The 135,224-nt window shown below is 47.1% G+C and overlaps 1 protein-coding gene across 4 annotated transcripts; it reads left to right on the forward strand.

The window, feature by feature from the left end:
• The first annotated feature begins 10,051 nt into the window (after positions 1 to 10,051).
• Positions 10,052 to 120,418, forward strand: LOC130884798 (disks large homolog 5). 4 transcript variants are annotated; one of them, XM_057785978.1, is made up of 33 exons: positions 10,052 to 10,844; positions 49,209 to 49,277; positions 56,161 to 56,323; positions 57,775 to 57,918; positions 58,592 to 58,775; positions 71,701 to 71,960; positions 73,023 to 73,335; positions 77,531 to 77,715; positions 79,173 to 79,298; positions 83,219 to 83,351; positions 84,009 to 84,136; positions 84,788 to 84,963; positions 85,208 to 85,311; positions 89,464 to 89,556; positions 90,816 to 91,841; positions 92,895 to 93,018; positions 93,354 to 93,498; positions 94,610 to 94,722; positions 95,304 to 95,393; positions 95,581 to 95,731; positions 98,716 to 98,775; positions 99,339 to 99,501; positions 99,686 to 99,819; positions 100,328 to 100,477; positions 102,434 to 102,617; positions 103,597 to 103,745; positions 104,464 to 104,634; positions 106,316 to 106,509; positions 114,268 to 114,411; positions 114,655 to 114,782; positions 116,192 to 116,301; positions 116,796 to 116,905; positions 118,018 to 120,418. In XM_057785978.1, the coding sequence occupies exons 1-33, from the start codon at positions 10,541 to 10,543 to the stop codon at positions 118,119 to 118,121; spliced, it is 5,832 nt and encodes a 1,943-aa protein (XP_057641961.1). In that variant the 5' UTR covers positions 10,052 to 10,540; the 3' UTR covers positions 118,122 to 120,418. The 4 variants fall into 4 exon arrangements, with proteins under 4 accessions (XP_057641961.1, XP_057641962.1, XP_057641963.1 ...); XM_057785979.1 differs by having other exon boundaries at positions 90,816 to 91,835; XM_057785980.1 differs by lacking the exon at positions 98,716 to 98,775.
• The last annotated feature ends 14,806 nt before the right edge of the window (positions 120,419 to 135,224 follow it).

A 135,224-nucleotide genomic window follows, 5' to 3' on the forward strand; every position in this document is an offset into this window, starting at 1 on the left:
ATAAGAGGAGAAAGCCTGTACTTCTACCAGAAGGCAGTTGGGAGCTAGTGAAGATAGAGCAATCTAGAGGTTCTGGTCTACCTAGACTACTCAAAAGAAAAAACTGCTAAGTCCTTAGTTCCACTCTTAAACCACCAGCACTTTGGGAGAAATAGCCAGAAGACACTGTCCCAAGGAGATTCCCTTTCCAAATGTGACTTCAAATGGGATTCTGTAGAATACACTCCTCCTGCTTGCTTAACCTAGAGGAGGGATAACTAAGGGTGGGAGCTGGGACTGGATTTTTGGCCGAAGTTTCTGTGTGTGCCTGAGGGTGATACCTGGCTGATGACTCCCGAGGAAAGAACAGTGAGTTCAGGAAGGAGCAATAACTGACTGGGGGTTTGCAAGCTGCTTCTTAGCTCTACCTTTCTGAAGTGCAGTGAGTAGCCTCAGGGCTAGCCTAGTACCTGGCACAGGCCAGGCACTCAATCAATAATTACTTATAGAGTCATTAACCATTAGGTAATCCTTCCTCCAGTTTAATCCGAAGTTGTCAAAGACTTCCAATCTCTGATCCCAGGATTCTGTCTTGGATCATGTCCTCTGGGCAGGATTCTTTACTTGAAATGGGCTTCTCCCACATTTATCTTTTAACCAAGGGCACTTGGCTTTGGGCCATTCCTGAACTAGGAACAAAGCAAAAGGTAAGAAAATGTCTTCAGGGTTCACAAAGCTAGAGAGAGCCAAGTTGAAAGTAGTTTTCCCCCAAACAGGCCTTGATCATTTCATAGATAAAACATCCCTAATGTTTTGTAATGGAGTTCACTTTCATAAATAGAGTTCCACTTCCAGGACCCTGGGTGTATGTGTGTGTGGCGGGGGGGGGGGGGGGGGGGGAAGAGTCCTTCCTTTAAGCAGCACTGGAGTTTGCTAACTGCAATCCCCAGGTGGGATGAGGAATGGGGCCTAAGAATGATGTTTTTCCACTGACAGCTACCCACATGTCCACACTCACACTCCGAGGTTTGCACTCACACCGACATGCTCACAGAGACAGCCTCTGTCTGCCCAGAGTGCCCTTGCCTGTCCTCTTGCACCCACCCACACTCTTACAGACAGCCTGTTTACCTCTACAACAGTCACTCATGTGCGCTGTCTTCTAAGAACAGCTGTCTGTATCCATCAGGGCATAAAACCCAGGTCAGAGGCCCCTGCGTCTCATCTCACTCGGCCAACAGCAAGACCCAGTGTCTAGTTCTTTATTTGGAAGTTTCCCCATTGATCCACTGAGGTCGCTGGATTCTGCCATGGATGGTAAGTCCGAAGCAAAGCCTACTGAGCTGATGTCATCCGTTTGTAGCCTGGGTTGCTTGGAGGGACTGCCAAGAGTACAGCAGTTATGGGAACATTTTCTGGAGAGAACAAATGATTGCTTGCCCCACAAAGACTGAAATAAACCACTCCATCCAAGCACAACTTGGTGAACCAATAGGTTTTATTGGGGCTACTTACAGGGGCATGGGCAACTTCTGGGTGATTATACTGTTGAGAGAAAGAAATTTCTCCTACTAACTGTTAAGTGCCTATAAATCCTCAGGGAAGGATGGATCTTTTGAGTTCCTCATCTCCAACAACCTCAAACTGTGTATACATTCTCAAGGGGCGTGGCCTGAGAAGCCCCTCCTCCTAGGAATTGCTAACTTGGTCTTTATCCTCAAGGAGGTGTGGGGCCACCTGAGCGCCTCCCTATTCCATGGCAGAATCTTTTTTTTAAAAAAAAAAAAGTTTGTTTTTTAATATTTATTTATTTATTTATTTATTTATTTATTTATTTATTATGTATACAATGTTCTGTCTGTGTGTATGCCTACAGGCCAGAAGAAGGCACAAGACCTCATTACAGATGGTTGTGAGCCACCATGTGGTTGCTGGGAATTGAACTCAGGACCTTTGGAAGAGCAGGCAATGCTCTTAACTGCTGAGCCATCTCTCCAGCCCCCATGGCAGAATCTTAAAGGAACCAATTAATATTGTACAGGTTTCATATAGTAATCACCGGTGCTGAGACTCTGTGAGGGACTTCCATGCCTTGGACAGAGGTATCATTTCACAACGGCAGAGATAGCTTATAGTTATTGGCGATGTTAAATATTCTTTGCTGGCATAGCAGGATTTCCACATGTACAACCCTATTCAGTGAGTACTCACTCAGTATTTCACAGCGCTTGGTGCCTCCGGCCCTGATTGGCTTGGTCAGTTTCCCCACTCAGTGTCGATCTCAAGGCAGAAAGCAAGAGGGTCAGTACCCAGCTGACCTTGCAAGATCACTCAGGTTGTTGACAGGTCCCTGCAGAGTTAGGACTGAGGTTCCTCTCCTTACTGGCTGTCTGATGGGGACCATCTCAGAACTCATCTCTGGTGTCCAGACCCCTTTATCTAGCCAGTAATGTCGAGACTAATGCTTCCCATGCTAGGAATCTCTCTGCCACCCAAGGCTGTCTACAGCTTTCTGCTTGAGAAAATGCTTGGCTTGGCAATTAGATTGGTCCCTCCTACATAGTCTAGGGCAGTCTCTCATCTTTTTTTAAATTTATTTAGTATGTATACAGTATTCTGATTGTTGTGTCCCTGCAGGCCAGAAGAGGGCACTATATCTCATTACAGGTGGTTGTGAGCCACCATGTGGATGCTAGGAATTGAACTCTGGAAGAAACAGTCAGTGTTCTTTTTTCTTTTCTTTTCTTTTTATTGTTTTTATTGTGCTATATATTTTCTCTTCTCTCCTCCCTTCCTCCCCTCTCCATTTCTACTTTCCAGTGACTCTCACACTCCCAGTTTATTCAGGAGATCTTGTCTTTTTTTCCTTCCTATGTAGATCCATGTATGTCTCTCTTAGGGTCCTCTTTGTTGTCTAGGTTCTCTAGGATTGTGAATTGTAGGCTGGTTTTTCTTTGCTTCATGTCTAAAAGCTACTTATGAGTGAGCATATATTATATTTGTCTTTCTGGGTCTTCCTTACCTCATTCAATATGTTTTATTCTAGTCTATTTTTCTGCAAATTTCAAGATGTCATTATTTGTTTTTCTGCCGAGTAGTACTCCATTGTTTAAATGAACCTCATTTTCTTTTTTCTTTTTTTTTTTAAATATTTTTATAATTTATTTAACTTTATTTTATGTGCATTGGTGTGAAGGTGTCAGATACCCTGCAACTGGATCTTCAGACAGTTGTGAGCTGCCATGTGGGTGCTAGGAATTGAACCCTGATCCTCTGGAAGAGCAGTCAGTGCTCTTAACCACTGAGCCATCTCTCCAGCCCCTGAACCTCATTTTCTTTATCCATTCTTCGGTTGAGGGGCATCTAGGTTGTTTCCAGATTTCAGCTATTACAAATAATGCTGTTATGAACAGAGTTGAACACATGCCCTTGTAGTATGATCCTTTGGGTATATACCCAAAAGGGGTCAGTGTTATTAACCTCTGAGTCATCTCTCCAGTCCCCAGTCTCTCAGTTTTAATTAACCCCATAACCTTATCTGTGCCAGCAAAACCCTTTAGCTATGTTCTAAAAGACAAAAACAAAGAAATAAAAACTATTTGTATGTCTCAGGACCTTAGGACAGGGGTGTCTTTGGTATGTGTGTCTATTACAAGGACAAAGAGAAGTAAGTCGGCAGTGGTAACATCTCACATGTCAGCAAACAGGGAGATTAAAATTTGAAACGAGAAGTGCTGTGGAACAATCGTTTTACCCTGCAAAGATTTGTGGTTTTTTTGTGCTTGTTTAATAAACGCTGATTGGCCAGTAGCCAGGCAAGAAGTATAGGCAGGGCAACCAGGCAGGAAGTAGAGGCAAGGCAATGAGAATTATGGGGAGAGGAAAGTTTCAGTCTGCAATTGTGACCCAGACACAGAGGGCACAAGATGTGACTGCCTAGCTGAAAAAGGGTACTAAGCCACATGGCTAACATAGACAAGAATAATGGGCTAATATAAGTTATAAGAGTTAATAAGAAGCCTGAGCTAATGGGCCAATCAGTTTTATAATTAATGTAGACCTCTGTGGAATTTTTTGGGGACTGAATGACTGCAGGACCTGGTGGGATAGAAAACCTTCATCAACAACGAGCCTTACAGAATATTCCATTCAGGACTTGACCATAATTCTAAATTTTCTTTAGAATTTGTAAGATTATCAGCACCTCCAATCAGCAGGAAGTAGCCTAGAAAACTACACCCACATTCTCAAAATATAGATTATGGATATTTATCTTTGTTTAGAGTGTTGGTTACAAGTTGTATGGATAATGGTCAGGAAGAAAGCTAAACAAGAGAAATTCGATTCAGAGTTCTCGTTTTGAAAAAAATAAGGGGACGAAGTATTGTGGGACAATGGTTTTACCCTGCAAAGATTTGTTTCTTGTGCTTGTTTAATAAAATGCTGATTGGCCAGTAGCCAGGCAGGAAGTAGAGGCAGGGCCGTGAGAACAGGAGAATGGGAAGAGGCAGTCTGCAGTTGTCACCCAGACACAGAGCAAGCAAGATGTGACTGCCTTGCCAAAAAAGGTACCAAGCCACATGTCCAACATAGATAAGAATTAAGTGGTAATATAAGTTATAAGAATTAGTTACTAAGAAGAGCCTGAGATACTGGGCCAATCAGTTTATAATTGATGTAGACCTCTGTGTGATTCTTTGGGACTTAATAGCTGTAGGACAGGGCAGGACAGAAAACCTTGAACAACAGAAAAGGGCTGGTGTGGTGGCTCAAGTGATGCTGCTCTTCCAGAGAACTTGGTTTGATTCCCAATACCCATATGGTGGCTCACAATAGTCTAACCTAGTAACAGGAGATTCTCATACCCTCTTCTGGCCTTTGAGGGCACCACAATGCAAGTGCTGAGACATATATGCAGGAAAAACATGCATATGCATAAGATAATAATAAAATGAAATTTTTTTTTCTAATTTGAAATGAAAGTAAGTAGCTAAGAGTCCAAAGCCTTTGCAAACAGGCTGGTAATGGCTTCCTCAAGCAGAGTACAACCCAAGTCAAACACACAGAATGTCTGTGAGGCAAAGGGTTAACACTCCCCAGCAGGCCTGTGCCTGCCGAGAGCCTGAGGAGACTCTCCCCAAAGCTCTACTTGCCTGATCCTTAGAGCAGGCCTGCATTTCTGAACAGGGGTACCCTTAGAAGACTCCTCTAGCCCAACTGTCTCTGTGAGGCTAGGCAGAGGAGAGGCATGCTGCCTGTGCCTCACAACCATGAGCTGGCTGCTCTGAAGAATTCTTGGTGCTGTGGCAAGCTTTCCACCTTCCATCACTTTATGGGGCATCACAAAGAGCTTGTGAACCTCCCTTGGGTTGTTCCCTTTTGTGGTGGTTTTTTTCCCCTGAATTCCTTGTATGTTGTAGGAGGCTGTTTGTTTGTTCCCGGATGCTCAGCGCCAAAATAACCACACAGAAATTGAATTAATTAAATCACTGCTTGGCCTATTAGTTCTAACTTCCTATTGGCTAGCTCTTATAGCTTAATTTAACCCATTTCCGTTATTTTATATTTTACCATGAGGCTCGTGGCCTACTGGCAGGGTTCCAGCTGGCAGGTTTTGTCTTTCCCATCTGACAGCTACTCCACCTTCTTTTCCCCAGCATTCAGTTTAGTTTTCCCCACCTACCTCTATTCTGCCCTGCACAGGCCCAAGACAGTCCTTTATTAACCAAAGGTATTCACAGCATAGAGAGGGGAATCACACATCACTTTTAGGATTTTTAATTATTAGTTTGTTATTTTTATTGTTATTGTTGTTCCTGCACAGTGCTAGGGATCAAACTAAGTACATATATAAGTACATATATACAGAGTACATACTTCATCACGGTGCTAAATAACTCGTTCACCAAAAGTGGTCCTTCAATGTTAAACACTTTAGTTCTTTCATTCATTTATATGTTCACTGAGTAATCTTTTTTAAATCCAGTGATATATATAACATGTATCGTACACTAAAGACACTCAGTTCCTGTGACTTGTATATAAGTTTTGTTACACAGCTAAAGAGACAGTAGTAGGGAGATAGAGCAGGGAACAAGGTACAACCCCCCAACCTCTCACACTTACTACCTGAATACACTCTAAAGGGAAATCTTTCTTTCAGTCCTGAGTCTATAACTCTTTACTCACGAAAGTGAAATCATCTGTGAAAAACCTGTTACTACATGCCACCTGACACCAGGCAGTCTTCCTCAGAGGGAGGCCAGGAGAGCGCCACTCCTATCCTATCATGCTCACCTCTATTTTGCACACAAGAAAACTGAAGCACAGAGGGTGACACAGCATTACTCAGCTGGTTCATTACAAGCTAGCCTTTCAGCCAAGCACTCTGACCAGCAGAGGTTGCCTGTGCCTGCCAGATGCTAGACCGAGTCAAGCGTTTTACAGCTGTCCCTATTACTTAACTTTCCTAAGGACTCTACTAAAAAGAGGTGTGTGCCACCAAGGTGGAAGAACAGGAAGCTCAGGAATGGTAAGCAGCTTGGGGACACAAGCATCAAGTGTCTGGTCAAACTCCTAAATGCTTTCTCTGGAGGGAGGTTTATGGGGAGATAGGACTGGACCCATTAAGAGACAGGAGTGCCCCTGCAGGGTGTGGTGGTGAGAGGAAGGCCAGGAAGGTGGTAGGAGGAGGACAGGAGGTGCTAGAGGAGGTAGCGAGGAAGGACCTGTGAAGTGGCTTCAAGTTAGTGGGAAAGAGTCAGGTTTATTGCATCTGTTTTCTTGTTGTTGTTTTGGGTTTTGGTTCTTGTTTTTGTTTTTATAGTACAGGTGCCCATGAAGATCAGAAAGGATGTTGAATACCCCTGGTGCTGGAGTTACAGGCATCTGTGAGCTGATGTGGGTGCTGGGAACCAAACTCAGTCTTCTGTAAGAGAAGCTATGGCTGAGTCACCCTGTCATCCCAGAGAATCATTTTCTGTGGTGAGTTATTGTCAGAAGCCAGGTTGCAAAGCACCAGACATGAATTTACTGTTGCCCAGGATATAAGATCGGGTAACGATTCCTTTCGAGGAGAAAATAAGAAAGGTCAAAGGAGGACCTCTGAGAATGGAGAGCTCCAATCCTACGTGGACAAAGGGAGGAGGTCTGGCAAAGCAAAAGTGGAGAGGATGTGTGTGCTACTGTGTGGGTGAGTGGGGGTTCAGAGTATGGAGGGGCTTTGCTCAAGAACTGAAGGGAAAAGAAAGGTGGGTAAATCAAGAGAGAAATTCTTAGGCAGTTGGGTGAGGTGACTGTGGTTTGGAAAATGAAGACACCATCTTTTCCTTCATACTTCTCATTGATTGGTGTGTCTGTGCTTCCTAGAGCTTCCGTAAGAACTGCACACAAACGGGTTTAAAACAATGAAGGCTTACTGGTTCACAGTTCTTAAGGGGAAAACCTCAAAACAAGGGCTTTCCAAGTTGGCTCCTTCTGGAAGCCATGAGGGGGAGACTCTGTCCCAGGCCTTGTGCCTCCTCCTGCTGGTTCCCATAGTCTATTTTTTCTGGACTGAACACACAGTACTCCAGCCTCTGCCTTTCCCTCATAGGCTATCTACCCCCACAGGTATCTGAGTCCAAATTTTCCCTTTTAGAACATTTATTTTGGCCAGGCGGTAGTACACATGCTTTTAATCCCAGTATTCAGGAGCAGAGGCAGGTGGATCTCTGTGATTTTGAGGTCAGCCTCTTCTACAGAGTGAGTTCTAGGACTGGATAGGGCTACACAGAGAAACTTGGTCTTGAAAAACTAAATGTAGTTGTGTGTGTGTCCAAAAGTGTATGTGGAGGTTAGAAGACAACTTATCAGATTTGGTTCTCTCTTTCTACCACGTGGGTCCCAAGAATCCAACTCAGGTCATCGGGTTGGCAGCACTGAGCCACTGAGTCAGCTCACCAGCCTTTTCTCTTCGTATAAGCACACCAGCCTAATCCAATACAACCTCATTTTAAGTTGATTATTAAAGACTCCATTTCTAGGGAGAAGGAAAGCTACAGAAATGAGTTCATGCCAAGGTGATAGGTTAAATCAACCCTAAAACATTAAACATATCCACAGGCTTTCTCATCTAGATTTATATTTCACATAGCCCTCAAGAGCATCTTATAAAGAACAAAGGTCACGTGCACCTCTGCCCAGACCCTACTAGGAAGAGCTCTCACCAACTCTGCTTCCTCGCTGATTCTTAAGAAGGCTTCCTGGAACAAACACTGATTCTCTTCACTATCCTTTGGGAGTTACTGGGAGACTACATCTCTTCTGTCTCAAGCACCCTTTAGATGTAAAACTTACAGTTTGTTCTAATCATTATTAGCGTTCGTTTTTAACCTTTCCTCCCTCTCCCCACTTGCATCTTCCCCTCTTCATTTAGTCAGCTATTAATCCAAATAAGAACTGAGGTAACCTCAGAAATGAGTTAAGTAGTGACCAGCCAGAGAGAAGGTTCCTGAGGGGCAGGGGAGGGAGAAAAGATCCGGGAAGTCTGTGCAAAACTATGGCACCATGATACTAGCCAACCTTCATTCCCCTAAAACCTCGTGTCCCAGTTAGTATTAACTGTCAACTTGACACAGCCTGGAATCACCTGAAAAAAAAAAAGAGTCTCAGCGGAGCGATTGTCTTTTTAAAAGGTTGGTCTGTGAGCATATCTGTGATATGGGCTTGTCTTGATTGATAACTCAGTAGGGGAGCCCAGCCCATTGTGGGTGGTACTACTCTGGGCAAGTGATCATGGGCTGTATGAGGAGCTAGCTGAGCTTCATCCTGACAGGCATTGGCTCTGAGTGAGACTTCCTACCTCGATTCTCTCAAAGAAGGGACTGTGACCTGGAGGTGTAAGTGGAAATATAAACTTCCTTTCCCTAAATTGGTTTTGGTCATGGCATGTGCCACAGCAACAGAATAAAAAGGACAGCTTGTTGAGTCAGGAAAGTCCAGACTATCTGAACAGAGAGGGAGCTGCAGAGAGTTTTGCCCTATCACACTGGAATCCACGACGGGTTATAGAAGCCTTAAGAAATTGACTAATGCTATCCAGCCCAGCCCAGAAAACACATGATCACAATAATGCTGAGATGAGTTCAGCACTGCAGTGAACCCTGTTGAACTTACTCATGAAGCCACAGCCGAGAACCCTGGTCTGATGCTCCTCTCATCCTCTTTCTCCTGAGTAAGAATCAGATGAGCAAAGGTAGTTGGTTCTCTTCCACCTTGAGCATCATCCCGAGCCACTGGGCATCTCATGAACAAAGCCTGGTACTTTGGTTCTAGTCACTACACGCTTTGTTTTCCAGAAATAACTTTGTCTTTGGTCAAAGAATTAGGAAATTTAAAACACATTTGCTTTGGGCGACAGTTCCCTAGAAAGAGCTCCCGGCTAGTCTGAGCAAGTGAATCAGTGGTTGCAAAGCAGAAGTTTGCAGACTTCCCTGGGATGTAGACACACCAGCATGGTGGCTGCTGCTGGGGGCAATTGCTTCGGATCCAGTAGTCAACGGTAAGTAGTAGTGTACAGAGGGCTGTCTGTGGCTGAAATCATTAGGGGAAGTAAGGTAACCCTGTAGTTTGCTTCAATCTTGGGGTGACATCAAGATTTCATGTGCCAGAAATCTCCAGAAGCTCACAGTAAAAAGCTATTTACGCACACCCCACTCCCATAACATTCAATTGCCTTTGACTGTGACGCTCAGATACAGGTGAGAAGGATGCTAGTAACTGTGCTGCAGGTTGGGGGATTTTATTGGGAGATTTTTCTAAGAAAATCTTGGAATGGGGCCCGATACTGGAGAGGTCTTAAATGGGAGACATCTAAGTTTAGTGGGGGGAGGGGCTTCATTGTGTCTTCGGTTTGTTTTGAAATTCTCAGGAAACCCTGGATTAGGGGCAGTATGTGAACGGGGTGGGAGTTGTTTTTCCCAACAGTTTAGGGGCTACGGGCGGGTGGGGAAGGGGCGGGACCCTTCCTCTCCTTCCACCGCTTTAGTTGCCTGCCACCTCCTCCAGGCCAAAGGCGGGCCAGGGAGGAGAGAAGCCAGAGGGGCGGGCCACGGTTGTGCTGCCCCGGCGTGAGAGCCTGGGTGAGCCGGGCAGGAGCCGTCGGGCGCCTGGCGATTTCCACCCCCGCCCCCACCCCCGCTCCGCGGCGAACGCAGTGTGCGGTGAGGCGGTGGGCACGGAGCTGGAGCGGGAGGGGGCATGCTTGGCTGCTGCAAGGCCTCGGGACGCGCCTCGGCCGTTCCCACCTCCGCCTCCTCCTTCTCCTCCTCCGTCTCCTCCTCCTCTTCCAGTCCCGCCGCCGTCGCCGCCGCCGCCAACATGGCTGCGCCCCGGAGCCCGGGAGGCGGCCTCTGAGAGCGGCCCGATCTTCTGGGCCCAAGGCTCGCAGGCCCCAGCCCATGGGCTCGCGGCTCCCGGTACGCTAGGCTGCCGCCCAGTTCGGCGTGCAGCCCGCCGGCCTCAGGGAGTCCCGGCGCCGTCCGGCGGGGCGGGGCGGGGCGGCGCGGCGCGGGCCGCCACCATGGAGCCGCAGCGCAGGGAGCTGCTCGCTCAGTGTCAGCAGAGCCTGGCCCAGGCCATGACCGAGGTGGAGACCGTGCTCGGGCTGCTGGAGGCCGCCGGGGCGCTGAGCCCGGGCGAGCGGCGGCAGCTGGACGAGGAGGCTGGAGGCGCCAAGGCGGAGCTCTTGCTCCAGCTGCTCCTGGCCAAGGAGCAGGATCACTTCCAGGACCTGCGTGCCGCGTTGGAGAAGACGCAGCCTCACCTGCTGCCCATTCTCTACCTGAACGGCGTCGTCGGGCCGCCGCAGTCCGCAGAGGGCGCGGGTGAGTGGCAGTCCCGCGGCCCCTCCTGCTCGCCGGCCACCCCTTCTCTCTGCAGCTCACAAGGGGCTGGGGGTTGGGGGGAGATGAAGGCTCCGGTCTCGGCTATTGCTCTACCTGTATGGCGCGGGTGACACCCTCTTTCTTAGAGTACCTGGGGAAGGGGGTCGATGCCTGGACCCGAATTCACACATCATGCCCCTGTCCTGCGGGTCTCCAGGAACAATAACCCCTCACCGAAAGCCTTGTTTTCCCTCTCCTGGTTGCTACTGCTGCAGAGTCCCCCGGAGGCCACCAGGTCCGGTGGCAGGGCGGAGGACACCACCGAAGGATGCCTGTCGGTCAGCCCCTTTTCTAAGCTCCTCACCAGTGGCTAGTCCTTTGGGAGCCAGAGGTTGCAATCAGCAATAGGTTACATAGGCCAGGGGCAGAAAGCCTAAGTTTTGATCCCTACCACCTCGTCTTAGTATCACTCGTGCCTTTTTACTTTGTGACCGTATCGGTTTCCTTCTCGCTGCTGGATCTCAGTCTCTTAACTTGCCCAGATTTACTGTGAATTATGTACAACGCCTTCCCTCGGTTTCTCTGGAAATTGTGGGCCCGGAAAAGTTGAGGAAGTTGCATTGCACCATGGGAAAATCTTAGTAGTGGTTGCTGTGGCTCGGTTCCCTCCCTGAGAGTTCTGAGTTCCCGGTGGAGGAGCACTGGTGACTGATTCCTTTGAGTGTTGCCCTTTGGAACCCCTGTGTTCCTGCTCTTGAAAGTGACTGATTTGAAAGTGTGGTTGGGGGAGGGGTACTGCTGGGAGTTTGTTCCTAGTGGTAGACTTGTCCTGACTGAGCTGGGGAGAATGGAAGCCAGCCTCTTAGACAAGGAAGAACACATAGTGCAGAGGAAAGATGAGGGCTGGCGTGCATGGTGTGTGTTGTGGCAGGAACTTCGCCTTATCACATTTAATCACTGTTAACAGCATGTGAACTATCTATTATCCCTACTTTGCCGGAGAGAAAAATGGCTTGCAGTGGTTAAAATGCTCAGGAAAGATTGAATGCCAAGAGTTTTGAATTGTCTTACTGCTTTTAAAAACATACTCAGAGCCTGGAAACAGCAAGTGTACCTTGTGTAGGTCTTGCCCTTGTTTTAAGTGAACCAATACAATAATAATCAGTAAAGACACATATGTAAAGAATAGTGAATGAAGTGCTGAAAAATAAAACCTGCCCTTAGCAATTTGAGGACCAGATGTTGAGGATACCCGTTTATGGGTCTGTTTTAGAAAGGGAGTGATTTTATTAGGTAGCAGTGATCTTCTCCATGGGCCATCTTGACCCAGCTCTCTCCGGCTGGAGGAAATTGACATACAGAAAGGCTGAAATGCCAACCACATAATTGCATTTCACTGGTGGCCTTGCCATTTCCCCCTTAGGCTTTGGGACTCTATGGTTTGTTGGAGTTCCTGGACAAAGTGAGTAGTCTCTTTGAATAGCCCTTTGAAGTTTCAGAAGGGCCTGTCACATGCAACTGAGAGGATAAATGACCTGATCAGAATGACTTTTCTTTTCTAATTGCTTCTATTTAATTTTTAAGAAGGAAGTTTGTCGCTGGGCGGTGGTGGCATACGCCTTTAATCCCAGCACTCGGGAGGCAGAGGCAGGCGGATCTCTGTGAGTTTGAGACCAGCCTGGTCTACAAGAGCTAGTTCCAGGACAGACTCCAAAGCTTCAGAGAAACACTGTCTCAAAAAAGAAAAAGAAAGAAAGAAAAAAAGAAGTTTTTCAAAGATCTGTTTCCGGAAGTCTTTCTGAAGAAACATAGAAATTAGAGGGCATCCAAGAAGTCCTCACAGGGGTGAGTGTGCATCAGGTCTAGCAGTAATCTCTGGACTAGAGGAACTAGTGAACAGATGGCCACTCTTGACTTACACCCCCTCCCGATACCTGGCAGTTAAGTGCTTCTCTGGTCTTCCCTCTAAGGAGCTCTTGACTTAAGGAATGGGATACCTTAAGACTGAGATTTATCCTTAGGGCTGTATTTTTTTTTTTTTTTTGATTTGTTTCCCCCCACTTTAGAATTCTCTTGCTTCAAAGAGGGTCTTGAAATCCTTAGAAAAACAATTGTCACGGAGGTTATTTAATAGTCTAGAAGAAATTAGTATAGCACTCGATACGGCAAGAGCTTTTGGAGCCTTCTGTGAACAAGGTGACATGGTGTGTAGTCAATGGGCATCAGTGTGTCTTTGTAATACTGTGATCAGAGAAACTCAGGGTTAGGTTGGTGAAGCAGGGGCTTCTGTTTTGGGGCTGATGTTCAGCATGTTGTGTCGTCATTTCCATCTCAGTGACTTGTGACAAACCCAGTGTCATGGAGTAGAGTCTTAATCTTCCTTACCTTGAGTTGCCAGGGCCAGGGGTCAGAGGGCAGGAAGGTGACAGACACCAGGAGCCTCCCTCTTATTTCTCAGCCGACCATGCCTTCCCGCTACCTTTTCAGGAGACTATTGGTCGTGAAGAATTCTGATATCTTGTGTACACAAGGATTTGTAGGGAAGGAAGCAAATTTCTTTGCCCCAGCTGGTGACTGTGAGAGGTGAGAACTGCCCCTCACTGGGTGACTAGAGTCTCCTTGTCTTTTATTGTATTAGAGTTGAATTTGGTCACCCGTTTTGTGTTTCTCTCATGAATTTGATGGTAGCATATGATTTCTCTCACAAAGATACTCGAGTTCTACGTCTGTGCTCAGCCACAGGGTCTTCATCTACATGATGGGGTCCAGGGTGCCCTGCTGCCTGCCTCAGTCCTCAGGGGGCACAATGTCTTCAGCTCTGGGGCTTGGATTGGTGGGCGGACTGCAGGCAGGCAGGGGTGTGTCCATGTTTCTTGGTGCCTTTTTTGGGCAATAGGACATTGATGGGAGATGGATCTACTGAGTAGGCTTTCTGCGTGTTTATAGGCTGTGTACTGACTATATACTTTCCTCCAACACTCTCTTCTGAGCCAGGCTTCTCTTAGAAGACAGAAATTGACTGCCTGCGGTTCTCTACCCATGTGCTTAGAGTTGTCTTTGTCCTCTGCCTGCTTCTGTATTTCCTAGAGAGTCGTTGACTTGCTCTCACCAGCATGAAGAAAATGGCATAGGATTATCTGCTGAAGAAGTGGAGGGAAATCTTCTGGAAGGATTCTAATTGTCTTGACTATATGCCATATACCCATTTGAGGCAGAGTGACTGTGGCCAAAGTTAGAAGGCTAAGGTTGGCTTTGCTTTGTCCCTGTGAGAGTGGTCTGTTCCAGACAAGGCAGTTTTTAAAGAAGCAATTTCTCCAAGGGAAGATGAACAGGAGGGATGTTGTAAAGATATAGACATTATGCCTTACACCATCCTTAGTAAAACGAAAAGATTAAGTCATTGCTAGCGTGGGCTGCTGGTGGTCAGGCCCTGCCTGAGCAGGGCAGTTAGCTTTTCTAAACACATTTCTTCCTGTGTTAAGTCTTCTCAGGCAATTAATGGAGCTGGAAAAGCTGGTGGTCCATTGAACTTGTAGAATTCCAAATATATGTACCCCTAGTGTTAGGTGGCCTGGAGTTTCTTGTTTGGTCCATCCATCCTTCCCCCAGAGAGCTCTATATTCTGGGCCATAGCCAGGGTCTCTAGGATGCTAACACTCAGGTTAGCTTCCTCCATCTCTGTCACTTGACCTGCTGTGCCCTCTTTAATCCCCTGGTTCCTGACCCAGGAAGGATGATGAACAAGAGCATGAAGAAACCTCAAAAAAAGTTACCCAGATACCCTAGCCTGGTCAACATCTCTCCTCTTTCTCTTCTGTCTTTCCCAGCAGTCACTGTCTTTGAACAAGGCCTGGACTGTCCCTGTGAGGCTCCAGTTCTGCTCTCTGTCACTGTTGTTCTGGGAAATTGAGCCCTGTGTCACCCATCCCTTTTCTTGCCACGGTTGGCAAGGGCTTCTACTCCGTTTGGATAGATCTTAGCAGGCAGGGGTGGGTGTTTGGAACTGGGGAGACTTCTGAGCTTAAAGATAACTTTAAAATTCACAAAAGTGATTTTTTTTTTAAAGTTTTCTTTTGTAATACTTGCAGTTGGGAGTTTTTATGGAAATTTTATGATGATGTAGAGCCTATTCCTTATTTATTTATTTATTTATTTATTTATTTATTGAATGATGGCGCACTTGGACAATTTTAGCAGCGCATGCCTTTCCCGGCAGGCCTCTTATCAACCACACTGTCAGCAAGCCTGTTGGGAAGCTGAGTCAAATGGGCCAGTGAGCCCTGCCTGCTTCTCAGTATGTGTCTCAATATGCTATTTCAGGTCCTAGTCTCCTTCCCCAGAGTTCTGCCCAAATACAGCCATTATAAAGCACACACTGCTTCAGGGTGCTGTTTGACAATGGTAAGGACAAAGGAAGGGCATTTTGTTAGTGTGGTGAACCATGTCACATAATAGTGGCAGTAGGGACCTGAATGGATGGAGTGTGGAGGGCCTGTAGCAGTTCCTTGTAATCACTCGAGACAGGTGCCGGTGTTGCTGGCTCTGTGGCTGTGGGTCCCTAGCTCAATGTAATCTCCAGGAGGTGACATACCCTTTGAACATGTCTCACATGCACACATTAATATTGCCACTCTCACTATGTCTGTGGTGGAAGCTGGTGGTATGACATTGGTTTCTGAAGTCATCAAGGTCACCCTCCAGGTACCAGCAGTGTGGGGCTGCTCCAGGGTTGTATGGAGCAATCTTTCCTTTTCCAGACTCCAATATCAGCCAGGTGTCCTTGAAAGAGCCCCCACTACGGGACCTGCCTTTAAGTGCCCTTGGTCTTGACCTTGGCTGAGCTTCTTGGCTTCCTGGCCCTTGTTCAACAGCAAAAGACCCAATTGGTGTGGCCCTGCCTGGGGAGTTCCTCACTCCACCCCCACCCCCCTCCACCCCCGTGGCTTTTAGTTCCAGGAGGTATGGCAATTGTGTTCTAGCTCTACACCTCGGTTGCTGTTAATCTGCTTTAATGTTAGTCTTGAGTGGTGTTTGATGTGCTGGCTGAAAAAGTAAGTATAAGGAGGAGATATATTTTGTCTCAATTTTTCCCCTACTTCATAGGAAGTACCTGTGTCTTCTGCAGCCCCAGTGGGAGGAACACTGTGCAGTGGTCTCCTGGGAAGCTGTGGGCTGCAGAGACAACAGGCAGAGAGCAGGAGCATGGACCTGTGTCACTGGCTGGAGGAGGACCGCTTGGTGTGTTTAGCAGGGAACTTTAAATGGGATAGGATTAAAGTAGAGACAATGGGATTGTTTTTTCCTTTTTCTTCTTCATCATTTGCCTAGAACAGATTGTAAATCTTTGTGTTGTGTCCCAGTTGATGTTTTTGAAGTGGAATTCTACAAAAGTACTGTAGAAGCAATTTTACCTGAACAGGTATTTAGAGTGTCCTGTGTTGACTGTCAGCTCTCTAACCCTGGGCAGGATGGTGACTGCCGTTCCTTTCAGTCTAAGGATCATAACTCATTTGCTGAGGGTGTGTGTGTGTGTGTGTTTAATTATAGTAAGACTCAATCAACATATTATAAGACTTGCCCTGAGCCATTTCATTTCACTTTAGAGACATATATATAAAATGTGGAAATAGCATCTTAAGCGTGCATTTCAGTGGCAGGTAGTATTTTTAGACTGTTGTGAGGCCCATGTCATCATCTGTTTCCAGAACATTTCCATCTTATAGAAGAGTGTCTATTAAACAACTCTCTACTGCTCCCTCCCCCTGCCCATGATAACTACTCTACTTTCTGTTTACATGGACATTAATTAATTTAGATATCTGTTATAGGTGAACTCAGTATATCTGTCTTCCTCGTGTGTGTGTGATGTATGTATATATATACACACACACATGTGCAGAGGACAGAGGAGGCTATTGAGTGTCTCCCTCCCTCCCTCCCTTCCCTCCCTCCCTCCCTCCCTCCCTCCCTCCCTCCCTCCCTCCCTCCCTCTTTCTTTCTGTTATTCTCTGGAGATAAGGCCTTTTGTCAACCTAGAGTTGTTGTTGTTGGTTTTCAGCTATGTTGGTGGCCAGGAATCCCCACAGCCCTCCTGTTTCTCCCAGATCCCTCCCTGTCCCTCAGCATTGGTGTTAAAGTTGTGTGTGGTCACCCCTGGCTTTTTATGCGGGTGCTCACTATCTGCACTCAGGTCCTGAAGCCCATTTCTGCAGCTCTTCAATATTTGTCTTATAGAGCCGACTGTAATGGCCCATGACTTTAAACCCAGTACTAGGGAGACAGGCTGGCGGAGCTCTGGGAGCTCCAGGCCAGCCTGGACTACATACGAAGTTTTAGGACAGCCAGGAATACAAAGTGAGACCCTGTCTTGAAAAACAACAACAACAGCCGGGCGGTGGTGGCGCACGCCTTTAATCCCAGCACTTGGGAGGCAGAGGCAGGCGGATCTCTGTGAGTTCGAGACCAGCCTGGTCTACAAGAGCTAGTTCCAGGACAGGCTCCAAAACCACAGAGAAACCCTGTCTCGAAAAACCAAAAAAAAATAAAAAATAAAAAAAAATAAAAAAAACAACAAAAAGCAACACATTTGTCTTCATAGCAAATTTCCTTCATGCCAGAATTTCCTTGTAGAGGTTGAATGATACTCGTTCTTGTTACATGCTGTACTTTCCTTGTCTGTTTGTCACTCAGTGGTTTCCCCCTGTTGGCTGTTGGGATTCATGTTGCTATGAATTGCGCAATGCACATATCTACTTAGTGCCCTTACTTTTCCTTCTTAGGACCGTGCAGCTCCATATGTGAGCTTTTAAAGAGCTGTCATATTGGCTGTTTTCTGTCCCCAACACCTCAACTTGGGACTGGGTGGAGGCCTAGTTCTAACATTTTCTTTGGTCTAAATTGTAAATGTAATAAACAATCTCATATGCACATTCATACACGTGTGCGCAGGCACACACACACGTGCGTGTGCTTTCTTACACACACAGACCTCCAAATACATGTTGGTGAGTTGCAGGCAGCTCCTTTTGATGGCAAGGAATTAATTTCAGAAGTTGCTTGTGAATCCTTTGAGGCCAGAATTTAACCATGTTGTCCCAGCAGAATTCAGAGCCGGCAGCCAAGTGTAAAGCACTTATTTCCTCTTCCTTTGCAGTGCTAATAACTTCATCCCAAAGGCCTTGAAGTATGCTGGGCATTTCTGCTCCCAAGAACACTCAGCTTGGCTTGCTTTCTCATCTGGAGTCCAGGGTACCAGCTCTATCAAGATGTTCTTAGAAAAGGCCTAGTCAGCATTTCCCCCAGGAAACATGCCCTGAGCACTGATTTGATGGGATGTGGATGCGTTTTTGGCCTTGTCCTGACTCTGTGGTCCAGTGCACTTTGGGGCTTTGCTAGAATGGCTCCAGAGTAATTAGATCATGGTGTTTTCTGTGGAACTTGTTGTAGCATCTATATTCAGAGCAATATATACGAGAAACCTCAGCATTACACATGGTATTGGAGCACAGCATGTATTACTTATTTTCATTTCCTATGTCCTCTCATTTGAAAACCCAAGCTATAAACATTCTCCTTTTAGCTTCCAATGTCCCCTGAGCTAGACACGTGCAGGAACTGTCAGAATTTAGGTACGTGTTCTTACTGGGCCTGGTGTGGCTTAACTGAATGAAGTCAGATTTCATGAACATTATTCTTTGAGATGCTTTTCCCCGGGACCAAAGCAGCGGGACTGGGCCGTGGGCCATAAGTCAGCCTTGGAAGGATGTATGTGGGAACTGCTTTGGTGTCTCAGCTGCGACAAGTCTGGGAAGACCTTGTTACTGTCCATCAAGAATAAATCTTTACTGATAGGAGCTGGCCTGGAGAACAGAGAAGATGGTCTCTGTTCTGAGAATATCATGGAGGGTGGGTGACTTTGATGATTGGCCCAGGTGGTTTGAATGGTGTAGGTGGGATTGGAACTGGAGAGCAAGGCTCTAGGACTAGAGGCAGTTGAATGTTGCAAATGTACTCTTGAGGGCCCAGCAATTTAGGTTTACATCCTAATATTTCCAACCTGAACTCTGTGATTCCAGCAGCCACCTAACCTTTGGGACTACCTTTTCCCCATCTGTGGAAGGGATTAGTAGTGTTCTCTGAGGGCCTTGGTGAGGGCCACTGTCTCTCTGAGAACTGCTGAGAGTAGCAACAGCCTCAGCTTATGTATGGACTCAAAAAGTGTCACAAGACACATGCCAGGCACGGGGTTAGAATGAGAGATGATCAGGAGAGACTCTGGGGGGTCCATCAGCGAGGAGGATGTCAATCTTTGGTGAATTGGTCCTTGTGGAGGCATCACCTGCCCTATGAAAAGGACAAAAGCTCAAAGAAGTGAGCACAGGGAACTCAGGGAGACAGGGAGGGAAGCTCAAATGAAGCCTTTTAAACGTTTGTCTTCTCAAGCATTTGGAAATGGATTGGGTGATAGAAGAAGCAACCCTGTAGCTGAATTGGCCTCTTCCAGCAACCTTAGATTCTTATATTTTAAAACAAATCCCAGCTAGCATATCACTTCACTTAAAAATATCTCAGGTCTGTCTCAAAACAGCCAACACTCACCCTAGTTTTGCCCCAGCCTCCCTCATAGTAAGGCTTCTCAAGAAAGCTCAGTGGACCTGATTCCAGTATTGCTTGTTGTGTGAGGTCCCACAGCCTTTGAATGGGGGTAATCATGACAGATACAGTCACAGCTTCATCTTTCTGTGTGTCTGTCCCTTCCATCACTTGTCAGTATGTGCGTGGTCCTTACTGCACTTTTTGCGGTCTACTATCGTGACTCTGCTAAGTGCTGATCCCACAAAGGTCACACCCATATTAGCGTGATCCACGAAGGGACCCTGGGCCCATTCTGAGCACCCTGCTCTGCATTTGTTAAGCCATCTCTATGCCAAGCTGGCATTAAGTTTTCCTTGTCTTATCAGGTAATTTGTTTAAATATGTATCTTAACAAGGTCTGCCTGTTACATTTAGTTGATGCCGTCTAGGACTCTTGGGAGGAATTAGGGAGCCGGGTCATATCATGTAGGCTGGTACTTCTAAGAAACTGTGATGTCCCTTCCCGAACTCCATGCCTGGAGAGAGAAGAGCTACCTCACAGTTTCACTTTCCTTCATTAGGGGTGAGTCCTGACTGGTTCTGGAGACTGTTGTTTATGGAGCCTTCCTTCCATCTGCTTCCTCGTGTACTTTTGTAAAACGTACATGACAAATTTAAAAACGACAAATGGCCCAATGTGGCTAATGAGAAACCAGTCCCGACTACCCAGGACGGTGATGTGGGGAGAATGAACCGAAGCCCTATTGGCCCTCTGGTCCGTTTTTGTGAGAAGCAGTTACCCTTTATTTATATATTTTTGAAAAATTCTTCTTGGGCTTAAAACAAAACAAAACAAAAACTGTCACTAGCTAGCTCAACCCTACATTGCATAAGAGAACTATTATCCTGTTGACACATTAACCAGCCCCTGTGAGCTGCCTGTGTAGGAAGCAGCACCATTGGGGACAATTGCCTGTGAATGGGTCTAACTTTGGCAGGAGGGACCTCTCTGTGGCTTTCTGTGACAAAGCAAAAACCTCCCAGCTGCTATTCTGCTTGCCACTAAACAAAGGTGAGTTATGTCTGCTTTTTTAAAGATTTATTTTATGTGTATGAATGTTTTTGCCTGCATGTGTTTTAACCACAAGTGTGCCTGTGGCCGATGGAGGTCAGAAAAGGGATCCCCTAGAACTGGAGTCGTGGATGGTGGTAAGCTGCAAGTGGGCACTGGGGATTGACAACCAGTGCTGTTAACCAGTGAGCTGTCTCTCCAGCCCCTGTGTCTGTGTTTTTATAGGTGTATTGTTCTCTCTCAGTTGAATTGTCAGTGTGATACACGTCTGACTCTTTAAGATGGCCCTGGATGTGCATATGAATCTGCCTTCTTTTGACTTTTGAGAAAATACTTTCCACATGTGGTGGAAATTTGTCTAGTTGTTTTTTTTTTTTAAACTAAGGTAGCAGAAAAATGGAAAGAAGCAGTTTTATTTGTATTTCTGTGTAAGTGTGAGTGTCTGCGTGTGAGTGTGTGTAGAGATCAGAGAACAAACCACAGGAGCCAGTTTTTTCCTTCTGTCATGTGGGCTGTCAGCTCTGGAAGCAAGTGCCCATACCTGCTGAGTCATCTTGACAACCCCTTTATATACTCATTTATTTATTTTTGTTTTTTCTAGAGAAGCTTTCATTATATAGCCCTGGCTGTTCTGGAACTCATTCTGTAGACCAGGCTAGCCTCAAACTCCCAGAGATCCACCTACCTCTACCTCTGGAGTGCTGGGATTAAAGGCGTGCGCCACCACACCCGGATTCCAACCTCTGTATCTTCAAATGTTAAGTGTAATTTGTTAAAATGCTGTACTGTTTTGAAAGCAACATGATGACCTTTTCTTTTTTTATATTTATTTATTATGTATACAATATTCTGTCTGTGTGTATGCCTGCAGGCCAGAAGAGGGCACCAGACCCCATTACAGATGGTTGTGAGCCATCATGTGGTTGCTGGGAATTGAACTCAGGACCTCTGGAAGAGCAGGCAATGCTCTTAACCTCTGAGCCATCTCTCCAGCCCCGATGACCTTTTCTTTTCTTTTTTCTTTTTCCTTTTATTTTTCCCTTTTTTGTTTTTTTGAGACAGAATTTCTCAGTGCAGCTCTGACTGTCATGGGATTCACTCTGTAGAGCAGGCTGGCCTCAGACTCACAGAGACCCGCCTGCCTCTGCCTTCCCAGTGCTGAGATTAAAGGTGTGAGCCACCACCACCTTGCAATTACCTTTTCAATAGTTGCAACCATCTCTATTCTTTCCAAGCCACCTTCCTTTCTTTTATGACTTTCATTTTAAGTATTTATTCATTTATTTACTTATTTAATATGTTTGGGTCTTTTCTTTACATGCATATCTGTGCACTGCATAAGTACCTGGTGTCCTCAAACACCCAATATCCTAGGAATTGAGCCCCAGTCCACTGGAACAGCATCCAGTTCTCTTGACTGCTGAGCCATCTCTCCAGCCCTTAACACTTCCTTCTTTTAAGCAGCCTCAACTAGTTGTTATATATATATATATATATATATATATATATATATATATATATATATATGATTTATTATTTTATGTTTATGGGTGCTTTGTCTGCTTGTACATCTGTCTGCACATTGGAAGAGGTCGTCTTCTGATCCTATGAGACTACAGTTATAGATGGGTGTGAGACACCTGTGGATGCTGGGAACTGAACTCAGGACCTCTGAAAGTGCAGCCAGTGCTCTTAACTGCTGAGCGTTCTCTCCAGCCCCAAGCAGCCTCAAGTTTTGAGCGTCATGGCTGGAAAGGCTCTTAGAGACTACTCTGCCCAGGTTCCTATTTTACACAGAAAAGCTAGCAGTCCAAGAATACAAAGTGACAGATCTGAGCCCAGGATCTCCTTTCAGTCTTGGAACAGCCTGGCTGGGAATCTGGAAGCTTGGCCTGCTTCTTTCCTCATGTAGGCCTGGCTTAGCAGCGAGCATGGGCAAGAAATAGGATACCCCAGTGTACCAAACCATGCTCCAGCTTTATTCCCAGGCATCGAACCCAATCCTTTCCCAGCCCATGCGGTTGATATTTGTGTTCTACAGTTGGACAAACTAGGCCAGTATTGAGAGGTCACCGCTCGCTCAGGCCACCAGCTGCTCCGGGGCTGGCAAACGCTGGAGTCCTTGTCAGTTTCTTTATAAAGGCTGCATTTGTTCTCTCCTGCAGGCCTTCCTGTGAAAGTCCCCATTGAAATTTCTGGGTCCCCAGCCTGGGATAACCCTCCCCATTGCATCCCATCACCGATGCATCCAACAACTAGGCTCTGAGCACCTGTCTCCAGATCGGGCTTTTTGAACAGTCCCTCAGTTAGTGCTGAGTCAGACAATGGGCCTGACTTTGGCAGGAGGAGCCTCTAAGTGGCTTTCTACCTGTGACACAGCAAACCCCCCCCCCCCCACTCCTTGGTGCTTAGTCACAGGTCAAAGTTCAAGCCAGAAAAGCTTCCCTGAGTCTCTGGCCTCAGGGGAAAATCCTTTTCCAAAGATAAGATGTTGGAGGCCCACATACCCTGAGCCAAGGCTCACTCAGATGGCTGGCTTCAATGGGGACTGGAAGGGAGAAATTAAAACCCTAACTTGGGGGCTCTGCACTCCTTCCCTGAAAACAAGTTAGATCTGGTGGAGCCCAGTGTTCGGGGCTTTGTGAGAATTCTTCCATATCTACATGTTTTTCTTCTTATTTCTGATAGAAAATGGCAGATGACCTGTATCTGTTGTCGCAGGCCTGCTCTATTTTACAGACCTGGAGAGAGGGAACAGAACACTGTCAGCTTCCCTGGTTCTGTGGGGAGTGGTCAAGTCTTACCTAACTGTCCTGCCTCCAGCTTTTCACGAGACTAAGTTGAACTGGTCACTTGTTTAGGCCTCTCAGATTTTGTCTGTCTGTCTGTCCTTGTCTCCCTCGTCAGCCTGCCTCTGATCACTGCTTTGTAGTAGACTCTATTAAGTGCCCAGGCTGTGAGGACGAGGAGTCAATCTCATCCATGAGTAATGCCTCACACCCATACTGAACCCTGAGAGTAGACAGCCTGCTGTTCCCCAAACGTTTTCCTTGTTGTTCCTTGTTGTTCAGTCTTGGTGCTTTTAGAAACACGGATAGCTGCCAGTCTTCCTTATTGTCTTCTTGCTTCTCACCTGGTTTGTATGTAGTTTCTAGTCTATTGTGTGTAAAACCCTGCAAGATTATCAGAAGTCAACAAAAAGGCTCAGCCTCCTTCCCCTGTGGAGTTTGTCACCTCAGTGGGTAGCCCCAAGTGAACGAGCAGGTGTCTAGCAATACTGATGAGTGGCTTGGACTCATGGGTGGGACCTAAGGAAGGGGAGAATGTACAGCAAGCTGAACTGGGTGCAGGGCCTGAAGACTAGAGGGTGCTGGAGAGGAGGAAGGAAGGAGACAGGCCTCGTAAGGGTGGTACTCAAGGCAAAGGAAAGCTGTTTTTGGAGACGTGACAGAGAATCCTTTCTGTGAATAGAGGTCTGTATGGGAATTCAGGGCTTCTGAACAGGGCATTTACTCTGGACAGAAGGGGGTGGATGCAGACATAGACCAACTGGCCTTCCGTATCTTCCAAAGGGTCTTAATGGCTGTGCATTGGTGAGTGGATTGGAACACCATCTTTTCCTAAATTTCAAGCCTTGAGAATGCTGTTTGCAGGGTTGGGAGGTGAGCATCTGGGAGTCTCTGTAGAGGCTGTGATGTGGTCCCTTGTGGGGATCTTCATTCTGGGGAAAAGAGAGTAGTTAAGCAGGGTGGCTGAAGGAAATAAATGACCAGATCTCTGGTTTTGTCCCATGTCCCCTGTAATCTAGGACTTGATGTTATGATGTCTGAATCCATCCTGCTGCCTCTGTTCAGCTACGAAAGGTAATGGTGGGGCATAGGAAGTGACCCTCTGCCTCTCAGTGGCTAGATGCTGAGCAGGTGGGCATCTGTGCTGCAGGGATGCTTCCTCAGGCATATTTGCATTCTTCTTATCCTTCAGTCCCTCCAGCAGCCCAGCAGGGGCCTATTTGAGGTCTTGGTACAAGTGTAAACATCTGGCTGGCCTTCCCTCTCTGTTTCAGTTTCCTTATCTGCCAAGTGGGAAGAGTTGATCTTGAGAATTAAGGGGGTTACTGTCTGTGAGTAACTAAGAGAGTTGCTGTCTGCAAGTAGTGCCTGGAAAAGGTAAATACTGGGTCAGCCCTGCTTTTATCTTTGTATTGCCACAAGCAAGTGGCTCAGGGCCACCCTGGTGCTGGAGCCTGGCAATGACTTTTGGTGGACACATGTCTCTATAATATCACAGGTTAAAAACACTTCTGTTCCCTGCCCCCACTCCCCCACATTGTCGAAGTTCTGATCTATAATGAAGTGAGCATAGAGGTTCTGTATGTTTTGTGACCTTTAGTGCGGTTTGACCTTGTGGGGACTCACTGAACAGGTGTACACCACCATAGGTGTTGGCAGGTCATGTGGTGAGTGTCATGTGATATGGTTCCACGTCATAAGGCGTTGGTGGTAGGACCAGATGATTGTAAATAAGAGTTGAGCCATTGCTGCCCGCTTCAACCGTTGGCCTCCTTGGGAGCGGCCTGGTTCTTTGGAGCAGAAAGAACCAGTCAGTGGCTGCTTGTTGGTCACTGTGTGCTATGCTCCTGTGCAGTTCTCACAGAGGAGACTTCTTCAGATTTAGTTTTATTTTCTGTGATGATTGTTTTGCCTGTATTTTGTCTGGGCACCACATGCTTGCAGTGCCTGTGGAGGTCACAAGAGAGTGTCAGCTCCTGGAGCTGGAGTTGTATGTGTTTGTGAGCTGCTGAGAGCTGAGTCTGGGCCCTTTGTAAGAGCAGCAAACGCTTTAACCACTGGGCCACCTTTCTAGTCTTTTGTTGTTTGCATTTCCCATGACAGATGCCTTTCTGGCTATTGTGACAGGGGTGGGCTCTAGCACTTTCCACCTGAGACAGGCAGGGACTAGAAAGCTGGAAATTGTTAATGGCCAAGGCTAGGAGCTGTGGAAACTCCCACCTCAGCTGCTGTGGCTGCCCCAGAATTATTGGTATGCCTTCACCAAAGCCTTGCCCGAGGTTCTGTCCTGAGTGTCACCCTCATCAACCCCAAGTTCTTTTGGAAGCCTGGAGGGGAAGGTCCAGGATACTTACTGCCTTGTTCTATATTGGAGCGGAGTCCATCCCTGGAGAGCAGAATCTTCTAGAGATGGATGAGTTTGAGCCTGCAGTCACCAAAGCAGTAGTTGCCATGGGACAAAGGACATGCATACATGATAGGCACAATGGTATACCTTAAAATTAATGCTTAGCTAAGCATGGTGGTGTACAGATTTAATCCCAGCACTTGGGAGACAGAGGCAGGCAGATCTTTTGAGTTTGATGCCAGCTGGTTTATAGAGTTCAGGTAAACTAAGGCTGTACAGTGAGCCCTGTCTCGAAACAGCAATAACAATGGACAAACAAAACATCTAATGCTTGGCAGAAATGTGAGCAACAGAGTGAGGTGGGTTGATAACACAAAACACCTTCTATCTTGCAAGATCATGGAAACTGCCCTCACATCTGTGGTGTAGGAAGGGATCTGGGCTTAAGAGGAAATAAGTAAGACAAGGGGAAAGAAAACACCGTTGCTTTGTTGCTGCTGTCTTCAAGAGAGGACCTCAGCTTTGCCCTGTTTCTAACCTCTGATTCTGGTGTCTGTGGGACTAGACCGGGTTGGCAACCTCAGGCAGATTGCTCACACCAAAGGGGCCTTACTGTAGTGCTATCCATGCTGATTAAGGCACCCAGAAGATGAGTGGACTGGCCGTGGTTCATAGGACAGTAATGCAGTTGTGATAAAGTCAAATGGATGTATCTAGAAAACATCATATTGAGTGAGGTAATCCAGACCCAGAAAGACAAATATTATATGTATTCACTTATAAGTGGCTTTTAGACATAAAGGAAAAAAAAAAGCCTACAATTGACAATCCCAGAGAACCTAAACAACAAAGAAAACCCTAAGAGAGACTACATGGTTCTAATCTACATGGGAAGTAGATAAAGGCAAGATCTCCTGAGTAAATTTGGAGCATGGGGACCATGGGAGGGGGTAGAAGGGGAAGGGAGAGGAAGGGAGAGGAGTGGAGAAAAAATATATAACTCAATAAAAACAATTTTAAAAAATGTTCTGGTATTTGAAACTTTGGAATCGGGATGCTGAAATAGTACATAATTAACAATGATATTCATAGGAAATTTGGTAGACTTGAGGAACCAAAAGGGAAATAAGGGAGACAGTCTTACACACACACACACACACACACACACACACACACACACAAAAAAAAAAACCACCAAAATCTATCAGAAAGCCTTCTTTTCTTTTTTAAAAAAGAAACAGGTCCATATCTGCAGCCCCAGCACTCAGCTGGTAATGGAAGGAAATTTAGTAGTTCAAAGGTAGCTTTGGCTACATAATGGGTTAGAGGCCAGCCTAGGCTACATGAGACCCTGTCTCAACAAATGAAAACAAAGGAAAGTTATAAAAAATTCTTAAAAGAATGAAAAATGGACCCCATTGAATGATGATCTTGACTGGAAGTTCCTCCTTCTCCATATAAGGGAGAACCTGCTTCTCGCACACAGGTTCTTACCCACTTCTGTGCTCCGCTGATAAGGCCCTGGAAGTGGTACTGTTAGATCAAATGAGGTGCATGCTTTCAACGATGTAGGAACAGAGCTGAGAACACATTGTCGTCTCAACTTCTCCATGTTCAGTCTTTGCACTGACTCCTTCAGATCACTTGAAAACTTCTAAAAGACATCCTGTCAAGCTTTCCTGAATCAGAACCCAGGGATGAGCTGGGCTCCAGGAGGCCATTTTGTTCATTTGGTTGTTTGTTTATTTTGCAGTGGTGTTGGGGATAGAACCTGGGTCTCAGGTACGTTAGACAAGTGCTTTACTTCTGAGCTCCATCCCCAAGACCCCAGCCCTGGTTGGGATTTGGGAAAACATGTGTTGTATCTGCTCCGTGTGTGTGCCCTTCTAAGAAGGGATGCAGAGGTTACATGTGTTTAGTCATTGTCAGGAGAGCCTTGGTGTGAGTGCAGGTCTGGGGCTAAGCCCAATTCAGGGACACCGCTCTCTCATCTGTACACTGGAAATTTTAGTGTGTCTTTAATTAGTTCGAGTGCTTGCTCTAATGTAAACACAAATTTCCCTCATTGACGTCACCAGGTGGGAAGGATGTCACAGTTGGCTTTGGGACTGTGCTGCCAGCTCTGGGAACTGAGCTCAGAGAGAAGTGGGTCAGGACAGAGGGCTCGTCTTTCTACCTCTTTCCCCAAAGGGATCTCTGTCTTACACACTGTTGGAGCCGGCACTGTGCCCCAGGCCAGCCCTTCTTGGCCTCTTTCACTCCAGCATAGAGTAACCGCACCTGCGCCTTGTTGCTGTGCCCTGACTTAGGAAGGAGGGTGGCAGGGAGCAAGCAAGTGTAGGAGGATGCGGAGGAGGCCTCGAGGCCCCCCTTTCAGGTATAGCTCCCAGAGTTCACTGGGATCCTTTCTCCTGCTGTATGAATTTTCTTGCTGGCCATAGCTTCATCATGTGGACCCTGCTGTTGTTGTCCCAGTTGTTTAGAATTAATCACCCAGGGTTGAACTCTTGGCCAGCATAACTTCTGGGAGGCCAGCCACTCTGTTAGCACTTGTCCCAGTGAACTGCTGTGCCTGCTCTGTGTGTTGAGTTCTGTAAGTCTAGAGGTGAAGCGCGTGCCCATTTCCTTATTCACAAAACATGCTACATGGTGGTGGCGTCAGGAAGGCCCATCCACGGCAAGAAGCTGGTAAAAACCAGGCAACTAGGGACTGAGAAGTCGTGCTTCTCAGGAAAGTAAAGACAGGACACCTGGGGGGTAGCTGTGAAGAAGAGTTTGATTTTAAGGCCCAGCTGGGCTGAAGCACAATCTCCTGAAAGAGGTAACTTGAGAGCTGGGCACGGAGGGTTGAGCTGAAGGTCATCACATGATAAATAGGTGTCTCCCAGGCAGGGTGGGGGTTTCAGATTGTGCGATAGGTAATTATGGGCACTGAGATGGCACAATAATGGGCTGGTGAGGGACAGGATGAGTTAGAGTGGGAGGTAGGGGCCTTGCCTTGGACCTGGCCTCCATATCTCCTTCTGTTTCTGGACTGCGGCTTGGGCACAATGCTCTCACCTGTAGGATGCAGTTGGTAAGACGGACTTCAGAGGGTGTTGTTGAATGATGTAGCGGGTAGTACACAGTAGACCCATGCCCACCATGTATGCCCACCGTGTATGCCCACCGTGTATGCCCGCCATGTGCTTCTTTTCTTCTGTTAAGTGCTTAGTGAGACTTGATGACTTTGCCCTACCTGGCGTGCCTGAGGGAGCCTGGAAGGGTGTGGAAGAGGACGTCTGATAGTTTGCCACCCCTTTCATATTGTGCTCAGGTGTGTGTATTTTAAGGACTACCATGTGATCTGAGGGAAAGAAGCTTTGGGACATAGGATGTAGGGACTTGTACTGGATGCCAGCTTGACACGAGCTTAAGTCATCTGAGAAGAGGAGCTTCAGTTAAGTAAATGCCTCCATAAGATTGGGCTGCAGGCAAGCCTGTAGGGCCCAGCTCATGGTGGATGGGGCCATCCTTAGGCTGGTGATCCTGGGTTCTATAGAAGCTAGACTGAGCAAGCCATTAGGAACAATCAGTAAAAAGTGTGATTTTATGACCCCTGCATCAACTCTTGCCTCCAGGTTCCTGCCCTGCTTGAGTTCATAAGCAGAATAAACCCTTTCCTCTCCTACTTGCTTTGGGCTTGATGTTTTATCATAGTAACAATAGTAATTCTAAGAAGACAGGGCTGGGTACCAACATCGTTTGGCATCATTATCTTACCTCTGACTTTGCTGGCCACTGGTGGAAGCCTGGAGACCTGGCAGAGATTTAGGTGAGAAAGACTGGGTTATATATGTATCCCTGGTAAGCCAGTTACCCCTGAGGTAGCTCACAGAGCTGAGGTAGCTCACAGAGCTGGAAACTTGCTGAGTGGGATTCCAGCTGTGATGAAGGAAGGTGAGTGTCATCATTGGGCAGAAAACTGGACCAGAGCCTGTGTACACAGGCTAAGCTGGTGTGACTGGACTGTGACCAAACTCACTGTGGTGCCTGGGAACTCGTATGGACCCTTTATCAAATCTTCTAGCATAGTTAAAGAAAAATCTGTACTGTTTCTGCTTTTCAGATGGGGACTGAGACGCCGAGAGGTCAAGCCACTTGCCTATCTCAAGCTAGTCAGTCAGGGTTTGTCTCTTGGCTCCTGGGGATCAAGAGCACCCCATTGAACTGGGCTGGGAATTGAGCTATGTGGGAGTGGTATGAGGTTTCAAGTTGGTTTCTAGTTTTTTCCTTCCTTTTGTTTGAGACAGAGTCTCATTTTGTAGCTTTGACTGGCCTGGAACTTACTATGTAGCTTAGTCAGGCTGGCCTCAAACTCTTGTCTGTTCTCCTGTGTCAGCCTCCCAAGTGTTCTCATTATAGGAGCGAGCCACATGCCCAGCTATGGTTTGGAGATGTTTGCCACCAGTTTCTGCTGGCAGGTTTTTGTCACCTGAGAGGCAGAGCTCCATAATGGAACTGGTCGTTGGTGGGACTTTTGCCTCCAGCAGTTGTGAGCTCCTCAGCATGGGAGGCCTGGGTGGCTTCCTGTCCTATTTTGACTGTTGCAGAAGGAGCCAGCACTTATGTTGCTAAGGTGACAGTTACATCTGACCTCATCCTCGCCAATCTCAAGACTTCCCCATTCCTCCACGTGTGTTCATGTGTGTGTTTACACACACTTTGTCAAAGTCCTTAAGACAGTGGTCTCTCTCCTTGATGTGGACAGGGGTATCTCAGAGAGCCTAAGAGATGGTGGCTTCTGTGTCCCTAATAACTGCAGGGACCTCAGTGGGCAGTCCTCTAGTCTGGAAGAACCTAGGGACAGTGTCTTCCAGGCTGGCCTCTGATCAGCAGGCAGTGTGGAGTGGACCAAGGCAATTCTGCTTCCTTCTCCGTAGGGAATCACCACACTGCTGAGCTTTTCTGCTGGCTGCTCAATACTATGTCTAGTTGAGAGGAAGGTTCTAGGATTGCTGCTTAGACCCTGCATGGGTCTCCCTCCTGATACCTTGGTGTCTAGCCTTCAGTGACCCTGCACAGCCCAGGAGCCACTCTGACAGGACCAGGGACCACTTCTTCAGATATATACAAGGTCCCCAATCCTAAGGAACAGACCTGGAATCCAGCCTGGTGACTCATGTGCCCTGGGGAGTTGCTTCTGCACTGATGCCAGCTGGTATCTTCCTAGGGTTGGATTAAAAGATAACCATTGAAGGGCTGAAGCAAGCTTTAGTAAGCACGCCGGGGGCAGCTCTCTAGATCCCAGCACTGTTCTGGTCCCTCTGGCTCCTTCCTTTCTCTCCTTCCATGCCACACCTAGACGGCAGTCAGCCAGCCCATCTCCAGATGCTGTTGCAGGCTGTCTCCATCAGCTGGTCACCAATGTCCTTTGCAGAGGGCTTCTTAAATCCTAGTGAGTACTTTCAACAGGACTGGCTTCCTTCTCCCTCTTCCAGGTAAAGCAAAGGACCCAGGACACTGCCTTCCAAATGCAGTGAGGAACAGCAGTGTGGAAAGGAACCTGGTAGGAGGGCAGGTTGCAGGGAAGTGCCAGGCCACCTCAACTAGGCCCGGCCAGGTCTGATGGACATAGGTCTGTCACACTGTCGCTGCCCTCACTGACGGAGGAGGCTGTTTTGTCATAGGCAGAAAGGTGCTTGTCTCAGCAGCAGCTGTGCAGCCTGCTTGCAGCTGTGTCTGTGTGGCCCTGCACTCCTAGATCTTCAGTGAGCAGTCAGGACTTCGGAGGGCAGTGGAAGTGGAACAGGATGCTCTGGCTGGAGTATGACCATCATCGGGTACCTGGAGGCAAGGGGGCAGAGTATTCTGGGAACCATGCCCTTTTTGGCTTATTGTCTATTTTGCAATTAAGATGTAGCACTATAAGCTGTTTCTTACTCAGTAGCTTTCCATTTGGGTACACAAAGCACAGTGACCTTCATGCAGTGTTACTGGCCTGATTTTAAACCAACAGTTAAGTGACCTATCTGAGCTCTAGAGTGTTTTCTTCAGATTTTTCCTCTCCACTTCCCTCTCCTCTCTCCTTTCTTTTTTTTGTCAATCTGGAACTTACTATGTTCCTGTCCAGACCACCACATGTAATTGGGACTTTCTGTTTATTATTATTATTATTATTATTATTGTTATTATTATTATAGACAGAGTCTAACATGTAACTTGCAATGTAGACCAGGCTGGCCTTGAATTCACAGAAATTCACATGCCTGTACCTCTTGAGTGGTGGCGTGGATTAAAAGGCATATGAAGAACAATGGCAATGGGTTCTTGATCCTATTGCACGTAATGGCTTTGTGGGAGCCCAGGTAGTTTGGATGCTCACCTTAATAGACCTGGATGGAGGTGGGTGGTCCTTGGACCTCCCACAGGGCAGAGAAACCTGCTTACTCTTTGGGCTGAGGAGGAAGGAAGACTTGATTGGGGGAGGGGGAGGGAATGGGAGGTGGTGGCGGGGAAGAGGCAGAAATCTTTAATAATTAAATTAATTAATTAATAAAAAAAAGGCATATACCACCATGCCAATTGTTAAAGATTTTTAAATTTTCATTTTATTTTTGAGATGATTGTATAATTACATCATTACATATCACACCGTCCTTTTCCTCCTCCAAACTCTCCCATGTGCTGCTCCTTGCTCTCATCCAAATTCATGGCCTCTTTGTTTCATTGATTATTGTGTATATATGTGTATACTTGTATATATTCCTAAATCTAACCTGATTAGCCTGTATAATGTTACTTGTATGTATGTTTTCAGGGCTGACACATTTTTAATGGCACTGATTTCTTCTACATGTTTATTTTCTCTCTCTCCCTCTCCTCCAGGGAGAATGACACCCCCAGGCAGTCTTAGAAACCTCAGAACTTGAAAGGTCCCAGAGATCACCTCTCCTCCCTTCTAGACAGTTTGCTGTCAGATTCTGGAGACTTTCCCAGTATGTCCATGTAAGGTTGGCTTGTGTGTTCTAAATCGCTTCCTTTTATGAAATGTGTTTCTGGACAGTTTAAACTATCATGCTCAATTTTCAAGTACCCAGGACCAAAATGTGCCATTGCCTTGAGGATTACAGTCATGCGACCTAAATTGGAAAACCCAGAAGCATCTTTTAGGAATCTCAGAACTTTCCTTTGCCTTTGGGGTTGGGTAACTGGTCTTAGTCTCTGCTTATCTTGCTTGATCCTTGGTAGAGCCTTTGCAAAACAGCACACAGCCTGGGAAGGAGGAAGGGCCGGATGAATAGAGAGGGGGAGGGGAAGAAAAGAAGAGGGCAAAAGTCTGCCGCCTTGAATAAGGTCTGTTGGCCAGAGCCTGCCTTGCGCCTCTGCTGGAGAAACCAGGTTGACTGAGCCATCATAGAACTGGGTCAGGCTGGGTGCTGGCTCGTGGCATCCATTCCCTGAACCCTGGTCACTTCTCCAGAGGCCACCTTGAGAAGAGATAGGATGGTGGCCTGTCCTCTGGTGGGAAAGAGCAGAGGTGGCATGACCTCTGGGTCGGTGGACAAACACTGCAGGAGGAGAGGCAAGTTGAAAGTGTGTTCACGAAGAGAAAGAAGACTGCCAGAATAGCAAGGAGGGCTCCTTAAAGAGGTGAGTGAGGAGCCTGTGTGGATGTGTGGCTGAGGTTTAAAGAGGGACTCACTGTGAGGGAGAGAGCAAGGAGGCTAGGCTTGCCTGTCTGTAGAGCTTAAAGCCTAAAGGAGATCTGCAGGAGAAATGAGCAGCGACTGACTGACAGGGCTGCTTCAGCCCTGTGATCTAGAAGAAAAGATCACTTTGAATTCTAACTTGTGCTTCACAACAATAAAGCATTTGTGTAGGACATGACGAAAAACGTACGAGAAACCCCAGAGGGAACTTCCACGCTAAGTGCTGTCTTAGTTACCCAACAGTTCTGGGCTGTGGACACTGCGGCATCTCTGTGTTATAGCTAAAGAGACTAAAGCACGGCTTGGCTAAAAAAAAAAAAAAACCAGGCCTGAATCACAAGCTAATTGGCTCATGAGCTGGGATTCCTGACCAAGTAGAGTCAGGCTCCAGAGCTCACACCAGTAGCACTCCAAAATCCTGGCATCCCTTGCACCCTTACTGTATGTACCCATATCAAGGGTCCTGATTCCAAGTAGGTGGTTGAGGCCATGGACCACCAGGCACTGGATATGCTGGAACTGGTAGCTCTGCACCTCCCCACACTTCCTGGAAAGACCTGGAGCTAGTGACTTGGCCCTTATGAAGGGGGCTTTGGCCACTTCTCTAATTCCCAAGGGACAGAAAGGTGACTCTCATGTGTGAGGAGGGATTGAGATGGCTGCTGGTGGTGAGACAGGAGTGGACTCAGCTCAGGTGAAGTTCTGGGTACCCCTCATGGCATCCTCTGTTACTCATATTCCCTCTAGGTAGGATTAGGAAACAGCGTGAGTTCCAGCCCACGCTGTAGTGGCCCAGGGTGTAGTTATCAGTGCTCCTTTATACTGAACTTCTGGTCATTTTGTTCCCAAACTTAGGACAGTCACTGTCATGCTTGTCTGTTGCATTCAAGAAACTGGCTGCCCAATCAGACATGGATTGTGGGCATTGCAGGTTGCATATAGGGACTCTCAGGAGCTGCCTCTTAAGACCCAGATTTTGAGTTTGGAGTAAGAGGTAGTAGGTGCTTCCTGAGGCACTGAAGACAGATACCTCTAAAGGCTTACTGTCTTCCCATCATCAGTAAAGCCTGATGGTGTCTGGTCCATTCTCATTGCTTAACAGGATCAGGGAGGGAGAGAGCTGACAGATGAGGAAGACATGGTTGCATTACTGGAGCTTCCAGAAAGGACTGAAGCAGGTGTGCATGTGTGTGTGTGTGTGTGTTCCTCACTGCACATTTGTGTTTTGTTATTTAGTTTATCTATTATTTATTTAAATGTCACCTAGCAGGTAAGCAGGGTGACATTTATCTTCTGATGAAAAGTAAAAGAAACTGAGGTTGAGTTCAGGTGTCTGGATGGCCAGCATCCTTGTGTCAGAGGCAGGATGGGAGCCAGAACTGGTTCGCTAACCAATGCCTGTCCCTGGGACACACAGCATACTGGTCTTGCCATTCTCGGGGTGTTTTCTTCACTCACTTTTTCAGTACCCAGTGTGTCTAGGCTGAGAAGGAGAAAGCCATGACGTGGCTTCCCTGTGTCTCTGGCCAGCTCTCTGGATCACCCATTCACACAGCACGCTCTACTTTTATTTATTTATTTATTTATTTATTTATTTATTTATTTATTTATTTTTTAAAGATTTATTTATTTATTAAGCATACAATGTACTGCTGGCAAGGAAGGCACCAGGTCTCATTACAGATGGTTGTGAGCCACCATGTGGTTGCTGGGAATTGAACTCGGGACCTCTGGAAGAGCAGCCAGTGCTCTTGCCCTCTGAGCCATCTCTCCAGCCCCTTATTTATATTTTTTGGTGCTAGAGAGAGGACTTAGAATCTTAATCTTACTAAGCGCATGCCCTATCACTGAGCTATACTCCCAGCTCTTTTTTTTTTTTTTATTAACTTGTAAAACACTGGCAGATAAAAACCGGGGCTATTATTGTAGACAACAGGCTGTTTTCGAAGCGCAGTAGCCTTGTATAGGGCACCTGCTGGTTCAGGGCCCTGCAAGAGCTGCTAGAGCTAAATAAAGAACTGCTTTGGTGCTTAGGGACTCACTGGCGTGACAGTGACTTGTTAAATGGTCAGTGGCAATATGATGCACAGGAGTGGCATCCAAGGGGACCCCAAATGTAGGCAGCATGTGGCCCTGCTGGCATCTGTTTCCTTATCTGTCAGAGGCATACTCTATACTATTTGGTCTTTGGAGACCCTCTGTCTTAATATTCTGAGACTCTTACTGGTGACCATGTTCTCTTGGAGGTTAGGTAGAGCACATGTGTTCTTTGCCAGCTTTGTGCTGAAGGCACTTCCCAGATAGGAAGGAAGAGCTAGGAGTGTTCTAAACATGTATCTGCTCCCAAGCAGGCCCTCACTCGCTGATGGGTTGACTACATTGCTTTGCTTTTCCAGGTAGTGGCTTTTTCACAGGCAGCTTGCCTTCTGCCTGTATCCCATGCCAGCTAGCTGTTTGTGGGTCACGGTGTAGGGAGGGATTGAGGGTGTGTATGAGATGTAAGCAAAGCAGGGATAGATACTATTTTATTAGCTGGGACATCACCTACAAGCTGCTGCCACCCCTCATCCCTGAGATCTGGCCTGTGAGTATGTCTGAGACTTGGGGCACCATAAATAAAGACCAGGAAGGCAGGGTGAGATAGACACTCTTGGGGTTCATATTGTGGGGCTGACCTACAGGGAAGTGTACGTGGTACAGAGGATCCTGTTCCCCAGGGCTCACCTTTCTGGCTGTGTTGTGGGCTTGATCCAGGTCTGAAATTGGTAGAGCTGCCATGCTGTCATTTGCCTGTGCGGTGCTGCGTGGTGTGAGCTGTCTGCATCCATCTGTCTGCAGCACTGTTTATCTGAGATGGAGTGCTGGGCAGCTGTGTTTCAAAATATCCAAGTGTCTGTCTCAAGTGTCTCCCTTTTGCTCCCTTCTTTTTCCTCCTCTCCCTTCCCCTCCTCTCCTTTCCCCTTCCTAATCTTCTTTTCCAATCCGTCTCCTTCCCTTCCTCTTTCCCTTCCTTACTTCTTCCTTTCTTTTCCCCATGAGCTTTTTGTTGGAGACATGGTCTCATATAGCCTAGCTTGTACTTGCTGTGTAGGTTAGGATGTCCATGAGCCTCCAGTTCTCCTGCTTTCACCTCTGAGAGCTGGCTTTATTGGTGAATGCCACTACACCCTGGTTTATGTAGTTCTGGGAACTGAATTCAGGGTTTTATGCATGTTAGGCAAGCACTCTACCAGCTGAATACATCCCCAGCCATGACCACATTTTCTTCTCCTGCATCCCTAGTATCTCAAGGTACCATGTTTAGTGTACAGAAGCAGAGGTGCAATAGTCTGTAATTAACCCCGCTTGACCCCTTCTGGTATCTGGAAGCAGAATACTGGCCATATTCGCTCCTGGCAGGTAAATTGCTGACTGTGTAACTCAATATCACTTTACTAATTATCTGGTGTGGTCACAGGGCACCCTTGTTACCACCCATCCACCAGGGTCACAGTTCCTGACTGGGCCAACTGGTTCCACTAATGCTCTGGGCACTCATGGGAAACAAATAGTCTTTGTGGTAGACAGAGGGTGTTCCAGCTTGACCATGTGACTGCACTCAGGGCAACTGGCTTGGAACAGGTATCCAGAATAGATCCCATTTTTCTCCATGTTGTTGGTACAGAGTCTCAAGAATTGTTGATTCCCTTCTGCTGTTATCAAAGACTTGTTTCCCATTTGTGTCTAGAGGCTTCGTTGGTTTCCATCTGGAGGGGGTGCGTCTGAGGGTTGTGGATCTTCCTGATTAGATGTTTACTCTGTCCCCTTAAATGTAAGGTCCTGTAAGGACTTTTGGGAGCTCCATTGTGTCTATTTTGGGAACTCTTCCTCCCTTTTAGAAGGGGTCTCTTCATCACCCCCACCCCCAAAGCAGTATCATCACTCACTATGAAAGCCCACGCTTTTAAGATGAACTTGGTTTGGGACAAAACTTGAAACTTGAGAGGAAAGTGTCCTTAGTAACAAGTTGGGATGGTTCTTATAGACGTCCTCACTTTAGAATGCATTTTCTCCAAGTTGTGGTAGCAGGAAATAGATTTGAACATGTGAATCTGTATTTTGAGATTCTTTTAGGAGGAACCAGGAAAGGGACTTAGGATAAAAAAGTATTTGGGCCTTTTGAATGGTTCCAAAAGAATTATGTCATCTACAAACCTTGTCTATAAGCTCTGGCAATGACTTAGTAATTCTCTGACTCTGTCTGTCCGTCCATCCTTCCATCTGTCCCTCCCTCCCTCCCTCCTCCGGTCCTCCCTCCCTCCTCCCTCTCGTGTGTGTGTGTGTGTGTGTGTGTGTGTGTGCATGTAGAAGCTAGAGGTCAACATTAGGTATCTGCCTTAATTGCTATCTACCTTGTTTTTGAGAAAGGTTCTCTCACTGAACCCAGAACTCAGGATTTGGCTACTGGTTTATGAGCAAGCCCCAGGGATCTTCTTGTTTAGAGAGCTTCCCAATCACTGGGATTACAGGGACCTGCTGTTGGGCTTTTATGTGGGTGCAGGGGATCAAATGAGCGTTCTCATCAATGTGCAGCAAGCACTTTGCTGGGTTTCTTTAGCTCTATTGGTAATACTCTTTCTTCAGCGCTGTTCATCCCAGACTTTTGCTGTCCCCGGTCCCTGCAGTTTTTCACATTCTCTTTTCCCAGCTCCTTCTGCAACACATTGCAGGTACTCAGGAGGGGAGGGTGCCAACGTGCGTGCTGGTGGGATGAGGAGAGCAGCTGGGTGACCCCTCTTTTTGCCCCTTCCCATCCCTTATAATTTATTCAACAATTCCTCTATGCACTCCTTGCCTGCTCTGTGCTAGCATCCTGGAAGCTCCCTCTCCCCTCTGGCCTGTCTCATCTGTGATGTAGCCACCATGTACAAAAAAGCTGTCAGAAAATGAAGAGCAAGTTGTATTCTCTGAGTGTTTGCCCCCAAGGAAACTGCATGTTTGCACAAAACCTATCTGACAGTTTCCATTTAAGCCAAGAAGCCTGGAGCCCCGTAGGCCCTAGGAAATATGAAAACTGGCACTTTGTGGTGCTGCTGATGGTTCCTCGCTGTTGGAGCCCTGCCTGCCATGAGAAATCTGAATTTTCCAGATGAAGATTGCTGGCTGGCTCTGGGTGGCTGCTGTTGCCGCAAGCACACCCACTCTTGTCACTGTGGGACCTGTTTTTCTGCCCCCAAGGTCTCCTCTTTGTTTTTCTGAAATGTGATGAAATGAAACATGCTTTTAAAAATAGATAATTTCTGGTGGTGGCCTAGGCAGGCGTACCGGCCTCAGCACCCACACTTCTGCCTTTTTTTTTTTTTTTATCTTATTTTGGCTGATGTGATATTGGCAATGAAAACTTGGATTTCTTTCACTTGTTCTTGGTAGTCTTTCCAGATACATTCCTTTTGATCAACTAATTTCTTTGCACAGAAGCTGAAGATTTAAAAGCATGTCTTAGCTATGTTGGTTTACTTTTCCTAAAGAGTGACTTTTCCCCCCTCTTGATTTCAAAGCAATATAACACTAATTAAAAGAAGAAAAGAAAAGGAAAGAGAGAGAGAGTTTAGAATTGTACACAGTAAATAGCTTGTCACCCTATACATGTATGCTGGGGGCTGCACTGGGGGGTAGGGGTTGGGTTGGGGCAAATGGCTTCAGCCTTTGAGTATCCAGCAGGGACAGTCTGATGCCTCATGGGTGACTAACAGGTGGGCTTACAAAACAGACAGAGGCAGCTCAGTGGTTATTATAGGCTTAGAGCTCAGAGATAGTGCATCTGGTGGGTGTTGGGTTATCTGTTAACCTCTGAGAGCCTCAGGGTTCTTAGCCATAGAATGGGGCTAGAGGCAAAACCCCTCTCCCCAGCATGCTGCAAGCTAGGTATTGTTTCTATTTGACTGTGTTTCATGGTGGGCACAGAGAATGGTGTTTATATTGGAGTGGGCAACACACAGCCTGGTATGCCTGGGCACTGGGTGGGTGGGAATCCTAGACACCGTGAGGAGAGAAGGAAACCTAGCCTGCCCTTAGATGATCAACAGACTCAAACTATAGAATTGCTTTGTGTCTTTGGGGACTGGCATACTGTTGTTTTATTTCTGTCCTTTGTGGTTGTAGATGTGGGATTTTGGTTTTAGGTTTTTTTTTTTTAATGCAATATAGAGAAATACTTTCTCTTATTGCGCAAGGTCAACCCTTTCTCCCTAGGGCTTGTGTAAATGATAACCCACATCCTCTTAGCATTTTAAATACTTTTCCTCTCCTTCCCCTTTTCCTGTGGTTGTCCCTGGGCAATCTGAAGACATTGTGGAGCCAGATCTTGCCTGAGATGGGTCAGGCAGCTCTGCTTTCTGCAAATAGCAGCTGCTCTCTGGAGGATGAGATTGGTCATGTTCTTGGGCTAACGTTAATGTGAGCACTTGGGTCACTGAGATCACTGAAGAGAAGGGGGAATTTGCTGGCAAGCATTTTGGGGGTTTTTTAGGGAGGGGGCTGCTCAAGGTTTGTCCTCCTGCTTTGGTAGGACCGGAGGATAACTTCTACAGCTGTTGTCCCTGCGTGAATATGTGGGTGTGGTAGCCCATTGCTCAGCTCTCAGCAGGAAGCTCCTTGCCCCTGTTTTGAATGTGGCAGAGGAAAGATAAGTGGATTCTGTAGGACTGGACATGTCAGTGTGCCCTGCAATTTTGGGAACCAACTCTTTCCTCTGAAGGCTACTGTTTGAGAATTCATGCCAGGTGCTAGGTAATTGGCAGTGGCGATGATTTCACATGGTGTCACTTTATCTGAGAGGATGTCTGGGATCAGAAGACTATGTTTTCCGGCAGGACTTTACAAAATGAATCAGTGCAAAGAGACAGGTACCATTTTATTTTTCCTGAAGGACTCTTTTCTAACCCTAGTCTTTTAAAAGGCTTGCAGAGAGTTGGAGCGATGGCTCAGAGGTTAAGAGCACTTGATGCTCAATCATGAGGACTAGAGGTGAGCTCCTAGCACCCACCCTGGTGTCTCACAAACACCTCTAACTCCAGTTTTACAGAGATCTAGTTCCCTCTTCTGTCCCTGGTGGGCACCTGCACACACATGTGCACACACACTCACACAGACTCAGACACGCACACACCCATAAATAAAACAGAGTTCACCAAAAAGGTTTGGAGAACAGATTGGATTTTGGAATTTAATTCCAATTAGCAATCAATTATAGTAAGCCTGCCAAGTACTACACACCATAAAACAGTTCATGGAGGTGGGCCAGCCCGTAGAAACCCAGGGGCCATACTCAGTTCTCCATCTTGCCCATGGCAGAAATCGCTAATGAGCCCTGGGCTCTTTTCCAGATGTAGGCTCAGGCTTTTTGAGCAAAGTCCTTCAGACAAGGCATGACAGACCTTTTTAGTTGTCCCTTTTCGGTTTCTAAATATAAATTCATCCTTTCTCTGGTGGAAAAAATGCAGGCAAATCAATCACCTATATAACTGCCTCTCTGGGAAAGCATCTCTGAGACTCACATGACCCACTCAAAGTGGTGTGTGTGTGTGTGTGTGTAGGCCAGAAGACAACCTCCCCTTGAGAGAAGATCTCTCACTGGCCTGAAGTTCAGTGAGTAGGGTGACCTGCCTGGCTCTTGAGCCCCAGGGATACACCTGTCTCTGTCTCCCTAGCACTGGGATGTGATTGTGTAACATCAGACCCAACTTTTTTCTTGAACCTTGGATTCTGGGGATGAACCTCGGGTCCTGATGCAAGCATAGAAGCACTTCATTGACTGGATTATTTCCTCTGTTCCCAGAGCAAACTTTTTTGCCTTCTGACTCTTTTTAGTATGTGTTGAGGTATATCAAGCATCTTCCTTCTCCTCCTCCTCTTTTCACTATTAAATATGTATCTTGATCATCTGCATCCCCAACTTTCTCCTTTTTATACAGTTCGTGATCCCAGCATAGGGAATGGCACTACCCAGAATGGGTGAATGGTCTCACCTCAATTAGTGCCATGTAAATAACCCCCACAGGCATGCGCAGAGTTACAATTGAGAGGAACTGTCATGCCACCCTAGCCTACAAGAACAGGCTTTCATTTAGACATGGAGAGGGGGATGGAGTAGGTGTCACACAGGTTCTTCATAAAAAGGACTTTCTACCAGTGACCCTTCCAGGAACTGAACAAAGGCTGGGGACAGTCTGCCATAGCTAGTTCACGGGCCCTGAAGTATGCCCACTGCTCCCTTGCAAGCAGTACCTCAGAGGCCACCGAGACAGGGTTTTAGAGCACTTATTGGGTGCCCAGCTCTTCACAGGATGTTGTTTCTCTGTACTCTTATTTCTCCTCTCATCACCCAGTACTCAGTAGCCAGGGAAGAAGCACAGACTGTGCAAACAGCTGACTTAGGGTCACACAGTGGGACACACTGTGAGCTGATCCCCAGCCACCTGACATCCTGAGATGATGGGAAGCAGTGGAGTCTGTAGGACAGGAAGGCTAGAGATCCAGGGAGGGGAACCAAGCCCACCCTGGGTACAGGAGCTGGCCAAGGCAGAGGCCTCTCAAAGATCTTCATCCTTCCTGTGTGGCTCCTAGGGTTCTAAGAGAGTGTATTTCAAGACAGGTTGACCATTGGTAGTGCTGTCTGGAGCCCAGAGGAACTTGGCTGTCACTCCCTGCCCCATCCACATTGATGGTACAGGGCAGGGCAGCACTGTGATCAGGCTCTTCCAGTGGCTGGCCCAAGTCAGGTTGGCTGCAGGCCACTCCTATACCTGGCCTACCCTGCCCCTACCCTCCCCTGAGGCATAACCGTGGTCCAGCCTCCTCTTGCCAAGCCCCCAAACCCTGCCTTGTACCTCTGTTACCTTTTGGATGCCAATATACCACCCATGCCAGTCAATGGTGACAGCAGGAAGTCAGGCTTGTTTTCATGATGGAAGACAGTTTTAAAGGTTGTCTCTACTTGGTTCTGGTTGACAGTACTGGGCCCTTTCCACCACATAAAGCTCAGCCTCTCTGAAAGGAGTTAGTGTTCCCAGACACAAGCTCAGCCTCTCTGAAAGGAGTTAGTGTTCCCAGGCACTTGCTTGTGCTGTCTACACACCTTCTGCTAGTGGAGAAGGGGCTATCTGACCTGACCTTTCTTCCCAGTAAAACAGGCATCAAATGTCCCATGCCCACCAGCTTAGCAAACATGAAGGGCATGTCTTCCCATTAAGTCTGGCTTTGCACGCTTTGTTTTCTCTCCTGTGTCATGGTATGGGTTCCAGATGGGAGAGCACATGTAGAGAGACAGAACTGGCCTCTGAGTTTCCTGAGGTCCCATCTTCCAGACTCAATATCTCCAGCATAGAGCTTCAAGCAAACTATGCTCACGTTACTCTGTGCCATTGTCCACCTCTTGGGTGCCTGCTTCCATTGTCTGGGTTGTCTCGGCAGTGGACACCTTGCCACTTTTGCAAATTAGATTAATAGCCCTTATGATGAGCCCAGAGGGGAAAAGAGGAAGCACCATTACTGTGCTGTTTTGTCAAGCTGAAGACACCTGTCCTCAAACTTTGCAAGGAGCCCTATAGTGTCACCTCTGTGTGACAAACCCACAGCCAACTGTAGAAATCCAGTTGTTTGGGGTGGGTTGTGTACACTGAGGACAAGTCAGACATGGTCTGGATCTCCAGCTTTCTGTGCACAGAGATGGTTAGCATCTTTCGCCCTCAGGTTCATTGGCAGGACTTCTTTTTTTAAAAAAAAAAATTTAATTTATTTTATGTGCATTGGTGTGAAGGTGTCAGATCCCCTGGAACTGGAGTTACAGACAGTTGGGAGTGGCCAAGTGGGTGCCGGGAATTGAATCTAGGTCCCCTGAAAGAATAGCCAGTGCTCCTAATCACTGAGTCATCTCTCCAGTCCCAAGGACTTCTAGACTGATATGCCTTTGTCTATGTGTGGTACATTCATGGTCACCCCTCTAGTTCTGTGAAATACCTGAGTTTTGTGAACCTCTGTTTTTGGGTCTCAGGGTGTACAGTTAGAACAGGGGTTGCCCTCCATGCAGCTCTTCAAGAGGTTTTCCTAGTTCAGCACCTCAGGAGTTAATCAGTAAACAGTGGCTCTCACTACCCACCCTTCCCTCATCCAATGAGCGCTGGTGATGTTACCTTTTCTCTAGGATGTCCTTCTACCTCAGAGCCCCAAGTGCTCTGATTCAAAGGGTAGCACATGCGTCCTGTTTGCCCCAATAGCTCTCCCTTAAACTCCTTGAGTAACTGAGACAGCCTTGATTTCCTCCTCTGTAAAATGAACCTAATGACCACCTCAGGGTCATGATGGGTGTTAGCTGAAGCCAGGTCTGCAGTGTGAGCCCACATAGTGCACAGTCTTAGCACTTAGTAGGCTAAGGACCCATTAGCTGCTATCCTTGACTATCAGAGAGTGCCACACAGTCTGCAGTCTCTTTATGGCTTGTGATTTCAATCACCAGCAGCCTTCCATTTAGGTAATGTGGGAGATGAGAAGGGTAGGGCAGGAAGGTCTTGCTGCAGGCTGGTTTACCAGAATCTAATCTCAGCAGCTTGTGCTTGGGGCCAGGTCAGGTGTTGTTTCAGACACTCTGTAATTCGATTGGTCTTCACAGGACCTTCACCAGGGACCCACAGAGAGCCTGAGGGTGAGATAAGGGTGGATTGGGGAGATAAACCCAGGGGTGCTGGGACTGGTCACTGTACTAGTCACTACTATCTCTTTTGGCCTACAGGCTCAGATGGGAAAGATTTTATTAGCCCTCCTAGCAAGTGAGCAACCTCTGGAGCTTCTGAGCCTATTTCCTCTCACCTGACCCAGTGCTCTGCAGGGACCTGTGTGGGTCTGGGAATGATTGGGCACGTGGGTTAGTGGGTTATAGTTCTTCAGGTGTGAGCTGTAGGAGGACAGCAGGGTGGGGCAGGCACCGCTGTTGATACTTGCTGTCTTGGGGCTTTAGAGCTGCCTGAGAGTACCAAGCCCATTCGCTTGTGATGGAGTGGTAGGGGCTAACCTGTCTGGGACCATGCTGTCTCAGGATACCTGGTGATCAGGGACCTCTGTATGCTAGATCAGCAGTTTTGAGTTTCCACAGTGAAAGCCTTTTCACTCAGCCCTTTACAGTTCCAGGTGAATGAGGGGGAGGGTGTGAAGGGACTCCCTGGCCCTTGTAGGCTGCTGGAAGGGGCCTGGGAGGGTGGGGCGTTCCCTTATCACCACAGTTTCAGAAGTTCTTTTGAAGTTGGTCTTGGTGACCTGGTAGGACTGAGTCACACTGTAAACAGAATCAGCAGACCTTACCTCTTCTGAAGGACACAGATAATGCTTGTGGAGGATCAGTCCCAAAGTGTCACTAGGTCTTCTGTCTCCCAGAGGTACCTACTTCCCCCAGGGCATTTGTGGAAGCTCCCATCTGCAGCCTACTCCTGTCTCTCTTTTAGCCTTGCTTCTTGTCCTTGGTCCCTGCCCCACTACTCTGTGGCCACATGTCCTGGTGCTTCCTAGCAATGCAGTCTCAGGTCCTACCTTCATCTGCCCTTTAACCAGGTCCCCAAGCAATTCCTCATATGGTAGAGAACCAACATAGATGACTCTCAATCTCACACATCCATCTGAAGCTTGTCTTCTGTGGGAATGTTTCCATGTATGCCATTTAGGTTTCTCTAAGTTGCTTAGGATCTCACAGGCTGGTCCTTGGGGTCGCAAATGTTGAGGAAAGCTATGGTGTTCAATGGCCTGGGCTTCTGGGTAATGAGTGTTCCCCTTCCACAGAAGCTTTTTAGGGTGCGTTACAGTTCAGGCAGCTTTAGCAGTCCCTTCTGGGCCTCAAAGAATTGTCACATTCTTATGGCTACTACAGATGGAGGAGCTAGACAGGGACAACTAAGTATGCTGGACTGAGGTGGGACTCCTGGTCATCTTCAGGTTTGATTATGAAACCCCAGAGGGAAATGACACCTGAAAATTACTCCTCAGGAAGTTATCAGCTTTGAAAGGACACTGTGTAGCTTGTGTTTGTGTGACTAGTTCGGGGGAGGGGACTAACTTCCCTGCCTTCTGTTGACAGTCCTGACCGTAGGGCCTTGAAGACAATGTTATAAAGACAAAACACTATTCAGACAGTGTCATCTTTGGGTCCTTTCTCCTAATGATGTCCAAGGCTCTGAGGACGTTGTTAAAACAGTGCCTGTTTAGTCTTTATCAGTTACTCCTCACACCCACCAGCCTTGCCAGGGCAAGAAGCCCTGCCAGCTGTCTGTGATGAGGGGCCAGGATGATGCCCAGAGATGCTAATAAAGATGTCACTCTGTCCCCAGGCAGGCCACACAGCCTAGTCAGGACTTTGGGGGCAGGGAAGAGGAACAGAATGTATTGGTTGCAGAAATGTGAAATGTACTCCCCCAGCTAGGGAGGATGAAGGGCATCTGCCAACCGTAATTAGCAGTGGAAATTTGCTGTGGGGAGGAGGCGATGTGTGTGTGTGTGTTTGGGGGATGGGAACTGCTTTACTGGAAGATGGGACACTGTGGGTGCACGTAACAGAAGGAAGCAAGTGTTCTATTCTGACAGTGGTGACTACAGAGCACAAGCTGAAACGTCAAGCTGGATTGAGTCGAACATAGATTTATGAGGGTGTGACTGGGTGCATTTATTTGTGCTGGCTTTCCCAAGGAGGTATCATTTCAAAACAATCTACCATATAGCGGCTGGCTAGCCTTCCTGGTCCCCATAGAAGAAAAAAGACAGAATCTAAAAAGATGGCTCCTTAGTTTTGAATCAGAGTATGGTTATTAAGTCTTGTTCTTTGCAGCTATCTATGGATGGCCTGGTTGTGTCTGACATCAAGGATACCATACAGTAAAGGAGAGGACTTAAAATTTGCATATCAGTAACATACAGACGGAGCAAGTTATATTTGTGCGGTATACACACACAAATGTAACAAGAAAAAGAAGCCTTGAATTGAGAGCAAGATATAGGAGGGAACATTGGAGGGTTTGATGGGAGGAAAGGAGAGGGGAATGATGTGATTTTATCATAATCTCAAAATAGAAAAATTATATAAAAAAGAAATGGGAACTATGAGACGTGATGGACATCACCTGCAATGTTGATGATCAATATGTAACATGTCTGTGTGTGTGTTGAAATATCACATTGCACACTATAAATATGTGTAATCAATATTCCAACTAAAAATAAAAAGAAAGTAAGAAAAATTTGCAATGTACCTTTTTCTAATGCAGGAGTGCACAGATTTGAAATGCACAGCAAAACCCCATTGTAGAGCTGGGAGTACAGCTCAGTTGCCCCAGTATGCACAAGAACTCTGGCTTCAGTCCCCAGCACTGCATAGACAGGGTGTGGTGGTGCACTTGGGAGCAGTCGCAGACTGGGAGTTCAAGGTCAGCTTTAGTCACTTAGTTCTAGGCTAGGGTTACTAGGGTAGATGGGCTTGAAATATGGGAACCTGAACATGGCTTCTTCATTTTTAGCTGGATCGTGGAACTTCCGAGATAGGTGGAATATTTTTGGTTCTAGTGTCCCACAAATGATGTACAGATGGCCCTGTGACAGTCATGCCAGGAGAGAACTCGGTCACCCTGCTGCCTTCTCTCTGCAGACAACGTCATCAGCTGCTGTGGCGAGGCCAGAGGACACAATTCAACCTCATAGGTCCTTTTAGAAGACCAGACACCTACACCTACCCACTCCTTCCTGCTCAACACCCAGACTCCTCCAGGTCCTAGAAAATGCAGTGATGAGGCCACTGGTCATTGCTGGCCATTGGCTTGTTCTTTCCACCCTCAGCATATATATGTTGTCCTGTTGTCCTGTTTTCCCTCCCTCTTCATCTCCTTGTCTGATGTCTGACAAGCAGGCAAGCTAGCTCCCTTCCAGGCCTTTGTATTGGATGCCTCTCATCTTCATAGGTGGGCCTCATCCCCTACTCAGTCTCCTCTGTCCTCTGAGATGCTCTTTGGTCCTCTGGAGGTTTCCTCACTATGCCTGCTGCCCCGATTGTCCCTCTCCATTTCCCTTCCCTGTTTATGCCCCATCCACTACTGCATCTCTTTCTCTCTCTCTACTTTTTTCCTTCTCTGATAACATTGGTCTTGGGGACCTAGGAAAAGAGGTGGAAGAAGGGAAGAGAAATTTCTGAATCTGTCCCCTTCTGCCTCTGGGTAATTCTTAGCAACTTTCTCACATCAGAGCCCTAAGGCTTGTTCAGAGCCCTTACAGCAAAATCCTACCTGTGCTCACCCACCTGGTTCTGGGAACAAAACATTCCTCTTCATACCTGTTTTTGCCACCTCTGCCTGGCATGCTTCTGCAACCCTCCTAACCCTCCCACAGTGTATTCTCCCAGTGGCATTGGTTTGCCTTTAATTTTGTATCAGTTTTGACTTTAGAGAGCCAAATATACACTTATTTTTCACTTCTTAGTTTAAAATGTCACTGATGCAAGGGGCCTTATGTGGGACCGAACCTCTTCCTCACACAGGCTGGAATCAGGATCCAGCAGGCCAGGTGCTTTTCTTAGCATACTGAGTGCTGCCCACCCGATATCTCAGTCCGTAGGTTGGTTCCTGAGGTTGGCAGGTTGCACCTGGCATTATTTGAAACTAAGTATTTTTTGGTTTTGATGGTGGTGTGCACACAGTAAATTAATGACATTTTCCTACTCACTCCCAGTGCTCCTGTCCTCCCTCATGGGGTGTGTGGGCCCAAACAAAATGTGCTACTCACTGTTTGGTGACATTATAATTGTTCATAAGTTTTTGAGTAACTTGATTCTTTATTATTAAAAAATCATATTACATTTATTCTGTGTGTAGGGAGAGGGCATTTTTTTCTTTCACCATGTGGGACCTTGTAGCACGTCTAATAACCTAGAGACAGGTGCTGGAGAGATGATGGCTCAGAGGTCAAGAGCACTGACTGCTCTTTCAGAGGTCCTGAGTTCAATTCCCAGCAACTATCAACAATGAGATCTGGTGCCTTCTGGCCTGCAGCATACATGCAGGCAGAACATTGTATACATAAACAAATAAACAAACAGATAAATAAATCTTTAAAGAAAAAAAACTAAGAGACAGATATTGGGGATCAGTCTGAAGGTCAGAAAAACAAAACAACCAGCACTGGCTCTTACCTCTACCTCAGTCCAAAATGGTGATCCTGCCTCCAGGAATCCCAGAATGAGATTGAATGAGAGCTGTCTCCTCCTGTCTTATATTCCTCTCTAGTGCTGGGATTAAAGGTGTGCACCCCTACTGCCCGGCAAACTAGTGTGGCTACTGAGATTAGAGGTGTGTGTTACCACTGCCTGGTCCATAAGTGGGGCCGTTATACTCTCTGATCTTCAAGCAAGCTTTGTTTAATAAAATACAAATGAAATACCACTATAGGACCTGGGGATTGACTCAGGTCATCAGGGTTGGTGGCAAACACCCTTACCTTTTGAGCCATCTTTATGGCCATGTTTTTACTATTAATTATTATTGTTATGTGTGTGTGTGTGTGCATGTGTGTGTAGGTCAGAGGACAGCTTGGTGGAGATGCTTCTTTCTTCCACCATGCATTCTGGGGATTGAAACTCAGGTGGTCATGTGGGACAGGAAGCAGCTGGCAGACTGGACTTCCTCTACCCATTGATCAGATCTAGAGCAGCGGGGTGTGAGCGTGAAAAAGAAAGGTGAACAAAATGAGCCAAGTCCAGATACTGCCTGCCACACCTCTCTGTGGACTGGAATCCAGGTTCCCAGCCCTGGCACAGCGAAATGATGTGATAGAGCTTGGGCTGTGGACTAGTGGCCTTCTGGGTAGTAACATATTGGTCTCCCTTTGTGTCCCCAGGCTCCACCTACAGTGTCCTGTCCATCATGCCCTCAGACTCGGAGAGCAGCAGCTCCCTCAGCAGTGTGGGTAAGTTCTCCCCTGTTGGGGACAGAGGGTGGGGTTTCCATGGCACGGGACATCAGTTCTGCCATCTGATTATATGTGAGGTCCTGCTCTGTTGATGACATTCTCATTTTCTCTTATCAACAAAAGTCCGGCTTTGCTGTTAGAGGTGGGTGTGGGAGGCGTGTTTCTTTACATGGAGTACCTACTCTGGGAATCTGGTCAGTCCCCCGAAAGCTTCCTTTTGAGATTGACCCCTCGTGCTTGTCCTCTGCAACAGGGGTAGTGTGTTGTCCTGGCAAAGTAGCCACTCCATGCTGAAATGGATGTTTCCCTGAGCCTAGGAGAATGAAACCAGCCCTGTCTCCGCTCTCTGGACTTGTGCTGGCAGGAAGGCCAGGTGACTTTCTAGCCTTCCCACGCTTCTGTGTGTGACCTTTGCCCTGTGAAAGCTCACAGAGGTCATTTGGTCCGGTCATTGTGCATTCCTGCTACAGAGAGGTGGGAAAGTTGACACCCACCGAGGGGGAGTCGCATGACTTAGTTTCCCATCCAGCTAGGGTTGACATCCCACTGGTCTGCTCACTTTCTGAACGCTTCATACCAGGTGTGAAGTAGTGTGTAGGGCAGGTAGTGGTACCTTGGCAGCTGGATCTCAGGGTAGGAGACTAACCTTCTTAGAGCATGGGGGGGGGGGCAGTGTGATCAGAGGCAAGCAGGTGCCAAAAATGAGCTGCGTGTGTGTTCCTGGGTTACCTTAGTGATGTCTCACAGGCTGGGACGTCGGCCACGGAAACGTGTCTCACAGTTCTGGGGTCAGAAGTCCAAGATCAGAGATTTGGCAAGGCCGTGTGCTCTCAAAGGTTCTGGACAGCAGTTCTCATGTTCGAGTTCTTCATGGATAGCCCCATCACCCCCCACCGCTCCTCTCTCTGCCTCTTTCTGTGTGTATATGATTGCTGAGGACACTGACCACAGCGGGCTCACGGCCTGTCTTGTTCCACTGTGACCTCAAGTTGCTCATCTGTAAAACACTGTATTTATAAATAAGGTTCACATTCTCCTTTTCCTGAATCAGGACTTCACATCTGAAAAGAGTACATTTTTAGCTCTCATGGCATCTAGAGCTCAAGAAGGACACACCATAGAGTCTGGCATTACAGTCTGACTACGGTGTGGCTCTTCGGGAACAGGACTGTCAGGGTAAATAGGCCGGCGAGGTGAAGCTTCTGTGTCCTGTGTCCTGCTGCCCTTATCATCTGGTGGATATAATAGACACCTTCACATTGTCACTCTGAACTGGTGGTGTCATCTTTCCTAGGAGCATGTATGATCTCACAGGGGCTCCAGAGAGAGGCTCTGCCTCTTGAAGCATTTGCTGCTTATGTCGGCATTTGCGCATGAGCAGGAAGATGGGATTTGTGTTTTTCTGGCGAGGTCTCTCTGTAGCATGGGCTAGTTACAAATTCTTTCTGAGTACGGGGATTAAAGGCATCGTGCCTAGCTCAATGGGCTGAACTTGAAGGCAAGTTAGCCCTTGTGCTGAGGATCAGCAGTGTCCTCAGATGCTTCTTGAGAATCATGAACAGTCTGAGAGTAAATCTCTGATGTATGTCCCACTGCAAGCTCAGCCTGCACTGGCTGTGCCCAGTTCTTTCACGCAAGAGCTGGTTGTGTTTCTGTGGTCAGTCCTCTCAAACTCACAGGAACCAAGGTTTGCTTTTCTTCCTCTTCTTCTCCACACCCACTCCCTTAAGCAGTAAGGAAATGTGTTACCTCATATAACAGGCACGGCTATGATCAGACTGGGTACACGAGGCTGGGGCTCTACCCCTCCGGCACATGGCAAGCTGCCTACAACAGCAGTTTAGCCTTCATAGCCAGACCCAACAGGACCCAGGGCTGTGAAGGCCAATATGGAGTTACTACCAGGTGGCTATTCACATTTAAATGCCGTAAAATGAAGTGCAATTTCTAGTTCCTCAATTACGCGAGACTTATGTAATTGATTCTGTGGCTACCTGTGATCAGGAGTTTCCATCTGAGATGTTACAGGGAACAATTCAGATGAAGTAGATAACCAGTCCCTTAATGTGATCAAAGGCACCTTCCCCAGAGGCCTTGGGCAAGGAATATGCCCTCTCATTGAGGGCAACAGAGTCACTGGTTTGTCCCTACACCTGTGGCCTGGACCCTGTGTTAACATGCTTGGTTACTCAGCAGGGGTGCAGATTCCTGAGCATATGGCCATTGGAAACTAGGTTAGGGCTCACCACCTGTAGTTAGCCCACCGTGCTTGTCTAACCCGTAGTTAGACAGTTCCTGTTGCCCCAGTGCTGTCCAGTAAGAGGCAGAGCACGTCATAGGTACAGCAGGGTGGGGGTGCCTGTAAGGATAGGTGGATACCCACTTCTATTTGTCTTTGTTTGTAGACCTTAGGAAAGGTAAAAACAAGATCCTTAGAGTAGAGAGATCCTGTCCACATTTCTGCTTCATCTCAAGATGAAACAGTGGAAAAGAGCAAGTTGTGTTCAACAGAGAAGGCCTTGCGAGGTTAGGATTGGAGGCAGAGGCTTTCGATTTTGTTTCTGAGACAGCGTTGTCCTAGGTTGTTCTCTGCTGCTGTGATAAACACCAGGACCAAAAGGAACCTGGGGAGGAAAGGGTGTACTGGACTCGCACTTCTGGGAAACCTTCAGTCACTGAGGGAGGTCAGACAGGAACTCAAGCAGGAGCAGAGGCAAGGGCCTGGAGGAATGTTACTTAGTGGTTGTCCCCTTTGCTGCTAGCCAGCTTTTTCATACCTGCCTGAGGAATAGTCTGTCAATCAATAATTGATTTCCCCACAGACATGACAGAGGCCAATCTGATCAAGACAGGTCTTCAGTTTTGGTTCCCTCTTCCCAGGTGATTCCAGTTTGTGTCAAGCTGACAGTAAACACTAACCCCTACAAGTGTCTCATGTGTCCCAGGCTGGTTGTGAACTCACCTTGGAGACAAAAAATATCCTTGAACATCTTACCCTCTTGTCTCCACTTCATTACAGCAGCACATCCAGTGTGTGCTAGGGTGGGGACTAAATACTGGACTCCCTCTGTGCTAGGCTAGTACTCTCCCAACTGAACTACATATAAGCCAAGTTTTGTCTGGTTTTTGTGTGTCTGTTTGTTTTTTAGGGACAGAATCTCACAATGTAATCCAGACTAGCCCCTCACTTGCCAGTCTTCCTTCCTCAACTTCATAAATCCAGGATAGGACTACCACACTCTGCCTGGAAGTGTTGTATTTTTTCTAAGTGTCTGAGGGCTTACTCACTACATCGGCTTCTGTTGTCAACAGCTTGGTAGCTACAGTGTCCCCTCTGCTGAGGTGTCTTGGGGGGTAATTCTGAAGATTCCCTATCCTCACTGTGACAGCAGTGAGGGTCTTCCCGGTGCACCCCATGCTTCTGTTTCTCCTCCCCGTCCACCCTGATCCAATCCCACAGTAGTCTCTCATTTCTCATCTTGAGTCAGGAAGGAGGCCTTCAGGAGCAGGGAGACACGCCCTGGCCGTGTTTGGGAAACCTTCAGCTCCAACAGATGGAGGTAGTAGGAGGTTTCTCATGAACCAGAGAGATGGATCTCGGGCTTGTGGGAAGGCGAGGTGCTGAAGGAGTTCCTTGTATTCCAGGAAAGGTTTCTGAAAAGAGTAACTTGGTGGGAGGAACCAAATCGTCAGGGAAGCAAGGAGTATTCCCTGTGATCTCAGCATTTTCTTCCCTGGGCAGCCATTATTATTATTATTATTATTATTATTATTATTATTATTATTTTAACTTCTTTTCTTTAGAGACAGGTATTCACACAGCTCAGGGTATTGTTATAGGATGACCTAGCAATTGTGATCCTTTTCACTCCTCCTGCTAGGATCACAGGTATGCACTATGACCCTGGTTTCTGCAGCACTGGGATCAAACCCAGGGCCTTGTGTATGCCAGGCAAGTTATCAACCAGTTGAATTACATTACCCCCAGCCCTTGGACAGTCTTTTGTATCCTGGGGAAGCCCTTGACATTCTGGCATTCATGATGTTATCTAGTCCTGTGAGAGCACCTTCTCCTCTTGGAGGAAGTGACTATAGAGGTCACTTGGGAACATGCTCACAAGTTCACACATGCCACTACACAGAGAGAATGGAGAGGCATGAGAGAGGCAGAAGGAAGCTGGCCTTCAGTCCCTGTGGAATACAGCAGGAAAAGCATGGTTCTGGGGAAGGTGCAGTCTTTAGCAGTGAATGGGGAGATTTTTGGAGGAGATGGGGCTTGAGCCTGGGCTTCCCTTGGTTCCTAAAAAGAAGACCCCTTAGTGGAGGATTCCAGAATATTAGTTTGTCTGGCCAGGAAGCCAGAAAGTGGCAAGGCTGTTATGGGGGTCCCTGCTTTGACTTACTTCAGGAAAGAGGCCAGCAGGAGGCACCTGCATTTCCCCTAGAGGGGATTTCTTTAGGTTTAGTAAGTGTATGATGCCCAAGCTTAGCAGCAGAATCACTAGGAGGTGTGTGTGGGGAGGCATGTGTATAGAAGCCAGAGGATAGCCTTTGGTGTGAATCCTTATTTATACCCATTTGAGGCAGGGTCTCATTGCCCTGGAGCTTGTCAGTCTAGACCATCTGGCCAGCTAGCCTCAGGAATCCTCCTGCCTCAGCCTCCTCAGTACGGGTATTACCAAAGTATGCTACTGTGTTTGGCAATTTCATAAGGCTTATGGAGAGTCAAACTCAGGTCCTCGTATTCGTTAAGAAGGTAGTGTATGACTGAGTTGTCTTCCCAGTCCCCGAAACTGTTTTCACTTGAGTGGCAATTGAGAGGATTTCCCACATAGTTTGTTTTAGATCATCCTGGTTTATCACAACTTAGGATTTGTCTTGAGGGCTCTGTTAGGAATTGCCATAGTTATCAGAGCTAAGTCAGAGAGGCTGCTGCTCACTGGGTTCCCAGATCTGGTTGACCTCGCCTTGTTATGTTCTCTGTGTGTTTGTGTGTTGTTATAGAGAAGATGGTAGAGGTGAGAGTGGAGTGGAGAGATGAGAGGAGTCCAGTCCCATTGGAAAGTGTAGTAGTGGAGACCTGGATCTCAGCTCAGAGCTGAATCTGTGGGGGCTCATACTGTCTGGTTTGTGCGTGTCAGTTGAGCAGTTTGGGGGACTAATGAGATGAGGATGGGGGCATGGTACAGAATTGAACACCTTGGCTGCATACCCTAGATGTCAGCCCCCACTGTTGTGTCTGGGTGGCCAGCTGGCTTGGGTCCTCCCACCGAGTCCCTGAGACCAGATGCTGCTCCATTCACAAAGATGGATGGATGCCTTAGTAGCCCTGAACTGGCTGAAGGCCTGGGGGAGTCCTGGATAGCTACTGGCCTTTAGTTCATGTTGGAAGGCCAAAGAAGCTGAGTTCTGATGTCAGCTAAGGGCGATATAGTACCAGTAAGAATCAAAGGCAGGCAGGCCACAGCAGCTCTGCTCCCCACCTCCACATCTCTTTATCTCTGAGCTACAGTCCACTGGGGTAGGGCAGGTATTCTCTGCTCAGCTAATCCTTCCTGGAAATGCTCTTCCAGACCTATCTAGAGGCGTGTCTCTTAGTTTATTTCAGATCCACTCAAGTTCATGGTCAATCAGGATGAATATGTTTTAGGAGTATTAGGTTCAGGGGTTGGGTTACTTCCACGTGGGATGCTGACAAATGCTGGGGTAATAGCTTGAGGCTCCTACCCCATCCCATGGCAAATTCAGTTCTTCAACTATGTGGAACTCCCTGTCTTCCCTGAAGCCGCTGGAAGGTACAAGGCTCACTTTTCATTTAATTGACATTGGTTTATATGAACCATCAGACAGCAAGGATCTGAAGAGGTTGGGCAGGGCCTCATAAATTGAAGGTAAATGTCATGCGCTTTGCATGTCTGGGTCCACTGGGGAGACAAGTGCCATGCCCCCGGGATGTCTGATGACATCTACAAAATGAGATGGTGCTATGAGCTCCTCTGACCCCACCCCCGATCTCTAAGTGTTAGGTGAGGTGTCAGATGGACATACTGGTGGAGCTAATTATAAAAGGACCAAGGTTTAATTCTTAAGAAGTATTTTGTCTTTGGATTCTTAGAGATCTATTTGGATCTGGTCAGAGGCAACAGTGTCTGTTACCTTTCATAAAAATGTAAAACATGTGATTGCTTGTGGTCCTGGGGACATGTGATGAGAGCATGGTCTGGGTTAAACATGGGTGCTTCAGGGTTTACCTGCATCACATCGGCTGTGAACCCTCAGCATCCTCTGCTTGCCTGGCCTGGCGTGGGCAGGTCCAGGGGCAGTGGATCTACAGTAGGGCCTGAGTTGCTTGTCTAGCCATGGAAAAGAAGATGGGGACATGACTTGTGGGTCCCAGTCTTGGGACAGCTAACCTGCTTCTTGGATGGAGTATTCACTTTGCTTCAAGTGCACGCCCTTTCTCAGGCCTCTGCTTGAGGTCCAGGTAGTCTGCCCTGCCTCTTTTGTCACGTGCTGTGTCCGGGACTGGGTGAGAGTGAGCATGCCCAGATGTCCAGGGCAGGCAAGGATTAGTGCCCCAAACAATTCCATTCTAGAGATGTGAACTCCAGACTGGGGAGAGAGTGGGTATGCTCAGAGTCCTTGGATAAGACCTCATAGTCTAGTCCCTGGTGTCAACTTGTGGACAGAGACTGAGATAGATCTACTTTGTAGGACTGGGTGTTCCTGCAGCAGCTGGCAGAGCCTGGTCCCACTTGCAGTGGGTGATGGGAAGGCCCAGGGCTCATCACTGCCTCATGAATAGCTGAACAAGCCATGATTTCAGAACAGTGCTGGGAGTGGGCCCGAGTGTATGTTCTCTGTGCTTACCTACCCACAGGGACTACTGGGAAGGCACCGTCCCCACCACCCCTCCTTACTGAGCAGCAGATCAGTGACAAGGTGGAGAACCTCTCCATTCAGCTACGGCTGATGACCCGTGAGAGGAATGAGCTACGCAAGCGCCTGGCCTTCGCCACCCATGGAGCCACCTTTGACAAGAGGTAGTCATTGTCCCAACTCCCCAGTGAACAGCTGACCTGCCACACTGTGTCACCTTGAGCCACTCCTTAGCCCCATGGTTTCTGGAGGCTTCACCTCCAAGGTGCCCTCTTATCCAAGCCTGGTGTCTTCCGGATGCTAGCCAGTTGCAGAAACTTAAGCCCAGGTGGGGGCAGGGTTCTGTCTCATTGTCTCTATCTCTGTTTCTGTCTCTCTTTCTCTGTGTGTCTTATACTTTCTCCAAGTGAAAATAGGAGCCTGTGACCTAAGTCACACCAATGAGGGATTTAGGTGCGTATCTGTATGTTCCCATCATACATTTGAGGAAACCCTGAGAATCGGTAGCTGCTGTGGTTTGAGTCTGAGGTAGAGGAGCTAGGCCAGCCCCCTTGACATTGGTGCTTGCCTCACAGGTGATTGTGTGGGAGGTGCTTCTGGTAACAGTTGGAGGGGCCTGGTCACTGGGTGCTAGTTAGTGGGTTATGGAAGACCTGGGGCTCTTAACTGCTGCTGCCTGGTCCTGTGCTGTCAGTGCTGAGACAACAAGCTTTCCCCTGTATCCTCATTCTGCTGTATCCCATTGTACTTGTGTGTGTGCCGTGTGTTCACGGGCATGCACACACATATACTCTCTCCCCGAAGACCCCACCCTGCTACATTGTTGGCTGGAACTTGCTGTGGTTTGTAAATCCATTCCATGTTCTCAACATATAGGCATCTTATAAAGGTACATTTTACCTGGTGATTTTTGTTTTGAAGAAATTTTGGGAGTTTTAGTCCCCTTTGCAGAAGTGTTTGCTTAGCCCTCTGTATGGAACCATGTACCAGCATTCCCTAGAGAGCCTAGTGAATTGCAGGATGCAGGGTTCCCTTCTTGCTCTCCAGATCTTGGGAGTCAGGTTTCTGGGGTGGGGCCTGACGATTTGCCTGTCTCTCAGTTTTCATGTGAGACCACTGCTGAGGCCTTGCAGCATCACTTTAAGCAGCACCGCTCTTGGCCCATATGCTCACCTTGGCATCACAGTGGGTCCCCTGGGGAGTCTTTAAAGCCATCTTGATGCAGGGTCTCCTTCTGAAAATGCTGATTGAGTGCTCTGGGAATCCATGTAGTAATAGGCACCCAGGATTGAGAAGCCCTGTTCTGAAGACAGGAGAAATATTATTCTAGTTTCTGATGGGTCCAGACCTCTGGCATAGACTCTGGGAAATTCGTAGAGAGCAAGTCTTATTCCCCAGGCCTTCCAAGGGAGCTCATGAAGCCAGGGCTTCCTCCATGTGGAAATTGTGACTCTGTTGCCTGAAACCAGGATTGCAAGTTTAGTAAACACCAAGAGGCCACAGTGCATAGGAGCCAGAACCTGGCACCCACTGGGCTGGGATAGTCTAGGACATAGCCTAAATTCATGGACTCCTTGAGGCTTGTGTTCATGGGGTTCTTTGCTCCTGGGGCCAGGCCCTACCACAGGCTGAATCCTGATTATGAGAGGCTTAAGATCCAGTGTGTGCGGGCCATGTCGGACCTGCAGAGTTTACAGAACCAGCACACCAACGCCTTGAAGAGGTGCGAGGAGGTGGCCAAGGAGACAGACTTCTATCAGTGAGTGTTGTGCTGGGAAGGGCCCCAGTACCTGTGGAGTAGCCACCTTCTGCCCTTCTCAGTGTCTAGACAGGGTCCGGGGCTCTGGTGCTCACAAGCAGCCTGCCTTCTGTGAGAGGGCATGTGTCTCTTGAACTCAGTTTTGCTAAGTGTGAAAGAGACTGTTAGCCCCTCCCAGCATTCTTGTCAGCCTTAGAAGCTGATAGATTTGAAAAAAATGATTTAAAACACAAGGCGGGGTCAGGCACCTGAAGCCTTCCGGATCTCTGATTGGTGGCCTTACCACAGCCTATTCTCATGGGACAGACAGCTTGGGCGTTCTCTCCTCAGGACTCCTGACCTCCTTCAGAGGGTATTTGCCGTCTACCTGCCGTGTTGCCCTAGGTCCCAGGACATATAGGCACAGGTTGGGGCTGTCTCATTTCCTTGGAGATATTTGTATCCCTTTCGGTGTTGGGCTTTTCAGAATTGGGATTGAGATTTTTTGTTTGTTTGTTTTTTTGTTTTTTTGAGTTACTTGTTATCTAGGTTTGGCCTCCCTCTGAGTGCTGACCTGACACCTATGGCCATTGTCTTGGTCTTGATCTCTTTGGGGACCTGGGGCTAGTGGTTCCTGGAGATGGGGTGTGGGGGGAGAAATTGGTCAGGACTAAATGTGTCTGTGGGGTTTCAGCACCCTCCACAGCCGGCTCCTGAGTGACCAGACTCAGCTGAAGGATGACGTGGACATGCTGAGACGGGAAAACGGGAAGCTGCTGCGCGAGCGGAACCTCCTGCAGCAGTCCTGGGAGGACATGAAGCGACTCAGGGAGGAGGACCAGAAGGAGATAGGCGACCTCCGGGCCCAACAGCAGCAGGTAAGCCTACAGAGTCAGGGGCCAGCCAAAGACCTCCCTGCCCATCTGTGTACCTACCTGTTCCTCCATTCATTCACTCATCCACCCACCTATCCTACCATCCAAATACTTTCCACCCAATTGTTCATTTCTGTGACCATTAACAAGCATTTCTGGGAAGTCTGTCTCTTTTGAGAACTCGGAATATTGACAGATGAACTGTCTTGTTCTGCTAGAAGCTGTCTCCTGTGAGGAAGACAAACTACTCACATTATCACACGATTCCCTGTCATAAGCATCTCAGGTGCTGTCAAGCAGGGTGATCTCTGAGGCATGCAACTTGGGGTACAGCGGGCCATTGGGGGAGTGTGTGAGTCATTTGGTTTGCAGGGGTTATGTGATATCACAGGCGGAAGCAGGTTGCAAGAAGAGCCTCCATGAAAATACCAAAGGAGTGCTTTTCTTTGTCATTCTTTTGGGTGGCATGGCACCTTCTCCTTTTTTCCTGTATCCAATGTGTTCTCTTCCTTTCCCCAAGCTCTTACTTCACACCACAGAAGCCTGAGTAGCAGCTTGTCAGCTCTGTTTCTGTGAGAGATGCTGGACAGTTCTCCTGTCGTGAAGCTGACTGGATGACCAGGGATGTGGGAAGGGCTTTGACAGACTGAATGCACTGGGTGGGAGAACTGAGCCTTCAAGGGAGGAATTTCCCCACATAACAGTTTTAGTTCCTAAGGATAAGGGATAGAGAGCAGAGTCTTGGGGTTCTCCTGAAAGAGCTGGTGTGCTTAGTCTAAACTTACCTGTTCATCTAGCATGATGTCCTCATAAGTGGGCTTTCTGCTCATTTACAATTCTTAAAAATAATTAAGAAGCTATTCTAAATCCAAAATGTTTGTAAGTGTGCTAGAGTGAACCCCTGACCCACACCCAGTTTTGTATTTACCGGTGTGAACGCTGCCTCTCACCTCAAACACACCAATGTGTGTTTCTTATAAACAAGGATATTCTCTTCTATGTCAGCATCGACTCCAAGCATCACCATCTGTGCATCAGACCCCACCAGCTCTGCCAGCAACAGGAGTTCTTTTAAAGCACGCATTTATTGTACAGCATGTTGGTTTTTCTTTTTGTCCATGCCAATAACACACTCTGGTCATCTCCTCTACCCTTCCCTCACCATTTCTTATCTCCCATTCCTTCTGCCTCAGCACTCTGGTCCTTTTAACAATGTGTTTTCTTAGTAAGGGACCCAGTTCAGTAGGAAATACTATACAGTAGCCTTCTTTTTCTGTCTGATCTCCCTTCATTCTTAAGGCCTTCCTTGACTTCCATGACCTTGATCCTGTTGAAGGTTACAGTTCAGCTGTTTTCTGGGATGCCCCTAGGCTTGGGTCTATCTGATTCTTATGCTCTGCCCATTTTTGATGAACTATGAGAGAATCCTTGCTATGTTCTTAAATCCTCTTGATTGAATTTTGACTAAGTTCTGGCTTATTCCTGGTGCCGTTCTGTTCTTGGTCACTCCTAAGCTGGTGTTTTCAGGACTTGCCACTGTCATTACCTGGCTTCTGTTCACCGTTTCTTTTTTCTTCCCTCTTCCTTTCCTCTGCTCTCTGTGTTGTAGCCCATGCTGGCAATTGTTGGTTCCTCAAGCTTAGTTCTTCCTTCTTTTTCTCCTCTATTTCTTTTTTCGCCTTGGTTTCTGCCTTACCATTCACCCCAGGGTCATTTTACACTGTTTCTCTAGCCTCCGGTACCAGTCATTTATTTTTCCTTCCTTCTTTTGATGGGGGAAAATATTATTTAAAAGTATAACAAGGGAAAATCTGCCAGCTATGGTGTCTCATATCTTTCTAATCCCAGCCTAAGTAGAAGGTTGGCTATCCAGGACTGTACAGTGAGGTCCAGGTTCACCTGTGCTGCAGCCCAACCTCCCACCTCCCAAACAAAGCAATTTGAGTGCTAAATGTGTGTGTGGATATGGAGATATCATCCTTCCCAGGCTCTCACAGTGGAGAGTACTGTCACATACACTGGGCCATGCAAACACACACACAGACACACTGACACAGAGGACAGACAGAAAGAGAAAAACAGACAGACACAGACAGTGACAGACACACAGAGACAGAAAGAGATAGTAAGACAGAGACAGGTAGGAAGGAGAGAGTGACAGAGAGATAGACAGAGACAGAGAGTGGGGAGAAGAGAGAGAGACAGACAGAGACAGAGAGTGGGGAGAAGAGAGACAGACAGATAAGGATTGAGATTGTTTGAAGCCTGTGACCCTCAAAGCTGAGCAGGAAATCACCAGGCTGGGCAATGCAGCACAGCACAGCCACACAAGTGGATCACAGACATACATACATACATGCAGGTGAAATACCCATGGATATAAAATGAATACATAAATCTTTATTTTTTTTTTTTTTCTCAGGGTTTCTCTGTGGTTTTGGAGCCTGTCTTGGAACTAGCTCTTGTAGACCAGGCTGGTCTCGAACTCACAGAGATCCGCCTGCCTTTGCCTCCCAAGTGCTGGGATTAAAGGCGTGCGCCACCACCACCCGGCCTACATAAATCTTTATATAAAAAAGGTAGTGTTTTTATATACTACTCCATGAAGCTTCCCATGGACTCATGCTTAACTTAGACCCCCTCAGCACCTCCTCATCCACAGCTGCTTCTGTGTCTTGGGATACTTAGTGAAAGCCGTGACTCCCAAAGGCACTTCCACTCCCAGCCTGAATTCCTTCTGCTTCCCTCCTGTTCATCTCCGTAACTCCCGTTAAAGCAGCAGTGAGAAGTAATTGACTGGAGCCCAGTTCTAGTTAGCTTGGTGTTTTGTTTTTATTTTAAACACAACCCAGTCTTCCCAAGAGCATGCTTTTCTCTTATTTTAGTCTCCAGGGTGCTGGGATGATAGGCTAGAGCCACCGTGTACTGTCCCTCCTGGTCATTTACTCTGTCATTTCCCCTGTGTGCCCCAACTCCCAATCCCTCTGTAGCCACCCTCCCCACACCATGCTCTTCTTGCTCTTTCTGGGTCCTTGTGCCCCTGCCCAACAGTTCTCAGCCCCAGCAGGTTTGAGTCCTTCGCTGTGCCCCCATGTGCGGCCTTGTGACTTCTGCCTCACCGAATGGCTGCAGGGTTCAGGTGATCAGAAGTAAAAGGGACATGGCTTTGTCTCTGATTCTGTAATTTTTTATTTTTGTGGAATTAATTAATGTGTTTTGTAAGAAATAACAAAGGAGTGAAACTATAGAGACGCTTTATAAATAAAAGTTTGTTTTTTGCTGCACAGAGGTAACGCCCACCCAGTGTGTTTCAGGTCTGTGTGTCTGGAGAGCTGTTCACACGTAGGTCATCTCACACTGCGTCTCCTTGCTGAGTGGATTGTGTGCTTCGCTCTGTCTTAGGACAAATTCCCCTTCATAGGAAAGGTTGATTAGGCTGGCCTCCCATTGACTGATCCGGAGGCTGTTTTCAGAATTTCCACTACCCGCTGTGTCCTATTGAAAATGTGCCCCCCTGGTTTATTGTTTTCATCCAGCTCTTCTGTGGAGAAGTGGCTCAGTTCAAGGAGCTATGAGGTGGATCCGAAGCTGTCAGAGGCTTTGCTGTGAGCCTCCTCCTTGAGGACTTGGTCTTGTGTGACCCAGCTTAGCTGTGGAGGTTATAACCTGTGGGGTCAGTGAGTCCTGGAATGGATAAAGTTCCTGGGAGGGGAAGTAAGTGCAGGTCAGAGCAGCAGGGCCCACTACCGCCCCCTGCAGGAGAAAAACTGCTGCAACAGGACAGTCCTCTCCCTGCCCCTTCTGGGTTCAGGAGGGGTATGTGTGTATGTGAGCCTGTGTCTGTCTGTCTGTCTCTGTGTGTGCTTGAGATGGGATCTCATGTATCCCAATGGTGTTGAACTTCTGATCCTTCTGCATCTACTTCCCGAGTGCTAAGGTTACAGGCATTCGCTACCACTACATATTCAGTGTCAGGAATCAAACCCAGGGCCTCATGAATGCTAGGTAAACACTCTGCCATCTGAGCTTATGGCTGCACCTCAGTCCAGCAAACTCCCATAGCGATGCTGAGGTTGAAAATGGGGCTATTTCAGTATGGCCCACTTGTTCTCATGATTGTGCTGAGGTGGAAAGGCACCAGGCTTAAAGCTTTCACTCTGATGTGCGTGGCACAAAACAAACAATTGCTTTTATTCCAAATTTGTTAACTCTGAGTTAAAATGGCTTCATAGAGGGTGGGGAGAAAAGAGGACCCGCGGATGTTGCTGGTGGTATAAAATGGTGTAACCCTGTGAGAAGTTTGAACATTAATAACCAGGTGAGCCAGTCATTCCAGAACTGAAAGTAGGTATTCACCCAAAGCTAGGGGACAAAGGATTGTAGTAGCATTGCTCAGAGCAGTCCAGAAGTAGAAACAACCCAGCGGTCCATCAATCAATAAATAAAAAGTACAATGTGGTCCAGCCCTTTCTCATTATTCTGCATGAAAATAATACATGTGGACAAACCTTAAAACCATTGGGGAAATTTTATTTAAAGAAGTCTTTACTGGGCATGATGGCCCATGACTATAATCTCAGCACTTGGGAGGCTGAGGCAGGAGGATTGTGAACTCTAAGCCAGCCTGAGCAATGTAATGAGACCCTCTGTCAAAACTGATGGTGATGATGATGACGATGGTCCCTGGGGGTCATAAAGTTTCCTGTCTTTCAGTGTGTTGAAGACCTACAATCTTCACACACATTTACACATTACCCCCGCCCATTCTCTCTCCTCTCTTCCTTGCTTACACCACATATGCTGTGGGAAGGCCTTCTTCCTCCACTGTGGCATTACTTGCTTCCTTTTATTTCGGGATAGCTGTGGCCTTTGTGGGTGTGTTGCATTTGCTTTCAGATCAGATTAGTCTGACTGTGATTTCAACAAAGTACCCCACCAAGAGAGAAGGTTAGTCTGCCAGAGGGAGAGGCAGTGGAGTCTATGAGCTGATGTGTTCCTTGTTCTACTCAGCTGGCTTTCTCACCTTCCCAGACGCTGCCCAGGTAGAGGGAAAGCTACCAACAGGGGGAGCAGGTGACATGGGATAGCCACAGGCTTGCTCCGCTGTGGGCCTAAAGGCAAAGGTCAGCCTCACTGGACAAGGCTGGTTTTGTTGCCTGGTTCCTCCCACGCCTTGTAAACCTGAAGAGGCCCTTACAGGGTAAATGGTGCTGTTTAACTTGCATGTTTGCTGGAGGGATTTGTGGGGCCTTCCAGTCCTCTTCATGATTTATCTCAGAGGAAATGAGGCTGCCCTCAGTGAGAGGGGTGATCCTGGGCCTGGGCCTCTGTCCTCAGGAGCTGCAGACAGGTGCTTTATGCTTCTTCTGAGCTGTGGGGGAGGAGGCTGAGGGCTGAAGCCTGGCCCCTGTTCCGTTTTCTTGGTGGGAAATGGGTCATCTTGGATTCTTCTGGGGGTGTATCAGGCATGCCGAGAAGCTCCTAGGTTGGGAAAGCCAAGTAGAGGGTATTTTTGTACCAGTCTTCCTGTCCTAAACTAATGTTCAGTTTTTGGTTTACAAAAAAAAAATAAAATTATAAAAACAGCAATGAAGTCACCCCAAACTCAGTGCTGTCTTACTTTGTAGACATGACCAACTTCTATCACCTTTAGCACATATGCTTGTGACATTTTTTCCTATGTCATGTTTTAAAGAAAAGCCTTATTTTCTCCCCCAAGTTTGCCTTTGATTTTTTTAACCCTAAAGTGAGTGTATCATGGGTCTTCTTATTTTGTCTGTTTCTTTAAACATCCACAAACCTTACTATTTTATTGTCAGTGGCGTCTGACTTCTATTCTGTACGTTGACTATTTTAATTCTCAAGACTCCTGCCTTATTACATTCAGTTGACAGAAATGTGTAAGAGGAGGTTTCTCTGTCCCGCCCCATCCCACAACCACTTTTAAATAATCACCCAGAGTTTTAATATTAATTGCTAAATATTTGGCCTGTAGCTCAGACTTATTGCTAATTAGCTCTTACATTTAAATAACCTATTTCTGTTAGTCTTCATTTGCCACAAGGCTCATGGCTTTTTTACCTGTTCTCTAGCATGTCTTGTGTCTTCAGCAACTGGCTCGCATCTCTCTCAACTCCACTCCTCTCCCTGTATCTCCACTTGGCTTTTCTGTCTAGATTTATTCTACCTGGCTATAGATCAAATCAGCTTTATTATTTAATCAATAGGAGCAATACATTTTCACAGCATACAGAAGGATTATCTCACAGCACAAATGTATCTATCATTGTTTTGTGACTACATTAAGTTTTTTATTGTTACTCTTATTTATTTAATAGCTGGGGGTGGTAGATGTGCTCACGTGTCACAGAGCATGTGTGAAAGGACAAATTTTGGGAGTTGGTTTTCTCTCTCCTTTACCATGTGGGTTTCTGAGATTGAACTCAGGTCAGGTCATCAGACTTCACAGCACATGCCTTTTCATACTGAGCCATTAGCTAGCCCTTGTGTGTATCTTTAACATTTTGATTGTTCTAAATAAAATTTCTGTGTCCAAGGAAAGATACCTTTCTTTCATCAATTCAACCAGATCATTTGAGTTTCCTCTCTCCTTGCTCAATGTCTAGTTCTAAAATGTTCTTTTTGGATCTGTGAAAGTTGACTTTTCTCCTGAGGTATCCCAAATATTTTCTTCTTCCATTAGTCTACCTGGGAAGCTGAACATGTGACCAACTCTCTCTCTCTCTCTCTCTCTCTCTCTCTCTCTCTCTCTCTCTCTCTCTCTCTCTGTGTGTGTGTGTGTGTGTGTGTGTGTGTGTGTGAGTGTGTGTGTGTGTGTGTGTGTGTGTGTGAGAGAGAGAGAGAGAGAGAGAGTGTCTATGAGTGTGTATGTGTATGTTGCTTAGTTTTAATTATCAACTTGACACGACATAGAATTACCTGGGAAGGTAGTCTAATGAGGGATTGTCTGGATTAGTTGGCCTGTGGGTATGTCTAATGGAGGATTGTCTTGATGGTTCATTGACCCAGCATCTTAGTCTATGTCCTATGGCTTTAAAGAGACATCATGATCATGGCAACTCTTATAAAGGAAAGCATTTAGTTGGGGCTAGCTTACAGTTCAGAAGTTTAGTTCATTGTTGTCATGGTGGGAAACATGGCAGTTCACAGGCAGACATGGTGCTGGAGAAGTTGAGAGTTCTACAGTCAGATCTGCAGGCAGCAGAAGAGAAAGACTCTGGAACTGGCTTTGGCTTTTGAAACCCCAAAGTCCACCCCCAATGACATACTTCCTCTAACAAAGCCATACCTATTTCACCAAGGCCACATCTCCTAATTCCTCTCAAGTACTGCCGCTCCCTAGTGACCAAGCATTCAAACATATGAGCCTATGTGGGCCATTCTTATTCAGACCACCACACATCATTCCCTAGATTGGGCCCTGAGATGAGTCAGAGTGAAGAAAGCAGAGAACAAGTAATCCAAATCCATGTGTTTACTCTCCCTCTGCTTTTGACTTTGGATATGGTGCTTCAAGTTTCTGCCTCGACTTCCCCTCTATAGTGGACTGCAACCTGGAATTGTGAGTCAGATAAACCCGTTTCTTTCCTAAGTTTCTTTTGGCTGGGCTGTTTTTTTAATCACAGCAACAGAAAAGTAAGCCCTTCCCGTCTGTGTGTGTGTGTCTCTGTCTCTCTCTCTCTCTCTCTGTCTCTCTCTCTCTGTATGTGTTGTTTGTAATTCTCCACTAAGAACATAATCTTCTCATGATGAACAGGAAACATTCTAGACTGGCAGATAGCATCTTTTCCAGTTCTTGGGAATTCACATGACTGTAATTCTCCTTAATTTCTTTGAAGCTGTTGATGATAAAATGCAGGCTTGAGTCTGAGCCCTTATGAGAGAAGTTGAGAAATGCTTGGGGCCTGGGAGTCTCTTTGAAGGTCTGGATGCTGTCCTTTGCAAGCCTATGCCTCTCTAAGGCTTCAGTGAGCCAGAGGCCAGGAGATACAGAGGGATGGAGTCGGGCTTACAGACAGTGAGGCCTCTTCAGTCAGGGTTTTACCCAGGGAACTGCACTGTGCCCTGGGGGCTCTGTCTCACCAGTCTCCTTTGGCTCTACAATCCACCACATCGTCAGAGCTGTGCTGAGCCTCATAAGGACACATTTCCATAGGCCTGACCTCTCTGAACCAGGAATGAAAGCATAACCTGGCAGCCTGATTCCTGCATCCTGGCTTGTCTAGCACACCTGGCTCTAAATCTGGGAAACTGGTTCTCAGTAAAGAACGAGTGTGGTGGTACAAACTCAGAGTCTAGTGTGAATGGTGAAGTAATGCTGTCACCAAACTAGCTACATTGAAAATGGGTGTTTCTTAAGGAAAGCTGGAGAGCCTCTGCGTACCCACAGCTGCCCTCTTGTGGGGAATTCAGAATATGGCAACAGTGCCTTTGGAGGTTTTCCCTGACTGGGAAGGAGGAGGATTAGAGAGTGAAGCATATGAAGTCAGTCTTAAATGAAGTACCTGAGGTATTTGTCCAACACGGAAGATCATCCAGTACAGATGCCACACCCTCTCCAGACACAGGCGCAAGGCAATGGTGTTCCGTCGTCCATGGTGAGTCCTGTGCTGGTGGGATAGTCTTCTCATGTCTTGGTGGCACTGTCTGAGGATGTCCCCATGTCCTCTGGAGCTCATTGCTGGCTCCTGAAGAGTTCAGGTGTCCTCAGTTGGTGCTGTACCTTTGCGCCCAGTTCTCATTGGTCAGTGATTTGTGTCCATTTCAAGCCATGTACAGAAATGTATTTCAAAGAGTTAAAGGGTTTATGGGAAAAGTGAATCTTGATTACATTTTTGAAGTCATAGCAAGAAGATAACCTTATAATCTCAAGGTAAGAAGGAGAGGCTTTCTTAAAGCGTCTGAAGTACAAACTATAAAGGGTATCCTTGGGGGTTTTGCCATAGAGAAGAGTGAAACCCTGGATTCAAAGATGCCATCAGCCACGTAGTGGCAAGAGATCCTTTTGACGAATATACCCAGTAAAGGTAGCTGGAGTTTAAAACTAGCTCCTAGAGGCTGTTGCAGCTCAGGTAGAGAATTCTTACCCAGCATACAAGCGGTCGTGGGATAGAAATGAGAGACCAAAGGGAAACTGAAGTTTAGAAATGGGGATTTCTAGAAGACAAAGGTAGATAATCCACAAACAGAACAGATGCCCATGGTGGCTCCTGTCTGTAATTCCCGTTCCAGGGCACCTGGCGCCCTCTTCTGACCTCCAGGTAAAGTACTCCTGTGGTGCATATGACATTCATACACACAGAATACTCATACATCTAAAGTAAAAATAAATCATTAAAAAAATTAAACAAAGGTCCACTTATTAGCTAGTGGAACTGGCAATGCCTTAAAAGTCTGACTATTGCACAATAGCTCAGAGGTAGGTGGAGACTTAGGTGACCACTGACAGTGAAACAAAATAATGGACTATCCAAAGAACTGTTCTTGAGCTTGAGAAAGGGGGGAAGTTCATGCATCCCTCAATATGGGTGAGCTTCCAGCTTAATGGTATAATTTGATCTCCTCTTTAAAAAAAACTTTTAAAAAAAAGTATGCATTTTAGTCTTTTTTAAATGTACACATTATTTTTTTTATACACATTATTTTTTAAAATGTAATCATATATGTGTGTGCCTGCGTGAATTTGTATATTTGTCACGTGTGCAGGCACCAAGAGAGGGCATCAGATACTCTGGAACTGTAGTTAAGGGGGTGGTGAGCCACATGACCGGGGTGCCAGGAACTGAACTCAGGTCCTCTGCAAGTGCACTAACTTTCGACCCAGCTCTCAGGCTGGTTTTAGTTTGTTTTTTTTTTTTTTTTTTTTTTTTTGTGACAAGGTCTCACATGGCCCAGGCTGGCCTCCAACATGCCAGTCTCTGAGGATGGCTGTGAACTCCTGGTTATCATGCTGCTGTTTCTCAAGTACTAGAATTGTAGGCCTTGTGCCATCAGGACCAGAAGGTCCTGCTTTTTTTTTTTTTGTCTTTGCCACAGCTGCTGTTTCTCCTCCCTTTCCCCAACCCCTCCTTCCTGCTCCTTCTCCCTCCTCCTCTTGTATAGGAGATTTAGTGACAGAATGGCGCTTGGCCCACAGTTTTGTCTGTGTCTCAATGTATATTTCCTGAAAGTAAAAGTGTTTCCACAATACAGTAAGGTTTTTACCTTCTATGTTGTTGATAAGTTTTTGTATTTCATTATCCTAAAATTTCCCTTTGAAAGGAGCAGTTTCTGAAAAGAGTAAGCTAGGTGTCATAGCACACGCTATAATCCAAGAATTCAGTAAGTTGAAATAGAAAAAAGGGAATATGTTTAACATCTAGGCTACCTACATTTTTACAAATAGAGGAAAAATGAAAGACGGAAGGAGATCGGCGGAGCTTGTTTCTGACAGTCTTTTTTGGTCACTTGCAGCCCTGGCATCTGAGCCTGGGGTGTCAGAGAGAGTCTCTGGGATTCTGTTTTTTAAAAAATATATTTAGTTTTTATTTCTCTGTGTGTGTTTGCACACGCACGTGCGCGTGTGCAACTGTGCATGTGAGTGCTCACAGACGCCAGATGAAGGTGCGAGATCCCCCATCACTGGAGCCACAAACATCAGGGATGCTGGGAAACCAACCGCGGCTCTTCAAGAGCCACAAGTGCTCTTAACCACTGAGCCATCTCTCTAGCCCTCCTGATTTTTCCCCAAAGATTTGTTTATTATTGTTTTATATGTGAGTGTTTTGCCTGCACATGTGTCCACCACAGATGTGCAGTTCCTGTGGAGGCCAGAAGAGGGTGTTGGAACCCTGGGATCTGGACCTGGATCATCAGGAGGAGTAGCTGGAGCTCTTAACCACAGAGCCATCTCTCCATCTTGATTCTGGTTGTTTTAGTCAGTTGTTCCTTCTGTGTAGATGTTCTGTCTGTCTCTGGAGGAAATGTTCCACAGTTCAGGCTTGTGACTGTCTGGGCCTCTGGGCTGCAAAGATGGTGTTGATAACTCAGGACCCACAGGGTGAAAAAGGTTGTTCCTGGGCTGTGGGAGCTGCAGAGGGTTAAGCCAGCCTTTCCAGTTTTGTCCTGTCATTTGAGAAATAAGGAAGCAAACCCACAGAGGTGGTGAGTCATCAAGGGCTAAGGATCTTTGAGAGGTTCTCAGCAGAAGCTGGCAACCCCCCCACCTTCCACCCCCCCACCCCCCACCCCCGCCTGTTAACTCATTTTCTCATGTTGGTTAGTTCTTGTATTTTGTTTCTTTTTTCTTTTTTTTGGTTTTTCGAGACAGGGTTTCTCTGTGGTTTTGGAACCTGTCCTGGAACTAGCTCTTGTAGACCAGGCTGGTCTCGAACTCACAGAGATCCGCCTGCCTCTGCCTCCCGAGTGCTGGGATTAAAGGCGTGCGCCACCACCGCCCGGCTTTTTGTTTCTCTTCTTGAACAGCACCCCAGGTGAAGCTGAGTAATTCTCAGCAGGCTGCATTCTTGTGCTCATATTCTTTCTGTTTCTCTTGTGGTTGTTCGGCTGGTTTTGGGGATTTTGTTGTTGCATTTTACTTACTGTTTTTGAGACAAGCGTTTTGCTACATAGCCATGGCTGACATATTTGCTACGTAGCTCAGTCTGACCTCAAACTTAAGAGGCTGCTCCAGTCTCAGCCTGCCTGAGTAGTGGGATGCACCAACCACCATGCTCGTTTCTAGAATTCTCTTTTGCTTGATAGACTGCCACAATCTGCTCAATTCTCGAGATTTAGCCTTCTCTATGAGCCTTGAACTTGTGAATGCTTTTTTTTTTCTGTGTTTTTGAGACAGGGTTTCTCTGTAGCTTTGGAGCCTGTCCTGGGAATCACTCTGTAGATTAGGCTGGCCGAAAACTCACAGAGATTCGCCTGTCTCTGCCTCCTGAGTGCTGGGATTAAAGGCTTGTACCACTACCACCTGGCGTAAATGCTTCTTTAAGCTTCCATTTGTACTTGGTTGTACCTATTTTGCATTCTCTTCTTGCTGTCTTTTTAGAACATTGTGGTTCTGCCCCCATTGCATTTGTGTCCATGCCTTTGGCTGTATTCCTGATCTTTGGTTATTTTTCTTTGTTAGCTACACTTAGGAATCACTTTCTTAGAAAGACATCCCCAGGCGGGAGCCTCCCTTACAACCTAGCTCTCTCACTCTGTGCTACTGAGAATATTCTCCTGCATATTGTACTATTTTCCTATTCATTTCTCGGAATCCTACATCAATTTAGGAAGATATTGTTCCGTTGGTGATCCATTTCCTCCCACCCTGGCATTGGGATGAAAAGAGCACAAGGCACAGTCTCTTTTTGTCCTGCCCGACACTGCTAGTGCCTAGAACAACAGTGAACATTTTATGCCCTTATTTTAGAACCATCCTTCGGTTCTGTGATTTGCCTAAGCCTCATAAGATTCAATATATAATCATCACCATTGGCTAAAATTCTAGCAATAGGATACAAGGCAAAGTCAGCATGAGGAAGGAGAAAGGACATGGGGTAACCCAGGGTAACCCAGGCGCATGTTTCTCAGCTCCTCTACTGGATGCAGTTGATCTCTAGGCTGTAGGTACAGCAGCACATATGCCCCTCCTACTCTGGAAGCACAGTGGACAGAAAGTGTTTGATCACAGTTCCTCTCTGCTTAGTAGGGACCAAAGTCTCAGTCTCAGTTGGGCTGGTCTTACTTTGACAACTGCTCCCTATCAGGTTCTCGGATGCCGGTCAGTCAGGAGGCAGCCTCGAACACAGAACTTTCCAGACACAGTAGTCTCAGGCTGGCCATTCTAGCCTTCCTGTGCTAGGATGGGGGTTCTCTGTAACACTTGAGAAGGGAGACATCTGCTCTGCCCATCTTGTTCCTTGGTCCCCAGGTGCTGAAGCACAACGGCTCCTCAGAGATCCTCAACAAGCTGTATGACACAGCCATGGACAAGCTGGAGGTGGTCAAGAAGGACTATGATGCCCTGAGGAAGAGGTACAGCGAGAAGGTCGCCTTGCACAACTCAGACCTGAGCCGCCTGGAGCAGCTGGGGGAGGAGAACCAGCGCCTACAAAAGCAGACGGAGATGTTGACCCAACAGAGGGACACAGCCATCCAGTTGCAGCATCAGTGTGCCCTCTCTCTGAGGAGGTAGGGGCCCAAGCTGGGTGCCGGGCAGTGTATGTTGGGGGTAGCAAAATGGGTGTCTTTTGTCTGGGGCTCCTGTCCTCTGTGGGCTTCTGCTCCTCTGTACGATTTCCAGGAGAAAACCACCTGAGAACATTGTGTTGTTCCAGTCAATGAGAACATTGTGCTTGATGCTGCACTAGCCTTGAAATGATTTCCTTTCCTTTCGTCTGAGTGCGCTGCTGTGTCCTGAGTACCCTGACTCCTAGATTTCCTTATAAACCTAGCTCTCCATAGTGGCTGCCCGCCTTGCCCATGGGAAAGGTATATCCGGGGCAGCATGTCCCTTGGAATTTCATTTTATTAAGGACTATTGCTTTAGATATAATTACCACCCTGGGCAGTATTGCATGCAGTGCATTCCTGCAGTGTGTGAGTTATCTGCAGTGGTCATTGGGTTCCTGTGAGAATTCTCTGTATATAAGTAGATTTAGGAACTGCCAGTTTGGACCCAGGCAGGTGTCTCTGCTGCAGCATTCAGGAACATGACTGTTACTGTTTGGTGCTGGAGCCCCTAAGGTATTCTCAGGCACACATCTCAGAAAATGCTGCTTGGGTGCAAGATGCCTCCTGGGCAGGAAGAATGAGCTAGCCTCATGACCTTGTTCAAGTGCCCGGGTTGCAGGGCTATACTAGGTCTACCTATAAAATGAAGTGGTTGCATAGTGAATCATCATGAGGCTATGTTCGCCTTTCCTATGCCATGATTCTGGCATTATTTTGTTTTTTATGTTGTTTCCCCTCCTCTCCAATAGCATAGCTTGATTGTAGGAGAAATGTGCTGTTCTTTTTAGTAGAGTAGAGAGCATGCAGTCCTCACTTCAATTTCTGTCATGTGTTAAAGCCTGAGAAACATTCCAGGCCCAGGGCACTAGTACTCTGTGATCATTCTCTCTGGGGTTGCAGAGAATGACCTCAGTCAAAACTTCATGCTTGACTGTGTACAGTGGGGCTGGTGCAGGGGGTAACAGCCTCACAGCTGACATGCAGGTCCCTGCCCCTCCCACCTCGCATTTTCCTCCCCAGGTTTGAGACAATCCACCACGAGCTGAGCAAAGCCACAGCTCAGAACAAGGACCTTCAATGGGAGATGGAGTTGCTGCAGTCTGAGCTGACAGAGCTGAGGAGCAAGCAGGTGAAAACCGCCAAGGAATCTGAGAAATACAAGGAGGAACGTGACGCGGTGTACAGCGAGTACAAGCTCATCATGAGCGAGCGCGACCAGGTCATCTCCGAGCTGGACAAGCTACAGACAGAGGTGGAGCTGGCGGAATCCAAACTCAAGAGCAGCACATCTGAGAAAAAGGCAGCCAGCGAAGAAATGGAGGCCCTGCGGCAGGTAGGCAGTGGTTCAGCATGGAGGGCAGCCATAGAGTTCTTGAGGGCTGAATGAGAAGGTCTGAGGGGGCAGGGGCTTTTCTTTGAAGGTTATCAGTAGCTGGGTTGTGAAATACCACTCAGGCCTCTGCAGATCTTAGGCTTGGTGTTTAACTTTAGTCTGGGATCCAGAGGAAAAAATGGGACAGAGTGTCTGACCATTGTCCTGAACACAGGAAGACATCAGAGGGCACGCACGGCTGAGTGAGTGCAAAGTGCCTTCTGGGTAGGAAGACTGAACCAGCCTCATGACCTTGTTTGGGTGCCCAGGCTGCCAGGCTGTATTATATCTATCTATAAAACGAAATGATTACATAGTAAGTCATCAAGAGGCCATGTTTGTCTCTTTCATGCTGTGTTACTGACATTGCTTTGTTTGTTTGTTTGTTTCAAAATAGCATAGTTTTATTATAGGAGAAATGTCCTGTTCTTTTTGGTAGAGTGGACAGCTACATTTAAGTAGTCACAGACTATCTTGAATTATCTCAGACTGACTCTCTGTGAACAAGGTTCCAAGACCAAAGTTCTTAGCTGCATAGACCTATTGGCCTCATGGGTTCAGAAGAGCGCTCTTGGGGGCCTTTGTCCACCAGCCATCTGTGTACTCAGAGGAGTTTCTGGTTTTCTTCTCAGGGCACTTTGGAGTTTAAAGTTCTTGTGTGCACAATTTTCTGCTGAGTTGAACCGTAGGCCTTGTCTTAAACCTAGGACGCTGTTCTTGATTCATGCCTCTAGTCTGTGATTCTGATTTTCAGTGTAGGTCTGATGCATGGGAAACAGAAAGCAGGGTCAGGAAGCTTGGCAAGGTGCTCTGCAGAGATCACTGTGTACCGGGCATGAGGTAGGGTGGGTGGTGTGGGAATATGGGTGGCCAGGCTACCTGTCTTGTGTGCTTTCTGTTACTGTGATAAACTCCATGACCCCAAACAACTTGTTGAGGAAAGGGTTTATTTCATCTACCAGGTTTTAGTCCATCATTGTGGGAAGTCTGAGCAGGAGGTTCAGCAGGGCAGGAGCTTCAAGAAAAACCGCTGGAGGAATGCTGTTTACTGGCTTGTTCCCAGGACCACATCAAGCTACCTTTCTTATATGGCTCAAGCCCACCTGCCTAGGGACAATACTGCTCATATTGCTGGACCCTCCAATATCACTTTGCAACCAAGAAAATGTCCCACAGGGGTGGGAAGTGATTCAGGCAGTTAAGAGCACTGGCTGTTCTTCCAGAGGACCCAGCACCCACATGTTGGCTCACAAAAATCTGTAACTCCAATTGTAGGGGATCCAATGCCCTCTTCTGGCCTCTGTAGGCACAAGGCACACATTCTTCTGGCCTCTGTAGGCACAAGGCACACATGCAGTGCACATACATATATGCAGGCAATATATTCACGCACAAAAATATAAAAGTAAATCTTAAAAAATACATTAAAGAAAATGATGTCCCATGGGCATGCCTGCAGGCCAGTCTGTTAGAGGCATTCTTCAGTTGCATTTCGCTACTCTAGGTGTGTCAAGTTGACAACCAAGATTAGCCATCACACCGGTGGCCTTTGCCTGCACTGAATTCTTCTATGCTCAGGTAGAAGTTGGGGCTGTGAAGAGGGGGAGGGACTGAGGCTCTGTACTGGAGTGTGAGCCTTCCTCATTTTCATGGCCTCTCGTCTCTCTTACACTACAAACTGGCTATGACAGTCACATTTGTACTAGAGGATGGTTTTCAGGTGACACAAACAGAAAACATGGTTAGCAGTTACGTCCTCATGGAGTTACAGTGATAGGAGTCTTTTCCATCACTGCCCATTTAGAATGAGCACAAGCCCTATGCAACTGTTTGTATGGTAAAATGGGCCAGTAATGGCAATCCATAGAGAAGGGTTGATGTTCCCAGACAGTTGGGTGAAGGTTAGTGCCAAGAGGAACATGTAGTACAACAACATTGTGTCTGTGTAGGTGTGTAGGTGTATTATACATGTATGTTTCTCTTTCTGTGTGTGTCTGTGTATATATTTGTATGTCTCAATCTGTGTGTGTGTGTGTCTGTGTATGTATATGTACGTCTGTCTCTGTTTCTTTCTCAGTATCTTTCTCTCTTGTTCTAACTCCCTCTCTCCCTCCCTCCCTCCCTCCCTCCCTCCCTCCCTCCCCTCTGTGCAGGGCCTTGCTCTCAGTATCACTTGCTATACCATTGAGATATGTGTTTTGTCTGACGTTGATAAATTTTAGAAAAAAGAATTATGTAAAAAAACCAATCTTCCTTTCTTCCTTCCTTCTTTCTTTTTTTTCTTGTATATAGGGTCTCAGTTTGTAGTCCTGGCTAGTCTGGAACTCTCTGTATAGAGCAGGCAGGTTACTCTTGAGTTCAGAGATGTGCCTCTGCTTTCTGAGAGCAAGTGCTGGGGTTGCAGGCATGCACCACCGTGCACATCCGCAAAGGAGCTTTTAATAAGTCAATTTAATGCACTGGAGTTTGGTTAATGTCCTAGATAGAACACCTGTTCCTATCTGTGTCCTAGTATCTGAGTGTGTGCCTGCTGAAAACAGAGATGTAATCCAGGTTAGGAAATCACAGTGACAAGATAAAACAAAATACAAAGCAAAACAAAACAACACTTTGGAGAATGACTAAATTGGTCACTAGACATGTTGGACACCTACTGAGTGACCTCCTGATAAGACAGCAAGCCTGCTCCATAGGATTTCCAGATTTCAGAAGTTACCCGCGTAGGCTATGGTCATGCATGCAGAAAAATATGCAGATCACCCAGTACCCCCTGGTGCTGGCCTCTTTAATGCGGAGGCTTAACCTCTGAGCCACAGCCCTCAGCCCTAGGTACTCAGCACTCAGGCAATCAGACATGCCCTTTAGTCTGAGTCCCCTGGGCCTGTGCAGGGGGTGTTGACTGGGTGACAGGTGGTTTGTCAGCTGAGGCAGGAATCTTTTTCCAGGAGCTGTTCTGAGTCAGCAAGCAGCAGGGGAGAATCCCCTGCCTTAGACCCTCCTGCAGCCACTTGAATCGACATTCTTCTCTGCACGTTGTTCTAGATTCACGCCCCACTGACACTAGCCAAAAGGAAGCCAGAGCTGTGATCCTTAGGTGTGATGTGACCCTGGGGAATGATAACCACATTGTTTGGCCACCTGTCCAAGGTCAGCTGAATAGGCCTTTCAGTTCGTCTGGATTCCTGATCACAGAGTGTCTTGTGGAGTTTGCCTTTGCAAAGTTCTTCCAGGTCCAAGCTTACTAAATGGAGCACCGTGCCATACAAGGGCTATCTGGGATACCCTGGCCAGCTGTGCTTCCCACTGCCTCTGGGTACAGCTGTGTCTGCATGAGGAACTGAGCTCAGCTGTGCAGGCAGAACAGCAAGATAGTGCTTTAGAGGGGCCCTGCCACAGGGAAGATGTCCAAATAGAAATAAAACTGTTACGCCTAGAAGTCATATTCTCTGACACACAGCTGGGGCCTTTGGTTGGGCAGTGTATCTGCTGGGGTCTGGGGTGCAGCCCCTGGGCCCTTCTTGATGGCCCCTTTTTCGGTGAGAAGTTTCTGAAACAGCCCATATCTTCCCAAGCCCATGCATCAGAAGTACCTGGGGCCGCAGGACCACTAAGGATGTTAGAGTGAGACCCCAGGCTGAGTTCCTGGAGGCTGAGACCTGGTGTGGAGGTCAGAAGAAGGCAGAGAGAAAGCACCGGCAAGGGTGGTCTCTTGGCAAGGGCAGTACTGTTCTGTTGGCAAGTCACTGCTGGCTTCCTGCAGTGCCATTAATCAGATTGAGGGATCAGCTAGAGGCCGTCGCCTAGGCTGTCTTGGCTCCCTAGTTCCACTGTTGTCTTAGCCTCCCTGCCCCGTCTCACTAAAGTGTCTGAGGAGCAGCGTTTTAGGGTGATTCGTCTCAGAGGCTAGCAATTTGGAGAAGCCCAGTGGGAATCAAGCGGAGGCAGAGGTGGATGGGAGCCCCCCATTCTCCAACACTGGTTCTCTGTGCCTGCGCACCTCCTGTGCGCAGTGAGGCCAGCATGCTGGGCAAGGGGAGAGCCTTACGGGGAGACAGATGGAAGTGCCTGGGCTCAGTGCTTCCCTTGAAACTCAGAACTGGTCAGGTTTCAAGTTCAGAAGGCTGGGTAACCCCTTTCGCCTACCTCTTGCCCTCAGATCAAAGACACAGTGACCATGGATGCTGGGAGAGCCAACAAAGAGGTGGAAATCCTCCGAAAGCAGTGCAAGGCGTTGTGCCAGGAGCTGAAGGAAGCCCTCCAGGAAGCAGACGTGGCCAAGTGCCGGCGGGACTGGGCCTTTCAGGAGCGGGACAAGATTGTGGCAGAGCGTGACAGCATCCGGTAAGGATGCTCTTGGATGGGTGTGGTCATGTATTTCTCTTGAACACTGAGGTCTGCTGGTAGGGTCATCGGCCATGTGTGCAGGTAAAAAGGCAGGAACTACAGCACCTCCTTCTCCCCCTTAGCTCATTCTTGCCTCGTCTCTTGTCTTTAGGATTTTCTATTGTAATTCCTTTCTGCTTCACTTTTGGACATCTTGGGTGTGTGCTATGGCTGGGTCAAATCCACCTTTCTCTTTAAGGTCTTGATAGAAGCAACTTGTATGAATGTGTCTGTTGTTTTTTTCCTCTCTGTGCTGTGTCCATTGTGTCAGCATCTTAGGTTCCTGAATAGCAAGAGTTTAGAGGAGACTACCATGTATCTATGCCTAGATACATGGATCAGGGGTGGGGGCGGGGGGAGACAAGGCCCACTGCCATTTGAGCTAGAACTTGAAGCTTGAGTGCAGCTTCCTCAGCAGGAGAGGAAGTATGAACATTGTAGGTGGAAGGGGTGCACATGTGGCATTGTAGGTGGAGGAGGCATACGTATGTTCTCTGAGGAGAGGGATTTGGATGTGGCCAGGTCCTGGTCTGGAAAATCACAAGGAGTAGAGTGACAGTGTCCTTGAGTTTGGGTTCCGAGGGTCTTGACGGGAAGCTGAGGCGTGTAGGCAAGATCCTCAGCTGGGGCAGAACCAGGGATGGTGGGGGTGGTACAATGAGTTGGTCACTGAGGGACTCTGGAACCCCCCGCCCCTAGGCTATGAAAGGGTCAGACCTGTGCCCTAGCAGGGAGGGTCAGGAACTGAAGGTGGATGATAGGTGCTTGGTGTGCGGTGTGGCAAGAGCTGAGGCCTCTAGGGTGCTTCCTGTGTTCTCTTGCTGTGGCTTGATCTCCAAAAGTGGGATCTTGTTCTTCCAGAGTGGGATCCCGAGCTGGCTGTGGTCAAGGAGGTGGAGGCTTCAGGCTGTGCAGGCATGGGGACCAGCTGGAGGGCGCATTATTTTGGAGATGGCCAAGCACAGGCTCTTCTGCTATGGGCTTGTGTATCCTTCTAGGTGGAGGAAATTTGGGTTTCTTTTTTGGAGTTCCATTGGGCTTCCACATTGCACCTAAGCAGAACTACATAGAGGAGTGAGTACTGGCTCAGGGCCCCTCAGCCTGGTAGTGGCATGGCTAGAAAGCCCTGCATATGGTCTGTTAAGGAACTCATGGGTGTTGGAGCACAAAAGCCCACCAGGGGGAGCTCCACTGCCACAAAACTCATGCTGGAAGGGTGAGTGTGTTGAACTTCTGCCCCAGGGACATGGGCATTGAGGTCTAACTGGTGTCTTTGGTTACATGGTGGGCTGGTCTGGGTGTTTGATGAGGCTGAACCTGAGGAATAGGGGCTGACAGGTGGTGTGGTACAGACCATGTGCCCTTTCTGCATTCTTGCCATTCGCAGTGACCGTGGCTTCTCCTTTCTCTACCAGGACTCTGTGTGACAATCTGAGGCGGGAGCGGGATCGGGCTGTGAGTGAGCTGGCTGAAGCCCTTCGTAGCCTGGATGACACCCGAAAGCAGAAGAATGATGTCAGCCGTGAACTTAAGGAGCTCAAGTAGGCTTGGGTGTTACCAGTGTGGAGTGGGCTTGTGTGTAGGCTGTCCCCTCTGCCTTTTCGGTGAGGCAGCCTTGAGTGCACTGAGGAGGGACACGTCTCTGTTTTCCTTCACTGTCTCACTGTGCAGTCTATAGAATGGGTTTGAATGCTGACAGTTCTCAGAAGATGGTACCAGTCTGTTGATGGCTCATGGAAGGATGCAAGGCACATGGCATGGAATGTCCTGTTCCCAGACAGTCCTTTTGGGGACAAACATGCCAACATCATTTGCAGTCCATTCCTTTCCTTATTCACTCAACACAAAATGTATTGAGTATCTGCTTTGATTCCTTAGAGGCACAAAGCAAATAACACCAATTAGACAGACCACACTGCTGTAGAAACTGAGCTAAAAGTGCACAGGAAGAGAAAGTCAGCCTGCCCCCTCCCCCGCCCCAGAGTAGCACATACTTAAGTGAACGAAGTAACAGCAGACAGTTTGCCAGAGAATTACAACTGTGGCTTGGTAGTCTGCTCTACCTGGGTTCTGTAGATGCCCATCTGGAAGGCTGTGTGGGGTGTTGAGCCCCTGCCTTTGAGTCACAGCACCCTCCAAGAGGGTCATTTGGACACTTGGTAGCACTTAGTATGAATAGGAACTATAAAGTACAGTTTAAAATAGAAACTCCAATAACTTAGAGTCTGCACTCAGATTCTACCTGGGAGGTAGCTCCAGAGCCGGTGTAATGAGGACAGCGGGCAAGTTCATGTGTGCACGTGCAGGCGGCCAAGCCTCACACAGTGAGTGAGTCCTTTTAGGAGGGGTGGCAGCTTCCCGCCCTCCCTGAGGTCTGTCAAGATCAGCAGCTTCATTATTTAATAACGTCCAGCAGAGCTGGGTGTTCTAAGGGAGAGTTCCGGGCTCCAGAGACAGGAGCAAGGGGTGGAATCAGGTGGGAATGCATCTTATTGGTAGAACATGGCATGTGTAAGACTCTCATTTCGTTTAGCACTGAAATCAAAAAGAAAGAAAAATCCATTTTAAGGAAAACTCTGGAAGCTCCAGAGTATGGTTTGGAAGGAGGTTTTGCATATTGCTTGAGCCAGAAGACATACAAAGCACTGGGTTCTGTTTGTTTATTCAGTATTTTAACTATATATATGTGTGTGTATATATACACATATATATTGATATACATCAATATATTTTGAGTTAATTAAAAAAGATGAGGGGTTTAGTTGAAGGGAAGTTTTTGTTTAAGATTTACTTTATTAGCCGGGCGGTGGTGGCGCACGCCTGTAATCCCAGCACTCGGGAGGCAGAGGCAGGCGGATCTCTGTGAGTTCGAGGCCAGCCTGGTCTAGAAGAGCTAGTTCCAGGATAGGAACCAAAAGCTATGGAGAAACCCTGTCTCAAAAAAAAAAAAAAAAAAGATTTACTTTATTATTTATTACTTTATTATTATTTATTACTTTATTATTTATGTGTATGTGTGTATCTGTATGAGTGCGATGCAGCAGCTGCCAGAAGAGGGTGTCCAGTTCCTAGGAACTGGAGTCATGGATGGTTGTGAGCTGCATGTGGGTGCAGGAACTGAACAATTGAACTTATGTCCTCTGTAAGAGCAGCCAGTGCTTTTAACCCTGAGCCATCTCTCCACCCCCATCTCTCTTCTTTATAAGCTATGGATGCTGACCTGCTCAAGTCTTTCCTGTTGAATTACGTTTGTACCTTTGCATCATTTGGTGGTATTTCTGGGGCACTCATTCCATAACTTTGATCCAAGCATCACCACGTAGGCTCCATTGCAGATGCTTTAAAAATTTTAAGTTGAATGACTCCTCACATAATTATTTTTAAAACTTTTATCTGTGTGTGTGTGAGAGAGAGAGACACAGAGAGAGAGAGAGAGAGAGAGAGAGAGAGAGAGAGAGAGAGAGAGGGAGGGAAGGAGGGAGGGAGGGAAGGAGAGAGGGGGAGAGAGACAGAGAGAGACAGAGAGAGACAGAGAGAGAGAGAGAGGAGTCAGTCCTCTCTCACCTTCCTTCTTGCTGAGACGTTTCTCTTATTTCTGCATGCTGTCCACTCTAAGACTGGCTGGCTTGCAAGCTTCTGGGTGACTTTCTTCCCTCCTTCCCGTCTCACTGCAGGAGTGCCTGGATTACAGATGCCACCACATGCAGCTCTTTAATCTGGTGCCAGGGCTCCGGCTTGGGTCGCCGGGCTTGCGCTGTATCCATGTCTGTCCACTGAGCTGTGTCACATCCCTCACTTTGTATTTCATTTCCGAGATGGCGTTAGGTGCCTAAATCTCTTCCTCCTGCATTTGTGTGAATGTTCTTAAAAGGTTCCTTTCTTGTGTGTGTGACATCATACCTGCCACAAATAACCCAACAGAGGAGGAATTTATTTGGGTTCATGGTTTTGGTGATGTTAGTCCATGGTTGCCTGCTCCCATTTTTTGGGCAGGATGAGGTTGTGAGGGGGACATGTGGTGGAGGACAGCTGTTCACTTACTGGAGTCCCAGAAACAGAAAAGGGACTTCAAGAGGAGCGGGGACATGGTATGGATTGACCCTGAGGACGTATTCCGAGTGACCTACTTCTTCTAGAGTCCCACTTTCTACTTCTCACCACCTCCCAATAATGCTATCATATCAGGAAATGAAAAAAGATTTAGCCTGTAGATTAAGTCAGAGCTCTCATCGTCTTATTGTCTCTGGAGCAGTAGTTCTCAAATTGTGGGTCATGATCCCTTTTGGGGATGATTTCAGATACCTTGCATATCAGATATTTATGTTACGATTCATAACAGTAGCAAAATTATGTTATGAACTAGCAACAAAAATAATTTTGTAATTGGAGGTCACCAAAACCCGAGGAACTGTGTTAAATAAAGTCTGAGAACCATTGCTCTAGAGATACCCTCAGAGGCACATCCACAGTTGTTGCTAGTCAAGACATTTCTCAGTTCAGTCAAGTTGACAGTCGAGACTAATACCGTGCCTGGAGAGATGCTTCAGCCATTAAGAGAATGCACTGCTTTTACAGAGGACCTGATTTGGCTCGCAGCACTCAGGCAGTTCACCATCTCCTGCGACTCAGTTCCAGGGATCCAGTGCTTTTGGCTGCTGTGGACACCTGCACATATCTCTTACCCATAATTTGTTTTTAAGAAACACTAACCAGTGCTGGAGAGATGGCCCAGAGGTTAAGAGCACTGAGGTCCTGAGTTCAATTCCCAGAAACCACATGGTGGCGTCACAACCATCTGTACTGAAATCTGGTGCCCTCTTCTGGCAAGTTAGGCATACATGCAGATAGAACACTGTATACCTAATAAATAAAAATCTGGAAAAGTTTTTTTTTTTTTTTTTTAAAAAAAAGAAACACTAACCATCTGGGCCATGGTGAATTCCAGCACTCGGGAGGTAGAGGCAGGTGGATCTCTGTGAGTTCAAGGCCAGCCTGGTCTACAAGAGCTAGTTTCTTGGACAGTCTCCATTAGCTGCAGAGAAACCCTGTATTGAAAAACCAACCCCCCCCCCAAAAAAAAAAGGAAAAGAGAAAAGAAAGACCACAGCCCTGCTGCTGAGCCTTGTATGTGCTAGGTAAACACTCCACCATTGTGCTACATTTCTAAGCCTCATGCTGGCCTTTGATCTGAATTGCTTTATCTTGCTAGATACATTTTGGGAGGATTTCTGTGTTCAAAAAACAGTATGGAAACCCACTTTGGGAGAATTTCGGGTTCAAAAAATGCTACTAAGGAAACCCAGTGATAATTCCAGAAAGCTTTACCTAGCTTATCAGGAAGCTGAGTGCCAGGGCGAAGAAGCCCCACTTCATTTTCTGGAGTGGCTGCCTTAGTTTGGTGCTGAGTCAGTGAGATGTTTCCCCCACAAAAGGCCACTGCCACAGCTCTTTCTGTTCTCAGGGAGCAGATGGAATGCCAACTGGAGAAGGAGGCCCGGTTCCGGCAGCTGATGGCCCACAGTTCCCACGACTCAGCCATTGACACGGACTCCATGGAGTGGGAGACAGAAGTTGTGGAGTTTGAGAGAGAGACGGTGAGCTGCCTCAGGTGGCTGTGCTAGTCACTGTCTGGGTGCCATGTTTCAGGGCTACCTCCCCCAGGGTAGAATGCGTCTTCTTCCCTGTAGCCATCTGTCCTGGGTTGGGGTTACTCTTGCCGTGATGAAACATCATGGCCAAAGCAGCTTGGGAAATAGAGAAATTATTTGGCTTATGCTTCCATACCTTCGTTCAGCATGGAAAGAACAGGGACGCAGACAGGGCAAGAACTGGAGATAGGAACTGATGCAGAGGTTACAGAGGGATGCTGCTTATATAACCCAGGATCTGCAGCCCCGGGATAGCCCCACCCACAATGGGATGGGCCTTCCTACATCAATCACTAATAAAGAAAATGCCCTACAGTCTTGCCTGTGGTCTGCTCTTAGGGAGGCACTTTCTCAGTGAGGTTCCCATTTTTCAAATGGTTCTAGCCTATGTCAAGTTCACTTAAAACTTGCCAGCAAAACACCCAAGCTGGGTTACATCACTCTTGTGTCTCATGGTGGTGCTGGCAAATCCCATGGAAGGCAAAGGCCCCAGTGGAGGATCAGGACCAACACTGACAGGGCTGTCTCCTCCAGGACTGAGTGCCTGACTTGGGTATTTCTCCTCCCTGCTTGGTAAAGATCTGCTTGGTGCTGTTTTCACAGGAGGATATAGACTTGAAAGCGCTTGGGTTTGACATGGCAGAAGGTGTGAATGAGCCTTGTTTTCCTGGGGACTGTGGCATATTTGTTACCAAAGTGGACAAAGGAAGTATTGCTGATGGTCGCTTAAGGTAAGAACTGAGAGGGTCCAGCCCCTGGGGGGATTAGGGGCCCTGCCACCCAACCTAGAGCACCCCGAGGAAGACAGGTGGCATCAAAGTGAACATGTCCTAGTAGCCGAGAACTCACAGAGCTGTCAAAGCCCTGGGCTCAGCTGGGGTGATGTTAAAGGAAACTGCCTCTTGGATCCCTGAGTCTGGCTTTTCTCCAGGTACCAGGGGCTGCGTTTTACTTCTCTGGGTAGCATGGGTTCAGGCAGTGATGTGGCCTGTCTGCTCACCCCATGTAATAGCGAGCCCAATGGAGTGGTACACCACCCTAACTACTGCCAATGCTGGTGTAAGCATAGTGTGCCCTTTAATCATTCTTCTCTGTAATTCTTTGAGGCAGGTACAAATATTACCTCACCTTACAGATAAGGACACTAAGACAGCCAGGATAAGTTCTACAGCTAGTAAGTGGCAGAGTCAGGATTTGAAGCCATGCTGTTTAACACCAGCACCTGTGAGTTTCACAACTTTATAGGCAGAAACCTACGTAAGTGTGGATGCAGGGAACTTGCTCGCTCACTGGTATCTGAGCCTGTAAATAGGCGTGTAGTGAGGGGCAGCTACAGGTCTTAGGGTCTGAGTGGGTGCCGGCCTGGCCTTGTCCCCCATCAGGGTCAACGACTGGCTGCTGAGAATCAACGACGTGGACCTCATCAACAAGGACAAGAAGCAGGCCATCAAGGCACTCCTCAATGGAGATGGAGCCATCAACATGGTCGTGAGGCGGAGGAAGTCCCTTGGTGGAAAGGTCGTTACCCCTCTGCACATCAACCTTAGCGGACAGAAAGGTAGTAGGCCTACCGGATCATCGTGTCCCTGGGGGTGCATGTTGTTGGTGTCCTAATGCGGCCCAAGTGCTCTCCTGGTGGGAGGTCCTAGAAGTCCCCAGTATCCGACTCACCAGACAGGATGTGATGAGCCCTGTGGTGGGAGTGTCACAGAGTGGGGTGTGGTCCCTTTTACAAACTTAGTCAGCAGAATTGGGATGGGACAGCCAGGCCAGGTCACCCACTGTCCTCCTCTGGCTCACAGACAGTGGCATCAGTTTGGAAAACGGAGTGTACGCTGCTGCTGTGGTACCTGGAAGTCCGGCCGCCAAAGAGGGGTCTCTCGCCGTGGGAGACAGGATTGTTGCGGTGAGTCTCCAGAACAGGGCGAACTGTCCGCTACACATAGACATTGCACCGTGTGATCATTAAAGAAGGCAAAAAACCCAAAAAGCTTTCTCCTATGGGTACTGTAGACAGGAGGAACAGGTCTAGGATGGAGGTCAGACTCATTCTGTTGCTCACACACTGATAGCGCAGAGTTTCTCTTACTCATCCCTCAGTGTGTGAATGTCTATAACGGACAGTTTTCCGAGAAAGAATATCTATGTGATGTTTTTCTAATCACATATGTGTATTTTGAGAGATTAAGCAATTCTCCGGCCTCAGAGTCATTTTTTTTTTTACTGATCAGTATACCTATTCTTTTATCTTTTTTCCCCATTATCAACATATTGGGGAAATGGTCAAGTGTAATGTAATGTAAAATGGTCAAGTGATTAAAAAGCAAAAAACAACAAAACACATAGAGAGCAAAGTGTAGTCGTTCCCCTTCTCCCTTGAGTCCACTGATAGAGGTCTGCCCCCACATGGAAGGTGCCTGCAGCCCCGACCTCGCGTGCTCGTGTGAGTCTCTCTGTATATGGCATTTGTGTTTAAACACAGCAGTGGGATCTGTAGTTTGCATTCTATATCATGGGTGGCTTTCCAAGTCATCTTCACTCACAGTACCCACCTCATGAAGCTGGGTTGCTTGGTGATGCATACTTAAAACTGTCTCCTTCTGATAGACATATGAGTTGTCATCACCATCTGCTGTGAACTTCACCTGTAGTACAGCCGCTTCTGGACCCCTTAATCTCTGCACTCAACAAGAAGTGTGGGTGTTAGCTGAGTAGCAGGGTTTGTCGTGTCAGTCTTTGGATCAGCCTGCTGAGCTGGAAAACGCATGTGCCTTTCTATGGCATGTGTGTGAAATTCCAGTCGTACGGAAGGCGGTAATGATAGCATGTCATCTGGGTCTGGACCCGTCTGTGGTTGCCATCCTGCCAGAACCATGATTAGCAATTTACTGCGTTTACTTCCAGAAATGTTTCAAGCATGTCTATCTCTTATGGCTAATTTGGAACCATAACATCCTCATTTGTTCACCTTGCATTTTTGTCTGACTGAGATTCATGTCCTTAGATCTGCCTGTGGTTCTTTATAAATTAATATAATTACTCAATCAGTGATGTTGGGGATGGAACCAGGGTATAGAGAGTCATGTGTGCTAGGTAAGCTCTCTACCCTGAGCACACCTTCATCCCCCATATGGGCGCTCAGGGGCATCGGCTAATGCTGCTAGCCATTCCTGTGTGCTTTTATAAGCAGTGCTCAGTGGCTACCAGTAACCTCTCATGGGGCCTTCTTGAGGGCCCTGTGGAGCAAATCCCTGGGTGGGCTTTCCTGGGTCAGAGTGCATAGGCATCGAATGACTGGCTACCTATGCTGCTGTGCCCTTGTGTTTCCACAAGAGTCATGAGTCATGTCAGCCTCACAAGTACCTGAGGAAAGGCTCATTACTGAGTATCCTTGTTCTTCGGATTTGAGAACCAGTGCTTCCAAACAGCATGGTCACATGGAAATGTCTTAAAAATGGAGACGAAGTACAAGGAAAACACATTAGCTACCCTTGCTGATATAATTACATCCTGTAGATACTTTTTTAGCTTTTGTGTATGGAGGTGGTTGTGTGTGTGTGTGTGTGTGTGTGTTCATATGGCTGCCTGTATGTGCAGATGTACATATGCATGTGTTCCAGTGCATGTGGAGACCAGGACCAGAGGTCACCACCTTGCTCATTAAGAATCGTCTTTTTTTTTTTTTTAAAAAAAAAAAACAAAACAACAACAACAAAAAACTTTTTAAATGATATCATATGTAGGATTGTGAGGGCACAATGGAACATTGTGATGTCACAGTGGAGCACTGTAATGTCATAAAAAATTTTCATGTCTTGTTTTAATTGATCATTGTGATATGACAGTGTACCATTATGATAGCACACCTGAGCAGTGTTATACAGCATTTGGTAGAATAGTAGACTACTGTGAAAACACAGTATAGCATTGTGATATCAGGGTGGATCATTCTGATATCACAGCAGAGCTGTAATGTCATATGCAGAATTGTGACAGCAACATGGAGCATTGTGATGCCACTTTAAAACAGTGTTACAGTGAACCTGTGACAACACTGAGAACCACTGGAAGCACAGTAGAAAGTAAAATTATTTAAAAACAGGGTGATGTGAGGGATACCTTGTAGGATTTTGTTGGCCCAGTGTTACATTGTGATGTCACACTGAACTGTGGTATAATAAGGTAGCACTGTCTTGGCACAATTGAGCATTTTAATATGGCTATGTATTGTGTGAGACTTTAAAAAGTCTTTTATTTATTTTTTGACAATTTCATACATATATACAATGTATCTTGATTCCCTCCTGATGCTTCTGCCAACTCCCAACAGTTATGGCAATTGCCATGATCCATGTTCAGAAGACAGCACTTCACAGACCCTCTCCCATCTTAAGTTCTTTCTGTCCCCTCTTTTCTATGTTCTCTGAGCCTTGGGTGGTTGATACAGATGTTCAGCTTAGGACTGAACACTCAGCAGTCACTTATTCTCTACACTTTGGTTACTTAGGAGTCAGTACATTAACCAATGGCCACTACAGCAAGAAGCTTCTCTGGCTGAGGTTGGAAGCATCACAAATCTATAGATATAAACATAAGTATTTAGAATATAGTTTGACAATGTGGCCATTTAGCAAAACAACAGACTCCAAAGCCATGGGCTTTGACCAGGTTTATAATAGAAATCATAAATTCCCTCCTTTGGAGCAGACTTCACATTTAGTCAGAAAGCATTTGGTTATCCCCCTAATGTTCGTGCTACTAATAGACCACTCGTCATGTTGTCCGCCCATACAAGGTACCTCTGTTCAAACTCACATATATAAATTAGCTTACAGAATAATGGGTTCCCATAAGAGTTATTGATTAACTCACGTCTTCCCAATCTCTTCCTAATTCTTCCTGAGCCTTTCATCCCCATTCACCTTGTTTTTTGAGATAGGGTCTCTCATTGGCCAAGCTTTTCCAAATAGGCTGGGTTGTTGCCAGTGAATCCCGGAGACCTACCTGTATCTGTTTGGCTAGCATCCGTGTTACCACCATGTGTCACCATACCAAGCTTTTTACCTGGGTTCTGAGCATCAAACTCAAGGGTGCACAGCAAGCACTTCACCAAGTGAGTGCTCTCCCCAGTTACCCCCTTTTCAAGCTTTTGACTTTGAAATAATTATAGAATCAAAAGAAGTTTTTATAAAGAGAGTACAGGGAGGCCTTATGTACCATTTATCCTCTATTCCCCGTATTAAAGCCACCATGGTGACACTGGTGTGGTGTGTATGCATAGTTCTGGGTGGTGTGATCACAAGTAGTTTTGTGTAAACATTGTAGTCACATGTAGAACCATTTCTTCATCATGCCTGTTTTCCTTCTGTCTCCTTCTTATCGTTCTCCCCTCTGCACACCCTACACACACAGGCTCTTACCTGGCGGTTAAGCTGTACCTGTATGAATGACATTATGTAATTTGTGACTCCATCAAGGCTTTATTCACCCAACATGATCCTGTGAGAGCCTCCCAAGTGTTTCCCTATAGCTCAGGTACACCACAGTATGGACATTCACTGTTCCAAATGCCCTTTTTGAGAAGCTTTGACCATGTTGGTGAGGGGCGAGGACAGATTCCAGGAGAGGGTGTTGATTCTCTTTGACAATGGCAGTGCTTCATTCTATGTGGTACTTTCTATGTCACAAAGGCTTCTAATAGCCATGGTCTCCTTTCTATTAGCCACCCACCTCCGTGAGGCATATGTATTTCCTGGCCACTCACAAATGAAGGAGTGGGCTACTATCACACAGTAGAATGTCTCCCTGTGGTCCCCTGTGTTCTGGTCCCATCCAGCGTGATGTTATGATTGTGTTCCCCTTGCTTCAGAAGGCCCTGCTTCTTTAGTGACTCCAGGCGCTGCTGGTTAGCACCTTTCTTTCCTTTGCTAACCCCCGAGTTTGGCTCCTTATGTAAATAGTCCCAGGATTGGCAGATGGGCCCAGCCCCTGGCCTGGCAGCCTGGGAGCCTGAGGCCACCCCATTGATAGGCCTGACCAGTTCTCTCTTTGGTCCTAGATCAATGGTATTGCACTGGACAATAAATCTCTGAATGAATGTGAATCTCTGCTGCGAAACTGTCAAGACTCCTTGACCCTCTCCCTCCTGAAGGTGGGCACTGGGCACCTCTGCCACTGTTGGGAGGGTGAGAAGTGCCTCAGCTCCATGCACTTGAGCTGTTTCTAAAGGGCACCAGGATTGTTGGGGAAATATATTGATTTTAAAATGCAGGGTGTAGGAAGCCTGAGAGGATGTAGATTGAAAACAGTTGGGTACATTTCAGTCTCTGGACAATCTGATGGCCCTAGAGGTGGTTAGCTTCCTTAGGCCTGGCAGTGGACTTGGAGTTTTGAGGAGAATAGCCATATTTGATGGTAAACTTGAAAGTTCTTAGCCTGGGAAATACCAAAATATATGTGACTTTCCAGTGTTCATCAATGTCAGCATAGACGAAGATGATAAAGAGTATCTGGTAAAATCGTTGAATCTGGTGAGTGGGTTTATAGGTACTCATTATACTTTTTTTAAAATCAACTTTTCTACATAGTTGGAAAGGTTAGTAATAGAAATGTAGGTAAATGGGTCCAGCTAGTTCACTAAGAGATGCTTTCTAAGTTATTTCTTAAAATTAATTGATGTTGGGGGACTGTTTTAGGTCTATAGACCATCTGAACTGGCAGATTGTTCTCATGTGTCCCCTCACGTGAGCGTTCCAGCCTAGGTTTCCCCTGGTATTGCCACCTTACATTTGTGTGGTGCATTTGATACAAATGATGAGCCATCACTGCTGCATGGCTTAATGGGGGCACTGTTGATACTGTGATCCTGTGAGTATGGACAGATGCATACGTGGTCATCATACTCTGCAGGTAGTGTCACTGCCCTAAAAGTCTCTTGTGTCCTTCTTTGTCATTGCCACTTCTCAAGCCTACAAGAACCACCATCCTTTTCCTGTCTCCAGGCGTCTGTCTTTTCGAGACATCATGTAGCCCTTTCACGTAGACTTGCTCACTCGTGCACAGTTCTTTTCTGTGTCTTTTTGTGGTGTGTGAGCTCACCTCTTAGCCCTGGCTAGTTTCCTGTTGCCTGGGTTACCATGAATAATTTACTTTGATGCTCGGTGATTCTTACACAGTGTGCACGTGACTGCATATCATGCTCAAAGTCGACAGAATTTTATTGCTCTTATAATTTCTACATAGCCAGGCCCATGAGAAAACTTCACCGTTAGACAGTAATATGTACATGAATCTGTGTTTGCCTTCTGTGTGTCTGTCTGTCCATCACTCCTGTCTGGGGATGGTTTCCAGTGACAGTTGTAAGCGATGACATCTCACTTTTTTTCTCCCCTCTCTGCATCCCTGGCTCAGGTATTTCCCCAGAGCTCCTCGTGGAGTGGCCAGAACATCTTTGAAAATATCAAGGACTCAGATAAGATGCTGAGTTGTCGAGCACACGGCCCAGAGGTCCAGGCACATAACAAACGGAACTTGTTACAGCACAATAACTCCACACAGACAGATATCTTCTATGCAGATCAACTGGAGGACAGGAAGGAGCTGGGCCCCCCTGGAGGCAGCACTTCTTTTCCGCACAAGCCATTCCCTAGAACCTCCTCTCCAGCCTCTCCCCAGGCCTGTCCTAGCACCTCAGACCGTAGTCTGAACTCATTCCGTTCCGATGCCTCTGCTGAACGTGACTATGGGCTGGTGGACGTGCAGAGCCAGCAGCCTCTTTTGTCTTTCGAGACTGGGGTGGGCCCCTGTGGGATAGTAGAGGCTCCCCTGGACAAGGTAGATCCGGACGGCTCCAGCAGTGGTGGGACCTGGCCCAAGGCTGTGCTTGGTTCCACGTCAGTGCCTGAGAAGCTCTCTGTCTACAAGAAGCCCAAGCAAAGGAAGTCCATCTTTGACCCAAATACTTTCAAGCGCCCGCAGACACCCCCCAAAATAGACTACCTGCTTCCAGTCCCTGGGCTTGCTCACTCCCCACAGCCCTCCAATAGGGCAGGGTCTCTGACACCCCCAAAGCCCCCCAGGAGAAGTGACTCTATCAAGTTTCAACACAGGCTGGACACCAGTTCTGAGTCAGAAGCCACTTTGGTGGGCAGCTCACCTTCTACCAGCCCTCCAAGTGCCCCACCCCCCAGCATGGACCCCGGGGAGCCCATGCATGCTTCACCCACACGCAAGGCAAGGGTCCACATCGCCTCCAGCTACCACCCTGAAACGGATGGAGAAACCTCCTACCTGCCTGCCAAGAAGTCCTGTGATGAGGACCTCACCTCCCAGAAAGCGGATGAGCTAGGGCCCAAGCGGCGCCGGCCAAAGTCTGCCCCTAGTTTCCGACCCAAGATTGCTCCAGTAGTGATCCCTGCTCAGTGCCTGGAGGTAGAGGTTGGCCTCAAACTGGAGCAGTGGGGTGGGAGCCTGCAAAACAGCCTGTCAGAGTTTCCCACAGAGCTGGGGCCCTGCTGGTGGTGTGTACCTGCAAGAGTGATAGGGTGGCAGGGGGGTGCCAGTGAGCAACAGTCCCCTGTAGACGGGAAAGGGTCATGGGATGTGCATGGAGTGGGAAATGACACTAAGAACACTTACTGAAAATAATGTTTGGTTTGCTTGTTAAAGAAGTTTTTGAGCTTATAAAAAAAAGGAGGAAAAGATAAGTCCTCCTGAGTAAATCGAGAGCCTGTAGAGGAGAGGTAGAAGGGAAGAAAGGAGGAAGGAAGGGGAGTGGGGGAAAATGTATAGCTCAATTAAAACCACAGAAGTTTTTGAGTTTATTAAAAAAAAAAAAAACCTAAATGACAGATTTCTCAAGAAAGGTTGGGGGAAATGAGTGGTACACTTGAAGCTGGCTGTAGGGCAGGCTAGCTGTGTGTGCTGAAGTTTCCAGAAGGGGAGATTACTGAGAAATTGAAACTTCTGGGGCACAGTACATACTGCTCACTGTGCTTCCTGTCAGGCATGTCTTCCCATCTTTCACTTCCACAGTCTGTTTATTTGAAAGGCAGATTCTAACTACTACAATAACAAAGCCAGGTAGTGGTGTTGCACACTCAGGACTTGGGAAGCAGAGGCAGGTGAATCTCTGTGAGTTCGAGGCCAGCCTGGTCTACTGAACGAGGTCTAGGACAGACAGGGCTATACAGAGACTCTGTCTCAGGGAAAAAAAGGAAAGGAAAGGAAAAAAGAAAAGAAAGGAAGGGAGGAAAGAATAAAAAGAAAAGAGAAAAAAGAGAAAGAAAGTAGAGGGAGTGAAGGCAAGCAGGCAGACAAGCAGATTCTTTCTCTGCGCTTGCTGTTTGATGTCTCTGTACAGGGGTCAGGCAATGCGAATAGGCAGCACCTTTGCCTGAGTGGGAGGAGCTGGTACATGGGACTGGTCAGTTTGCAAATATACTAAGTATTCACTTTCCCTAGCAGACACTATTGCTTTTGATTCTGCAGGAACAGCACTGTGATCCAACCAGTGGAGAACTCTCCCCAGAGGTTCAGGAATGGTCCCCGTACTCACCAGGGCATGCTAGCCGGCATGGCAACCCCCCACTCTACCCCAGCCGGCCATCTGTGGGTAAGTAAGCTACTGGGATAGGAATTGGAAACAGGGCCGTTGTGGGTTCACAGGGATGTCCAATCTTTGGAAAGAGGGGATATTCTCCTCAACACATAATTTCTTGACCCCATTTCTATTGGATGTAATCTTTGCTTGTTCTGATGGATCAGTTCTTTCTAACAGTTGGGGAAGGCCACTAGTAAAAGCCATATGGCAGATTGGTAACTAAAAGTCTCTACCTAGAATCCCTTTTCCCTAAGACTGAGACTGCCTGGTGTTTATGGGAGGGTGTGTTCCAGTCCAGGGCTGTCTAGGTGTTTTGGAACCACTGTTCTGATCCAGCTCATTTCTAGGCACTGTTCCCCGGAGTATGACTCCCAGCACCACCGTGAGCTCCATTCTGCGGAACCCCATCTACACCGTGCGCAGCCACAGGGTGGTTCCCTGTGGCTCTCCACCTGTGTCCCGCGATGCTGGCCCCCAGGGCCTGTCTCCCAGGTATGCCAACGCACTTACACCTTTCTATGTACCAGTTTTCCAGTCTCCTAGTTGGAGAGTTACTGCAGCATAGAGGGCTGAGGGCGTAGAGAATGCTGTGTGAACTCACTCTGGTATTCAGAGGAGTGATGGCAGGTCCGGTGCCAGTGCTAAAATTTCAATGGAGAAGTTTTTCTGACTAGGTAGAATACCACTTAATATATTAAAAACGAACCTGAAATTAAGGGTTGGGGGAGAGACAGATCAGAATTACCCTTATCTATTCATTTGGCAGATTTTTAATGATCAACTTCTATGTCCCAATGGCTATTTGGGTTTCAAGGACAGACAGTGGTAAACCTGAATGGCAAGACCCCATTCATGGGCTTTGTGTTCAGTGCGGAGTCCAGACATATGAGAATACGGCAGTGGTAACGTGTGGTGATGAGTCAGAGAAACAGGGTGACAACAGGGCTGTGATTGGAGAGAGGGTGTCTAGGAAACTGAGTGTTGTGACAAGAACACTTTCCTATATGTGCAAGGCCCTGGCCAAGAGAAATTAGACAGCAGGAAGGAGGGCTGCAGGGCTGAGGGCTGTGTGTCTGGGAGCATAGGGGGAGCTTGGGGGCGGGGGGGGGGGGGCATATGGCAGCAGGGAGGCCCAGACTAGGACATAAACCCTGAAAGACTACCTAGGAAACCCCTGGGGTGTTTTAAACAGGGAAGGGATGTCACCATTACACAACCTAAGCCACCTTGTTGGGACTGACTGCTGGCTAGCTGGATGTGGGCGGTCCCTGGGTACTGTCCCCTGGCTTTTTAACTTGTGCCATCCTGAGTGAGGTATACCACTGCTCTCTCCAGGACTCTGTATGCACATCCAACCTCCCCTCCCCCCTCACCATTCCACAAGGCAGAGCCTTGTTTCCCTCGTCCACCCAATCCCACTCTTGACCTTGTCTGCTCCCTCTTCTGCATAAAAGTCCTTAATAGATGTCATCTGTGAGAAGTGACTGGGGTCAGTCTGCTGTCCTGTCTTAGGGAGTGCAGGCTGCTTACTGTGTTTCCCCCTGTGGTCATGCCTGGTCTTAGTCCTTCTCCAAAGCCCCTCACCTCTCTGATTTACTCACAGTGTCCAGCACCAGGGACGCCTCAGCCTGGACCTGAGTCACAGGGCCTGCAGTGACTATTCTGAGATGAGAGCCTCCCAGGGTTCCAACTCTCTGCCCTCCAGTGCTCGTCTTGGTAACTACCACTGGTGCTTTTATTTTGATAACAGGTCTCTGGGTGGGCTGCCCTTGTGACTCCTTCTGAGCTCAGCTCCCTCCCATGAATGGCTGCTATCTTGTGGCCTGTCTAGCATACCTATGTTTTCAGAGCCACTGCCTTCTGCCTGCAGCTTCGTGATGGTTGCGGTTGTTTCCGGTGACATCTTGGTTGGAGTCTTGTTTCCTGACCCCGAGTTAGTCCATCCTGGGTGTCTTGTATGGATACACACTTGGGGGAAGTGTAACTCTGAGGAGAGTGGTCAGTGTTGTGTGGTAACAAGAGGGTAATAAGTCTTCAGGGCTTCAGAGACAAGATGGAGCATCTACTGCAGCAGTTAGGTTACTGTTGCATTTTGACCTGAAGCAAGGCGATGTGCTTCTGTCCTGGTGCATTCTGAGCCTGCTAAGTTCCGTCTAGCATGAGGCACCAACGGTCTCCTCCAGTTCCCCACAGATAATTTTCCTCAGGGATATCAAACAGGCTTTTATGTTACTGCATTGAATGCTGAGAGGCTGTTCAGTCAAGAGGCCTGACGCTGTCTCCTCCTGGAACAACAGGGTCTTCCAGTAACCTGCAGTTCAAGGCAGAGCGGATTAAGATCCCATTAACACCGAGATATCCCCGGTCTGTCATGGGCTCTGACAGAGGTAAGTACTGGGCATTCCCTCTTGTGCCTGCTCCCTTGGGTCCTCTCTAATCATCTCAGTGGGTTGATGAGGGTCATCTGAGCCTAGCCCTCATCTGTAGCTGTGGGGACCAGGTCATAGGATGAGACCCACACAGCCCACATCTAGATGGCAGATTCAGTCCCGTCCACCTCTTCTCTCACGACAGGTTCATTGTCACATTCTGAATGCAGCACTCCTCCCCGGTCCCCACTGAACATCGATACCCTGTCCTCCTGTAGCCAGCCTCAAACCTCAGCCTCCACATTGCCCAGAATTGCTGTCAACCCCACTTCCCATGGGGAGCGGAGAAAGGACAGGTAAGTGTTAATGAGCACCTGTAGCTGGGGCAAGCCAGGGGACTCCACGTCTGCTCTGGCCATGGGGAGTCCAGAGAGCGTGAGGCATACTGTCGGAACAATACAAGTTAGAGACTGGGCAGGTCAGGTGTAGATGGCAAGGGCAGAGCAAGGTTGGCTCCTCCCCTGAGCAGTGACTAAGCATGATGCTTGATGGCCTGGCAGTGACAGGGATAGCAGGGTGCTGCTTGCTGCTTGCCAGACCCATTTACACACACTGTTAAAATGTCTCAGTTACACAGTTTTAAAAGTCTCAGTTGCATGAGTGTCTACAGTTAGCTCCATTTTCCAAGAGTACACTGTGTCCAGACCACCTGAGTAAGCTCTGTGTATACAAGCTCAGTGACTGGCCTGACCTAGCTAGAACCGGGATTCATTCTTATCCCTTGATCTTTGGCTCCAGGTATAATTTGCTACATTTCTTGGTTCTTTGGCTCTACTCAGAATTGTTTCTTTGTTTGTTTCTATTGAGAAATGAAATGCACATAGGCAGGCAGATCTCTGTGAGTTCCAAGACAACCAAGGCTATAGTGAGACCTTGCCTCAAAAAAACGTAAATAAATAAATATATTAGATCATATTTGATTTGAAAATCTGAACTTGTAAGAAAAGGAACCCAATGCGTATTAACTTGAGAACCCAGGGGAGCAAATGTATGTAACGCTAGGCCCTAGCCCAGGTCACCAGCTACAGGACTAGGGTGCTTTCTGGGCGACACCCATGGGAGTGTGGAGGCGTGGCTCTGCTCAGCTCTAGCTCTGGCTTCTCCACATGAAGTGTGTCTTCAGTAGAAAGGGCCTGTGACACGAGACATGCAGCCTATCGGCTTCCTGCTCCCAAAGGTATGAGTGATCCCTGCCCTGCTGGGGCTGACAGTCCAGTTAGAGGTGAATTCAGCCCCTGTGACCCAAGCAATAGCTTCCCAATGAAAGGTAGTCTCCTATCCAGACCCCGGAGTTCCCTATCATATAGTCATGAGAGAAAATCAGGGAAATGAAAAAAGTAAAAAGAAGAAGAAAGTCCCATGCAGTCAGTTGAGACGTCTGCTATACACGGCAGAGAGTATAGTGTCTGTTGTAGTGCCATGTCATATATACAACACAGTTCCTCTAGCAAGTATTGTAATGCTAAGTAAACGTAATAATCTTGATGTACAAATTAGCTTTGCTCTGAGAAAACTTTTGTCATAGTGTAAAAAATTAATCAGGTCGCTGGGAAGTTGGAGGAAGTAGAGATCATGCCATTGGTCACATTCTCCAGGACGCCCTCTCTCTGTAGAAATCTGCCCATGCACAGATACATAAAGTGAAAATATTAAAAAAAAATACTGACATAAATATGTATATAAGTCCCAAAAGTGGAGTTGCTTTTCTCTATTCCACATCTTTTCAGGTCAGGAAACCCTGATGCATAGGGTCATTTGGAAGTTTCCTGGGTGTGTGTGAATGTGTGTGTGTCTGTCTATCTGTACGTATGTATATTGATGTTTGTGTGTGTTGGAATATGTGCACATGAGTGCAAGTACCCTTGGAGGTCAGAAGAGGCCATCAGATCCCATGACACTGGAGTTAATGGGTGGTTTTGAGTGAACCAATATGGATGTTGACAACTGAACTCAGGTCCTGAAAGAGGAATCCACACTATTCACTGTGGAGTTATGTAGTAATAGGAGCAGCAGGGCTGCGTCCCCGGCACCCGGCTGCCCACATGGCTAGCTTATGCCCCGAAATAATTACACGGAAACTGTATTCTTTTGAACACTGCCTGGCCCATTAGTTCCAGCCTCTTATTGGTTAGCTCTTACATATTGATCTAACCCATTTCTCATATTCTGTGTAGCACCACGAGCTGGCTTACTAGGAAAGATCTTAACCTGCGTCTGTCTGGAGTGAGAGAATCATGGCGACTGACTGACTCGGCTTCTTTCTCCCAGCATTCTGTTCTGTCTACTCCACCTACCTAATTTTCTGTCCTATTAAAGGGCCAAGGCAGTTTCTTTATTTAACCAGTGAAATTAACACAAAACAGAAGACTCTCCCCCATCATTGTTATCTCTCCAGCCCCAGCTTCCTGGCTTTTATGTGACATGGTTCGACTTGGTCACCCACTTTTGTATTGTGCTGAGCACACTGTGTTAATGTGGACATAGGAATGGTCAGCCACTGGGTGAGGAGGAACCTTGGATGGACGCTAGACCTGCTCTCTCCTTTCGGTGTCTATTCTCTGTTCCATCTTCTTAGCCTGAGCTATGAGGATGGTCTTTAGATGACTAGCTGCAAGGGACTTAGAATTCTAAACTGCCTGACACTCTAATGCATGTTCAGTGGCAGAATTGACTGTATGCAGGAGCTAGAAGGTTAAGGGGAAAATTGTGGAGGCGTGGGTTTGGGAAGTGACATTACCTGGCAGGAGTGTTAGAACCGTTTCAGAAGATTTTCATGGGATGGTGAGATGGCTCACTTGCTGCCAGATCTGGTGACCTAAGTTTGATCTCCTGGACCTACGAGGTGAAAGGGGAGAACTGGCTCCACCCCCACCCCACAAATTGTCCTCTTATCTCCCCACATGCACCATGGCATGCACAGGTGTACATGCACATATATAAACACAAATGAGTAAGTCGATGTAAAGATGAATGTTTTTAAATTGGGTGTGTGTGAGGCATTTTACTCTCTGCTATTCCAAGACACAGCTGTGGGGACCCAGACTAAGGTCCTCTGAACTTGTGGGTTTTCTCTTTGTCTCACAGTAGTGACAAGCAGGTATTTGCTGCTCACAACCTAGAACTTCCTATGGCTTTGACTGAGACTGAGGGCCCCCTCAGCTGGAAAAGCTACTTCTAGGAGGAGGACTTGCAGAGTTCTGGGTCTTCTGTTCAAGTGTGGTCCTTCTGAGTATCTCTTCTCTCCTAACCTTTGTTCATCGATGTATCTCTTCCACCACAGATCCCTTCTGAGGCTGCCCGTGGCCGTTAGGCCCAGGTCCTCCTCACTGAGGAGTCTGAGGTTGGCCTGACATGAGGCTCTCACATCCTTTCATGCCCTTGGATATGGGGACGGCTCCCTGGCCAGTAAATGCATGCGCACACCCTTGCTCCATTAGTCCCTTAGCCCTCTTCTCATGGCTTATAGCTGTTTCATTGTCACTCTAGGGACCCATAGATACAAGAACTAGCTATTCATACCATCTTTGCGGGGAGGGATTAGGGGACAACTTTTTGTTGTCATCTTTTTGCCAGTGGGCGTCTTCAGAACTCCCTCCATGGGATATGCATAGTGCATGTCCTAAGATGACTCTTTCATCAAATGAAAGTGTGTGTGTGTGTGTGTGTGTGTGTGACTCCCAGTTATAGTTCACATCAGTCATCTTCTGTCTTTTCCATGTTTGTTTGTACTGCATGGAATTTCAGGAATGTGTTCCTTTGTCCAAAGTCAGTTTGCCATCTCCCATCTTATCAGAACACCTGAGCTCTGGGCCTTCCTCCACACTGCTGACTGCATGCCTGATCTCAGCCTCCCCATTCTGTCCCTTTGGGTCTAAGTCCCTGAAACTTGGACTGTGTCTCCAGGCCTTACCTGGAGGAGCCACGCCATGTGAAAGTGCAGAAAGGTTCAGAGCCTCTGGGAATCTCCATCGTGAGTGGAGAGAAGGGTGGTGTCTACGTCTCCAAGGTGACCACAGGGAGCATTGCCCACCAGGCCGGCCTTGAGTATGGGGACCAGTTACTTGAGGTAAGAGGAAATGGCCCTCCCTCCCTCCCTCCCTCCCTCCCTCCCTCCCTCCCTCCCTCCCTCCCTCCCTCCCTCCCTCCCTCCCTTTTCTCTTTGGTCCTGTCCTACAAAGCAGTGTTCCCAAGTCCATGTTCACTGCCTCAGTCATTACCCGTCACTGAGTCCACCCTGGGCATCTTCCCAGTTCAATGGCATAAACCTGAGGAGTGCCACCGAGCAGCAGGCCCGGCTGATCATCGGACAGCAGTGCGATACCATCACCATCCTGGCACAGTACAACCCACACATTCACCAGCTCAGTAGCCACTCCCATTCCAGGTATGCTTCCAGGGGCTGCCTAGGCTGGGGTGGACAAGGGGATGTCTCCTCCTGAAACATTAAGAGTACAGACAAGGGTGCGGGGAGCCACAGTAACTAAAACCTCAGTCCCTGGCATAGGATTCATACTGTGCTTGACTTTGTGTGGGAGCAAACACTGGACACCTGCCTGTACCTGCACCCGAACTGTGGGCCCCGAGGTAGATGACAGGAGTGTTACGTGTCCTGTAGAGTCACCACGCATAACTTGGTGGGGAATAAAAGCAGATGAGAAGGGAAGGGGGCTTTGGTGTCCTCTAGGTTGGATTCTTTGGAGAGAATCCCTGATTGGAGACAGGCAAACCTATGGGGCAGGTGGCACAAGTCCAGACTCCTTATGTATCTGCCTTTCTAGGACTCGGTGTGTGAAGCCGGTTCCCAATTCACAGTCTGGACCCATTGCCACACTGCAGGGGTGGTGGCTCTGGCTGCTTGAATGCATTATATTCTTTCTGTTTCCCACCTCCAGCTCCCACCTGGACCCTGCTGCCACCCCTCACTCTACTCTCCAGGGCAGCAGTGCTGTAACCCCAGAACATCCCTCTGTCATTGATCCATTGATGGAACAGGATGAAGGCCCTGGCACCCCCCCAGCCAAGCAAAGTACCCCCAGCTCCAGGTCAGCATAGGCAATGCTATGGGACTCCATTTGCCCATCTGCTCCACTGGGACAGACCCCACACCAGGCCTGTCTTTTTTCCTTCACCCCCCCTTCTCTTCTCCTATTCTGTCTCCAGACATTCTACCTTTACCAGCCAGGAAGGCCCGGGTCTCTGCTCAGCGGCGACAATGTTGATGTTAGGCCAGGGACCCTGGCAAGTGTGCTGAGAGGCAGCTAGGGCTGAGCTCTGCGGCAGGGAGGACCGTCAGCTGGGTGTGCACACTTCCTGTGAGCAGATGGGGTTCTCCTGAGAAGCTAGAGAAGAGAACATTGTCAGGAGGAGAGGTTCTCATAGGAGCCTTGGGTCAGTCTAACCTAGAATTGCCGCTCGTAAGTGCCCCGGTGTCATGCGGATTGAGGCCGCTCTGCCTGGGCAGAGCTCCTGCTGGAACTCACCAGGGGTGGACTCTTCCTTTACATCTCCTTCATGGTTTCTGAGGGTGTCTGGCCCCCTCACTGTGTTCCCAGATTCACCCTGACCCTACTCCACTACTGCTGCTACTGCTCCTACCTCTTCCTCCTCCTGTTCCTCCTCTTCCTCCATCTGCTCCTCCTCCTCCTCCTGCTCCTCCTGTTCCTCCTTCTCCTCCTTTTTCTTCTTCTTCCATCTCCTCCTCCTGCTTCTTCCTTCTCCATCTTCTTCTTCCTCCCCATCTCCTCCTCCTTCTTCCCCTTCTTTTTTCATTAATTTATTTTACATCCTGACCCCAGCCTCCTCTCCCTCCTCTCTTTCCACTCATCCCCCCCACACCTGTCCTCTGCCACCCCAACCCACCCCTTCTCTGTATTTGCTCAGAAAGGGCAGGCCTTCGAAGGGCATCAGCATAGCATATCAAGCTGTCATAAGACCAGGCACCTCCCCCAGTATTCAGGCTGGGCAAAGCAATCCAGTATGAGGATTAGGTTCCCAAGAGGCAGCCATAGCACCAGGGACAGCCCTGCTCCCATTCCTAGAGTCCCCCAAATAGACCAAGCTACGCAACTGTCACATATATGCAGAGGGCTTCGGCCAGTCCCATGCAGGCTCCCTGGTTTTTGGTTCAGACTCTGAGTTCCCATGACCCAGGCTAGCCATTTCTGTGGGTTTTCCTCTGATGTCACTGACCCCTGGCTTCTACGATCTCTCCTTCTTCCTATAGCTCAGCCCAGTGTTTGACCATGGGTTTCTGAATCTGCTTCCGTCAGTCACTGGATGAAGGCTCTCCACTGACAACCTAGGCAGTCACCAATCTGATCACGGCATAGCCAGTTCAGACTGTGCATCCATTGCTGTCTGAAGTCTTAGCTGGGGCCATCCTTGTGGAAGTTTCCTTTGCATTAGGCTTCTACCCGAGTCCATAAAACCCCCTTTCCAGTCATCTCTCAACATCCCCCCTCTGCTCACCTTCCAACCCAACCCCTCAAGTCCCCATGCCCACCCATCCCCAGTCCAACCAGGGGATCTCCTCTATTTCCCCCTCTGAGGGAGTTCCATGCATTTCCCCCTTGGCACCTCTGGTCTTGATAGCAAGAGCCCCCACATTAGCTGGCAGAGAGACTGCCTGGGTGTTTTCCTGAGTGAACTGTCTGTCTCTAAATAGCAAGGCCAGGTCAGGCAAGCTCAGTAGAGAAAGAGGTGCTTCCTCAGGCACCCAGTGACAGCTGGGTCAGAAGCATGTCCCTTACTGGCTTTCTTGTTTTCTCTCTGAATGGCTTGCTGCCCTCTTTCTTCTGTCTCTCTTTCTGTTCGCATTGCCACTCTCGGTCTCCGACTCTGTACTGAGTCAGTAGAGGAGAACCTGTGACCAGCCAGCCCCTTGGCTCTTAGAAGTCCAAGCCTGCCAAACAAGCAGGCAGGGCATCAACCATGACTCTCTTCACTTATCCTGAGTCTCTTCTTGCACATGTTAAGGACTTGATTTTCCTTCTTAAAAGGATTGTGGGAGATAGCAGCAAGAAGAGCCCTGATCCCCGCATTGTTTTCATCAAGAAATCCCAGCTGGATCTGGGAGTGCACTTGTGTGGTGGGAACCTGCACGGGGTGTTTGTGGCCGAGGTGGAAGATGATAGTCCTGCCAAGGGTCCCGATGGCCTCGTGCCAGGGGACCTCATCCTGGAGGTGAGTTCTGCCACTGTGTGTGCCAGGTCATGTTCATGCGTTCTCAGCTTCTGTCCTCTTACATGACACAGAAGATGGGATTATACTTTACCTATAGTAACTTGTCAAGGTGGGTTATTCATCTTGTAAATGAGGGCTACTCCCCAGCCCGTGGGCAGTGTGGTGGGCCACTGAGGCAACCCAAGGGCTTAACTTAACTTGACACTGATCCTGAGGAGCCAGAAGGAAGTGCCCAGTCTCATGAGTACTAGGTCTCTGAGCTGACTGATTTGGCTTTCTTTCTCTCTCACTCTCTGGGTCTCCCATCCCATGGGGGAGATGGCACATAGATGACTGTCCTAGTTAGGGTTACTATTGCTGTGATGAAATACCATGGCCAACGCAACTTGGGGAGGAAATAAACTTGGTTTATTTCAGCTTATACTTCCAGGTAACATTCTATTACTGAGGGACGTCAGGGCAGAGCTCAAACAGAACCTGGAGGCAGGAGCTGATGCAGAGACTATGAAAGAGTACTGCTTACTGACTTGCTCTCTGTGGCCTGCTCAGTCTGCTTTCTTATAGAATTCAGGACCAGCAGCCCAGGGGTGGTGTCCTCTACCCCTGCCACCAACAATGGGCTGGGCCCTCCTCCCTTGTCATTTACTAATTAAGAAAATGCTCTACAGGCTTGCCCATAGATCAGTTTAATGAAGGCATTTTCTCAATCGGGGTTCCCTCCTCTCAGATGGCTCTAGCCTATGTTAAATTGACATAAAATTAGACAGTGCAATGGCTTCATAAGTATAAAGTAGAAATCTTCATTGCTAGGTAGTTCCACTGTATCTAGTAGCCAGGAAGTCATAGAGCACAGGCACAGGGGAGACCAAGATCAGTAGAGGGGAGGCAGGCAGAGTCTTAAGACCGTCCTGGAACCTTTTGAGTATCCATGCTATCCCTGCCACTGTCTTTCTGACCCTGGCGCTCTTTCCCTGCTCAGTATGGCAACCAGGATGTGCGCAGCAGGACAGTAGAGGATGTCTATGTGGAGATGTTGAAGCCAAAGGATAATATCCGCCTGAAGGTGCAGTATCGCCATGAGGAATTCTCCAGAGTCAAGGGCCTGCCTGGTGACAGCTTCTACATCAGGTGCCAGTAGCAAGGGTTAGGGCCAGGGGAGGGGCTGTCTGTGGAAAGTTCATAGGGTAAATGGATTCCTGGACTATTCGCCCCGAGGGCTCAGGCCATCACTGATTGGCATGACTTTTGCCTATGTGAGATACTTTTGGAGGGAGGGTAAGGGTCAAGACTACAAGAGTCTTGAGACCTGGAGCCCCTTAGACTACTCTATGGGCTGTGTTCCTCCTGTGGTCTCTCCTGAGTCCCACAGAGCCCTCTGCAGTGTGCATGGATCTCAGGTGTCCATGGTGCCTATAAGTCATGTGGGAATGACATCAGGCATCTTCAGTGAGCGGCTCAGGACGCCTGTCATGTCCCCCATGACCTCAGACCACAAAGTAGATGATAACACGCATGGGTAATAACTTCCCATTCTGCAGGAGGGAAATGGTGTATTTGCATCTATGGGAGGTGCTAGTCCGCAGGAAGCAGCCACTTTGATTGCTGAGACAAGTGGATAGAAAATGTCTGTTTGAAAGGATGGGGTACAAGGAAGTGATGAGCCCTTAGAGTTAGAAAGAAAAGGTGATAGACATCTCTATCCTGCTCTGGAAAGTGTATGATGTGGGCCTCTTCAGGATGCCCCCAAATCCTTTCCCGTGGTGTCTGGAGACAGCACAGACAGCTGCCTCAAGAGATGGGCGTGTGTGATATGATCTCAACCTGTGTCTTCTCTTCCATGGTCCAGGGCCCTATACGACCGTCTGGCAGAGGTGGAGCCTGAACTGAGTTTTAAGAAAGATGACATCCTGTATGTGGATGACACATTACCCCAGGGCATGTTTGGGTCCTGGATGGCTTGGCAGCTGGATGAGAATGCCCAGAAGATCCAGCGTGGGCAAATTCCCAGTAAATATGTGTAAGTCTTCTCCATCTCCAGGCAGAGACCACGGGGGCCACCAGCGTGGTATGGGACCTCACAGAGCTGCAGTGACCCAGATCCCTGTCCAGAAAGCTGCTCCTAGATGAGCCAATGCATAGAAACACCACGATGAGTCAGGATGTGTAACCTCTTCTCCCAAACAGAGTCATGAAGCTGTGAGTCCTCCCACTGATGCGGAGGCATGGATATTCACAGATATGTGCAACCATCTTCACCATTATTTTATTTACTGATGATTGAGGTAGGGTCTCATGTATCCCAACTAACCTCCCATTTGCTCTGTAGCTAAGATGGCCTTGAACTGCTTCTCTTGCCTTCATCTCTTAAGTGCTCAGATCATAGGCATGTGCCACAACATCCAGTTCATGTGTTGCTGGGGATTAAAATCAGGGCCTTGAGCATGCTAGGCAAGCACTTTACCACATTGCCAGCTCCTTCAGAATTAATTTTAAAGCATGTCCATCACCTCTGAAAGAAACTCAATTAGCTATTACCCTGTCTGTTTTCTTTTGCTGTAACAAATACTTGAGGCTGAGAAATTCATAAGAAAGAGAAGTTTATCTCCCAGTTCTGGAGACTGAAAGTGTGAAGTCAGGTGACCTCCTCTATTCATCTGGTGAAAACCTCATTGGCCACTTCACAATGTGGTCAGGAAGCAGAAGGAAGGAAGAGATCCTGTGGCAAGCTAGGATGTCTTAATGGTCTTTTGCTGTGAAGAGACACCAGAACCACAGCAACTCTTATAAAAGAAAGCATTAAGTGGGGGCTGGCTTACAATTTCAGAGGTTTAGTCCATTATCTTTATGGCAGGGAGCATGATGGCACATAGACAGACATGGTGCCCGAGAAATAATTGAGAGTTCTGTATCTCTATCTGTAGGTAACAGGAAAAGAAAGATTCTGGAACTAGCTTTGGCTTTGAAACCCCAAAGTCCACCCCCAGTGACACACTTCCTCCTACAAAGCCACACTTCCTAACCCCTCTCAAGTAGTGTCATTCCCTTATGACCAAACATTCAAATATATGAGTCAGAGGGTGTCATTCTCCTTCAGATCACCACAAGAATCAAGGAGGATCATGTAGTGGGATTTTTCTTGGAGCTACCAGCTCACAAAAAACACAGATTTATTATTAATTATGAAAGCTTAGCCTTAGCTAAGGTTTGTTCCTAACTAGTTCTTGTAACTTAAATTAGTGCATATTTTTTCATCTACATTCTTTGATGTTCCTCGGCTGCTTTTACTCTGTACTGCCCATCCTGTTTCCTCTCCATATGGCTGGTAACTCTGCCTTTCTTCTTCCCAGAGTTCTCTGTGTCCAGAGTCCCTGCTATACCTCCTGCCTAGCTATCGGCCATTTAGCTTTTTATTAAGTCACAGTGTAAAGGAATATTCCACAAAAAACTCAGTTTGCTCTTTCTTTAATAACTTTCCACTGGAGGAAGTACCTGAGGTTCTGAGAGAACTCCTTTGATCACTTCTGAGGGTAAATACCCAACCATTCTTTACCACGCAGTCTCTTTTTAAAGATACCTCCGACTCAGTGGTAGTGGCGATGCCTGAGGTTCCTGGGGCATGGGAAAGGCTGGTAGTTAGGAGGCCTCAGGGAGCTAGGGGAACCTAGGGGCCCTCCCCACATTGTCCTCTCTGACTGCAGGATGGACCAAGAGTTCTCAAGGAGGCTTAGCATGTCGGAGGTCAAAGATGACAACACAGCAAAGACACTGTCGGCAGCTGCACGTCGGTCCTTCTTCCGCAGGAAGCATAAACACAAACGCAGTGGGTCTAAAGACGGCAAAGATCTGCTCGCCTTGGACACCTTTTCCAATGACTCCATTCCACTCTTTGAAGGCAAGTGCTGGGCTCCTTCCAAAGGGCTCCATGGGCTCCATGGGATTGGCAGGGTGGGAGAGCCTCACTGTGGGGGATTCCCAAAGGTTCCTTAATTTTTATGTACTTGTCTGGAAGTGGACATTCAGGCTGGCAGGATGGTTCTGAGAATCTTTCAACATCAGTGTGTGTCTTTAATCCTCAAGTCTGCTCTTGGCCACCATGTTTCTTCGTTCCTCCAGCCCTGTTTCAGGAAGAAGGGCACAGCGAGTGTCAGGACCTGGGAGGCAGGGCGGTGGCTCGGTGTGTGAAGTGCTGTACAAGCTCGAGGACCTGACTTCAGATCCAGATATTAAAGCCAAATGTGGCGTGCCTGTAAGCCCAGCACAGGAATGAAGAAAGATGGTGGTGGCTCATGGCTAGCCAGCCTTGCTGAGAGGCAAAGCTCCTAGTTCATTCAGCGAGAGGCCCTGGGCCAGGACGTAGTTTCTGCCTCGTGCATTGTGTCCGGCTTGTGTTGGTCACTGTTCAGCCTGTCTCACTTCATTTACATGTTCATTGGTGACTTTGACAAAATCCTTCCCAGAGAATGCTGAGTAACGCTGGAGTGGAGGACTAGGAATGTCAGATGCCCTCCTAGAAGATGGCCCTTGTAGAAGGAGGGCATTGGTCCTGAGTGGCAACAGATCCTTGCCATCAAAGTGGTTCCTAGGACTGTGTAGATATCCAGTGTCCTGGACAGACAGGGTTTGGGGTCATCAGGCAGTTCTAGAATGTGGGACTGATGGGTCCCTCTTTCCTCTTTCCTTCTTCTTTCCTTATCTTTAAAGTGAAGATCTTGCCAGGTGTGGTGGTACATACCTTTAATCTCAGCACTTTGGAGGCAGAGGTATGCAGATCTCTGTGAGTTCAAGGATACCCTGGTGTCTGTGTCTGTGTGTGTGTGTGTGTGTGTGTGTGTGTGTATGAATCAGCCAGGGCTACACAGTAAGACCCTGTCTCAAAAATAAATAAATAAATAAAGTAAAATAAAGTGCAGTACGATGTTCCCTGTCACCATCATGCAGGCTGGATAGACCACAGCCTGTGGGAAGCTCTAGTCTGCTCTCAGTTTCTGTATAACATACATAACATACAGCGTTAGTGTGGGGTTTAATGCATGTGAGTGTATATGTAAAAAATATGTCTTTTGGTGATAATGTCAGCTCATTTTTGCCCTTTTACCTCAAAAGCCTGAGATGTACTCTCCTGTTAGTAACAGAATTAAGTTGCTGTCGTCTCTTGGGTTTCTAGCCTTCCTCCTTCCTTCTTTTGGGCTGTGCTCTGAGACAGCCCACTTCTTTCTTCCACAGGCGCCATCTCTCATGTGTTCAGTGAGGGTCTGGTGGGTGTGTCTGTGTCAGTTCCTTGGAATTTCTGCACTGCTTAATTTTTTAAAAAATTTAAATATTTATTTTTAATGTGTGTGAATGTTTTACCTGCATGAATGTATGTGTACCATGTGTGTGCCACAGAGACCAGAAGAGGGTATCAGGTCCCCTGGGACTGGAGTTAGACAAGGTTGTGAACCACCACGGGGATACTGGAAATCAAACCTACTCCTCTGGAAGAATAACCTGTACTCTTAGTGGTTGAGCCATCTCTCCAGTCTCACCACTCATTCTGAAACTGTTCCTGGAAACACACCGTCTGGATCGTTCTGTTTTCCTGAAATGACCCTTCTACCACTGATAAGTGTCCTCATTTCTGGCAGTGTCCCTTTGAAAAATCGGGAAGGTGTGATGCTCTATTTCTACTCTTTTTCTCTTGCTTAGTCTCCATACATATACTTGGCCTTTTTCTGGCTACGTTCATATTTGAACTTCTTTGTAGTTTTATTTACTGTCCCTGGAGTAGGGTAAGGCACAGTAGCTTTTATTTCACTAGCTGGCAGCCTGAGTTTTAGCACATTGTATCCAAGTATTACCTGACTATCAATGTGTGGATAGATGGCAGATAGTTTTCACTTTCTGTGAAAGCAGAACGTCTCAAGTGTCACTATAGTGGATGCTGTCTTTTCTTTGTGTTTGCTGACTCCACGTCTTTTATATTTCCTCGTCTCACCTTTCTCTCCATATTGGGAATAACCCGGTATTTCTGTTACCTCTCCAGTTTTCCTTTGGAGACTTCAGTGCCCCACATGTGCATCTGACTGCCTGCTAGCCCAGGCCACCACAGTGACCTAAGAAGTCTCCCTGCACTCACCGCATCCCAGCTTCCGTAGTGTGCCCGTTGTCACCCCAGTGCGCGACAGTGTTTTCACGCTGTTCTCTTCACTCTCTTTCACTAGTCATTCCTTCCCCTGCTTCCGTTTGTCTGGTCTTGTCATTTTTCTGCTTTCCTTCAACATTTCTTAGAATGTCTGATTTGTGCTTTGTGACATATTTTGTTTTGTCTGACATTGTCCATTTTACCACTTTACAGAATTTCCCTGTATATAGAGCCTTAGCTTGGTGTACACAGCCACAACTTGGTATGTCAGAGAGTTGGTACCAAGCCCCCTCTAGGTATCCAGACCCACAGGTGTTTTGTTAACTCATGTCAATCAGATGTTTTATTTGGCCTAAGTGCATTCTCCATATACTTAAATGGTCACCAAATTACTTAATGATACCTATTTGAATATTTTCTATCCCCAATTGCTTGAATCCATGAAATCAGAACTGAATCCAGAGGGTTGGCTTCATTTGACGGGGGGGTAAAGGAGCTTGTCAGGTGAGCCTGGTGACTGGAGGTTGTTCCCTAACTCACACAAAGGTGTAAGGAAAGGCCTAACTCTGTGAGTGTTTCCTCTGACCTCCACATATGGCATATGTGAAAAAAAAAATGCTGTTCAAGGAGCTGGGGAGACTGTTTTGTGAGCAAAGCAAGTGCTTTCCTGGGCAAATCAGAGAACTGGAGTTCAGATCCCCAGCACTTCCATAAATGCTATAGGAGAGTTATCAAGGAGGACACCTATTGCCAGCTTCTAGCCTACACACACACACACACACACACACACAAAATGCAAATGGAGTTGTATTTATGGCTGCTGTAACAAATCACTATAAACAGTAACTTAACACAATGTCTATTCATTCTAAAAGCCAGATGTCTTAATACCAATGCCACCAGGTCAGCCTGAAGGTGCCAGAGCCTCCACTGCCCTGCAAGCTCTGAAGGATGCTTCTGCTCCTAGCCTTTGTTGGTTCTGAGCAGTGGCTACCAACATTCGTTTGCTTGTGGACACATCACTGTTATCTTGAAACCTCTTTCTACTCCTTCTTGACGTCCCCTTCTCTGCCATGTGTGTCTGCTTCAAAATTCCCTTTTCTGGCGGGAACACCTGTGAGGGCATTTAGGCTCTCCCCAGACAACCCAGGAGAACTTTCTCACTAGAAAATGCAAGAGTCACAGGTTGTTGGGATCAAGAAGTGTCCTGGCTAGTTTTGTGTCAGTTTGACAAACTAAAGTCATCAGAGAAGAAGGACCCTCAGTTGAGGAAGTGTCTCATGAGATGTAGTTTCTCAACTAGTGATCAGTGGGGGAGGGCCCAGCCTTTGTGGGTGGGGCCATCCCTCAGCTGGTAGTCCTGGGTTCTATAAGAAAGCTAGCTGAACAAGCCAGGGGAAGCAAGCCAGTAAGCAGCACCCCTCCATGTCCTCTGCATCAGCTCCTGTTTGAGTTTGTGTCCTGACTTCCCTCAGTGACGAGCTGCGATGCTGGAGTGTGAGCCAAATAACCCTTTCCTCCCTGACTTGCTTTTTGGTCATTGTGTTTCATTGCAGCAATAGAATCTGTCTTAGTTAGGTTTTTTATTGCTGCGAAGACCATGATTATGACAACTCTTACAAAGGCAAAGGAAAAACATTTAATTGGGGTTGCTTACATTGTCGTCATGGTGGGAAACAAGGCAGCATGCAGGTATGAGAGTCCTTACATCTGGACAACAGGAAGTGGTCTGTCTCACTGAGTATAACTTCAGCATAGGAGGCCTCACAGCCCAATATCACAGTGATGCACTTCCTCGAACAAAGCCACACATACTCCTACATGGCCACACCTCCTAATAGTGCCACTCCCCTTGGGGGGGTCATTTTTCTTTAAACCGCCTGTGAACCCTAAATAAGACAAGAAGTGACCCAGCCCTTAAGGGTCCATTTTAACCTACCACGATGTTTCTGGGAGGGTTGCTTCTAATGTTTTTTTTTTTTTAATTTTTTACTTATTTATTTATTTATTAAAGATTTCTGCCTCCTCCCCGCCACCGCCTCCCATTTCCCTCCCTGTCCCCCGATCAAGTCCCCCTCCCTTGTCAGCCCTAAGAGCAATCAGGGTTCCCTGCCCTGTGGGAAGTCCAAGGACCCCCCACCTCCATCCAGGTCTAGTAAGGTGAGCATCCAAACTGCCTAGGCTTCCACAAAGCCAGTACGTGCAATAGGATCAAAAACCCATTGCCATTGTTCTTGAGTTCTCAGTAGTCCTCATTGTCCACTATGTTCAGCGAGTACTGAAATCTCAAGGTCCAAATCAGGAGCAGAAGGAGAGAGAGCACGAGCAAGGAACTCAGGACCGCGAGGGATGCACCCACACATTAAGACAATGGGGATATTCTATCAGGAACTCACCAAGGCCAGCTGGCCCCGGGTCGGAGAAAGCATGGGATGAAACCGGACTCGCTGAACATAGCGGACAATGAGGCTTCTAATGTTTTTATGCTGAAGGTCACATCCCCTAGGCCCAGTGAGTCTTGGCATTGTCTCTGTTCCTAGCATCAGGCCTCACTATGCTGCCCGGGTATGTTTACCTTGTCCTTAAGTCCATAGCTTGCTGCTGCCTCTGTGGTCTTTTCATCTCTCTCCTCTGAGTTCCCTGTCCAGGTCTTGTTGGTCTCCTGTCTTTGCATGCTTCCCCTATTCTTTTTTTTTTTTTTTTTTTTTTTTTTTTTTTTTTTTTTTTTTGGTTTTTCGAGACAGGGTTTCTCTGTGGCTTTGGAGCCTGTCCTGGAACTAGCTTTTGTAGACCAGGCTGGTCTCGAACTCACAGAGATCCGCCTGCCTCTGCCTCCCGAGTGCTGGGATTAAAGGCGTGCGCCACCACCGCCCGGCTTCTTTTTTTTGTTGTTGTTGTTTTTTTTTTTGTTTTTTTGATGCTTCCCCTATTCTTTTCAAGCATTTTCTCTCAATGCTTCAGCCAGCCAGGGTGCTTACCAGTGTCCTTTACCCTGCTCAGTGTCTAGCTCGTCTTTGGTGTCCCATTTCAGAAGCTGCCTTGCCTAGTGCCAGAGTTTCTATTTTATATTTGTAACAGGCTTTTATTCTCTGCCAAGACTTTCCAGATCTTGTGATTAAAGTCTCGGCATCTGTGAGGACTATCCAACAGCTGCCCCCATTGGTCATCTGAGTCGACTGTCAGCCTTAACACCTCCTCTTCTTGACATTCCAAGAGTGAAGCTCCAGTGCCTTGTGAGCCAGCACCGGTGGCCACCTGGGTCCAAGGGGATGCTGAGCTCACCCTGGCCTGGGCCTCCTTCACACAAGAGTCAGCGGGACACTTTGCTACATGGTTTTGTGTTTTCCTTACACATTTAGCTTTGTGCCTCAAAGCTTTGGAATTTGGCAAGCGATTCAGAGAAAGCCTCTGATTTAGACTTCTTTGTATTTTCTTTGTATTTACTTGTGAGTGGGGATATATGTAGATATACATATTATAATTAAACATACTAATTATATGCACATGTGTGTTTAAAGAGACCAGAGAAGGACTCTTTGCATTGTTTCTTTGAGCAGAGTCTCTCACTGAACCAGGAGCTAGACTGGCAGCCAGCAATCCCTCATAGCGCTGTCCTGTATTGCTGGGTTTATAGCCAGGTGCCTATGCCTGGCCTTTCACATGCGTGCTTGGGGATTGAAGCCCAGGAGCTCATGCTTGCAGAGGAGATACTCGTACCCACTGAGCTATTTCTCCAGTTTCATGGACTTAGTTCTTGCCTCCTCCCTTCTTGCTGCATTTTTGGTTCTTCCAATTGTGGCTGCTGTGACTGCCCTAAACTTCATTTTTTTGTCTCATTTGCTATTGGGTATTTCCTGCATACTCTACCTGAGTTCCCAGTGTCTTGGCAGCAGCATTTTGTCCAGGTTTACATTTTACCTGTGCATGAAATATTGCAGAGTCCTCAGGGGAGGACCATGAATTCCTGTGATGCATTCTGTGGGGGAGATGAAGCTACAAGCCATTCATAGTATCATGTTATTTTTGTTGAATATAACACCCCCCCACACACACACACATATACCTTATTTGCTAGGGGTTTTTCCTCAGTCTATAAAAATTAGCTTACAGTAATAAGAGTCGTGGAAAAGATATACTTCTGACTCAGAGTAATGGTTGCATCTGAGGAGGCTAGTGTGGAGGGGTCAACTATATTGGCTACATCTGTGTCTCTGTTTTAAAGAGAAAGTGCATGGACATTCCAAGGTCATTAATGTAGACCACAGACCAGCTGTTCCCCAGGTTAGGAAGTACCGTATATAGACACTTGTATAATCCATCTTCAAATGCAAACACACGGTTTGCTGGTTGACGTGAGACAAGACTGTATTCGCTTTCTTTGTTCTGCCCATGGGGTTGGTCTCTGCAGAGAATGGGTGTTTGTGCTCCCAGGTAGCTGTGTCTTCTATCTGTAGCACCTCCACAAAAGTGTGCAGACCCTACAGAGTCCTATCTTCTTGCAGCTGCCTACCAAAGTCATCTTGTGCCCTCTTCCAGCCTGTTCTTTGCTCTCATCCAGTTTGAGCTAGCTCACTCAGCACTCGCCTAACACTTCCATTCTTGTACCTGGACTCCTGATGCAGCATCAGTCTGGGTGTCTAGTCTTGCTCCCTTGTGGCTCCATTTAGCATGAGCTTCCAAAGGGCAGAGACTGGACACTTTGTATCTTTCTGTGTTTCTGAGAAGCCAGCAAGCACCATTAGGGAGTCTCTAGGAAAGCAGTTCCCTGCTACCTTCCTGACCATTTCTTCCTGTGAGAACTTTGTACTCTCGATGGGTGTGGGGTGGGGAGGGATTTACCTTGCCTGTTAACCGGGAAAGTGGCATGATCACTAGAACTATACCAGAGAGAAGCAGCTGAAGCCTCCCAAAGCGCTCTTCTGTGTTTCTCACATGGTCTGACCTGGTGGGCAGCCCAGGGACGTGGCCCTGTGTTGAAAACCCAGGTCCCTACTGTCTTCTAGCGCAGACAGTTCCTAAGGGTTGTCACCATCTCTACGGGCAGTACTGGCACACACACCATCTTTTCTGGTCCAAAGACGTAATTGCATCACCTCTATTCTCCATGCCCAAGTATGAGTCCTGTAACCATACCTGCGGAGGAGACTATGGCTTCCAAACCTTAGAGCCACATCTCTAGTGAGCAGAGATGTAAGGTGTGGGTGCAGTGGGCGTGGGATAACTGAGGAAGACCTGGAGTAGAATGAAGGGTAAGATTATTGGACATCAGTTGTCCCAGCATCCTCAGTGGCAGAAGACTCTTGCAGTCTCCTGAATGACTTCATTAGTGGTTGTGCCCTGGTGTGCCTGATTTAAACCAGGTCACTGTTGCTGGCCTGCTTTTGTGAGACAAAGACGACAGGCCTGTCCAGGTAACTAAGGTTAGGGTGGGCCTATTTAGATAAGCAAGGTCGGGGCCATGGCTGCCCAGCTTTGCTTTCTTCCTCTGTCCTGGCGCGGTCCATGACCCTGCCTTCTCTTATCTCTTAGACTCAGTGAGCCTGGCCTATCAGCGGGTCCAGAAGGTGGACTGTACCTCTCTGCGGCCTGTCCTCATCCTGGGGCCTTTACTGGATGTGGTGAAAGAGATGCTGGTCAGTGAAGCACCTGGAAAGTTCTGCAGATGCCCACTTGGTAAGGGGTGCCTCTGCCTTTTAGGTTGTATCCGTTCTTGTTCACCTACCTTCCTGGCCATGCAGAGAAATTGGCATACAGCGTCTAAGGGCCCTACCGATATAGAGAGACCCACCTGTGACCTCCGTTTTGTTCAGGAGAGCAGGCAGTAGTGTGGGTATCCATGCTGCTGATCAGTGTGGCCCTCTGCATCGGAGCCCTTCTGTGCATCTAGCCCTTTGACTTCTGCATCTTACCATACAGAGGTGATGAAGGCCTCCCAGCAAGCCATTGAGCGGGGTGTCAAAGACTGCCTATTTGTGGACTACAAGCGGAGGAGTGGCCATTTTGATGTTACCACCGTGGCTTCAATAAAGGAGATCACAGAAAAGGTACCTAGAACTTTGGCACAACTGGGCTCCTCTTATATCTGGGACCCTCTGCCCTGGCCCTTACGCCTCAGCCCAGCTCACCATGTCCTAGCTATCTGAGGCCTCCTGCCCTTGGTCTCATCCTCCGTGATGCTATGAGTCTCTGCCTTCACCACTAGCACACAGATCCATAGAAGGACCTAGGTACACTTTGGTACCCACAGCCTCTGCTCTGAAGGGCACTAAGGAGAGCTTTGAACTCTGGGGAGGCCTTCTCCTAGACCATTCTGGGATGGGTCCCTGAACACATGCATACAGAGAGTCACCTACCAGGTCTGTGACCCCATAAAAGCTAACACTATTTCTTGATGCATTTGACATCCTGGGGTTCATTTGCCAGGGAATGAGTTAGCTGCCAGGTGTGCTAGGGAAGTAGCCAGTCCTAGCTGCTCCTCAGCCTCTGGCCTCTAGGCTTCTCCAGCCTCTTCTCTGCGCTGCAGTTCCCTCTTCCAGAAAATGTGAGCTTCTTACAGTTGTAATGCTTATTTTTTGATGGGGAAAGCTTCATTTAGGAAACACATCCATCGAGAGTTGCACAGAGTGCCTGTGGTCTTATGCTGACCCCCATCCTGGAGGCGGAAGGGCTCATGGGATGTGTTTCCGTCATAGCCAATGCAAAGTTTGCATGCCCCACCCACAAATCCGAGTCTCCACTCTTGTCCAGTAGAGCAGATTTGTGAGGCCAGGATAGGATTGGGCCCCAGAAAAGTCCCTATCTGAGGATTTATATTGCTGCGAGGAAACACCGTGACCTAAAAGCAAATTGGGCAGGAAAGGGTTTATTTCACTTCCACTTCCACATTGCTATTCATCACCAAAGGAAGTCAAGACAGAAACTCAAAGAGGGCAGGATCCTGGAGGCTGGAGCTGATACAGAGGTCCTGAAGGAGTACTACTTACTGGCTTGCTTCCTACAGCTTGCTAAGCCCACCTTCTTATAGAATCCAAGACCCAGGGATGGCACCATCCACCCACCAGAGGCTAGTTGTACACTAGTTGAGAAGATGCTTTACAGCTGGCTCTCATTGAGGCATTTCCTCAACTGAGGCTTCTTCCTTTCTGATGACTCTATCTTGTGTCAGGCTGACACACAAAACCAACCAGTATAGTTCCCATCTTGAGGTGTGGCTTGCTGGCCAGTTCCCACTGCCACCTCAGCAGCCATCAGTTGGGGAGTGGGAGGTATAATCACCAATTCTCCCTTCCTAAGTGACCTTGCTGAAATCCTGCTTTTGCTGCCTGGTATTTCTGAGTGTGGAGGAAGGTAGAGTTGTGTGGGGGGTGGGGCAAGAGTGGGTCCTCGGGGAGACAAAAGACATGTCCTCTCGTCTGCACTATGTACTTACCTACCGTACGCCATTGTCTCTCAGAACCGGCACTGTCTTCTGGACATCGCACCGCATGCCATCGAGAGACTGCACCATATGCACATCTACCCCATTGTCATCTTCATCCGCTACAAGAGCGCCAAGCACATCAAGTGGGTGTCTGGCCCTGTTAGGTCCTGTGCTGGAACAATAACACTCCCCTCTGACCCTGGGCTTGTATGTAGAGATGCTAGCCGAGTTTACCACCTCCTTCCTGTCTGGGTACAACCACACTTTCCGAGAATAGCTGGCTTTGTCTTATGTTGTGTAGCAGGCCAGGGGAATTGTGTAGTCTGAGCTAAGTCCAGCTCAGCTGTACTCACTGAGGCCCCCTTTCTTCTTGACTTTTCTGTGCTCTTGAGCTCCTGGTGCTTCTGATTGGAGACAGCTAGTGTGTCTGCTGGCTTTGTTTATGCACTGGGGTACTGAGGTGCCCAGATTCCCTGTCAGCCCAGGGTTCCCCATATAGCCTAGAAGCTACTGATTTATGGGAAAGCAGCCTAAATGCTCCTGCCCTAGCTCAGCCCTGTCTTCCTGGATCAAGGAAGGAAGAAGGAACCTGGGGTTAGGTTTGAGACTTACCCCAGTTTCCTGGCTATCCCTACAGGGAACAAAGAGACCCTGTCTACCTGAGGGACAAGGTGACACAGAGGCATTCCAAAGAGCAATTTGAGACGGCACAGAAGATTGATCAAGAGTACAGCAGGTACTTCACAGGTAAGTGGGTGTGGGCCCAGCCAGTAGCAGAAGTTTTCCTCAGGTCACAAGTCCTAGGAATGAAAGTAGCCCAGTTTTCCTGGACAGTCTAGCCTGAGCTGCCATATACCTTCGGTACATAGACATTTGACTTACAGGTTCAGCCAGTGTCTAAGCTGTGCCAGCTGGCAGGGTTATACACACTGGCCAATGGGCATGGTCTAGCCTCATCCACAGCATGCAGTAGGAACTCAGCAGCATAACTGTGGTGACTCCCAGACAGGTTGGGAGCCCAAGAACCCAGGTGGGCCAGCAGTGCAGACAGCTGTCTGTCCTGAGTGCTGCCCAGGGCTAGTCTTAGGGGGAGTGAGAGGTAAGGTGGGCTGATGAGGCAAGGCCAGTTTTGGCATCTCTGTTTGCTGAACGAGCCTCCTGTGGATGCAGGTTTCTTGCTTCTCCACCTCTGTTGGGTGAAGTCAACCATCTGTAGGAGCTAGGGGAGCATTTTAGCACATCACAAAAAGGGTTAGGACCTATAGAGTACTTCCAGGGGGCTCAACCTGGTCCTATTTTCATTTCCAGTTTATCAAAGACCAGTAAACCAATAGGAAAAAAAAAAGAAAATATTAAAAAATGGACAAACTATATATGCTGATTTTTAAAAATTAGGTTAAATAGAAATAAAATCACATAAACGTCACACTTTCTGATTATAACTGGCCCTATGTGGATTATTCTGCCCACTGTGCCTTTGAGTAGCACTAGCTTGCTAACCTGGGCACTAGTCCTCCTCTATCCAGCTAGTGGTTGTTGTCCCAGAGTCCTGCTGACAGTGAAGCAATCCTAACATCCCCCCTCCCCCCATGCTGCTTTATTCCCCCTAACCAGTAGAGGGCAGGCAAAGCCAATCCCCTCCCCCCCACCTGCCATTGTGGGCAATTTGTGAGCAGTCAACTTCCCTAGGGGAAGGTTTCTCCTTTGCCCAATTCCCTGCTGAAGGAGGAGGGTCATGTGGAGGAGAGTCAGGAAGAGTCAGAGAGCCCACAGACAGAGTGTTCATATCCCTTGATGGGTGGGAATGTCTTTACTTAGAGCTGACCCAACCTGCTTGTGTTTGGTGGGTTGTTCTGCAGGGGTTGTCCAAGGAGGAGCCCTGTCGGGCATTTGCACTCAGATCCTGGCAATGGTCAATCAAGAACAAAGTAAAGTCCTGTGGATCCCTGCTTGCCCACCTTAGCAGAAAGCTGGACCAGAGGAAACTCCATGACCAGATGGTGGGGACAGCTGGCTGACTCTTTCAGCTACTAGATGTCTGTCTTTCTGTGGACAAGCTGGTAAGGACCCAGAACCAGGACTCCAGCAACACCTCCTTTGTAAGCAAAGAGCCACCAAGATTTGGGCCCAGCTGTTGGATGGCACACTCACGCATGTCCACTTTGAAACAGAAAAGCAGAAACACAAAAGACTTGATCCTCCCATAGCCAGCCGAGCAGAGGTGCTGTGCCCAGGACCTCGCTAATCAGAAGTTTACAAGCCTTTTCTAAGTATTTGGTTGTCTATGTTTACTTGAATAGCTCCATGTTGTCGGTGCCCAGCCCTTGATCCCAACACCCTCTGTCACTTCCTTTTGGTTTGATGTTCCTGTCTTGGGCAGGAACCTTGTTCAGGGGGAGCTGCTTTGCTACAGGAGGTTCCTATCAGTGGGACCAGAGCTGTGACAGACTTCCTGCTTCTCGGTGGCCCCTCTCCTGGAAGATATCACAACCGCAGGTGCTCAGACCACTGTTGGTACCAGAACCAGTGCCTTGGTGGGGCCCACTTGCCATGGCAGCACTTTCTTCCCACACCCGGAAGGAAGCTTTGGCATTCTTGCAGATTCACCTCTTGGCCTTTCTCCTGCATCCCTGGCCTCTTGTTTCTTCTCCAGCTGTGTTTATATTTAAGCATCATGTCTAGTCCATCAGGGCTTCGTGGTTCCTAGATGACAGAGTTGGATCCTCAGCTGGGGGGAGGGCGGGAGCATGGGCATGCCATTGGTTCCCATAGGCTCTGAGATACCCAGCAGTCTTTGTCAGTACAAGGTTGCAGGGTAACCCTTAAAACTGGCACAGGTGTACCTGTACCAGCTCTTTCTGGCATGACACTATTCATGTCACAAACTGAAATAAGAACTTGTAGTGGGCATAATGGCTAGACACGCCTATTGAAAATGGAAGAAGAAAACCTGGGTGCTTTTTCATCTTGGTTACAACATTCTCAGCCTGACTCCACGAGGACATCTCCATTTTTTGTTGGGTTTCTTTTTCTTTTTTTTTTTTTTTTAATTCATTTTTCTCACCCCACCCCTGCCCCGCATCTCCACTTCTGATACCAGATCTATCTGCTAAAGAGCTGATGCAGTCCCTTCTTCAACTGTGTGCCCCATTAATAGGTACTGTACTGGGTTCTGTGTGTCATTGGGGTAGGATCTATATTTTAATACTGTTCCTAACATTTCATTTTACTAGCAAGAAATCTTTGATTTCATTTTATTCTTTGTAACTCTAGACATTAGATTGTAGGTTAGTCATTATTGACAATTTTTTTAAAAGGGATATATTTTCTTGCACAGCTGTTTAAAAAGAGAGAGAAGAGTTGCAGCTCTCAAGGCTGTTCTGTGCCTTACAGGCACACATTTTCTAGCTCAGACAACTGAGATGCTGCCGACCCCTCTCAAGGTCTTCCGCGCACAGTTGCGGGACAAGGACTGTTTCCCTGGGCATAGGCCTGGTTCTGCCATCATTGGACAAGCAGGTGTGGCTCTGATAGGTGGGATATGCTGTACTAAAATGTTACTTTGTATCAAAAACAAACCAGACTTCAGTACGGCAAATAAAGGTCAGTTTGTGTAACCTGTGTGTGCAGATACTGGTGGATATAGGTACCCATTGTGTGTGCAGATATTGGTGCATGTAGGTATCCATTCTGTGTGCAGATACTGATGGATGTATGTACCCCTTCTGTGTGCAGATACTGATGGATGGATGTACCATTCTGGGTGCAGATACTGATGGATGGATGTACCCATTCTGTGTGCAGATACTGATGGATGTATGTACCCATTCTGTGTGCAGATACTGATGGATTGATGTACCATTCTGGGTGCAGATACTGGTGAATATATGTACCCCTTCTCTGTGCAGATACTGATGGATGCAGGTACCCATTCTGTGTGCCGATACTGGTGAATCTATGTACCATTCTGGGTGCAGATACTGATGGATGTATGAACCATTCTGGGTGCGGATACTGATGGATGTATGTACCCATTCTGTGTGCAGATACTGATGGATGTATGTACCCATTCTGTGTGTAGATACTGATGTATGTACCCCTTCTGTGTGCAGATACTGATGGATGTACCCCTTCTGTGTGCAGATACTGATGAATGGATGTACCATTCTGTGTGCAGATACTGGTGGATGCAGGTACCCATTCTGCTCAACTTGCATGTAGCCTCTTTCCTTCTCCCTCACCTTCCTTTTCTCCAGAAGTAGGCCTCTGCTGCTCCTCTCCATGGGGACCCATGAAGAACTGGAGCCTGCAGTCCTCTGGCTGATGAATGAGGTTCGTTAATAATCAGTAGTCTGCTACCTGATGCATCCTCCTCTGCATGCCTCCTGTCATGCCCTGCTGTCTGTCATCTGCCAAGAGGTGCATTAGATGGTGGTTGCAGCTGTGCAGCTACCAAGTCCTTGTGTTTAGGCTTCCAGGTATGAAGTTGTGCTGTGCGAAACAAAGAGGAGAGTGAACTGAGCGTTGTGGACCTGACATGTCCACATTAAGTGTGCTATATGAAGCGTCAGGTTGGAAGTGCCCTACCTGGCTCAGGACCCTGTTGTTAAAACTTCAAAGTATCACATTGTAGTACCCAGAACTACAGGACCCCAGAAGCAGCCTGCAGTGAAGGCAAGTCTTAAGTCCCAGGTACTGGAAGAATTGAGAAAGTGGAGGGAGAGTCATGGTCTACGGTTACAAGGAGACAAATCTCAGGCCAAGGGTGAAGCCTGCCTCTGCTACTCCTTTTTATTATTTGCATATTCGTGTATGTGTGCATGCGTGCACACACTTGCCTGTGAGTGTGTGTGTAAAGGTCAGAGATCAATGTCAGGAGTCTTCCATTATCACTCTCCACCTTAGTTTTTGAGATAGGATCTCACTGGACCCAGAGCTCACTGTTTTTCTAGACTATCTGGCCATTAAGTCCCAAGGATTCTCCTGTCTACATTTCACAGTTCTGGGGTTGTGGATTTACATTGCCACCTCTGACGCTGCTTTATTTTTTCTTTTTAGCATGGGTGCTGGGATCTGAACTATGTTTTTAGACTTACACAACAAAGCACTTAACCTACTGAGCCATCTTCCCAGGTCGTCTGCCCCTTCTGTTTGTGTGGGCCCCAGGGATAGAATCTTCTTCCAAAACCCCGTGCTAAGTGTGATGGTCAGACCAATGGAGGCAGACTTGGTGTTGATGCCTCCCTCATTCCTTCCTGTCACAAGTTTCACGTTGGCCTTATTGTCACCCTACAGAGCTATGTGGAAGTTTGACACTCGAAGGAAGGTAGATTAGGCTTGCCCGGGCTTGTCCAGGTAGATACTCAGGGCCACAAGGGTACACTACTGAGTCCTGTTAACCCAGACCGTGTATCAGAGTGGAAACCTTTTCTCTTGCATTTAATCATGATCAAAAACAAACCATAGGGCCGGGCGGTGGTGGCGCACGCCTTTAATCCCAGCACTTGGGAGGCAGAGGCAGGCGGATCTCTGTGAGTTCGAGACCAGCCTGGACTACAGAGCTAGTTCCAGGACAGGCTCCAAAACCACAGAGAAACCCTGTCTCGAAAAACCAAAAATAAAAAAATAAAAAAAGAAAATAAACCATAGCAGTTCCCACTTCTAACACCGTAACATGATCTACTATTAAAAAAAAGATGCCATGAGAGAGGGCTCTCGAGGTTTGTCTTGCTACACTGTACTGGATGTGGCCACAGCACGTGGGTCTGTGCCCAATGTGGCATTGTATGGGGTGGCTCAGTGGAAAGGCCAACCTGACATGTTATCCTCAGTCTTGGTATTTGTGAAACATGGTCTTTCTATCAGTTCCATTTCTCCTGAACACTCTGGCTCACACTGGGGAGCATGTTGGGGAAGGTGTGGCAGCAAGAGCGGGAGACTAGCCACATGCATTGCCTCTGCAGTCTGGAAGCAGAGAGGAAACAAGAAGTGGGGCCAAGCTATTGAAGGGCCCAGACCCTCATTCAGTCCCCCACTTTGACAGCCATGACAGACTGCAGAAAAGAACCAGCAAGATGTAGGCCCCTGACTCAGCAGGATGTGCTAAGCCCCAGCCATGCCCTACCTTGCCCTACCTTGCCCTGATTACTGGGAAAAAGCTGCCAGGTGTCCTCCATGTGATACGGAACCAATCAGAAGTTAGCTGGTGTGTTCTGGATGTGCTTTACTGATGGTGGTGGAATGCAGTAACCCCACCCCCACACATGGCCTTCTGGTATAGCAACCTTTCTGCAGCTGCAGCCGACCAATCAGCTCAGGACAGGTTCCCCCAGCCCGGAGGTGTGCCAGTCCTGAGACTGTTACTATTGCAACTAGCAGACCCCCAGATAACCCTCTTGCTCTACCCCAATATATACTCTGCCCCACTGCAGCTCGGGGTCCCTCCTACTCTACCAACTGTTGGACGGACAGAAGACCCAAGTTAACTTGTAATTAAAGACTCTTTGCTTTTGCATTGGATCTGGTCTCTTTGTGGTTTTTTGGGGGGGAGGTTAGACTATGGGCACAACACTATAATACATCAAAGTCCATTCCCCAATGAGTGATGTATTTCCCCTAGCAATGATCAGCTTCCCAAGGGTTCCACAACCTCTCCAAACACTGCTGTCATCTGGAAACCAAGTGTTCAAATGCATGAATTTTGGGGGGATATTTCACATTCAAACCACAACCACCTCTAAGGCCACTTGCTGTGCCATCCTTCAGGATTCTGTGATGGAAGTAGTTCTGGAAGGGTTAGTGAAGAAGGACACTTAAAAGAAATCCCACACTAGCTCAGAATTGAGAAATAGATGGTTATTTATTTAGGGGTAAACTCACAAATCAGAATTCTCTGCTGGAATGGAGATCAGAAACTGAAATCCGCAACTGGAACAGAGAGACCAGAAAAGAGGCCGGATGCATGCTCTGCATCAGCATATATAGTATAAGAGACCTCGCCCCAGTGGGCGGGTAACCACTAGCTGTAAGACTTCCTACAGCACCTTCCCCTTTTGTTTAAATTTCCTATCCTAACTAGTTTAAGTCTTGAATAATAAATAATTTGGCCAAGTCATGAGAGGAAAGTAACTACAACTCTCTAGTCTTCAACCCCATCAAAGACCGGAGAAGGAAAATATTACTTGACTAAGCAGGAAGTGCAGTCAAGCAACTTCCAAAATGTGCAGCAAATGACAGAAACAACTGGCTACCTGGGCAATCACCCAAAGTGTCATTTGCAACGCTGAAGCAACCAACTGTGGCTAAGGCCTAGAATAATTGACAGACTATTTTTAAAGGCAGGAAATTTTTCAAAACTGTCTTTCCCTGTCTTGGCAAGATTTGACAGTCCTGCTTATCCATTTTCGGATACTATATATCTTGTCAGTGGACTTACAGGTCCATTCTGTCCCTGCGATGGGATCCAGGGTTTGAACAAGACATGATTGTGGTGGAACACCACAGCATCCAGTGCTGGTGCCTTTGTGTGGTCATTGGGTCTGTGTCCCCTGCATCCCCCCTCCCCATGTGCACTGAGGTCTGTTGGGAGGATCAGAATCATTTGTCGTATGTTCAGGTAAGATAAAGGGAACATGGTACTACCCCTGTAGTCTTTAGCTAATACCTGCCTCATTTCTAGACTTTAGAATTCTCTCCCTGGGTTTCTACTCTTTGTGTTGCATCTACATCAAGTATATGCTAAAAAGGGAGCCCACAGCTGGAGGCATAGTTGGGAGAAGGAAGATCCATGGGTCCCGGTAAAAGATTTTCTTCTAGAGGTTCCATATGTAGGACCATTTCCATCTTGATACCCCTTGTTCTAATGGATAAAATTTTTGCAAAATGGTTAAGAAGGCAGGAGCCAAATATCAACAAAAGCAGAATAGTCAGTGCAGGTCCTAATCAGGGAGATCCCAGGTGACAGAGGACACCACAAGGTAAGTTCAAATAGATGAGAGAAGCAGGATCAGGGAAACCAAAGAAAAGGAGAGTGCATGCTCAGCTGTACTGCAGCAGTAGAGGAGCGGGCATAAAGTGATACCCCTGGGGGAGGATGCTTACAGAACAACAGTTTATAAGCCTTTTTAAAAAGTGAAGTGTACCTCTTCCCACTATCCTTTCCTCTCGTATCCCCTCCCTCAAACCCCTCCCACATGGTGTTGTTCCTCACTCTTGATAGCCTCTTTTTCTTTATTGTTATACATACGTATATAAATACATAAATATATAAATACAACCTGCTGAGTTTCATGTTTGTTTATATATAATTTCAGTGCTGACCATTTCACATTGGGTATTGGAGGGCCCATCTTTGCACAAGGTTAGTTCTCCCTCTTTCCTCAGTCATTGGTTGCCTGCAGTTCTTTGTCTAGAGGTAGGACCCTATGAGATCCCGCCCTTCCATGCTAACATGTCTGTCTGTATTGTCACCATTCAGATCTTCGTTAGGCAACCATATGATTAAAGTTGCGTAGGTACAGCCTGCCTACTTGTATTTCTAGGAAATGCAATCTCACAGCAGATTTCCTGGTCTTCTTTGGCTCCTACAATGTTTTATCCATCTCTTCTGTGATATTCCCTAAACATTGGGTGTAGGAGTTATGTTAGAGATAGATCTGTTGGATCTGGACACCCCAAGTTTAGCTATCTCTGTTTTATGATCAGTTGTGGTTTTCTGTGATGGTCTTTTTGTTCTGCAAAGAGAAGCTTTTTTGGCAAAGGGTGAGAGCTACACTTATTTATGAATATAAGGATAACTTTTAGAATGCAGTTAGGAATTATGTTGACCTAGTAAAGTTATCTTCCTCCCTTTGAATAGACCTTAAGACCAACTTTGTGTGGTTATTGCTAAGACATGAGTGCCAGTGTTGTGCTTTTAGGAACAGCTTGCCGTACTGGTCATTGTTCATAGGTATCACCACGACTGGACAGGACTCTCAATTGTTCCCTCCTTTAGCAGCTTTCACAGCCCCTTCTGGTACTTTAAGAGCTGGACCACAGGAAAGAAGCTGTGAGGTCAGATCCAGCTGTGTCCTGTGTCCAAGGTGTATGCTGTCTTCATAGGGACTTGTATTCAACCTCTGAGAAACAACTTAGGGAAACAGCAAAAGGGAGATTCTTGGATTACTTTAACCAAGAACTTGAAAAGAGGTTTATTATACCTGGTTCTGGGGTTTTGTTAGATAGTCTATGGCTCTTGTGGGAAACATGTCAGCCCCAGTAAGATAACTTCATCTAAGCTATAAATGTATATAAACATATGCACACATTAAGTGTATACACATATACACTTATATGTATTATACATAATTTTAGGTTAATAAAATACAATTCCTTAAGATGTTTCAAACATCTTTAGTATTTGTGTCTCTTCCCTTTACCCCCTCAGCCTTCCCCTCCCTTCCCCAATTAAAACTCCCTCTTCTCCCTTCATATCATGGAAAACAGTTTAAGACCCTTGAGTGGCTTCTAGGATACAAAAAGTCCAGTGGTTTCTTTTTCTCTTGGTGTCTTTCTCAGTGGTCTCAGGATTCCAGAGTTTTAAGGGAGTATGATAGACAGTCCCACCAAGGCAGGAGAGTGAGAAGCTTTGATACTCTGCTCCAAGATTCCCAAGAAAATCTTGAACAAGATCTTTGGGAATTAGGCTCCCTAGGTAAGATGAATAATAAGCTTTGCTGACTTAGATGCTAGGACAAGTTCATTGGTTAGAAATGACCACAACTTTTCTAGCCATAAATAAAGGACATTGAGCCTATAATTCGTGATCCTAGAGAAGCTAAATAAGAAGGGGAACCCAAAGAAAAACATATAGGCATCCTCCTGAATATTAACCTTCATTAGACAATGAAAGGAGACAGAGACAGAGACCCACATTGGAGCACCGGACTGAAATCTCAAGGTCCAAATCAGGAGCAGAAGGAGAGAGAGCACGAGCAAGGAGCTCAGGACCACGAGGGGTGCACCCACACACTGAGACAATGGGGATGTTCTATCAGGAACTTACCAAGGCCAGCTGGCCTGGGTCTGAAAAAGCATGGGATAAAACCGGACTCGCTGAACATAGCGGACAATGAGGACTACTGAGAACTCAAGAACAATGGCAATGGGTTTTTGATCCTACTGCACGTACTGGCTTTGTGGGAGCCTAGGCAGTTTGGGTGCTCACCTTACTAGACCTGGATGGAGGTGGGTGGTCCTTGGACTTCCCACAGGGCAGGGAACCCTGATTGCTCTTAGGGCTGACGAGGGAGGGGGACTTGATCGGGGGAGGGGGAGGGAAATGGGAGGCGGTGGCAGGGAGGAGGCAGAAATCTTTAATAAATAAATAATAAAGAAAAGAAATGACCACAACCTAGAGTCTCAAAAGGAGTAAGTCCTCATTTGTCCTGGGGTGGGACATGTTTCTGAAGTGGATTAAGGCAATGGGACCCATGAGGAGTGGGTTCCTGGTAAGTGAATCTTAAGAAGTCCTGTGACTGGAGATAGAGAGATGTCACAGCAGTTAAGACTCCACACTGCTCTTGCTGAAGACCCAAGTTTGGTTACCCAAACCCATGTAGGGGTGGCTCACAACTTCATGTAACTCTAGCTCCACTGGTCTCAGCAGGCACCGGCACACATGTACACAAACTCTCGCACAGACACATACACATTAGTTTGTAAAGTAAATATTTAAAAAGTAGTCTTTGACTATACTTCCATGATGGGTATTCAAGAACACAATGCTGTCTAAAATTAACCATTTTTTGTTGAATCTGGTTGAGGGTCATTTTGGTATAGGGAGAAGTAGGCCTCTTTAGCAACATGATTTATAATCCTCTGGGATTTACTTGACCTTAGAGGGCCAGGGCAAAATATAGCCCCTTTTGTCCCTCTGACTATATTAGCATAAGCCTCCAGGTTACTGAGCACCTAAAAGGTAAGTTAAACCAATGTGATACCTCTAACTTCTGTGTAACATTTCAGATCAAGTGTGGGCAAAAGCCAAACACAAGGGACATACATTTTTGTTCTCTATTAGAAATGAGTCTAAAATTCAAGAAATTGGTCACAAAACCCAAGTATTTGGGTAAGGCAAAAAGTTTTACTTCTGCCAAAGGGAGCCACGCCAAACCAAGGAAGCAAGGAAGCACAACCAGCAGAGGCCCCACTGGGCTTTTATTCCAAGTGCAAAGGGGTTCTATGCTTCACTCTGAGTTGTCAGTGCTCACTCAGCCTCATATTCTTATGTGACTGGTTGATTTAAAGAGGCCAGCTAATAAACAGATGCAATCTTTAGTCCAAAATACACATATTTGGGTTTCAAGGAATGCAAAACCTGAAAAAATTTGACTTTCTGCCAAATGTCTTCTTTACAGTTCTTTGAAATGAAATTTTTGTCTTGTTTAATCCTTTGATAGAAAAGATAGTACATTTCTTTTATACTGGTCACATTCTCAAAGCTAGTGTTAGTGCATGCTGTCAAGAGCTGGTGCAATAGTGGTACAAGTGTTGTGGGAGTTACCAGCCACTCTCTGATTGGATATAAGGCCCACTGCATGAGATGGAACCCATGACTGCCCCCAGACATCTGACACTGAATACTGCCTGGGTAGCTATGAACCTGAAACTAGATAGGCCATTGGCCTAGGAGGAAAGCAAATGCTAGTGTTCTGCTAAAGGAACCTAGCAATAGAATGACTCCTAACAACACTCTGCTATACCCAGCCATCATCAGAGCATCTACTCTTGCAGTTGATGGCAACGAACACAGAGACCCAAAACAGAACAATGTGCAGAGAGTGAGATAATTTGGAACATTCAATTCTAATTATGATGTCTTCACCAAATCCTTTCCTCAGGACTCAGGGAGCTATGCAGAAGTTGAAGCAGAAAGATTGTAAGAGTCAGAGGGCGTGGATGACATCAACAAAATAATGTCTTCCAGACACAACAGGACCAACACACATATGAACTCACTGAGACTGGGATAGTATGCACAGTGCCTGCACAGGTTCAAGCCAGGTGGGGTCCCAGTGTTGTGAGACAATTCTGTATTCTGTCAATTATGTTTTAAATAAACACTGATTGGCCAGTAGCCAGGCAGGAAGTATAGGTGGGACAACCAGATAGAAAGTAGAGGTGGGGCAATGAGAACAGGAAAATTCTGGGAAGAGGAAAGCCCATTCCTCTGCAGTCCTGCCCAGAAACAGAAGAAGGAAGATATGACTGCCTCACTGAAAGAGGTACCAAGCCATGTGGCTAACATAGACAAGAATAATGGGTTAATATGAGTTATAAGAGTTAATAAGAAGTCCTAGCTAGTGGGCCAATCCGTTTATAACTAATGTAGACCTCTGTGTGATTTCTTTGGGACTTAACAATTGTAGGAACCAGGCAAGACAGAAAACCTCAGGCAACAATTGGTGCCCAACATGTGGATGACTGCATCTACATAAAGCCTGACAGAGCTTGGGAAGTAATTCTATATGGAAAAGAATAGAGTTAAGTATGGCTTATTGATAGCATTTTCTCAGGTGTGCTCTGCTTGCTAGAGGCAAGCAAGCACTCTCATTTAAGAGAGGCTTCCTGACTCAGCATTAGCTTCAAAACCTTGCAGCTCTTTTAAGAGGTCCTGCGATGAAACATTTAAATGCTGTTGATGAAAAGCTGACTACATGTTTTTTGGTAGTGGCAGGGACCTTGAAATGCCATAGAATTGTGGCAATAAACATGGCTCTGGCCAGTACATCTGCCATGAGACTGGAAACTCAGAAAGCTAGGGAATGGGTTGGATCAAGCCATCAAAGCCATGGCTTTAATTCTATCCATATTGCTAAGCAAATTAAAGACTCATGTGTTTAGAAAAAGAGAGAGACAGTAAAGAGAGATTCAAAGAGGAAGAAAACCTCTAAATGGTTTACGGTGTGTTAAAATATATGCATGCTTGGGAGAGTAAATAAAGAAGTTAAAGTCTTTAAAATAAAAAAGAAAGAGAGTAGTTAGGTTTGGTGGCACACACCTTTAATCCTAACACTTGGGAGACAGAGGCAGACAAACCTCTGTAAGTTCAAAGTGTGGTGGCACATATCTTTAATCCCAACACTTGGGAGACAGAGGCAGACAAACCTCTGTGAGTTCAAGGTGTAGTGGCACACACCTTTAATCCTAGCATTTGGGAGGCAGAGACAGGCAGATCTCTGTGAGTTCAAAGACAGCCTGGTCTATAGAGTGAGTTCCAGTACAAAGATACACAGAAAACCTGTCTCAAAAAGCCAAAAATTAAAAGTAAAAATAAAAGAAATAGAGATTAAAATAAAGCCATGTAAAGATGAAAAATACATACAGAGTCTGGATACTGCGTGTTATTATGTTCTCTTTGAATTGTTTGAATGTTGAGGAAGAAGCAACAGCTATTAAAAGATATTTGTTTATTAATGCTGCTGAATTAATCCAAGATAGGTATTTTTAAAATACCTTGACTTCAAATTGAAGTCAAAAAGTATGTTACTTTGGAGAAGAGGTTTTGCTTTTGTTTTCATAGGAAATGAGAGGCTGTGGATTCATTCTGAGTTAAGAATAATCAGGTTTGATCAAGGAAGACCACCTGAGAAATCTCCAGTAGGAACAGATGGCTCAGATGTCAGAGTTCTACATCCAGAACAGGTTCAAGACTGCTGCCTGAGATGATTAAGACTCACAGGATACTCCAGTCAGGACTTGATCATAATTCTAAATTTCCTTTAGGTCCCCATAAGATTATCAGAACCCCCTACCAGCAGGAAGCAGCCTGGAATACTACGCCCACATTCCCCAAAAAATGGACTATGGATATTTTCCTTTTTTTAAAAAAAAAAAAGAGGGGAAAGTAGTGTGGGACAATTCTGTATTCTGTCAATTATGTTTAAATTTGAAAACTGGTAACCGTAATCAACATGTGCTTGTAAGTGAAGGCTGGGGACTTGGAAAATTCTACTAATACCCTCCCCTTCTATAAAGAGGTCAAGTTGTAAGAAAATATTATAATTTATATCTCTTGCTAAAGGCCATTTTCCTATCCTTATTTTTTCTTGCCTCCAAATTTAGATCAGGCTCAGGTGCAAAGAAAAGAAAAATGTCAGGGTGTTTCTTTTAAGGCCCCATCCTAGATCAAACTGATGTAGCTCAGGGAGTCTAGTTCTCTAGGGTGTAAACAAGGGTGTCTTAGGTTCTGTAAGAGAAAATGAAGAGATGGGGCTAGAGAGATGGCTCAGCAGTTAAGAACATCTGCTAAAAGCAGAAGACACTGGTTTGATTCCGGCCACCACAACTATCTATAACTCTAGTTCCAGGAACTGGACACCCTCCTCTGGCCTCCTCCATCACCGGGCACCTATAGAGTATACAGACATACATTCAGGCAAAACATCCACGGCACATGCAATTTTAAAAACTAACAAGAGAGAAGATGGAAGTAGGGGCACTCCCTTCAGGTCTGGGTACATTTCTGGCTTGTGTCTGTCCTTAGTTGGATAAGAGTTTATCATGGGCTACTACATCTCCCTGGGGGACCCTTACTGAATATTAGAAATATCCATATCTCAAGAGCCAGCCCCCTGCTAAATTTATTTAAGGTTAAGTTGACTTTAATTGATTCTCCCAGCATTTTTACCTGGTTAATTCTTATTTGCCTGTGCAGGATCCACCATGCATTAAAAATCTCTGAAGTAAACATTAAGCTTCACATGTCAGGGTAGTCAAACAATTTTAATGGTGAGGGAACCTTAGCTTCCTTGTGGGTTGAGCCTTCAATATTCCCCTCATGTTCCTTCAGCCCTTGTTTTTTATTTTCTTCGTCCACATACATTTCTCAATCTGGCTAGGGTGCTGTCACAATAGAGCTTAGGGTGACTGTCCCATTTGAGACATCAAAAAGAGGCTACCTATTGGGCTTCCTGGCTTAGAAAAACCTCCTTGTAATTTACCATTATTATCTTGGATTCAACAGCCCACCTGTCATGTAGCAAAGAAAATATAAACATAGAAAACGAAAGCACTTTCATAAGAACTTGGGTGGAAGTGGTATCAGAATGTTCCTTCTTCATCTCTCTGTGTCACAGCACTGGACGTGGGTCATTTTACAGAGTGGAAAGCAAGGGTACCCAAGGCAGGAAGGAGCAGAACTAAGAGTGGGTGGTAGGGCTCCCGTTTCAAAAGGACAATGCTGATTAGGTTTTTATTTATTTTTTTGTTTTTGTTTTTGCTTTGTTTTGTTTTCCACTTGATGCGAGCTAGAGTCTTTTGGGAAGAGGGAACCTCAGCTGAGACAACAGCCTCAGTCATATGTCCTGTAGGTGAGTCCATGGGGAGTTATTTTTTTTAATGTTTGATGTGGGAGGCTCTAGCCCATTATGGGCAGCTGGTCTTGAGTGCTGTAAGAAAGCAAACTGAAGCCAGGCAGTGGTGGCTTATGCTTTTAATCCAAGTGCTCAGGACGTAGAGGCAAGTGAGTAGATCCCTGTAAGTTCAAGGCTAGCCTGGTCCAAGGCCATCCTGGTCTACAAGAGCTAGTCAGGATAGGCTCCAAAAGAAAAAAAAAACCCAAAAGAATGCAGACTAACTTCAGTAAGCACCACTATTCCATGGCCCCTGCTTTAGTTCCTGCCTCCAGGGTACTGCCTTCAGTTCCTGCCCTGACTTCTTTCTTTAATGATGAATGTGACCTGAGAATTGTATGATGAAATAAACCCTTTCCTCCCCACATGACTTCTGGTCATGATGTTTTATCACAATGATAGAAAGCAAACCAGGATAGGGACAGATACACTCTTGTACTCAGAGTCCAAGTAGGACTGGAGACGTTGGGAAGCGAGGATAACTAGCAAGTCGCAGTGGAACTGGCATCCTGAGTCTACCTTTTTCTGAACAGGCTTCTATTTTTTTTTTAACCACAGCCCTCTTCCTAGTGATGACTATCCAACATCCAGATCGTTTAGGGTCACAGGCAGGATCTGTTACCTAAGTCTAGACACCTAACTGGCGGTGGGGTTGAAGCCAGATACTAACTCGGCACACAAAGGCTTGTCCCATTCTTTTTAGTGACAAACAACTGGACCAGAGAAACTAGTTGGCTCAGCCTACCTGGTCCCCCATCCATTCCACTAGTTCATTTCTCTTTGAGGCAAAGGTCATTTAAGGAAGAGAGTGGAACTTTGTCTTCTAGTTGATGTCTCATCTCTGAAACTTCAAGACAGGAATGACTGAAGTGGAGGTTTCCTGGAAGCAGGTAAGATACAGAGAGAAGCGATGCTCCAGGGGTTATCCTGACAGTCCTTGAGTAGTGTCTTAATGTTTTAATCTGGGCCCAGGAGAGGACAGAAGAGCCAAAAATTGGTGTTCAGCATCTGAAAGGAAGGCGACATAGTGCTCTCTCATTTACTGTCAAGATTGTATGTGATTCTTCAAGTTAGATGGGAAAGACAAGAGCCTAGAGGTGAGGCCCCAAGACTCATTATTGCCCTTCAGGAAGAGAGGGCCCATGGCAGAAAGATTGTGACCATGTCTATCTAGCCTTTTAATGGTTCCTCGTGTGAGGTAAACAGGATACAGTATCAGGCCTCTCTCCAATCTGTGAGCTGTAGGCAGTGAAATGACCTTCCACTTCACAATGGAAGCACATTCTTGGGTTGGAATCAGTTCATTGGATGCAAAGAACCTGATCTAGCAGGTTCTGACCGCACAGTGGTCAAGAGTCCCCTATGCTTTTATTTTTCTGGTCCCAGTTACAGAAAACTTCACAGCAGCTTGGATCAAATCATCCTATGACATGCCTAGTTTAGCCATCAGTTTTTGGAGCTGTCTATGAATACTGAGGCAGTTTAGCTTAAGAAAGAGTTATGGAGTTTATGACCCCTGGTAAAACACCACAGACTCAACCCAATCATAAACAAGTTTTTGATTAAACTCTTTCAGGACCAATGATCTCTGCACCAAATTTGAGATTGTGGTGAAAGAGAACTATGGGAAAGGATTTTTTTACCCTATATACCAGTATGCATTTTCAATCCTTCTCATTTTAATTGTTTGGATAGGAATGTACTGTACATTTCTCCCCACTCCCCTGGGAAAGGATTTTTAAAGGAGAAAACCACATGAAGACCTTCAACGTCTGTGTAAGCGAGCAGAAACTATTCTGTGCTGCCAAGTTAACTGGTAAAGGCAACTCAAAACAGTCTTTGGATATCTCCATAAGCAAGTTAAAGAAGACAAGAAACAGTCATATCATAACAAGTAGATGGTCACAGCTGTACATTTTTGGGTAGGGTCAGGGGTTCCTGGGAACTTATCTTCCAAGCACTAGAGTCAGAGACAACTGGCTATTGGGTACCAAGACAGATGCCTGGTTTTTTTTTTGTTTGTTTTGTTTTGTTTTATTTTTTTTTAACAATGTCTTTAAGAACTGACCTCAGAGCAGTGTTCCTGATTCTATCATGCTGTATCTGCTCACAGCTCATTGCAACCTCTGGCGTTGGAGGATTCCTTTTTCTCCAGACACATTGTCACAAGTTAGGCATGGTTTATGGTCTTGATCTTTGATTCTGTTATCCCTTCTATAATGCAATATAAGAAATAAGAAATGATGCTGGGTGGTGATGGCACATGCCTTTAATCCTATCCCGTGGGAGGCAGAGACAGGTGGATCTCTGTGAGTTCGAGACCAACTTGGTCTACAGAGTGAGTTCCAGGATAACCAAGGTTACACAGAGAAACCCTGTCTCGAAAACAAAAGAAATGATTCATTCTCTAGTACCCATTGGCATCATGGTGAGTCCCAACTAGGAGAGATTTGTTTGCTGGACACAGGAACATTGTCATGCTCTCCCTTAGCCACTGGATAGATAGTAATGTTCAGTATTTGAACATACTGACCAGGATTATCAGTGGAATTTCTTAGGTTCTTACTTAATTTCTTTGAGTTTAGAGAAAATGAGATATGTGTTCTTGCCCAGGCCCCAGAGTCAATTTCCTTAAGGGGTGTACCCCTTTTGAGAGAACTCAGGGTTAAGAGTGTAGAGTGAGGACGGCTGCACCTCTGGGTAGAGTGCAAGGATGTTACACATTGTGGACAAACGAATCAGCAGATGCCCCAGGAAGGGAAAGAAGTGGTTCACATTAGGATAACCATGTGTCCCTTCTGGTACCAGGACTGACTCTGCAGAAAAGAAGGACAAGGAGAACAGAGAGTCTTTCAAATCTCTAGAGCTGGCCTCCTGAGGACACAGTCATTAGAAGAAATTTAATATTTAAGATCATAAGAAAGAAAAATCTGCTTGGGAGTTCAGTTGAGACTCATTTAAGAAATGTGGAGGAGTATAAAAGGTAAGTTGGTAGCCTTTCAACTCCCTGTAGCTCATTACGAGAGAGAAAGAGGTAGAGAATCCAGTTCCCATGAGTTCTGTTGTGCTAATCAGTTTTCCTCTCCAGATCTGGACCCCCAGAGAGAACGCAGGACAGTCCTGGTTGTTTCTCCTGATTCCATGTCAGGTAGGCTCGCTCATTACTGACCTTGGTGTCCAAGATAAGCATCTTGGGTCCCATGTTGAGTGTCAAGATGACACTGGCTAGCCATTGCATTCCTATGTTTCATCAGTTAATGAATTAAAAGTTAGGAGAATATTGAGGGCAAAGCGAAAGTCAAGTCACCAGCAGGTGCTACAGACTCCTCCAAGCTAAGGAAGGGTTCCCAGAGCCAGACCACTGCTTTATAGGGTTGGGACAGGGGCTACCCGTTTATTGGATTTTCTTCCTGTCTTTTTTTTGGTCCTAAGAAGCTCGTGTGTTACCTCTGATGCAGGGATTGGGTCTCCCACTTTTACCCATGAAGATGGAAAAGTTACAGGATGCCCTGTCTTGGAGCATGGTTTCATAAGCAACTGCTGATTGGTTGGGTTAGATTAGCAACCTCCAACCCCACCATTTTCCCTTTTCTTTTTGGTGTAATGATGAGATGGACACTTATTTCTGGGGAAATGAAACTTATTATAGGAAACAACAATAAAAAGGAAAC

The sequence above is a fragment of the Chionomys nivalis genome, chromosome 12 (assembly GCF_950005125.1).
Source record: "Chionomys nivalis chromosome 12, mChiNiv1.1, whole genome shotgun sequence".
NCBI lineage: Eukaryota > Metazoa > Chordata > Mammalia > Rodentia > Cricetidae > Chionomys > Chionomys nivalis.

Coding starts and splice junctions, on each gene's coding strand:
- LOC130884798 (XM_057785978.1), top strand. CDS start 10,541: ATGGAGCCGCAGCGCAGGGAGCTGCTCGCTCAGTGTCAGCAGAGCCTG. Junction 93,499..94,609: donor CCCCAGGGCCTGTCTCCCAG/GTATGCCAACGC, acceptor ATTTACTCACAG/TGTCCAGCACCAGGGACGCC. Junction 95,394..95,580: donor TGTCATGGGCTCTGACAGAG/GTAAGTACTGGG, acceptor CTCTCACGACAG/GTTCATTGTCACATTCTGAA.